The 121,896-nt window shown below is 38.9% G+C and overlaps 1 protein-coding gene across 1 annotated transcript; it reads left to right on the forward strand.

The window, feature by feature from the left end:
* Positions 1–44,276: 44,276 nt before the first annotated feature.
* Positions 44,277–121,581, forward strand: map3k1 (mitogen-activated protein kinase kinase kinase 1, E3 ubiquitin protein ligase). Its single transcript, XM_052039286.1, has 20 exons — positions 44,277–44,965; positions 84,047–84,197; positions 86,699–86,923; positions 89,394–89,594; positions 91,180–91,296; positions 92,438–92,586; positions 93,804–93,925; positions 94,540–94,621; positions 97,227–97,377; positions 97,670–97,963; positions 104,724–104,845; positions 105,682–105,773; positions 106,435–106,633; positions 107,727–109,032; positions 109,818–109,970; positions 113,914–114,076; positions 115,590–115,721; positions 116,054–116,196; positions 117,392–117,523; positions 117,876–121,581. Exons 1-20 carry the CDS (start codon positions 44,625–44,627, stop codon positions 118,020–118,022), a joined length of 4,422 nt encoding a protein of 1,473 aa, XP_051895246.1. The 5' UTR covers positions 44,277–44,624; the 3' UTR covers positions 118,023–121,581.
* Positions 121,582–121,896: the final 315 nt, after the last annotated feature.

Below are 121,896 nucleotides of genomic sequence, written 5' to 3' on the forward strand. Positions count from 1 at the left end.
CGCCCCGCTCTCCTTTTTCGCCGGCCAAAGGACATCTGCCCGGGCAGCCACCTTCCGGGGGTCACTGAAATCGGCATCTGCCAGGAGCGGGTGGATGTCGTCGGGTAACTGCTCCAGGAAGATCTGCTCAAACAGCTGGCAGGGTTTATGCCCGTCTGCCAGGGCCAACATCTTGTTCATGAGCGTGGAGGGGGGTCTGTTGCCCAACCCATCGAGGTGGAGGAGGCAGGAGGCCCGTTCGCGTTGGGAAAGGCCGGAAGTCTCGAGAAGGAGGGTCTTGAACTTATCGTACTTCTCCTCCTCCGGGGGCTCCTGGATGAAGTCCTCGACCTGGGCTGCGGTGTCTTTGTCGAGGGCGCTTACCACGTAATAGTACTTGGTGTTGTCCCTGGTGATCTAGCGAGTCTGGAACTGGGCCTCGGTCTGGTCGAACCAGAAACAGGGCCAGAGGGTCCAGAAGGTGGGCAGTTTAAGGGCTACTGCCTGTACCTCTTGCTGTGCAGACATCGTGGGTCCAAAAACTTTTGGGCCCGTTGGGGTCACCAATGTAGCAGCTAGCTACACACTACAAAATGAAGACACAGAGTCACTGGTTCGAAATCAGAAGTCGAATGAACGACAGGGGCGCGGTTCACCTTTAATATCCCAAAACTTCCTGTGCTACAGTTCCCACGCTGACGTCACGTGCGGGTCACCTGACCTTCCCGCGCGTGGGCTTTCCTAGCCAGACGATGGGGAAGAAGGAGGGCCCCGCACCATCTTGGATTGGGGCCTCCGACGACATTTGTGATGTCGGGAGCTGGTTCGATGCTGTTGCGGTGAGTTGCTACAGTACCTCCATTTAACCTCCCTTCTTGGACGACTCTAGGTGATATTGTTAAATAGATCTGTTTTTCGATAATATTACCACTCTACACTTCCCATGTCAGCAGTCCGAATTTTGCATTCATTACTCAGTTAGGAGAGTCACTCATACTCTCTATTCAAGACAAAGGGACTTCATCATCTTCTTTGGTAGAGACCATCTGTTAGATTGGTCATGTGGATTTGGGAGAGCTGTTGACTTCACAAGTTTCAAGGAGTGATTGGGTTTGGGTACCCTATGTAAATCCAGAGCTCTACATGAACTGCAAGGGCCGTCATACCTTTAACATCTCTGGTGTTGGACCATGAAATTTCTCATGGTCAATGCCATCTTTCCCAGGAGCTCTCATGATTCCTTTATTCTCAGGACTTCATTGGTATCCATCACATTTCATTAGTACACTACACAGAGTGCTCATTTTAGGGGTATTGGTATATTATTGTCACTTGTACCGAGGTACAGTGAAAAGCAGGTCTTACATTTTCCCCTCCTTCCGTGTCTTTTTACACTTATTCCAGTTTTTGCTATTGATCTGGGACATTAGGGGTCATGTAGTCAAATGAGCCTAATGGGGAATGCCATTTGAGTTTCAAGATTCCAGTTCCTGCAGTGACCTGGTATGCCCTGCAGTACGTTCCATAGTGGGTCCCCAAATTGTGTTCCAGGGAGATTGTCTTAAGGTAGTGCATTCTCCACAGAGCAACCATTAGTCATTATCTCTCTGTTCCTCTAAATGATTAACCTCTTCCTGTCGGATAACTGATTGCTTTCTAGGAGTCACCCACTCCTGTCGGGAATTAAACTGACAAATGACATAATCAGGAACCTGGCTGAACACTGCACTGCATTCTTGTCAAACAATGCTTGCCAATTAGCTTCATTAGGTCCTTGCTATGCTCAATACCCTCATAATGTGCTAAGCACTCACATATTATGTACCCTATAGGGCCTGATAATGAAAACTACTGGACATCAAACAATGCCATTTGTGATTTGAAACACGTTGCAGCAATTCACTTCTATGACTATCAGTCTTTAGTAACTTTGTCTCATACCCCTACACATATTAAAACATCCTTACTAGTCTGACTCTACGAAATCAACACTCCCAGTGCAATAGAAATAATCAACTCCATTACAGCAGTGCTCCTCTATAACATTCTCTATTGTTTATTATTTGTAAAATTATTAACTTTCTTACTCAGTGGCATGCTAATTGGTTAGCACAGGCAGCAACTTATTGCCACAACAGCACTGAGTTTGCAATCAGTCACTATTCACTTGGCAAAGAGAAACTTTGGCACCACTGTTGCCTGCAATGTGTCAGTTTGTTTAAGATTATCTCACATGATTGACCCATGGTCATTTAAGCATGCTACCTCCTGCCCTTCAAGCACTGCACACTGTTGATCCAATCACCTTAAGATACAATTAACAATATTGTTTAATGGCACAAACATTAAAAATACTATTTTGCCAATGCATATTGAATACCTACAACATCAGAAGTTTTGAAATGGGAGTAAGTAATGAGAAACCTAAAAAGGCATTCCCAACAATGTAGCTGTTGCAACAAAGTGATTTTCATCCTCTTTGCAAAAGGCAACTTTAATTCAGCACCTGCATTCCATAGCTATTGAAGGGGAATAATTTGGAATGTTATGCTGATTTATAGATAATCACATCAAGTTCACCTCTGTGATACTGGCAAGGGCACACAAATGCAGAAGAAAGGCAAAAGTGATGCACTCGATGACTTAAGTACTATGCTGTGCTCCATTTTTCCAAGACTATCCTCTTCATCCCTGCAGTACATTTCATAAAAGCCAGAAGCATGGAATCCATAATGACAAAAGATTTAATGAACACAAACATATAACAATAGAAGTCAACTGAAACAAATTTAACAACTTTAGTAGGACCTATAATCCCTAGTCCTTCTTAAATTGGTTTGCAGAGCCTACTACATCTACACGATATTCCTCCGATGGCTAGAGCCGGGAAAGTGAAAGGCTTCTCCCTTTCAGTGGGTGAGGCAGCAGATGGTCGTGAAATTCAACTGTGAGAAGCTCTGCCCTTTGAAGGTCTGTATGAGGACTGCACTGTCTTGGCATGAGCAGCAGCAGCAGTCTGAGATAGCTGGCAAAAGGCACACATGAAATAGCCATTGTTGGAATGCCAGTGGTGGAAGTGCATAAACTGTCATCCTGACAAAACATAGCAATTGCTTGGTCCACAGGGCCAACAGCACTGTCCCAAGAATGGGAATTGAAAGCAAATTGGTCAGATTGCATTGTCGTTATTGCCTCCAAACCCATGCCAACATTTAATCACAGCTGCCTAATAGCAGTTGACCGCACCTGGCTGGCAACAAGCAGTGCTCCAATGACCTAAGCTCCCTATGATGCACACTGACTTTGGGTGGTCTCCATGTGCACTTTCATGGAAGCTGAAACCATACTTGAACAGCTGTTAAAAAGAGGAAACCCTTCTGTTCCTTAACATCTTATGCAGGCTTTCTGGTAGGGTGCGCAAGGGACCAAGCATATCCATGCCATCTGCATCAGTCTCCCATGTGGACTGCATTCTTGCTCCTCATCCAAATCTTTCCGAGCAGACTTAGGTGGCAAATTAGCTTCCTCAAAGCTCAGTTTTGCCAAATGTCTTGCCACATGTAAAGTTCTACTCTAGTCCAGCCTCTATAACCCCCTGAGTCAACATTTTGGATCTGTGGTCCTTATCAGCTGCAGTGTAATAAACAGGATTGAGTTAGAGCTTGGACATGTCAAGCTCACTGATGCTGTGTCCTCCTCCTCTTCCTCTTCTTTCTCAGGATGGGGCAGGGAAAAGACCAGGTAGGTGGGAACTTCTGAGAGTCTGCAACGACAAAGGCAAATGAATGTGGTAAAACTGAAAATCAAAAAAAAAACCTGCAAGTGCTGGAAATCTGAAACAAAACAGAAAATGCTGGAAAAACTCAGCAAGTCAGGCAGCAGCTGTGGAAAGCGAAATGTTTTGGGTCTGCAAGGTGGAGTGTTCACCCCCTCCCCCCTCCAAACATATACAGAAACAGACCATACTATGCAATAAAGAATATGATGGAGCACACTATCTTCTTGCTTACATACACAATAATATCCACAGCTCCTGCAGCTGTTAATCAACCTGTTGCATTCATGCCCATTACATGGACCACCCACTCCACTGGAACTGTAAAGGAAAAGCTACTTTCACTGCCTTGACTGGAGACCGTTAACACAGTAGAATAAATTGCGCATTCTGCTGTACATGTTATATGTGCTGTGTTGTGGGGATGTGTATGTACATGCATAGGTGTTTGTGTGTCCAATCACAACATTAAGACTGAACAACCAAATGAAGTCAAGGAGTTTGTTCCAGCATTGGGGATCTGCTTTTATCACTGATTTCTTGGATGATTCTTCCCAGTGCCAACTCATCTCAGGAGTCTCTGATCACCTCCAACTATTGGACATTTTTTCTGTTTCATTGACCAGAATGCTGAAATCATTATCTGTGAATCTCAGGCCTCGAGGTGGTCTGGTATTTGAGTGTTTCAGGTAGTCTGATATCAATAGAATCACAAATGAGAAGGGTGATTCTATTGATATCAGACCATCTGAAATGCTTAAAAAAATGACCTTCAGCAATACTGTGCTTTAATGGTCAGGTGTTGTTTAAGCAGAAGAACCCTAACATCAAATTGGTTCCATATCAATTTCACAGGTGTGCATTACTGATCAAATAGTAAGAAATTAATGCACAATCATTGGGAAAATAATACACTAGCCATTCATAACCTGCTGATGCACAAAGTATGATTGAAAACTGGATTAAAAACAGAAAAGCTGAAAAAGAAACTTAGGATGTCAGGCAGCATCTATGTAAAGAGAAACAATCAAGGTTTTGGGTCTGCACCCTTGTCAGCTGCATTGTAATAAACAGGCATGGGTTCTCACACCAGCATCAGTTTAGCTCATTTTTTAACAATCAGTTCTGGGGAATGGGCATTGTGGTAATGCCAACATTTATTGTCCATCCCTTGAAAAGTTGGTGGTGAGCTGCTTTCTTGCACCTTAAAGGCTAAATGCCAACAGAACTTCAAGTTAATAAAAATCATCTTTAACCAGTAGCAAAATACTGCAGATGCTGGAAATTTGAAACAAAATAGAAATGCATAAAATACTCAGCAGGTCAAGCAGCATCTGGGGAGAGAAAAACAGTAAATGTTGCAGGACCTTTCATCGGATCTGGGAAAGGACAGAGATTTCAGTTGCAGAGAAAGGGGGAAGATGATGGAGAGATCAAAAAGGAAGTTCTTGGATTGGGTAGAAGTCATGAGATATTGAACACCAAGTGGTGAGTGAAAGAGATAGAAAAGACTGCAGATGCTGGAATTTGGAGCAAAAAATGAGCTAATCGAGGAACTCAGTGTGTCTGGCAGCATCTGCAGAGGGAAATGGACAATTGACGTTTCAGGTCGAGACCCTTTATCTGGACTCAGGTAGTAAGTGAAAGAGAGTGGTAAAGGTCAGGGATAACTTAAGGATTCTCATCTTCTCTGGCAGAATACCCTATATATGCCCCATAGATAAAACACAAATTTATAAAATGCATAATTTCTTCCCTTTTCCATCAACCTTTAAAAGCTGACACATATATATTTATTTTTTTCATTTTAAGCATACCAAATATATGCACTGCAAGTTCATTCATTTTTGCTTATGCACATTGAATTAAGCTAATTTTGAATCGTGATTTGCCAAGGGTTGGTTGGGTCTTCTGGCAGAAAACAGATCTACTTTTTAAATGGATCAGGTTGGTTTCCTGTCACCACCTCTCAAAATTCAACGATATTTGCAATCACATTGTGGTAAGTTATTAAGCTATGGCCCGCACAAACAGTACAACAACCAAGTCTTAACTTGTAAAACACAGATTTCCAAAAGTCTTGTTGAAACAGTTCAACTAACTTTTAAATACCGCAAAGACTGGTATTTGGGCCAATTGTTTGCCTACATAATAAAATGGATGCTGTAGGAGCATAAAAATGATATTATTTCAAACAACTTGATGGGCGATTTCCCTTTGCTAATCCCAATAGATTTGGAATAAATGTAAAATTGGTGTGCATTAACTATTTTGATTTGGATTTGTTTTTTCTAATGCATCAGGACAATTTCTGCTATAACATAGATCAGTGTAGGAGCTGGAAATGGAATGGTCTCAATGCTGAAAATTATTATAGCTCACTTGTGGAGCTCACCTAAGCAGACATGCCCAACTCTAGGTCTTACCTGTTTGTCCCTAACTTCCAGGTTCCTTTAGCCTCTCCAATTCTTGTTCTTGATTTACCTCTTCAGTCACACATTCTTGTTTGCCTGTCTATGAACTCAGTTTCATTAAGTCACCAATGACCATTGAAGAGAAACTATTAATGGCATGCTAAATTGTTATAAGGAAATAACAGGTGTAGTTCAGTTAATCCAGTAAATGCTGTTCACTATCCATTTTGCTAGGACATTAATGGATATTTTTCAGGTATTTAAAACTCATTAATTTACCTTAGTAATAAATGTTCAATATTAAACCTTGACATCCTGAAAAAATGGATTTTATGACATAGTCATAAAGAAGTGCTTAAGGCATCTATGTGAATGCTAGCATACCCAAATAAAAGTTAAATTTAGTACAGTAAATTCAAATATGAACATGAGGAAGAAAAATAATGGAGTGGGCCATTATGGAATTCATGACCCAATTGATAAGATTACATTCTCAATAACATATTGCTGGTCACTGGGAGGATTGGAACTAAATTCCACACCACTGAAAGAATTTAAAATAACAAGAGTATTCATCCCTGCATCAAGGTCTTACCAGGTATTTGATCTGCAAACACTACTAGAGAAAAAAATATAGGAGAAATAGAAGCAGTACTGAGTTCCACCTTATCTGAGTAAACTGTTACAGTAAACATTAATGATTTTTGTGTACTCAACAGGAAAATCAAGCACCATGTATTCCTACAATTAAAGTAGTCCTCTATATTTAATGTATTTCTTTAAAAATATACTTATCTTCCACCTTTTCCAAATTTCTCTTCTGGAATTGGGACAAGCAGGTTAAAAGTACATGTGACCTTTATTTGCAAACTCAGACAAAGAATGTCACTGGACTATTTGATGAAAACAAATCATCACAAGTGATTCTGGTCCTTTCTTATACACTATTCAAGTACATTAAATGTGATAACCCTCCATCACCATCACTGCCAGTTCAGCTAAAGTACTTCTAATAATTGTTACACTTCCACTGTAATCCTAGACAAGACTAGATCATTCAGTTTGGAATCATAATTAAAACTAGAATCTTACTGATTTCAATAAAATTCCTTTAATCCACACTTTAAATACTGGCTGAACTGTCTGATTTAAGAGTCGTAGTTTTGAAACAGCACAACATAACAGCTAATCTAACAATTAAAATAAAGGCTATTTTTCTTTATGGCAAGCTATTTCTAATAAAACTCATGACAACACCCATGATTTTTTTCAGCAGGAACAAGTAGAGCCTGAACGTGACCCTGTTTTACACAAATTTTTCAGCAACTACTTTTTGGTCATTTCAAACTATATTATTTTGTGTAACGGTCTCCAAATATAGTTATTTTCCTGCTTGAACCAGTCTAGCTAAAGTTCTAAAAGCAACAGTCTTGAAAGAACTATGACATATTGACTTTAATTTATGTTTTACAGGTGCCATTTCCTTTTTTCCAGAGCAATGCCAAACATTTTTAAGAATGTTCAATTGAACCTGGAGCAGTTTTTAAAATTGTTGAAATGAAAGGAAAATCATTAATGTGGATTAAAATCATAAACAGTATGGTAATACACAATAGGTAAGTCAAGCTGTAGAAGAACAGACAGAGCTTAGCACTTTTTATTTGTTTAAGCATGTTGAAATTTTAACTTGTCTTTAATCTTTCAGACGCTAATGGCATGCTTGGCAAGATTGTCCAAAAGTCCAAAGGCAGCCTTTTGTTAACGAGTAAACCATTCAAGGAGTTTCAATGATAGGGTTGGGAAATACATATTAAAAACTGCCTAATTCTGACCGCTAAATGAACATGTAACAGTAATGCCAATGAATTGTGTGTCTAATACACAATAGATTCACAACATATTTTCCTCATATCTTTGAATTCTGATTCAGCTTTCACATTTGAAATGAAATTCTGCACATCACTGTACTCTTCACATTGGCTCAGGGTGGTTTTGTTCATGCTCCGCCTCTGTTTCCTTTAGCTGATGACGTATTTCCTGCCTCCAAATTAGTCTCAAACCACTTCTTCTTAATTTCTCTATTTGAGTACATTGCTGATCCAACAGGAATTCTAATTGAAATAACATGCCACATAGCAGATAACTATGATTTTACATTTTATTATTAGACACAAAAGGAAAAAAATGCTAGTAAATATCAGTAACTCTCTTAAAGAGTTTGTCAGCACTAAATGGCAGCTCAGTATTTAAACTGTGCACCACTTAGATAAAACGAAGGGAGAAAATATTGCATCTAAGTACCATTTTCAACATTAGTGATCCAAACGTGTAACTAACTGAAAATTAGCTGTATCAGTGTGAGATTTTTTTGTACGGAGTAGGAATGTCCCAGATCCAACTAGGCCTATATTGCATTAAAAATAACTAGTGTTAGGATATTGACATTACTTTTTTTCGAAGGGTTAGACATCTGCTATGGATTACTTTTTAATTCCCGTTAAATTCTGTCAGGAGACTAGCCTTTGATAGCCTCCACAGTCAAATAATTTAGCCGCAATTATCACCTAGCCCTCTCATACAATGATTGTTAAAGTATCAAAGCATCGTCAGATCTTCCCTCAAGCTAAAAATCGTACTTGAGACATGAATCTAACAGTATTTGTGAAAATTATAACATGACTACGTTTCAATCGTACTTCATTGGCTAAAGAGTGGTTATAAATGTACAGAAAGATGTGTGAAACTGCAAATCTTTCAATTTACTACAATGATCCAATCTATTTTATCACACGTAGCTGTGAGACTTAATGTGAGAATTTTCCATTGCCATGTTCCTTGCCTTTTATTTAAGCACTCTTCTTAATTGGTTCACTTGTTTCAAGGTTTAAAAACATACAAGACTCTCAAAAATTTACGAAACTTGAATGATAAATTTCCTGTGAAATTACCCATATCTATAATGATATAAATCACAGAGCCACATAATTACCGTAAATTACCATCCAATCTTGCAACACAGTAAAACATAGTACCCTTTGTGTCATTAACGCTGCAGTCTGGTCAGATTTGGATTAATTATATGAATAATGAAACCTCTTCTGAAAGGAACTAGCAAAAGTGACACTCATTTCCAGAATAAGAACTCAAAAGCACCAGTTTGGCCTGTATTTCCCAATACAATTAATTGCAGAATAAATAAACAATTTAAATCAGATTAACAGCTTTTGAAATTTTTCATAATGTTTTGACACATTCTTGATATCCAGCAACTGTAGTGAAAGATTTGTCATAGCCCTGCTAACTGGCCTATTTTCATAAGAGTGGACATTGATAATTGTATCTCAGGTCTATGTGATAAGACAGGAACAATCCAGCAATGGAATGTCAGGATTTCTATTCACCATGTTTTCACAGTTGTGCAATGTTTAGATACCAGCCAGTAATAGAACTACCAGCACCTGCTTTGCACACCTCATCCAGCTAAGTCTTAAAGCTTATCTTAAGAAATTAGGAAGCAAGAATTCTTCAATTCTTATCATCACAAAGTTTTCCATCAGAGAAAGTATCTGAAACAAAACTGCGACAGTGATTTCTTAAGTGTTATATAAATCTTATGGTGTAACTCTTGTAAAATGATCTATATCACAATGTTGCATATTTTTATCAGTCAAATGTGGTACCAATGGCTTCCTATCATTTCAGAAAGACATATTAACTAGTTTTCAAATTGTAATCAATTAGGATCATCGCAAGTTACTTTATACAAATTATTTTGTTTCCTACCCCTTTTACTGTCTTAAAAACATGACTACTAGAGAATCATTTCCATATATATTCTGTTTTCTTAACTATGTGGCCAATCTACATGTGAGCCTCAGCAGTAATACTTGCATGTTAGTGTTATTATCTCTGTTGTGAATCTGTTTACGTAGGGTAGATTTGTTTTTGCATTTGCAGTATTGCAGCTTTCATTAACTTCTGCTCACATTACAGGAAGGATGTGGTAGCACTAGGGAGGGTGCAGAAAAGATCTACAAGGATGTTGTCAGGGCTAGAAACTTCAATGTGTAGAGACTGACTGGATTGGGGTTCTTTTATTTGGTACAAAGGAGACTGAGGGATTGTTTAACTAAACAGTGTGAAATCAGAGGTCCAGATAATGTGAATAGGAAGGACCTATCTTACTGGGCAAAGGCATTAGGAGCTGCGGATACAGATTGAAGTCAATTGGTAAATCATTTAGAGTGGAATTGCAGAATTCATTTTCAGACCAAGAATACCGGCGATCTGGAAAATCGGTGCAAGAAGGGTGAAGGAGTCAGAAACTCTCAATATTTTTCAAACGTACCTAATCGAGCAGTTGGATAGCCATTACCTACAAACCTATGGAATGAGAAGTGGGAAGTAGGATTAATGATTTTTTTGGCTGGAATAGACAATGGACTGAGTAGCCTTCTTTTGCACTTTAATTTTTATAATCCTGTTCTATATTTTCTAAAATATCTACAGAGGGTAATCAGATTTAATGTAAAGAGTAGAAGATAAAACCAAATGCAGTGGAACCATAGGAGAAAGATTGGACTACTGAAGATGCTGGATGGAAAACTGGCAGCTGAAATTTAATGCAGACATATGTAAGTTGTCACATATTAGAAGAAAAAATGGACAACATGCATCCCTCAAAAGTACCCTTGACAGAGCATAGATGAAGTTGCAAGAATGCTAGGAGACTTATCAAGATGATGCTAAACATGTCCATTCAATACCATTATCAAAGCCAACAGATAGTCAAAACAATAAAATATGTCAAAGAAAATAATGAACAGCCTTTAAATTGTCTTAGTAATAATCCATCGTGAATAGTGCACATGTTTCTGATTGGCATGAAATAAACAATGTTCAAATTATGCATTAACATAGAAAAGAATCACAAAGTTGCTTATGAAAGCCAGTGTTCTGTTATAAAATACTGGAGAAATCTGAGTTAGTCAGTGTGTGAAAGGAAATATCAAGAGATGATATTACATAAATTTGAAAGGTTGTAAAGAGAACACAAAACATTAGCCTTAAATATTACTTTCAGTAAAGGCTGACCCAAATTGCAATATTATTTAAGTTGTGGATTCCATAATATCAGGCCTCTAATGCAATGGGTCAATTATTTGCAAGGTATTGAGGGACTTGTAAGGCAAAGCACTCCACAGACATGATTTAAATGATTTTTAAAAACTGTTAATGTATTTTAAGCTGCTACTCTCTAGAAAATAACCCTTTGACTTGCAAAGTATCACAATTAATAACTTTTCTGAAATTAAGTTTATCACACATTTTACATAGGGCTTTAACTTTAAGTTAACTTGCATAAATAACACTTGGGTTATTTAGCATCAGTATCAGGAAATTATTTTCCATGCAAAGACTAATGGAATAAATTTCCAGATGCAGCATAAAAACAAAAGCCCTGGAAGCATTTAAAAAAAAGTTAATTGCCACAATAGGGTGATGTTAGTGTCTTTATTTAAATGGATGAATTACTATTGACTGAGTTGTCTACCTCACCCACAACTATCTTGTAATTTTGCAATCTTCTTAATAAACTGGAAACATAGGTTTCACTGGTCTGCCAGTGTGCTATGTGCTCTAAGTCAGAGAGATCAGAGGGTATAGAGGGATCTTGTACTATTTCCAGTGCATGCTTAATGATGAAAAGGATTCATTGTTCACCCTGTGGCCTGTTGTCCCAGAATACTTCGTACATAAGGTCATGTTTCAGTTGATAGGGAGCTGAAACACAGTTTTGCATAGTGCATAGGAAAAAGTATGTGAAGCTTGAATTATAACAATCCTGTCCTCATTGAAATTTGGACGTGCCCTGACGCAGGTTGCTGTTTACAGATAAGGAGTATGAACCCAACTTGGATTCTTTTCTCCCACTAGCTGACATATACTTCCCTGATTGCCCTGGCTGAGTTAAACCAACTTGACAGAGATTGGGGCTTCATTATGGAAAGGTAATTTTAATATCCTGAATGGAAAAAAAAGACTGTTACCTTTATCAAATCTTATTATGCTCTCACTTGTGCATTGATTCATTTTCACCCTCGGTGGTTTTGTTACTATCACACATGAAGTGAAAAAAAACAACAGAAAATGAAATGAACATGGTATCCACGAATGCTGAAAAGAAGTCAGTGAGAGAAAGTAATGTTCACATCGAGGCAAAGATTCTGGTCAATGATCCAGCCTGAAATATGATGGATAAATCTTGGAATATGATGAAATACGCAAGCATTAAGGCCTACCAACACCTCACTCTATGACTTTTCCCCAACTCTGCCTTTGGCCTCTTCTTAACTGATAATAGTGAAACAGGACCTGGGTCTATGGTAGATTTCACTTACTTATCTATCATAAGCACATCCTGAAGCCACCATGAAGCAGTGTTCTTCAGTAAAAGCATCAGCTTTGGCTAAGGCCTTTAATAGATACGCTACATAGTGGAGATCCTCCTCCATACACAAATCAGATGGAAATACCGCTGAAGGCTGACATACATCTCCGATGCATACCAAGGCAGGGAAATGGGTCATAACTGAGATAGATTTAGAGGGTAGGCAGAAGTCCTGCCCCAATAGTGCTGTGGATAATAGGGAATCAATGGATGTACTATACATAAATTTGTTAAAAGTGACCACTGCACAGCTGTTGTTGAGACAAGGTGCCATCTTCACAGAGGATACCCTGCACAGTGTTGTGTGGCATTATAAATCTGTTATATGGTATAGACTCAGAACAATTCTGGCAGCTGAAGACTGGTGAGAGATTGCAGTCCTCTAAGATGCAGAGGAATCTGCGTGGCCTAGTGCATGATTTTTAAAAGGCATGATTTTTTAAGGCAAGCAATTAGGAAAGCTAACAGAATGTCATCGTTTATTACAAGGGGAATTGAATGCAAAATTTGTGAGGTTATACTTCCATTACAGAGGGCATTATTGAGACCACATCAGGATTATAATAAGCAAGATTGATCTTATTTAAGCAATGATGTTAATGCATTGGAAGCAGTTCAGAGATGGTTTGCTATACTGATACTTGGAATGGGCAGGTTGACTTTAAGGAAAGACTAGACAGGCTAGGCTTGTAACTGCTGGAGTTTAGGAGAGTGAGGGGTGACTTGATTAAAAAATATAGGTTCTGAGAGGACTTGACAGGCTGGATGCAGAGAGGATATTACCTCTTGAACTAGGGGTCATTGATTAAAAATAAAAGTTTGCTATTTAAGACAGAGATGAGATAAAAATTATTCTCCTGGCAGGTCATGAGTCTTTGGAATTCTCTTTCTTAAAGGGCAGAGAAAGCAGAATCTTTGACTATTCTTAAAACATAAATATTTGATGAACAAGGAGGTGAAAGGTTACTTGGGGTAGTCAGAATGTGGAGCTGAGGTTACAGTCAGATCAGCCTTCATCCTATTGATTGACAGAGCAGGGTTGATGGGCCAAATGGCCTCCTCCTTCTCCTAATTCATATGTTCATCTGTATGTTTGTAGAAGTTTATATTTCAAAAATCCTACTTACCTTTCCATTCATGAAACAGACAAATGGAATAAAGCCTTCCTTTCTTTTAGAAGATATCATGATGACCTGCATTGATTCTCCTTGCCTAGGTGGATCTGCTATTTCTAAGCTTCCTTGTGCGAGAGCTCTGATCCAAAAACATTAGGTACAGAAACAGGAGGAATTGAAGAACAAGCATTTTCCCTCTGCTTTTCTCTCATTATTCTTTATATGTGTAGTATATAAAACACTTGTTATATGTTTCTATGAACTAGCAAGCCTCTTGCCCACTTTGACGCTACCTCAAAGATGTCAAACATCCACATGCACACAGGCATCTATCCCACTGTAACAGCCATTTCTGAAGCTACCTGTCGTACATACATCAGTGTCTTAACACAAATCAGTGCAGTGTATTACTCCACAAAGCTTTAAGAAGTCTACAATAATCAGAAATCCACTTGCTCATTCAGCCTGATGATCTCTGCTCAAGGAAATGGAGAGAACAGTCACTGTTGCCTCGAAAAATGTAGAGGCTAGGGAGTTCAGGTTAACAGTGAGCTTAGCCTCTGTGGGCAGAGGTGTCATCACTAACTTATAAACCTTACCCTCTAAAGATAAGTCCATGGATCCCTGAACATTCATGGGGTATTGGACATGTTCCCTTGTCCTCCTTCCTCAGTACTCCTTGTGCAGCACACACAGCAGGACTACAACAGAAGCATATTCAGTGAATGGAAACTGTTGAGTAGTAACAATGAATCTCACCCAAAGTACTCTGTCACCTTTGAGTCATAGAATCATACACCACAGAAACAGGTTCTTAAGCCCATTTGTCCACACTGACCATCAAGCAGCCATCTACACTCATCCCATGTTTCCTACTGTATTTCAACAATTCCCTTGTCCCACTTACACTAGGAGTAATTTACAATAGCCAAGTAACCTACCAACCAGAATGTCTTTGGCATGTGGAAGGTAACTGGAGTGCCCCGTGACCAAGTGGTCACAGGGAGAACACAAAAATTCTTCAGAGACAGCACCTAGTCAGGATCAAATCCAGGTCTCCTGAGCTGTGAGGGAGCAGTGCTAACTGCTGTGCCACTGCAAAGGAAGTTTCTTGGGGAAAGGAAAGCTACCTGAAAATATATTTGTGTGTTCTTCAAGTGGAAAAGTATTCCCAATTTCATCTGCCAAAGTTCCAAGTGCACATTTTACAATGGCATCACTCTGTGTCTGAAGTACCCACCAAACATCTGGCATACATTACAGAATACCTTGTCCAGAACTACTGCATCTAATTTTGCAATGTACATATCGAAATACAATTTAGGAGCAGGAGTAGGCCAATCAGCCCCTTGACCCTGCTGCACTATTTAATAAGATCATGGCTGATCTGATTGTAACCTTAATTCCACATTTTTCTCTACTTTGATAAATTTTCAACCACTTGCTTATCAATTATCTATCCACCTCTGCCTTAAGGTTCAAAGATACTGCTTCTACTGCCTTTTAAGAAAGAGAGTTCCAAACATTCATGACCCTCTGAGAGAAAAACTTTCACCTCACCTCTGTCCTAAAAGGGCAAAACCTTTTTAAATAATGACCCAAGTCTTACATTCTCCCACAAGAGGTAATATGTTTTCCACATCCATTTTGCCAAATCCTATATGTTTCAATCAAGTTGTCTCTCACTCTTCCAAACTCCAGCAATTTGAAGCATAGCCAGTCCCACCTTTCCTCACAACCTGCCTATTTCAAGTTTGAAGAACTATTTCAACATTGAAGAAATTGTACTTATAAATTTATGTCGTATAAATCTTTTATGTGGCAGACTTTTTTCCTTCTTTCAGAATCAGAATCAGGTTTATTATTACTGTCTTATATGACATGAAATTTGTTGTTTTGTGGCAGCAGTACAATGCAAAGACACAACATTATTATAAGCTACAGAATAAATAAATAGTGCAAAAAATAGGAATAATGAGGTTGTGTTCTTGGGTTCATGGACCATTCAGAAATCTGATGACAGAGGGGAAGAAGCTGTTTATGAATCATTGAGTGTGGGTCTTCAGGCTCCTGTACCTCCTCCCTGATGGTAGTAATGAGAAGAAGGCATGTCCCAGACAGTGAGGGTCCTTAATGATGGATGCTGCCTTCTTGAGGCTCTGTCTCTTAAAGATGTCCTTGATGGGGAGGATTGTGTTTATGATGGAGCTCGACTGAGACTACAACCCTCTGTAGCTTCTTGCGATCCTGTGCATTGGAGCCTCCATACCAGGCTGTGATGCAACCAGTCAGAATGCTCACCACTGTACGTCCATAGAAATCTGCAAGAGTCTTTGGTGACATAGCAAATTCCCTCAAACTCCTAAGGAAATAGAGCTGCTGGCGTGCCTTCTTTGTGATTGCATCAATGTGATGGGCCCAGGACAGATCCTTGGAGATGCTGACACCCAGGAACTTAAAGCTGCTCACCCTTTTCACTGCTGACCCCTCAATGAGGACTGGTGTGTGTTCTCCCAACTTCCCCTTGCTGAAGTCCACAATCAATTCCTTGGTCTTGCTGACATTGAGTGTGAGGTTGTTATTGTGACACCACTCAACCAGCCGATCTATCTCACTTCTGTACATCTCCTCATTGCCATCTGAGATTTTACCAACAACAATGGTGTCATCTGCGAATTTATGAATGGCGATTGAGCTGTGATGAGTGTAGAGGGAATAGAGCAGTGGGCTAAGCATGCATCTTTGAGGTGCACCTGTGTTGATTGTCAGCGAGGAGGAGATGTTATCACCAAACCATATTGACTGTGGTCTCCCAGTGAGGAAGACAAGAATCCAGTTGCAGAGGGGGGTACAGAGGCCCGGGTTTAAAGCTTGGTGAATAATACTGAGGGGATAATGGTATTGAACGCTGAGCTGTAATCGATAAACAGCAGCCTAGCATATGTTTTGCTGTTGTCTAGGTGCTTCAAAGTAGCGTGGAGAGCCAGTGAGATTGCATCCACTGTAGACCTGTTGCGGCGGTAAGCAAATTGCAGCGGGCCCAGGTCCTTACTCAGGCAGGAGTTAATTCTAGCCATAACCAACATTTCAAGGCACTTCATTACAGTAGATGTGAGAGCTACCGGTCGACAGTCGTTGAGGCAACTCACCCTGCTCTTCTAGGGCACCGGTATGATTGTTGCCCTCTTGGAGCAGGTGGGAACCTCAGACCACAGCAGTGAAAGGCTGAAGATATCCTTGAACACTCCAGCCAGTTGGTCGGCACAGATTTTCAATGCCTGGCCAGGTACACCATCGGGGCCTGATGCCTTGCGAGGGTTCACTGTCTTGAAGGATGTCCTGACATCAGCCTTCAAAACAGAGATCACTTAAATAAGGAGATCAATCGTGCACACTATACTCTAGATATGTTCTCAACAATGCCCTATGTAACTGAAGCATGATCTCCCAACTTTTGTATTCAATTTCCCTAGCAATAAATGATAACATTCTATTAGCTTTCCTAATTACTCTTACCTGCATACTAGCCTTTTGCGAATTATGCACCCTGATCCCTCTGTATTTTCTCACTATATAGTTCTAATTTCTCACTATAAGTTTCTTTTTATTTTTCCTGCCAAGACTTTGCCTATCCATATCCTTTTGTAGGCTTCAATGTCCTCTTTCACAACTTAATTTCCTACCCATCTTTGTGTCATCAGCAAATTTAGGAGCTGTACCCTTGGTATGGAAATATTCTATTTGTGCAGAATGATCACAGTTTTATAATTTTAAGCATCAAAATTCAATTCCATAGCACTGAAAATCACCACTATGCAATTCAGTTTCTTGGTGCTTGTTATTTGCTATTTTTAAAGCAATAAATAAGTGCAATTTTTGTTACTTTAGACAATGAACATCTATAGAATATTGAGGAAGAGTGATATCAAAATTGAGCAAATAATGAGAAATATTGTCTTGTCCCAGCATCAATATATGGTAAGTACCAGGAGTTAATCATTAGATAGCTCAGGATTGGAGATCTGGAATGGTTCCTGTTTTGCTGCCTCTAGAATAGCAAGGAAATTGTATCAAATGCAACTGCTGCTCAGCTACTTAACGCGCACCAATGATCAAAAACATTGCGGCAAAATGCACATCTTTTCTGAACAACAAAAGACTAGTACGAGGAGCAGAGGTGTTTAATCCTATGATTTGTCTAAAATATGAATTTATTGCATGAATCCATTTAATAGTAGATCTTTATATAGTCCTCCATCAGCATTACATTTCTGTGATAGATACTGCTTGCCCTTTGGCATCACTTAATTGCTAGCTATCCTTCCATTTACTGCAAATTCAGTGCCATGATTTCAAGAGTCCAACCCCATCTTACTTACAAGGATTCAATTGCTCTATCAGTACCGACACCTCAACTCAACATTTTTGGTTATCATCTAATCCTAGAGAAAAATGATAAATAGAGTCTCGTAAATAGAATTACAGTTTAAGATAAAGTTATCTGATGGCTCCACAATTCTCAGACCTATGGTAAGAAACTCATCACAATGTCAATTCCACTCTCAGGCACAACAGTGCTCTTCTACTGGGATCATCAGATTGGAAACTGTTTCCTTACTTTTATAAAATAATCTCATATTTTCCAGCTGTCCCCGCTATCCACACACCTCAAACTTCATCCTTGCACTCATGTTCTGCTCTTGATAAACATAGTCTGCCTCATGGTGTAAGCAAGGGTGCAGGATAAACATTTCTGTTAAGTGACAGAATGACAATTACTACAAGAGTACAAATTCACCAAAAAATATTATGAGCAATATTCATTTGATGAATTATTACATTAAATGCTATAAAAATATTAAAAACCTAGCAATATGACACATGCACATGACATTGCAATGAATAGCATGCGGCTTTTACATCCATTTTCCCTCCCCAAGTTAAAACAAGGTTTTCCAAATGCTGTTCCTACACACAATATCCCTTTAAATAATGGTTCATTTATTCCTTTTGAAGAAGTCCTATGATGTGTTGACCTACATTTTGCAGACAGGGTTCTGCTTCATGTTTTAATAACAGATCCTGACTAGCCCCAGGCAGCTATGTGTCCTGCCTTGTTAATAATACACAGACCCAGGAAGCTGAATGAACAGAGTTTTTAGTCACTGAGTAAAATAAAGGTCACAGGAGAAAAAGACATTTGACATGTGCTTCAAAATTATACAAATGAAATTATTTCAAAAATATCTTAAGGTGTTAAAAAAGATCTAGAGGAAAACATTTGATTTTTGGAGGAGTCAAAGTACGCAGTTCTTATGTCAGGGAATGGTACTTGTGGTGCAATTTGACTTTGACAGAATTATACTTGTTCTAAAATTCATACTGAATTCCAGAACTGCCTTCTAGCAGAAGATGAGTCCATCTAAAAGTATCAATCATTCAAATTACAGGATTACAAAGAAAACATTTTCTGCCAGGAAAGCCTGAATTTTTATGAGAAATGCACCTGACTTCATTGTCAATTAATTTCTCAAAAACAAGGTGTGGTTCAGATTACCAGATGTAAACATCTCCATACATTGTCTGAAACATCAGGTTTGGCTTTTGTTTTTCAGGAAATATGTTTATGAGGCTACATTTTATTTGTTCAAAATGATGTAATCTTTTGCTTGGCACCTTTTTGATGTGTAGCCCTTTCATTAGATTCGTAATGTCCCATTTGAGTTCTAAGTAAATCCCCTTCCTCATTTAGATAGCATCAAGAAGCTTTTTGATTGAGGGAAGAGTTTAACAGCTCAACTGATCACGTCCTACACACGTCTCGTGGTCTATTTTGTGTGTTGTGGCTTATTTTTCCTCTTCTACTGCACTGGAGAAGAGACAATAATTGCAACATCATAACCACCTCTCCAACTAAGGTTGGAAAAGCCAGTACAGGCAAAGATCAAAACTGGGATGTTCCAGGCCTCAGTGGTTTGATACTACTTTCAGCAGTGAATGGAACACAAAGTATTAATTGAGTAAGTTGCCATTTAAGTATTCTATTTTCACAAGCACAGAGCCTTTTTGAACATAGGCTAGATGGAAGGAAAGAATCAACAGTCTAGCAGTTACAGTACTTGATGTTCTGATATTCTAAACCCTAAACCTGCTGTCAGACCAACTGGAAGCACATGTGTCTGCCTGTCAGTATAAAAATGAATTTAGAGGAATTACTTGTGTACAATTAAACTTTGCAGACTTGTCAACAATTTTTTTAAATTATAGATAATCAGAACTTGTGATCATCTGTGGAAATAATTAAATCAACAGGAAACCAAAGAACTTGCTTTCATAACTGCCAGACAGACTTGCTGTCTGTGCTAGCAGCACATACAGTATATTCTGCTGTGTTTACTGACAGTTTGTAGACCATGTATGCTCAGGGCTTTCTCAAAAGGGTGAAATCCTTTATGGTGCTGATATATCCTGAGCGATGCAAGATGAACTGACAGCTAGTGATAATACATTTATCAACTTCAACCTACTCTCTATGCATCTGATGTCTCTATTTTCCCCAGAGTATTAGTAAGGCACCAGAATGATTTACTGGATGTTGCAGTCTACATACATTTCATAATCATTTCAACTGTGTGCCAATAAAAAAGGTTTTGCTAACACTTCAATTTTATAGTTTTATTGTTAAGCAATATCCTTAGTGGCTAGGTTCTCCAAATTATAAAAGTATGTTAAATCTCATTCTGTAGTATAATCAATTACAATTATAAATTGTTCTGCCAGAATCTATACGAGGCAATGAGAAAACACAATTGTCAGATGTAACAGATGGCGTTCTTGTGCCAGATGAAGGCCACTGACTGCTGCAATTAATGATGTGCAATATTTTCAGGATCTTAGCAAACTTCTTTGATTTCTGAAACATTAAAAATATTGGTCTTTCTTCTTGTCAACCAATTTAAAAAATATTTGAGTTTCCACCGTGAGAAATCTCCAGCCATTTGGAAATGTTGGGAGTGAAGGTTCTTTTAATAAAACATAGTCAATATGCTCCAAGTATCAATGTCAAATCAGAACTCCCTTGTTCCTCCTGCAAAATCTTTTATCTGTGGCCAAAATGCAATTTTGCCAAGTTATTCAGATGTCTCAGAGGTTAAAGGAGGAATGAAAACCTCTGAATCATGAATCAAAATGAATGGAGGGTATTTTGTACTTATAAATGAAATATTTTCAATTTTAAGAAACCTAATTTTTATTTCTAGACTCCAAGTGCATTAAACAAATTGTTTTTAACTAACAAATGACACTAAAATAGGTGGTATCATTGAGAGTGAAGAAGGTTATCAAGAATTAGAGTGGGATCTTGATCAGGTGGGTAAGTGGGCTGAGGAATGGCAAATGGAGTTTAATTCAGATAAGTGTGAGGTGTTACATTTTGGAAAGTCAAATCAAGGTAGGACGTTCACAGTAAACGGTAGGGCCCTGGAGAGTGTTGTAGAACAGAGGGACCTTGGAATTCAGATACATGGTTTCCTGAAAGTGGAGTCACAGGTAGACAGGGTGGTGAAGAAGGCTTTTGGCATGTTGGCCATCAGTCAGGGCATTGAGTATAAAGTTGGGAGGTTATGTTGCTGTTGTACAAGAGGCTGGTGAGACTACACTGGGATTATTGTGTTCAGTTTCAGTCACCTTGCTATAGGAAAGATGTTATTACACTGGAAAGAGTGCAGAAAGGATCTACAAGGATTCAAGGGACTGATAGGGAGAGGTTGGACAGGCTAGGACATTTTCCCTTGGAGCATAGGAGACTGAGGGGTGATTGTATAGAGGTGTATAAAATCCTGAGGGGCATAGATAGGATGAATGAAATCAGTCTTTTTCCCATGATTGGGGAATCAAGAACTAGAGGGCAGAGGTTTAAGGTGGGAGGGGAAAGATGTAATAGGATTTGAGGGGCAACTTTTTTTTATAACACAGAGGGTGGTATGTATATGGAATGAGCTGCCAGAGGAAGTGGTTGAGACAGGTACAATAACAACTTAAAAAACAGTTGGACAGGTACATGGATAGGAAAGGTTTAGAAGGATATGGGCCAAATGTGGGCGATTGGGACTAGCTTGGATGGACATCTTGGTTGGTATAGACCAGCTGGGCGGAAGGGCCTGTTTCTGTGCTGTACGACTGTATGACTCTAAAACTGAGCTGCACATTTGAGACATTTTATGCCGATGACTAATTAATTGATTTTAGATGACCTATGACAATGGACTTACTTTTCACATTTCAAATAAACCTATTAAATGGATTGCTAAGCAGTATCAGAGTATAATTAAGAGTCAAATATATTGCTGTGAGTATAGAGTTACATTTGGAATAGATAGTTCCTTAGCTAAAGATCATTTGTGAACCAGATGGTTTTTTTCCAACAATGTGGCAGTTTCATAGTTAGTACTATTATTTTTTATTCCAGATTTAATTAACAGACTTTATATTCTCCAGCTGCTGTGGTGGGGTTTGAACTTATCTCCAGATCATTAGTCCAGGCTTCTGAATTGCTAGATCAGTAATATAACTGATATGCTATCGTACCCCTAAACTCTTTTATAATACAGACCATTATTCTTTGTAATCAGCAATAAAAGTTTGTTTCACAGTAGGATGATTCATATTGCATTATGGAATTGCAGTATTACTTTGAGTTCCAGATGTTTACTGTTGAATACCATAGCACTCAGCTCTACAAGAGCTTTTCAGAATTATTTTTCCTTCTCCTATTCTCCTGAAAGCACAGACTTTGACTGGGGTAAAATTTCATGAGCACCAGCTGCCCTCTGGTATATGGTCCAAGCAATTATTCTTGATATTTGAGCCTTAACAGTGAATGTCCACAGGTTATTCAATCATTCAGGGGAGGAGTAACCAAACTTGATCCTGTCTTCATTTGGCGTCAATACATATGCACCTTCCAGAAGAAGTCACTGGATAGCAATAAAAAGTTTGAGCCTTGACCCTGGCTAATTTTTTTCCCTCCTGCTCTAGCCCAGAAATACTCCGGCTGATTATTGCCAATTTTGACCAGGTGCCAACCTGCTGAAATGAACTAACTTTGTTCAAACACAAGACCAAATGAATAGATACCAATGAAAGCACTGAAGAGCTGACCTGTGTTTTTAATATATTACAAAATAGATATGAATGTGTTTCCATGTAGAAAGAAATCTCAGGTTTCAGTTGGTGCTAATAAATCAGTTGAGCTACATTCGTAGAGCATTCTAGCATTTAAAAATTCAGTGGAAAAGTAGAAATACATTTCTATACATGCGCTATTCAAGATATTGAACAAAATTATTGAGCAATGAGGTTATTAGAGTCTAATGTAACTTTTGCGTGATCAATTAAGATAAGATATCTTTATTAGTCATATGTACATTGAAACATACAGTGAAATGATCTTTTGCATAGAGTGTTCTAGGGGCAGCCTGCAAGTGTCGCCACGGTTCTGGTGCCAACATAGCATGCCCACAACTTCCTAACCCGCATGTCTTTGGAATGTGGAAGGAAACTGGAGCACCCGGAGGAAACCCATGTAGACATGGAGAGAATGTACAAACTCCTTACAGACTGCAGCAGGAATTGAACCCAGGTCACTGGCGTTGTAATTCAGTGGTGTGTGCTTGTTTGGATAATGAAGAAGCCCTCTTATTTTGAAGTTCTGACTTCATTTTAAAGCAGACAGATGATGAGCTGCAGAGTACTAGTCATGGATCCCAGTGCAGAGAAATCCCAGCTGTAGTCTCACAGATTTGTGCTCCAGAACAAATTGCACCTCTATCCAAGCTGTCCCACTGCAGTTACAACACTGACATCTGCCCAACAATGTGAAAAATTGCTCAAGTCTGTCTGATTCACAAAAAGTTAGACCATTCTACTCAGGCTAAATAACTGCCCAATCAGTCTACTCATCAGCAAAGGAAGCCAATCTGAATCCTGCTATCAAGCACCTCTAACCCACCAATAACCCATTCATTAATGCCCATTTTGGGGTTCACCATGACCAGTTGGCTACAGACATCATCACAGCTTTGCCCCATATATGGACCAAAGAGCTGAATTCTAGTAGTGAGGAGAGAGCAAATGCCCTTGATATCAAGATGCCCTGGTAAAACTGAAGTCAATGGGCATCAAGGGGAAAACAACCCTATGGCAGAGTCATATTTCACACAAAGGAAGGTGGTTGTGGTCGCCAGAGGTCAATCATCCCAGCCCCAGAATTTCACTGGGAACTCTCCAGAGCTGTGTTCTGGCTCAACCACCTTCGGTCATTTCAGTGATGAGCTTCCTTCCATTATAAGATCGGAACTGGGGATGGTCACTGCTGATTGCACAATGTTCCAGTTTTAACATTCCATGGCATTATCATCACCATGTTCACCACCAGCAATATCCTGTGAATCTCCATTCATCCGAAACTCACTGGACCAGCTACATGAATATGGTGGTTACTATAATCGGTCAGAGGCTGTGTACCCTATGGTGAGTGACTCAGCTCCTGATACCCCAAGATCTTTCCACGATCTACAAGTCACAAACAGGAGTGTGATGAAATACTCTCTACTTGCTGGGATGAATGCAGTGCAAACACCTCTCAGGAAGCTTGTCACCATTAGGACAAAGCACCTCTCTCTAAACATTCATTCCCTTCACCACCAGTGCATAGTGGCTGCAGTGTATATTATGCACAAAATGCACAGCAGTTATTCACCCATTCTCTCCAACAGCACCTCCCAAACCAGGGTCCACTACCACTAAGAAGACAAAGGACAGCAGGGTCATGGGAATACCACCACCAAGGAATTCCCCTTCAATTCATGCTCTCTCCTGACTTGGAAACATATAGCTGTTCCTCCATCTTTGCTGCATCTAAGTCGCAAAACTTCTTGCCCAATAGCACTCTCGGAGTACCTTCAAAGAAAGACTGCAATGGTTCAAGAGGGCAGCTCACTATCATCTTCTCCAAAATAATTAAGGATGAATGATAAATGCTTGTTTTGTCAGCAATCCCCAAATACCAAAATCAAATATTAACAAAAATTCATCAGATTTAAGCCTTGAGATTGGTCAGGGTAACAGATAGCAAAGTAGATTGTAGGAGGATGTTTCAGTTCTAATGGCTTAGTATCATGAAGCATTAGCAACCCAGATTATTTGCATGCTCTAGAAGGTTGCTCCTGCTCTTCAGAGACAACAAAAATAATCTGCCAGTTGTCTTTAATAGGTTTCTTCAGTTCCACCTAAACTGGCGTAGAGGTCCTACTTATGTCACAGCAGGCTGATTTTCATATTAAAAAGGGATCCTGCACTTGAACAAGTGAAGTGTTTTCAACACTCCTTCCAAAATGGAGATTGTCTCATCACTGGTATTAATGGCATGCTAAAGCTACCAACTCCATTTTGAGGCTGTTACAATTTCCTTAGAAAAGCTGTCAAAATTGCACCCCACCCCAACACTAGTTAGAATTATATATCCAATACTTGCATACATTGATTACTGTACTGGAAAGAATTTTGCTTTCACTGCTGTGTAGCTTTCCTGAAAGTCTGAGGCATACAGAAATACAACTTTGTAACAGAGATTCTGCTATGTATGGATAAACAAGAAAATCTGGATGTACATCCTCACTCAATGCATCTCAATTCCTGTACCTAGATTTCTAACTTCAGTGAACTGCACAGTGTCTGGAGTAATCAAGTTCCACAATAAAAAGATTTTAAAAATGACTCAATTTTGAATGAGTGTGTATAATGGTAACTGGCGATGCTAAAAATGTGTAATAATGGTAATACTTTTCATAATCTTATTTTCAGACACTAAAAACTAACATTTTTAAACATAAATAAAATATTGCATAATTATTGTGACTACAGAGCAAACTGGTAAAACTATTTAGGAAAAGGACATCACATTAAGTACTTTGATACAATTCTGCATAACATGCCTCAACGATCATGGATCATTTTCTCTTCTGCAATTTTTCAGATATTAATTTTTTCATTGTTATTTTAGATTAATGCATTCATTTTCTGTGGGAAAATAGGCAGTGTGAAAGTAACTTTAAATTGAATCCTTATTGTTAACTTCTTAGCTGTAGTCAATTTTATTTACATAATTAGGTTGAATTTCTGACCTATAGCTGCCTTGGCATTGGGCACCAGAAATCACTTATAACCACTTTTAAGATTGACTACGTGAAAGGTGCATACATATAAAGGGATGCAGCCGCTTAGAGACCTGCACATTTAGTTAAAATGTTAGTGCACTTTACAGTGCACAGTTATCTTTAATGAAGATAGTAGCCTTTTGTAAGGGCTTATTGTTCAAAACAATTTAGAATAAGGTCTTGTTTATCCTGGTACTTATGCATCCAGAATTCCCATGCAGCTGACAAAAAGGCTAGTAAACCTAAATCTCCTCAGCCTTTGACTTCAACTCTTGATTGTTCTGTTGAACCTATTGAAATGCCATTAGACTATCAAGATCACAGCAAATAAATTGCACTGCCCTTTTGACATTTAGAATTAAGTGATTTTAGTTTAAGTGGTAGCCTAACCCAGAATAGAGTATGTGTAAAAGTCTATGCATAAGGTTGTTGGTTTTCATATAAATAAGCTCAGTGAACTGTATTTCAACTGTTACGCATGGTACGTGTGAAAAGAATTTTTACATTTATACAGTGTAGTTGTGGGCTGATTAGCAGCAACATCCTCTTCGAAGATCTGACACTCCATTTGATGGTGAGTACATTCATTTGATTTTTTTTTGCTTTATTTTGCATTAATACTGTTTAGCTTTAAAAATATAGAAATGCAATGTAAAACATAGTTATTTAAAAGGGTAAGGGGATGATTTATAGTTTGGCAATATAATTACAGGTTAATGCATGTGTATAGTGTACAGTAATTTTTTTTTAGCAATTCTCATGCAATCAGCATATTTCTACAGTAAACTTCTAGAGATGTACTGTTGAAAGTATCCTGACTTGTTGCATCCTGGTCTGGTATGGCAATTCGAATGCGCAGGAACGCAAGAAGCTGCAGAGGGTAGTGGACTCAGCCCAATACATCAAGGGCATATTTCTTCCCACCATTGAAAGTACCTACATGAGATGCTGCTCAAGGAAGCAACATCTATCATCAAAGATCCCCACCATCAGGGCCATGCCATCTTCTTGCAGTTACCATAAGGCAGGAGGTACAGAAGCCTGAAGTCCCACACCAACAGGTACTTCCCTTCAACCATTCTTTTCTTGAACAACCTGCACACCCTAATCACTACTTCAATATGGCAACACTATGACCACTTTGAACTACAATGGACTTTGTTGCTTTTTCTTCTAATTGTGTTCTTTCTTGTATAATTTCGTATAATTTATGTTTTCTTGTGAATGTTGTACCTCTAATGCTTTAATGGCTGTGATGCTGCTGCAAATAAGTTTTTCATTGTGCCTGTTTAATACATGTATGTGTGCACATGACAATAAACTCGACAATGACTTTTAATCATGTAACAGGCACCCTGATTCCCCATGGATCCCAGATAGCTGAGAGTTTATCATATGTCAAAATCTAATGAATGTCACAATTAGGATGCAGAAAATCAAGTCATTAGCCAAACAATGAACTAATAACATAACTTTAGTGTCATAGTGCATAGAACTAGGACCTTTGCCCACCGAGTCTGTGCCAACCAATCAACTACCTATTTCATTAATCCTACATTAATCCCATTTTTTATTATTCAAGTTCCCATCAACTGCCCCCAGATTCTTCCACTTGTACTAGGGGCAATTTGAAAGTGGCCAATTAACCTACCAACCTACACGTTCTTGGAGCATGTGAGGAAACCAGAGCGTCTGGAGGAAACCCATGCAGTCGCAGGGTGAATGTGCGAATTCCACCAAAACAGTACACAAGGTCAGGATTTACCTGGGTCTCTGGCACTGTGAGGCCACCCAGTGTCATGTTTAATGTCCAGTGTTGGATTAACTGGCAACTTCCCACTGTGGGCACCTTCCCCATGTGACAGCACTGCAGCATGCCTATAACAAGCAGGAGAGGGAAGATTGAGCTCACAACTGAATGCTACTTCAACTGGCAAAATTTTCCCTTTGTGCATATCACCTATAGATAATCACATAGATATAGCACAGCTCTTTCGTTACCTATCTTAAATTTGTAGCCAGTGCATCATGGTCATTATAAGGTACTATTGCCTGCAATTGTGGATGGAAAGGTACAGAAAAATGGGCACAATATATTGGCAATGTGGCCTGATGTTTTTGGGATCTTTCAATTGATTCTCTTCTTTTAAAGCATACAAGTAAAAAATAATTCCTTCTGGGAAAATCTGTTGTACAAATATTATGCAGATATCAAAAATGGGATCTTAATAAGTCAACAGAAAAGTAGCAAGTGAAAATGGTTGCAATGACAGCATCTAAACATAAGAACACAAGAAAATGGGAGCGGGAGTTGGCCACCAGGCCCCTCAAGCCTGCCCTGCCATTCAAGGTGATCATGGCTGACCTATACTATTTTACTGGGAGTTCTGACTGAGAGTATTCTGACTGGTTGCATCACAGCCTGGTATGGAGACTCCAATGCACAGGATCACAAGAGGCTACAGAGGGTTGTAGACTCAGCCAGCTCTATTATCGGCACAGCTCTCCCCACCATCGAGGACATCTTTAATAGGCAGTGCCTCAAGGAGGCAGCATCCATCACTAAGGACTCTCACCATCCGGGACATGCCCTCTTCTTGTTACGACCATTAGGGAGGAAGTACAGGAGTCCGAAGACCTATACTCAATGATTCAGAAACAGCTTCTTCCCTTTCACCATCAGATTTCTGAACAGTCCATGAACACTACTCATTATTCCTTATCTTTTGCACTATTTATTTTTGTAATTTATAGGAATTTTATGTCTTTGCACCTTACCGCTGCCACAAAACAACAGTGATAATAAATCTGATTCTGAGTATTTTAATGTAACTTTGTAAACACGGCCCTAGTAGACCTGATACCTATATTATATGTGTGAGCAGATGCAAGAGCAATAAAATGCTAACTTGGTCATTGGATCCTAATTCTATTAAATTAGCTGTAAATAGTACAAGTTTCCAGTACCGTTAGCTCAACAAACTGGATAGAGTGTTAAATAGAGAAACATTAGTAAAACATATCAACATAAATGAACCCATTGATTAGAAGAACTCTACAATGAAGAGTTTTCTGTTATATAGCTGACGTTGTTAAAATGCAAGCACAATGAAAGTACTTCTCTGTGATATCTTGAAAAAAGTTCTCTGCAGCTAAGTGGCCTGCATATGACCTGACAAGCAGCAGAAAGCATCCTATACCCTCTTACTTGTTAAAACCAGGTTACTCTGAATGCTATTTTTGCCATAACTATAACACAGGTCATACCCTCGCAAGAGGCTAAAATTAGATTAAAGAACAAATTTAAGGAGGCTGCAGCCTGTTCAGCAAATACAGCTGCATTACCCTATATAGACAAAATGATTTACTCTGCAGCACTCAGTGCATGTTGTGTGACCTGGGATATTAAATGTGTAATTTATAATGGTTTTAAGTAAATGCACCGTATGGGAAAGCAAAAATGTGCAAATGCAGGAAAGAAATTGCATTAATTTTAAAGTGCAGAGCAGACTCTCAAGCAACATTTAAACCTAATGGATATGGTCATTAATGACATATAAGAAAAATAAATATTTTGATATTTATCTGATAATAAATATTGTGTTAAATGATCCTATAGCTGACTCTTTAAGGTCTCAAAGGAAAATTAATTACCGCAAGTGTTCTTCGTATTATTCTAAACAACATTTCAATAATTTGCAAACATAAGCTAAACATAATTAAAGAGCTGTGCATTGTGTTCATTCCTGAACAAGAATTTTATAATTCCTCATGACTTTGTCTTTTGGTAACAAAAGTTTTTGTTTCCATGATATAAGTATCTTATCTGAAATTAATTGTTATACATTTATATTTATTTTTCAAACATTCAGATTATTTATTTACTGTAGAAAAATCCTTTTAAATGTCACAGTATTAAATAGAACTGAAGATTTAAATGAAAAGTTATGTTCATTTAACAATTAAAACAGTTAAATAAACTTGTTATAAGCAGTTCTCAACCTCTTCTGAATTTCAAAAAGAATATTTTGTCTCTAATCCATATTCTGAGGATTGCTTGTGGAAACTGATGTAACACTGAGAGCAAGTTATATATAGTTTAAATGATAAGATCAATGTTTATGACTATGTGCACTGATGTAATTCACCCATAGGCAGGCTCAGTAACTTCACCAAGATAATTCCTTTAATTAAAGACATAAGTATCCATTGTTTCAAACAAAATGTTTAAAAAGAACAAGGGAAAAAACAGACAATGTTAATTTTTTAAAAAAATTCTGATGTTGTTTAAGTACTTCAGGTGTTCAAGTTTCTTTGGACTTGCCCAAAATAGCTACCAATGAAGTTATTCAGGATTGACAAAAAAAAAAATTGGATGTCAGCCAGCTACAATGAAAGTGAATTTGTTCAACTGAAAAGGAAGAATGCAAGGTTTATATGGTTTATGTGTGTTTCAAATTATCCCTAAGTGTTTATATACAATTACAGATGACCCCCTTGTTGCAGAGGGTTTGTGTTCCTTGAAAAACGTCCATATCATGATTTTCCATAAAACAAAGCCTTATTTCCCATTGAATGCAATGTTATAAATGGAGAAGCAATTCTACAGACTTTTTTTCTTTCAAAAGTGATAATACCACAGCTGCTGGTTGACAGCGGGAGCACTTAAGAGATTGCCTTGTCAGTTTCCAAAGAAAATCTCTTAAGTGGGCAACCGCTGCAATTAGACGCACAAGGGACTGGCAGATGCTGTAGGAAGCCCCATAGCTTTATTAATTGGACAAATTTTTTCTCCAGCATCAAACCTTTGTAAAATATCAAGTTTTACGTCCAGTGAAAATTCCTTTAACGTGGTTATGTTTACAGCTTGCACTTAAACTTGCTTGCTCTGTTTCAAAGGGTAAATGATATGGAAAACCTGTTAGATAGCAAAATGAACATTACTGCACTAAAGAAAAGCCACATTATCTGTGCATGTGTCAAGAAATGAGAGCTGAAAAAAATTAAAATAAACAAATTTGTTGTTTCTTTCGCATTTTGTGTTTATTTAAATTTATTGATTTTATTGACCTTTCTCCCCCACATAAATATTGTAAGAGCGAATTTAATTCTGTAGCTTGGATTTGGGTAGTCATCTGTGAATTCCATAAGAGTGAACAGCTGTAATGCAGGGATTGCTTGTAATGACTTTGGTGCTACTGCCATTGCTGCATGGCATTCAGGAGTACGCCATTCAATCCACGATGGTCTTCCAATCTTAGTCATAATAGAAGTTAATCATTTTTTCAATCCCAATTCATCATTTCTCTATATTCAGTAATATCCTTACTTTCAAGTATTTTTCTTCTTGTGATAGGATTTCCATTATTATTCATTTTCCCCACAGAAATTTTAGTGAAGAATAGATGAAAACACTTGAAAACATTAGAAAACAATATTATCTGAAGTTGTTGCAGTGTTCCCCTAGAATTAAAACAGGAGAATACCTACAGAAATTCTACAAGCCTGCATAAAGAAATGTATTCTGACTTGCATTTAACTGGCTAAACTGGATTACTTTTGCTTCTTTTCTACACATAATCTTGCTGTAACCAACTTTATTGTAAAAACTCTGAATATTCAAGTTTGTGGATGAATTTGTAGTTTTTAATCAACTGGAAAAAAAGACATATTTAAGAGGTCTACTGCCATTTTAGAGACTTCTGTGGTTGAAATAAACTTAAAGTTATCCATTCACAAGATTTACAATATTCTGGTATGTTGTAAATGGAAAAACTAAAGTTGGCATTAAAGTAATGGTAAGGAGCAAAACAGGAAGTTGTACATTGCACATGGTAAAGTTTCAGATGGCTTGCATTTAGGCAAACAGAACAGTTCAATGTCACTGGACTAACTGAACGTAAAAGTTGGCCAGTATTTGGATCTAGAAGACTAATCCTAAAAAAAATGGAATAACGTGGACTTGTGTGAAAATTATTTCATCAATGTCACAAATCATGCAGCCATTTTACTTGGGGAATTAGCAAATACTATTCAAGCCACCATCAAACTTGTCAGACAAACTCAGCTGCCCAAATAGAAGCAAGGCGTGAACTTCTCAGAACTTCAGCTACAGTGTATTTGGAGACTCACAATTAGATCACTCATACTCTTTCCACCCAGCCAAGAAAAGTATCTTCTAAGCATTTTGGCATAGCACTCTGAAGGTGAACCACTCATTATTTTTCACCAAATTATGTGAGGCTAAATATATTGTGACAATTATGTTGTACCTTTTACAATAGTTACAACACCTGCTTGGATGTTCAATCTCTGTCGTCAAGTTCTTTCCATATATATTTTGTATGTACTTACTGGACAACAAGAGAAGTCACTGAAAACAAACTGTCAGAATTATAATATGTGAAGGCCAAGGATTAGTATCCCCTGCACCTGTGCTTTGGTAAGGCACACAAGAGCCATTACAGGAGTTCACAGACAAGGGTCTATTGTAAAAACTTTTGAATATCCTCCTCAAGTTTATCATCAGTTCTCACATACCACTCCTGTTGAAAAGAGGACACAAAGTTCCAGAGCCAGTTATGTCTGTAAGCATGCAGATTCACCTCGAAGATCAACTAGTCATTCTTGGTGAATGGCAAGATTATAAAGCACACAAGAAATGGTAGACCTGCCGAAGAATATATTGCAGCATTTTTCTTGAATGGTTCTAATATTTAAAATATAATTGGAGCATTTCATGTATTTTGACATGAAGCCTTGTGCCTAACTTTTCCATGGCAGGCAAATTAAATTTTGGACATTACTATTAAGGTTTGAAGTCAGAAGAATTGCCTTTATAATTATTATTCATATACGAATTCAATCTATGACAAGATGATTTAGCTTCAATCTCTATCTAGCTTGATGTACTTTCATCTGGAAATTGGCGCACTCCATGTCTGAAGTGTGTTTAAATGATGTCCAATCAGTAATGAGTTGTACATTTCAGCTAGCTAACAATGTTAGGCATTTTACCTTGCAATATTCAAATTAAATACCTATTTTCAAACCCTTTAAGAAATTGGTTGCCCTAACTGAAGTATGTACTCTGCTTAGATTTTCTTTAGTAGCAAATTTAGTGGTAAGATAATAAGGTGCATGGTTTACCCCCTAACCAAAAACCAAGGAACTGGGCAGTTAAAACTGCCCACAGTCTTTAATTTTAATTTACCCTCTTGAGGACTGCAGTCAGGAAAAAAGGAAATAAACTCACAGAAAAGTGAGGCCCAGTGTTCCCTTGCAGAGCTGAGAGAAACAAACCAGAAGCTTTTAACCCACAAAGTAGAAAAAGAAATAACTGAAACATACACCTACTGTTCACATAATCTTCTGCACTGCCTGCTGTCAAAGATCATAGAACAATACAGCACAATACAGGCCCTTCGTCACACATGTTGTGCCAACCTTTAAAACCACGCCTAAGACTATCTAACCCCTTCCTCCCACATATCCCTCTATTTTAAATTCCTCCATATGCTTATCTAACAATCTCTTGAACTTGACCAATGTATCAGCCTCCACCACCACCCCAGGCAGCGCATTCCATGTACCAAACCACTCTCTGGGTGAAAAACCTCCCTCTGCTATCTCCCTTGAACTTCCCACCCATTACTTTAAAGCCATGCCCTCTTGTATTGAGCATTGTGCCCTGGGAAAGAGGCACTGGCTGTCCACTCTATCTATTCCTCTTACTATTTTGTACACCTCTATCATGTCTCCCCTCATTCCCCCTTCTCTCCAATGAGTAAAGCCCTAGCTCTTTTAGTCTCTCCTCATAATTCATACTCTCTAATCCAGGCAGCATCCTGATAAATCTCCTCTGCACCCTTTCCAACGCTTCACATCCTTCCTATGTGTGACAAAGTGTATTGCGATTTCAAATCCAAAATCTGGCATCAGTCTTATGAACCTGTACAAGAGTATATTGGTCTAGTGGTCATCTAAAGACCTGGTCTGATGAACTGGAGACATAGTTCAAATTCTACCATGGCAGTCTAGATTTCAAATTCAGTTAATAAATCTGGAATAAAATGTTATTTTTAGTAATGTGACAATCAAATAAGAAATTTTCGTAAAAATCAATATGATTCACTTATCTATTTCACCAAATCTGTGACTTCAGACCGAAATGCCCTAGCAGGCCATTTAGTTTAAAGGCAGTTGAATGCTGCCATACCACCACAACCCATACTGTTTCATTTCTCCTCCTGTTGGACTGGTCTCATTTTTTTATTATCTTTCTCTCCCTCTCTCACCTGCTAATATTGATAGCAAGAAATAACAAGGTGATAGAATTACCAGAATGGCTTTTGTGCCCATTTGTTCTTTCATGCCAGTAACTCTGGAACAAAAATGTTACTCTTATGGATCCAACAAAAATAAGCCCCCCATCCCCACAGCAATAATTTCATTATCCTTAAAAAAGCAACTTTATTTGAAAAAAAAAATTAAGATCTTAATTCAAAACATTGTCCCAGCAGTCAATGATGCCCTCCATCTCTACTATGCGCAATGAAGGATCCTCTGCAGTGTAATTCAAGTGAGCTGTTCATTGGGTGCAACTACAATTGGACATTTGCCCAGAGGTTTAATCATTTAGCATTTGATTATGTGAGAGTAGATCACTGCTATTTTTCAAGAAAGGCAACGTATAGGACAGTACAGCACAGGAACAGGCACTTCAGCCCACAATATCTATGCTGAACATGATGCAAATCTAAACTAATTCCATCTGCTTGCACGAGGTCCATATCTCTCCATTCCCTGCCTGTTCATGTGCCTGTCTAAATGCTTCTTTAATATTGCTATTGTATCTGCTTCTACCACTTCCCCTGGCGACATGTTCCAGGCACCTATCATCCTGTGTGCAAAATATTGCCTCCTACATCTCCTATAAATTTTCCTCCTCTCACCTTAAACCTACACCCTCTCATATTTGACATTTCCACCTGGGAAAAAGACTCTGACTACCTACTCTATATATGCCTCTCATAATTTTATACACTTTTATCAGGTCGCTCCTCAACCTCCTACAGTCCAGAGAAAACAATCCAAGTTTGTCCAACCTCTCCTTATAGCGAATACTCTCCAATCCAGGCAACATCCTGGTGAACCTCTCCTGCATCCTTTCCAAAGCCCCCACATCCTTCCTGTAGTGCAGCAATCAGACCACTTATATTTACATCCAAATCACTTATATATATTACAAGCAACACTCCAGCAATGATCCTTGCAGAACACTACTGGTCATAGACGTACAGTCAGAATACACCCTCCACCACTACTCTGTCTTCTATGAGGAAGCCAACTTTGAATCCAACCTTCTAAGTCACCATAGATCCCATGTGACTTAATCTTCTAGTTCAGCCTACCATAAGGAACCTTGTCAAAATCAATAAAAGTCCATGCCCTCCCCTCACCAATCATTTTTCTTAACTCCTCAAAAAAACTCAATCAAATTTGTGACACATGACACAAATTTAATTAAGATTTTTTGAGGAGGCACAAAGCCATGTTGACCATCCCTAACAAGTCCATACTTTTCCAAATGCAAGTAAATCCTGTCCCTAAGAATCTTCTTCAATAACTTCCCTACCACTGATGTAAATCTCATCAGCCAATAATTTGCTGAATTATCCCGAGTGCCCTTCTGAAACAAAGGAATAACATTGGCTGTTCTCCAGTTTTTTGGAGCACACCTGTAGCTAAAGAGGATACAAAGATCCCAACATGACCCAATAATGTCCTGCCGTGCCTCCCTCAGTATCCTGGGATAGATCCCATCAGGCCCTGGGGACTTGCCACCTTACAAGAGGACCAACACCTCCTCCTTAGTATCATATGCCCTAGAATATCAACATACCTCTCCCTGATCTCACTATCATCCATGTCTTTCTCCTTGGTGAATACTAATATGAAGCATTCATTTAGTACCTCTTGAGCTTTCTCTGTCTCCGCATATGTCTTTGAGTGAACCTACCCTAGCTACCCCTATTGTTTTTAGTATAAAGCCATGGGTTTCCCTTAATCCGACTAGCCAACGATATTTCATGGCCCCTTTTAGCTCTCCTAATTCCTTGCTCAAGTTCTTTCCTGCTTCACTTATATTCCTCAAGGGCCTTGTCTGATTTCAGATTCCTAAACATTACATACGCTTCCTAAGCTTACATATGCTTCTTTTTGACTGAACTTACAATATCTCTTGTTGTCCAAGGTTCCTACATTCCCATCCTATGTTTCATTTTACAGGAAAATGCTGGTCCTGAATTATAACCATCCGGTCTTCAAAAGACTCCCACATATCCAGTGTGGATTTATCCTGAACAGGTGTTTCCCAATTTATTCTCTCTCCAATTCCTATAATACTATTGTGATTAGCCCTCCTCCAATTTAGCACTCCCCACCCCACCCCCTGAGGTCCACTCTTATCTTTATCCATTGTTATCTGAAAACTTAGGGAGTTATGATCACTGTTCCCAAGATGCTCTCCCACTGAAACTACAATCACCTAGCCAGGCTTATCTCCAATACAAGGTCTAGTATATCCCCTTCCCTGATTGGACTATCTACATACTGTTTCAAGAAGCCCTCCTGGATGCACCTTACAAATGGCTACAACATCGTAGTTCCATGTACAAATCCAGGCTCTAAGTTCATCTGCTTTATCTACTGTGCTCCTTGCAGTGAAATAAATATACTTCAGATCATCAATCCCACCAGTTCATTAAAAACTGGCACTATCTGTTCCTCCTATTATTACTTGACCTAACCCCTACCTTCCCCTCAATGCCTCCACTTGCTGACCTATTGCTCTGGTTCCACCCCCTCACCCCCAAACTAGTTTAAACCCTCCTGAGCAGCACTAGCAAACATCCCTGCAAGGATATTTGTGTCCCTCCACTTTAGATGCAACCAGTCCTTTTTTGTACAGGTTTCCACCTGCCCTGAAGAGATCCCAACGATCCATGTATCTGAAGACCTCCCTCCTGCACCAGCTCTTTAGTCTGGGATTCAACTGTATTATCTTCTTATTTCTTGCAATGTAGCTGTGGATGAGAGCTGGCAACTAAATCAAACATCATACTCACCACCTTTTGCTTTTTTTCCCCACTCTTTCTTGCATATTTCAATAGTTTTTGCTTCCTTTGTTGGCATTTGTCACCAAGTTTGTGATTTACTTTCTCACTTTCACTTGTTTGAGGGTGTGGAGAAGGTCCAAAGAGTAGCAGGGTGCTTGCAGATTCCAAATTTTGAAATGAAAGAGGATGGCAAAATCCTGAGCAGGTCTACTTAAAAGGTAAACACCTTTAACTCCTGCATGTAACCTGTGCACCTGATAATACTATGCCATTTCATGTGGAGATGTAGCTCAAATCCCATCACAACAGTGTGATTTTAACTTCAGTTAATTAAACAAATCTGGAATAAAATGTTATTTTTAGTAAGAGAATATGCTTGCTCAGGTCCAAGGAAGGAAATGAGAGCTTTTCTAGTGGTTGGGGGATCAGTACAGTGTCAGATTGCAAAGCTAACTGGATGCAATTGAAGATTACCAGGATAGAATGGAACGATCGAGCAAAAACCCATAAAGTAAGAATTACTCTTCTGGGTCACCTACAGCAAGCCATTCCTGGAGATTCATAGGCAACCCTCATCAGAATGTTTTCATTCTCTTGCCCCCCCCCTTCCAAATACGTATATTCAACATACGTATACTTAATTAGAAAAACAAAAAAAAAAATTCCCATGCTGGAAATCTGAAGACAAAATTAGGAAGTCAATGAACAAAATGGCCAGATGAAAATTAGCTCCTTCTTGTTTATGCCCAATTTTCCCTATTCTTCACTAAAAACACCAAGTCATACTGATGGAATGTTCTTCATGAATATTCCCTCTTCAGTACTTTATCATAGTTTCATCAACAGATTTGCTAACTGATGTTTGTTGCTGTATGTTACTGAAAACATTTTCAGTGAATATCAGATTGGAGGGGTTCCTTGCATAAAATTAAGTCACTTGAGCACTTCTGCGAGTAATGAGAATGAATAAAACTAAAACACTTGCTATAAAATGAGACTCCAGCATACTATGGGAACAAAAGACATTCACATGATTATTATGAGGCTTCACAAGTATTGTCTCTTCAGTCCAAATAGTAGAAATCTGAATTAAAATACTGAGTTCAAATTATATTCCAGGACACAAAATCATTGAGAGTATGACTGAAAGTGAACATTTTTCTCCTGGAAAATATGTTAAACTGAAACACAATCAAACTATTCCAGTGATTCAGAAGTAAAAAGAAATTGATGGCACTGTTTTGTCAAAATTCAATCCTCAGACACCCCATCAAACTGAATTAGACATTTATCCATTGATTATTTGTCGCAACTTGCAGTGTGGAAAGTTAGCTGATATGCACCTATAAACATACGAGTACCTTTCAAAAATTAAAATGATAGGGTCATGGCGTTGTACAGAAGAGAAACAGGCCCTTCGGCCCAACTCCATATCCTGCTGTGTCCTTTCACAAACCTTCTTCACTATCTACTACTCCACCAATGTTTGTGTTGTCAGCAAAATTTACTATTCAGATATGATAACATATAATATAAATGGAAGCTCTCCTAAAATACACCAAGTCAATGTCCTATAATTTGTTGTGCCTCATGGAGAATAAAATGCAAGCAGTTTTACAAGAGGAAATAAACTATTCATTGTGGTTAGTGCAAGATTTGTCATGTTCAATGCACTGATCCTTGCAGATTGGTATTATTATAAGGAACAGATAAGTATGAATAGCAAAGTCCCATTCAAAGGTTCCCTTTTCTTGGCAGTCAGGCTATTAACAAAACTCAGTTTACAGTCTCTTAATACTCCAAATGATATTGCTTCCTGAAGCAATAGACAATCTGCTGTTGGAACTCAGTGGATCGAGTAGCATCTGTGGGGGAAAAAATTGTCGAAGTTTTGGGTTGAAACCCTGCATCAGGACTAACAGTGGAGAGGGGAGGTAGCCAGTATAAAGAGGAGAAGGGGAATAATGACACAGGGGCCAGAGGTGATTGGGGAACCAAGATATGATGGTGAAATTTGACAGGTAGGTGAAGTTGGGAGACACGGGCAGGTGGATGATAGGTGGGGACAAACAAACAAAAACAAAGCAGATGGAGCCAGGTGAGGGGAGGGGAGAGGAGAGTGAAGGTGGAGGCAGCTGCTGGAGGGTGATATGCAGGAACACAAAGGCTGGAATCTGATAAGTAAGGAATGTGAAAATGGGAACCAGTAGGAAAGAGGTGAAAGGCAAATGGGACAAGAACCAGATTGGGGGGAAGAAGAGGGGTGGGGGGGAAGAAGAGGGGTGGTTGGGGGGGAAGAAGAGGGGGAGGGGAAGAGAGGTGGGGGAGAGGAAGGGAGGTGGGGGGGTGAAATGTGTGGGTAGTAGGTTGATGGAACCAGGAGGGGAAGAGGGATGAAAATGGATGACGGGAAGCTGGAGACACAAGGGCAAGGGGACAAAAATAGGGGGACTGGAGGAGGAATAGGAGGAGAGAGAGGCAGGGGGAACACCAAAGGTATTAACTGGAATTGGAAAATTCAATATGAGGTATTGTTCCTCTAGTTTGTGTTGGGCCTCAACCTGGCAGTGGAAGATAGATAGGCCAGTGTGGGAAAGAGAAGAGGAATTGAAATGGCATGCCGCTGGGAGCTCAAGGTGGCCATTTCGGACAGAGCACTCTACAAATCAGTGGTGCTCTACAAATCAGTCACCTAGTCTGTGTTTGGTCTCGCCAATATAGAGGAGACCACATCGGGAGCACTGAATGCAGTAGACAAGGTTGGAGGAGGTGCATGTGAATCTTTGCCTTACCTTTTTGGTTGTCAGCAAATTTACTAATCAGATATGATATGATATAAGCTCTCCTAAAATGCACTGTCAAAGTCTTATAATGAAGCAAAGATTCATGTTCACCTCCTCCATTCTTGTATACTAATCAGCTTTCACCACCTTTTGTCATTCCTTTTCCCTATATTTCTTATTATAATCCAATCTTAAATGTTGACATGGTTTCTGCCTCGTAGTGTAGCAGTTAGTGTAACGCTTTACAGCGCCAGCGACCCGGGTTCAATTCCGGCCACTGTCTGTAAGGAGTTTGTACGTTCTCCCCGTGTCTGCGTGGGTTTCCTCCGGGTGGTCTAGTTTCCTCCCACATTCCAAAAACGTACCGGTTAGGAAGTTGTGGGCATGCTAGTTTGACGGTGGAAACGTGGCGACATTTGTGGGCTGTCCCCAGAACACTGCACAAAAAAAGATGTATTTCACTGTGTGTTTCGATGTACATGTGACTAATAAAGATATAATTCCAAGCAAGCTTGTCACCAAACTCTGAGACCTGGGACTCAACACCCACCTCTGTAACTGGATCCTTGACTTTATAACAAACAGACCGCAATCAGTGAGGATAGGCAGCAATACCTCTGGCACGATTATTCTCAACACTGGTGCCCCACAAGGCTGCGTCCTCAGCCCTCTACTCTACTCCCTATACACTCATGACTGCGTGGCCAGATTCTGCTCTAACTCCATCTACAAGTTTGCAGATGATACCACCATTGTAGGCCGTATCTCCAACAGCGATGAGTCGGAGAGCAGGAAGGAGATAGAGAGCTTAGTGGAATGGTGTCATGACAACAACCTTGCCCTCAACGTCAACAAAGCTGGTCACTGACTTCAGGAAAGGGGGCGGTGTACATGCACCTGTCTACATCAATGGTGCTGAGGTCGAGAGGGTTGACAGCTTCAAGTTCCTGGGAGTGAACATCACCAACAGCCTGTCCTGGTCAAATCACATAGATGCCACGGCCAAGAAAGCTCACTAGCGCCTCTACTTCCTCAGGAGGCTAAAGAAATTTGGTTTGTCCCATTTGACTCTCACCAACTTTTACCGATGCACCATAGAAAGCATTCTATCTAGGTGTATCATGGCTTGGTAGGGCAACTGCTCTGCCCAGGATCGCAAGAAGCTGCAGAGAGTTGTGAACACAGCCCAGCACATCATGGACACCAGCCTCCCCTCCTTGGACTCTGTCTTTACCTCTCGTTGTCTTGGTGTAGCAGCCAGCATAATCAAAGACCCCACCCACCCGGGACATTCTCTCTTCTCTCCTCTTCCATCAGGTAGGAGATACAGGAGCCTGAGGGCACGTACCACCAGACTTAACGACAGCTTCTATCTCACTGTGATAAGACTATTGAACGGTTCCCTTATACAATGAGATGGACTATGACCTCACGATCTACCTTATTGTGACATTGTACCTTATTGCACTGCACTTTCTCTGTAGCTGTGACACTTTACTCTGTACTGTTACTGTTTTTACCTGTACTACATCAATGCACTTTGTACTAACTCAATGTAACTGCACTGTGTAATGAATTGACCTGTACGATCGGTTTGTAAGACAAGTTTTTCACTGTACCTCGGTACAAATGGCAATAATAGACGAATACCAATACCAATGTGAATTCTACAGACTCACAACTCTAATGTAAAGAAACTTCCTGTTCTCTCTTAAATCTTATACATTTAGTCACATACCTATTCTACACTCATCAACCACAAGAAGCAGTCTGTCCCATATACCTTATCCTATTTATTTTAGGAAGAAAGATCCACGTTGTCTTCCAATTTATATCATCCTAAGAAAACGTTTTTACTTTTATTTGTTATTTGATTTTTCTCACCATGTACCATGCTGGTAGTTTATCCTGTACCTTTTCTAAAACTTTGTTATTTTTTCCAATGTGGAGCTCAACTGTATAGACAGTATTCTATATAAAATCTTAAGACTCCTTTCTATCTCATCATTAACTTTCAAGTGTTTATCATAATACCAAGAATTTTTGTTATTTTTCTCTGATGGTTTTATGAACCCGAAGATGTGACCTTTAACATCCAGTAAAATTGTGCTCCAAATTCCTTTCCCACAACACCACTTAGATCTATTTAGAATATAATTATTGGGACCATTTCACTCAACCATATCATCTCACATTTAGACAAATATGAAAATCCACCTCTCACCCTATTTCTTTTTAATTTCCATTTGAGCTTGCTTTAGTCTTCTGAAAGAGATAACTATACCTTTTTTAGATTTAAGTTTGCAAACATCAAACCACTTCCTCTATAGCCATCGATCTATATCCAAACATATGAACAGGCCAATCTCAGAACTAAGCCCTATGCAGTACCATTAACCACTGTCTGTCAAGCACTATGACAACCTAAGCAACGAAGGAACCACCAGATAATCCACTGCAGCAGCAAAGGTCAACATTACCTCTAGTCTGTATTTTTATGAGTTTTAACTGGAACCACAGAATTTTAAAGGAGTCCATTAGGACTCTCTGGAGGACCAATTCACAACTTCATTTCCCTGTCATTTTATTTATTTTTTTCTTTCTATCCACTTTCTTCCCCAAGGAAAGAGGATTAACTAACTTACATTAAATAGAATCAGGATAATGGGTCATTTTCAGGTTGGCAAGCAGTAAATGGGGGCGGGGGCGGGGGCAGTGAGGGGTCGCTGCCACAAGGGTCGTTGCTATTTACAAATAACTTAGTTGAAGGGGCTCGGCCAAACTTTCTCATGAGACTACAAAGGAATATAGGTAGGCTAAGTGAGAGGGCAAGCATTCAAGTTTTGCTTGGCTGGATTATTTGATTGTTGAGTATAATATGGCGAAATGTGTAATGATCCACTTTGGTAAGAAGAATATAAATGCAGAATACGGTTTAGATGGAGAAAGACCACAGATTGTTGCTGTACTGAAGAATCTAGGTAAGCTCACACATTAAACACGAAGTTAGCATGCAGGTACAGCAAATAATTGGGTAGTCAAATAGAACAGTGGCTTTTTTGCAAGGGATTGGAGTCTAAAAATAGGGAAGTATTGCTATCTCTGTAGAAGGTGTTGGTGACATTACATTTGGAGTACTGCACATACTTTTTGGTCTGTTTATTTAAGGAGTGATATACTTGCATAGGAAGCAATTCAAAGAAGATTCACTAGTTGCTCTCTGAGCCCTGGAAATCTTTTCCTTTGCCTCCTTGGAATAAACATCAACAAGCCAGTGAAGATATCAAATACTTCCTCCTTTTGGTAATATGTTCTGGAATTCTATTGTCACGTCCCTGAATTCTCCAGCTATAATGTCCTTCTTCATAGTGAATACAGATGAGAAATATTAATTTAAGAACTCACCAGCATCATCTGGCTCCACATACAGATTGACACTTTGATCCCAAAAGGGTCCTTCTCTTTTCGTAGTTACTCCCTTGCCCTTAACATACTCATAAACTGCTTTGGGATTTTCCTTACTTATTGAAATTTAGAAAAATGAATGGTGGTTTTAATGAAACATACACGATTTTCTCGGGTGAAACGGTGGATGTCGAGAAGATACTTGATTTTGCTGGGGAATCTTGAACTGGGGAAACAATTTTAGAACCAGAGAGTTGTTAGGCTTAGGAATTCTCTGCCTCAAAGAGCTCGTGAGACTGAATAAATTAATATATTCAAGGCTAAGATAGATTTCTGTATTATAAGGGAGTCACGGGTTTTGGAGAACAGACAGAAATGAACTGGGCAAATGACCAAAATTAGATCGGCCAAGATCTTTTTATGTCAGAGCAGGCTCGAAGGTCTGTGTGGCCTACTCCTATGGTTATGTATACTCTCAAGTTCTTACTACAAATTTTATCTCTCCCAATGTTTCTGATGAGGATTTCCTCTCAAATAACCTTATGAATATCAAAATTATAGCTTCTCCAAATTAACCGTGCAAATTAATCAAGTTATCTCTCCTTCCCCAAAAATAGCCTGTCATAATCTAGCTCAGATTTCTCAACTGGAAACGTTTGTCTCTGATGAAAGGTCATCGACCCGAGACAATAACTGTTACTCTCACACTCTCCTGGCCTGCGGAGCACTTCCAACATTTTGTAGCCTCGTTAAAAATGTGTTGTGTGTGCGCGCTAGAATTTACTTTGGGGATCTGCGCAGCAGTCTACAGGAACGCATGGATGGATGAATGAATGAAATGACTGACCAACTCACAGGAGGTTCTCCGCCGTTGATTCCTACGTCCTGCCAAATTGTCGCTGTGGAGCAGTAGGTTGGTTAGTGGCCGGGGGAACGCCAGGGATCTTTCTCCATATAAGGGATGGGGACGGGCCGACATCATGAAGCAGCTCGGGTGCTCCTCCCCTTCTACTTTTGAGAGCGAGAGAGGAAAAAAAATAGAAAACTCGAAGTTTGTCGGTGGGTCCTGTCCCGTGGCTGGACGGAGAGAGATGCAGCTGAGGGCGGCTGCTGAACTCGCACCATAAATCCTGCTCAGAGGGGGACGCGAGCGGATTTGAAGAACGCAGCCGGAGTTCCGAGTCCTTGTGCGAGGAGGGAGGATGTGAGTGAAACCGTGGGGGACTGTAGAGAAATTTTTCCCCCTCCTGAGACAAAAGCTGTGTGTGTTTTTGGACCGGTGTGAGGTGGAGCAGCGCCCGGCTGTACCGTAGGAGGGCCGATCGTTGCTCCATTACACTGGCGCCCATGAACTGAAGCAGGACAAAATGGCGGCGGCAGCGGGGACGGTGACGGGAAGCCGGGCGGCTTTTAGCGCCGACAGCAACACGGTGACCGGCAGCCGCAGCAGCAAGAGCGCCGAGTCGAGGGAAGAAGAGCTGGGCTCGGCCCAGAGGCAGCTCGCCTCGTACAGGAAGCACCTCCGCAAAGTCAAGAGTGTTGACTTCGATGCCTCGGTGGAGAAAGAGCCGAGTGGCGACCCGTGTCCTCAGGCCGAGCCCGGCGCCGAACAGCCCGCGCACTTCGGCGGGTGCATTGCGGGAGGATCAGCGGCAGGGTATGGCGGATCGGCCGGGGCCATCCTCATGGATATAGGCGCTCCTTTCAGGTAAGGTAGCTCCCTCGGCTCGGTTAATGAACCTGGGCTGGGCGAACATGTTGCGGCTGTGTTTGGGGAAGCGGCAGGGCTCGGTGTTGCTCAGGTGTCCCGTATTCGACCTCGAGTGTAAACAGTGTGCCTCAAACGTAGGCGTAACTACAGGTGATTCAGTCTGCTTTGAAAATCGGAGGTTGTGTGAGTTTTTTTGTGCGAGCTGTGATTTTTATTTTTGTTTGCCTGTGCGTGTCGTTTCTGCTCAGAAGTGCCTACCAAGCCTAGTTTCCTGTCCAGATTTTTTGAATGTGTTGTCGGTTGTTGTATTGTCATATGATCCTCTTTGATCAGTGAACGGCCAACCTTCCTCCCTTCGCAGCGGGTAATTTGTGTGTGTGTCTCTGCGCCTGAGTTCTGTTCACTTGAAAAGTTAGCGAACGTGGTGCTGAAGTTGTCTTGGTAAGTTACTGCCGCGTTCTCGTAGATGCAACCAAGACTCAGTTGCATTGCATGGTACCATAACTATGGGCTACTGCAAATGGTCAATAGACGAATAGATCACTTACAACGAAGATTAAACTAGGCAATTTTTCTACCCCTAATGGGTTGCAACTGCCGTTTCTCTGACACATCTGTCCGCATCAGTAATTCTAGGCTACAGCTTTAGTTTCAGACTGCATTTAAACAACGTAGTAAATTGCTTGCAGCACGTGAACAGAGGCACGCGTTTATTTTTTCCCTGGAATGTTGGCTTTCAGACACTAGGCGTCTTAACATTAGTACCTACGTGCGGAACTGTGCAGTGTCTGTGCCCACACGTCTTTGATGCCTGCAGCCTCGTGTATTTGATTATTGCATTAAAACAGCGATTCTAATTGATGCTAAAGAGACAATATAAAGCGGGGTGTTATAATCTGCATTGCAGCAGTAACTCATCGGCAAAATAATTGGCTGAAAAGTAGAAACAGTTCTGACAGAAATACAAAATGCATTGTATTAGTATGTCTTATCTTAAATAATCATGGAATTACTTATTGCCGGCTATTAATTTGGTGGGGACACAAGAGTCTCCGATCGTTGACAGTGAATTGCATTATCCAGTAAAATGACATCCAATTAATATCTATGTTCTTTTAATGTTATACAGCGACTTGCATAACGTTTTTTAGATTTAACAAGGCACTTTAATCTCTGAATAATAGGTTTGGGGGTGGGGGGAGGGTTCGTTGTGGTGATAGACAATATCTTGGACAGAAGTCAAGTTTTGAGAAGGACAAGGTGAAGGGATTGAAGTAGAGAATGTTAGTGAAAACAAATGAATAAAAAAAAATTGGAAATAGTTTTTAAAAGTTTCGTCAAATACTCAGTGGGATCAGGTTTTTTTTTGCTGTAATTTTTTTTGAATACAGAAATAGGAATAGACCCTGACATACCTGTTCTGTTATTCATAAATCATGGTTGATCTTTTACATTGGCAGCTTTTTTTCTATTGGATGTGTACGTGGATAGGAGGGGTTTAGAGGGATATGGGCCAAACACGGGCAAATGGGATTAGCTTGATTGGCACCATGGTCTCATGGACAAGTTGGGCTGAAGGGCTGTATTATATATGTATTACTCCATACTAATCCCCTTGATTTCTTTAATATGCAAAAAATATTGAGTCTGCCTTCGCAGATGAGAGCATCCACTACCTGCTGGGTGAAGGAATTTCTTCTCATTTCAGCCCCAAATGACTGACCCATTCTTTTGAGACTGTGACCCCTGGTTCTACACATCTCAGCCAAGGGAAATGTTTCCACATCTATCTTGTGAAGTCCTGTGTGAATTTTTTGTTTCAGTATCAACTCTCATTCTTTTAAACTCAGGTGCAGCCTCTACTCATAGGACAATTCTCCTCATCCCAAAATCAATGTTGAACCTTGGTTGAACTCCTATCACAAGTATATCCTTGCATTTCAAGAGTACATGAATAGCATGACCTGATATTTTAATACCTCAAAATAAGGTTGAGCAGTTACACCAGATTTATACACACTTGTATGCAATTATTGTAAAGGAACAAAATATGTTGATAATAATGAAGTAAGAATATGTATGTCTCAGCATTTAATATTTGTGCTGCATTTAATGCATGGATGAAATTTGAAAAGTTGGCTTATTGTTTTTACAGTTGGTTTAACCAAACTGGTTCTCTGGTCCAAAAAACATCTGTTTTTATTTTATTATAACTCCAGTGTATAAATGTGAGAATTTGATTTTTTTTTCAAAACTGCTAGTGGCAACTTAAAGTGTTTAATTTTACTTGAGGCAGCTTTTTGTTTCAGTGTTTGTGTGATGAGTGTCCTATGGCAATACATAATTCTGTCAATCTGGTACGTTCATTCTATACTTGCTGTTATGTTGAATTTAACCCACTCTTGCTGTTCTTGCCCACAGTTCCACTTGTAACTGGAAAATGCTTCTCCTGCCTTTTTGGAGAAGAAATATATTTTTACTGATGTACAGTCTCTCGCCTGCCAGCCCTCTGGCACCATGTCATTCTTCATGATTGATATTTCTATTATCAGCCATCATTCATTGCCCCCTCTCCCAGCTTCTCTCTCAGAGAGAGTATATTGGGCTACTTGACTGACATTTCTCACTTTTCAATGTGTTGTCTCAGGCATTTTGGTGTATTTGATGAACTGCCAAATTTTGGGTAATATAACAAGCTCAGAATTATTTCTGAGTGTTATTGGTCTATATCAGAAATTTTGTGTTGAGCAGTTCATCTGTATTTTATAATAGTCAATTCTCAGCAGTACAAGTAAATAATCTGCATGTAGAAGTGGTGTTTTTGTTGACATTGTCTCTGCTTTCTGGTGTCAAAGCTTTTAACTCTAGTTAGGACCTAACTACAGTGATTACTGGCCTTTAACATGTAAAGTTGATAGTGCAGCCTGTGAATTAACTGGCAGTGTTACATCACAGATGTCTCTGCCTGTCAGGGGACTAATATTAATCCATTAACAGAATAGTCAAATTGTCTGCCATTGTGGTTGTTTGGACACGCTGCTACTTTCAGAGATAGCTGTTAACTGCATTCTCTTAATCAGACATGTAGCCATCAAATTCAGATTTTATGCAAGCATGAGAGGACATTCACGGAGGTAGTGCAGTTTTCACTTGATTATGAATGTAGATATTTGAATAGAGAGAAAGCAGGGAAAATAGTTCCCACTGTCTTCCCTATTCCAAACTTGCTAGGTAAGATTATTACCAAGTTCTTTCCTCCAGTAACTTCCATAAACTTTCTCAGGAAATCTGAAATATTCTAGAAATGAGAATTGCTCCAGAAATGAGAATTCCTATGAGAGCATCGGTAATTCTGGTGGATAACAATTTGGGGGGGGGGGGGGGGGGGGAGGAGGAGGAGAAGTAGTATTAAATTGTGATTTAATCATCCCTAATGGTATACATTTGAAAAATACAAGCCACATTTATACAAACTGTCATTACAATTTGCTTAGGTTAACTCCTGTTGTTCTTTTAAGTGAATTTGTGCTTACCTCTTTAAAAGCCATTAATTGAGTGATAAATTTAGCCCCTCAAACCTGTTCTGCCATTCAGGGAGAGCATGGCTGATGTATGACTTGATTCTCTATACTGGCTTTTTCCCCATTCATTTAATAATATCTTTTTGGTCTGGCATTAGTACTGATAACAGAATTTGCAGGCTCCAAAGTAATTTGTGGGACAAAAACAGAACTTCCTGCCAAGTTAAAGTTGTGTTTTGAATTCTAAAACCAAAATATTATGTAAGCTATATTAAACTTTATTAATCATAGCATGATTACAACATAGGAAATTACAATTCAGCCCATTGTGTCCATGCCTGCTTAAAAGGGGGTTCAGACTAAAACTGAATACTGGACTCAAAACTGCATACAAGTAAAGCACCACTTCCAAACTTTTTTGAATTTAAGTGAAATAGTAATTATTATGATTACTTTGTTTTACTAAAATCTCTCAATTATAGTTACATGACACAAATCTTTGCTTCATCATTTCCCCTATGCTAGATGTTCTTGGTGCGTTGATCATAATTCTTTTACCTGTAGTTAAACCATAATATAACACAAGCTAGATTATATTTTTGGATTTTGGAACACATTTAACTTGGCAGAAAGTTTTTTTTTGTCTTTGTTCTACATTATTCTGGTACTTGCAAATTCTATTATCAACACCAGTGTAATACCAAAGGTGTGAAATGATATGAAAGAATGCAAATGTTGAGAATTGGGTCTCACATTAACCATGAGTTCTTTGAATGATGAAACAGATTTGAGGTGCTAAATGTCCTGTTTTGAAGTTCATCACCTAAGTGGCTAGATTTATCTATGAAGTTCACACAAATAAATATACATTTATATTAACAAATTTAACATTTACAAATATACATCTAACAGACCACTATATATTTCTTGTATTGAAAGATTAGATTGCTTTATTGATGAACAGCAGCTTGTGTTAGACTTTCATGAAGGATCTTTTGGCAATCAACAAAAGATGTAACTTAGTTGACTAATGTGCGAGTGCAGTTTAATGTTGGTGAGATTTGGAATAGGTTCATGTGTACAGTGCTTATAATAGCATTCTGGGTTCAGGCATTAAAAAAAATTAGACTAGTTGAAAGTCATGACAAGTCCTATTATAGTTTTTCTCAGGCTTTTGCATTCCTGGATTATTATGAACTGTCTCAAGTGAGGCAGTTTGGCTACTAAAAAGATTTGAAATGCAATAATTCTACTTAACATTTCTCAATGAAGATTGGGAGATGTTGTAGAAGAAAATGACTATTACTCTTATCTGAAATGTGGTGATGATTCCTCCTATGAGACTAAGTAGTCCTATTAAATAACACTAGGAAAAATGTCCATTTTCATGGTAACTGTGGAAAATTGTGCATATAGCTTTATTGAAGCATTAATTCCCAGAAGAAGCACTTCTGAAATTCAATACTATTTTACTTAAAAAAAACTTTATTGCGAGAGATTTTTTTGGGGGGGTGGAACTGGTAATTGTTAAGTTAAAACTGAGAAATGTAATGATATGGAGCCTTTTAATGGACGTATGCACTCCAGGGATTTGTTTTTGCAGTGTTATGTTGCCCTGTTTTTTAAGAGTTGAATCTTGCAGGGTAGAATCAATGGTTAATTTGTTGGCATAACAATCTTTTAAGATCTATAGCTGAAAGGACACATTTACTTTTAACATCAAATTATTACTGAAAGAGGAAATTTTTTCTAAAAATGTGTGGCACTCCCTGTTGCATTGGGATAGGGTATACTTTAATAACTGCAACTAGCAAGAGGCATCCAATGGAAGTCTGGTTATTTCTATTTTAAATTTGTTTTGTAGAAGTTAATAGATTTGCTACAGTAGTGTAGTATACTCCTGATGTTGCAAGAGATTCAGTACTATAAAATATTATTAGTACTTGTATTAATTCCTGGTCCCCTTATTGGAATTGATTACACTTAGTTGAGTTTTGGCTTTGGAACATAATTTAGCTAGGGATATTTCATACAGTATGCATGTGAATAAACAAAGCAAAAGTGTGGTGTTCTTTTCTGGAGAGAAAGCAAATCTAGAGTTCACTGACATTTTATCTTCCTGTTTTGTAGTTTAATTTCATCCAGAGAATTTTTCTTAGTACATAAGAACATTAGAAAGGAACACTAGGAGACCTTATGGGACCTCAAAACTCAGCTGATCTTTGTCTCAATGTCATTTTTCTACCTGACTTTCTTCTACAATACAAAAGTCTTTCTAGGTCTTGAATTCTGGAAGACCTAAATTTCTTATCCTGAGACTGCTCTCTTATTCTAGACTACTCCATCGGGGAAACATCCCCATGGCATTTACCCCATCAAGCTCACTCAAAATCGTGTTTCAATAAAATGGCCTCCTTCTGTCTTTGCCCGCTGATGCTTCACGTTGTGCTTATTCTCTGCTGATAGGACAACCTTTCCATTCCAGGCAATGATGTAATGAATCCTCACTACACTATCCCTAAAGCAGGTAAACCCTTTAATGACCAAAACTGTACATGGTATTCTGATTATGGTCTCACTAAAACCTGATTTGATGAAGGATCCTGGACTTGAGGTATAACTGTTTTTCTTTCCACAGATGCCACCTGACCTGCTGAGTGTTTCCAGTAGTTTTCGCTTTTATTTCAGAATTCCAACATCTACAGAATTTTGATTTTTTTTTTAAATCCCCTTGCTCTTGTATTCCATTATCCCCCTTGAACTAAAGGCCAATGTCACCTTTGCCTCCCAAAGTAAAATATTGCTGATAAATTGAAATAAAAATGCAAAATGTTGCACAACATTCAGCAGGTCGTCCAGCATCTGTGAAAAGAGAAAGCACTGATGCTTCATGTTGATATTCAGCACTTTCATCTGTTATTTTTGGGGGTCCTGTTGAGCTTGGAATTGGGTAGCCAGGCTTTAGAAGAAAGGGGATATTGCTCTCAGAGCACCACTTGCTTTCAATAGGCTTCACTGTGCCCTGGGCCACTCCTTCTAGCTGTCCGTCTGGCTCGTGCTGCCTTCCAGTCTATAAATTATTTTGTTCCCTCTTGTCATTCCATTGTCTGAATCTCCCAATGTTGCATACATTTGCCACCCAGCAATGAAATCAACCAACAGTCATTTTTCTTCATTTATATGTGTGTTTATTTATAAAGAATCAACCCCAAATCCTAGGGATTTTTTTTCAGTCAACCAGTCTTGCATCTGACACACACACACAGTCAGGTCCAGTATGAGCTGGGTAGCTAGGCTCTGTTTTCTCTCTCCTTGAGAGAATTCTTGAATAATAGTGTTGCATTTGCATATTTTCTAGAATCTTAGAAACTTTGAAAGATGACATTCAGTGCATCCACTTCTTAGAATGAAGAACATCAGGTGCAGGAGATTTATTAGACCTTAATGCCATTAGTTTGCCTAGTATCTTTTCTGATTTGAGTTTATTGCTCTGCTCTTTTATTACTGCAATTTTTGCTATCTCTTACAGGTACCGGGCAAGCTAATGTTTTTAATATCTTTGAAGACAGAAATTTAAAATATTTGTTTATCCTCTGACATTTCCTGTTAATTTCTTTTGAAAGCTTTGAAGGTTATTTTTGGTGACTATCAAAATGGAATAGTGTGATGTTAGGAAGAGCTGTTCTTAGTTTTTTTTTATTCTGATGGAGCACGGGAAACTGCAGATGCTGGAATCTGGTGCAACACACAAAATGCTGGAGGAACTCAGCAGGACAGGCAAATGAGGGCCTTGACCTGAAACGTCGACTGTCCACTTCCCTGTATAGATGCCGTCTGTCATGCTGAGTTCCTCCAGCGTTTTGTCCGTTACTTTTTTTTAATATGATGATGAGTCTCTGACCTGAAACATAAAGCTTTTTTTAAGCTGAAAATTATTTCTGTTTGAGATAATTAGATTGTTACGCCACACTTGTTTGCCTGAAGGAGGGAAAAAATTTATTCCAGGCTTGTGTCGTTATGAGAGGGATATGTGTGGAAAGCTCCACAGAGCTGGCTGTATTAAAGCACCAAACGTAACATCATTAAAAGTTTGCTGAACAATTATTTTCAGCAATAGAATACCTAAAGCCAAAACAGTTTGTTAGTTTTGTCATTAAAAGGGTTTTCTTTTCCTTCAATATAGTCCATGTTTGTGAAATGGTGCATGGATCATCCTGTGTTTCTTCCTTGATCAAAAACTATGCAAAGTTTATTCTAAGTGTTGGAGATAGTGCTGATCTACACATATTTGCCAAATATGAAATTGTGCACAATTAAATGCAATACAATACACCTCAGTGGAACTTTTCCTTCAGACGCAATATCTCTGGGTAGCCATCTTGCACTTATGATGCAGCACAAATGAATTTCAAAACTGATGGCACAATGAACAGCAGAGGTCTGAATTTTCTGTAATTCCCCATTTCCTTTCCTCCTACAAAATTCATCACTAGTGTAAAAAGTATTATTGAACCCTCGCAGTATCCAAGAGGAATAATTGTTGAAGTACTAAAATCCATGTCCAAATTTCAACTCTTAACAATTTCATTCAGAGTCTGCAAAGCACAAAGATAACAGGTGAAGAACAGAAATCAAATCTGTGACAACACAAAAGCTAACCCATCTATGACAACATGCAATGGGTAAGGCTATACCCTTTCAAAAGCTGAACATTTAGGTAAAAGAATGTTATGAGCATACTGTAAACATAGTTGTGCTAATTCTAGCACTGTCATTTGCACTCTCTGTGTGCTTTTACATGAAGTGAGGTGTTGGGGTGAGTGTGGATTGGTATTGACAGCAGTACTGGAGGTGTCCTTGGTAGGTTTTTTGTGGGAATGGGGTTGTGCTGCACACGCTTTCCCAGTGACCTTCGTGAATGCAAGGTAGAAGCAGCCATAAACACTCAGATCAATTGTGATAGCTAATCCAAATGCACAAAAAGAAGGTAGGGGTGGTCACTTCCTGCTTTTGGAGATGGCTTGTGCATTGTGGTGGTGCAGGGTCTGCTGTTTCCACTCCTGAAAGGTATTTGATCGCCTTGCTAATTGTAGTATTAGATATTTCTGTAGTTGTTTGCACTTGTTGGCATTGCCTGAAAGAATGTGTACCTGGTCTTATTGGCCACAAGCAACATTCCAGCAGCACTGGATGTATGTAAAGAAGGTGACTCGTAGTCAAAATGTTCATCTAAAACTGGCAGTGTTAACTTGATAGCTACTTGAACATTTCCTGGAACAACAGCCATTAAAAATCTAGCTGTAATCAGACTCCTCCAGAAATCGATAAGCAGGTGTATGGACCTACTGACTCAAATTGGGTGGATGCAGACTTGTACCTCAGCGTACATCTGTCTTGTGTGGCAAACTGTTTGGTTCTAATTTTTCAAATAGCAATTCTCTCGGGTTAATCAACTGGATATGTAAAATTTCAAGTGTTAAATGACCCTGTGATCATCTTCGGTCACGTGAGTGGTATACAGAAAGCAATGATTGATTTCAGCAGAGATGCAGTAGAGCATTTTATATCATTTGCCTTGTCTGTTGCTCTCAAAATCTTGTACGTTTTAATAAGATTACTTTCAGAGGTTTGGAAGAATGAGAAGCACAGGCCAGTTTTATTCAATTACATCTAACAAGATGCCCCAGTCATTCCAGGGATCAACCAGGGAAATCTGCTGCATGTTTTCCCAGGCAAGGGTGGTCTTCCTTTGGTACAGAGACCACTTCATGTGCCTAGCATTCCAAGTGTGATATTGCCAAAGTTTATAATTGTAGCAAGACTTGCTTACTTCTGTATACTGTTTAAAAATTGTCCTGCTGAAATGTGCTTTGCTACTTTTTAAATTTTGCACAATGATTTTTTTAAAATTTAAAAATAGGTTTAGACAATATTGCTTTGATTATATAAATTGCCTGGGGTTTCACAGATGTTGTCAGTCAGAACAATGTCTATGGTTTATACCAAAAATGCAAAATTTATGGTTGCTAGTAATGTGAATCTGGGTGAAGTTAAGGTGGTGTGACAGGATTTAGAACTATATAGGTCAATTTACCCTGGAGGCAACAGATGGGTCTCTGTTCCTGATACTTTGGCACGTAATTGTAACGTATTCTGGTTTCAAAGAAGAGTTCACTTTTCTTTGGAGCTTGTATGGGCCTTAACTTGGATCAGACTGTGTAGTGCAAATGCAAAGCCTAACACCTGCTTAAACCACAATTAAATTATTTTAAAAAATTGATAATTTTATTAACATTACAACAGGGTTAATGAGATGTAGGACTCTGATTTCAGTCATAAAGGGAGAAATACTCAATCTGTGAGCTTGTCTCCCTGTTGTTTGAGTTTTCTTGCACAGGGGAGATCTAAATCTGTAAGTTTCTATTATTTTTGCAATAGGTAATTAATTTGTTATTTAAAAAAAAAGACTTTTTAAAAGAAAAGCAATCACAGTATGTATTAACATAAAGATTTCTGCCTTAACCTAGAATCAAGATACAATTCTATGAATGCTTCAAAATTAGTAGCTAGCTTTGAAAAATGTAACTCAATCTGGAAGGTGGTTATGGTAGGGAATTCCCTGCCTGGAAAGATAGTCGAGGCAGAAACCATAAGTACATTTTAAAAATGTGTAGAATAACACTTGATTTGCCATAACCTATGATGTTATGAACCTAGAGTAGGGAAATGTGATGACATTAATTCCTTTTTTAAACTGGCATGTACATGATGGACAAAAAGATGAATGACCTGTGTTTTGCATGGTTCTGTGGTACAGCATGTTCTTCATAAATCATCTTTGCTATTTGTTCTTAGAATGGTATATCTGCAGACACAAGGCCTCAGATGCTGTAATCTGGAGCAAAAAAAAAACAAACTTTGGAAGAACTTAGCAGGTCAGGCAGCATGTTAAAGCAGAGGATGTTTGATGTTTCTGGTCGAGATCCTGCATTAGACTACATATGCATTTGCAGCTTGTTTACATTTTAAACCCAATTTGGCTTTAGAGAGAGAAATGGTAACTGTACATGAGTTATCATTACGGGGCAGAGCTATGTTAATGCTGATCTATGTGTCCACACTGCCCACAGTTGGTGATACAGCAATAGTAAAGATTTCTTGGAAGATTTAGTCTTGAAGAGTGGTTAGTTTTGAAGACCAGGATTATATTATTCTGAAGTGCAAGTTGCCATTCAGTCAGAACCATTGTGACTTTTTTTAAACTTCGTTCCATCAGAAAAGGAAAAATCTAATATTAAAGTCGGCGCAATGTATTGTTTCGAGATTTTAAAACTTTGTTTTTGCCAAGATTGTGTGCAATGGAGATGAGGTTTGAAATAGCAGAATTTTTGTGCTTTTGATTTTTTTTGTGACAAGTAATATTTGCTTAAATTGAACTCTGCATGCAATATATACCTTCTACATTTTTCTAGGCCCTTTTTCATTCTGTTTAGTTTAGATCAGTGTTATGGTTGCATTCTGTGAAATTTGTCAGTTTTGATAACACAGTGCTGAGTATTCAATTTATAATCCAAATAGCGAGAGCCATTTGTTCCTTGCAGATGGTCAAAAGAAGTGGGAAAATCAGCTTTTTACCCTGTTGTTTGCCATCTCTTGACCTTCAGTGCAATTCTGAGGGAATGATGTACTGTAAGATGCTTAAACCAAAGTTTTCTTTTGTCTGCCACCTTGTATGGACATAAGATCTTGCAACCCTATTTGATGCAAAGTAGGATTCCCTCTTTAACTCTCCAGTGTTCAAGACAACATTTATCCATTGGAATGGTGACTGCTGTTCTTTCTCATGCACATAATTCAGCCCATACTGTTTCCACTGGCTCTTTATGAGGAACTCTCTCTGGCTCTACCCACCAACATTTGCTTTTCTTTGCATCCTTGCAAATGTTTCTCTCCCATATATTTATCCACTTCTCTCCATGTAGGCCACACTGGAACATGCCTCCACCGTATCTGCAGGCAGTGCATTCCAGATTCCAGTCACAGGTTTCATAAACATGTTCTCTCTTGTATTACTCATGACACCCATGTGGTCATGCAGCACTGAAATGGGCCCTTTGGCCTACCAAGTCCATACTGACCATTTAAGTACTCCATTTTGCACGAATATTATATTAATTGCACTCACATTCCCATTAACACCACCATATTCTGCCATCATTAGGAGCAATTTACAGTGTCTAGTTAACCTACCAAGCTGCACATATTTGGGAAGAAACTTGAACACCTGGAAGAACCCATGTAATTACAGAGAGAATGTGCAAACTCCCACACAGCCAGCACCCAATGTCAGGATAGAGCCTGGGTATTTGGAGCTGTGAAGCAGCACCTTTCCTAGCTGCATCCCCTTTATACCTGTGACTTTCTTTACGCTCTCAACAATAGGAACTACCAGCTACTATTCACTCTGTTCAGATCCCTCATCATTTTAAATATTTTGTATAAGTCACTCCTTGACCTTCAAAGAAAATAACCCCAGTCCCTCTAATCTTGACTTGCAATTGTAGTCCTTCATCCCAGGGACCAATCTTTTATGATCTCTGAAACTTTCACATCTTTTCTATAACGTGTTGACCAGAATTAAGCACAATGCTCCAGTTGAGATTGGACCAGTGTTTTAGAGGTTTGGAATAATCTCTTTTATGCTGTATTGACTAAAACCCAGGAATGTGTATACCTTATTGACTGCTTTCTCTATTACACCACTTTTTAGAATGGTATCCTCTATTTTACAGTGTCACTCATCATTCTTCCTACCAAGAATCATAACTTCACACTTCCATACATTAAACTTCATCTGTCCATTCTGCCAATTTATTTCCTGCTGCAACCTCTCACTGTCCTCCTCACCATTCTCAATACCACCAAGGTAGGTGTAATCAACAAGATTAGAAATTGTAGATTGCACCCCAAGTGTAGGTTATTATATAGATTTAAAAAAAAGAAGCAATAGCCCTAATACAGATTCATCCACGAAATAACCGTGATCTTATTAGTTGGCCGACTTTGTATTCATGCTATCAATATCCCTTTCTATACCATGTGCTTTAACTTTACCGATAAACCTGTAACATGGCACCTTATCTAAAACATGGAAGTCCAATTGATTTGTATGCTTCTTCTTTTAAAAAAAAGAGGGAGAATCCTAATGAATCTTTACCAAGAAAAATCCAGTATTTCTGCTGATGAAGACCATGGAAATCTAACTATTAATGTCATCTTTTAGAAGAAGAGTGCTTTGTGTAAAGTTTTACTTAATTCATGAAACTGCTACTAATTGTGCCACTCAAAAAGGTCTTGTTTGTATTTGATCTAGTGTTTTAAAATATGGCTTTATTTGCTGTTTGCTTAACTTAAATGTGTTTGAAAATATCAGTCAATAGTTTAGTATGTTCATCATTTAAAACAGTTAATGTTGTGTATGAACATTATTTTAGCTGTAGGGAAACTGCATCATCAGACTGTACCAATAAAACAAGGCAAGAGTTCAAAAATGTTTAAATACTGTTATTTTACAAGGATTAATTTTGTTTCACCCTGACATTCTGATCATTTGAATTATTAAAGAAGTGCTATAAATTGATATGTTGGATAGGAAACAGACTATCTTGCATTATTGCAGGAGTTTGTTGAAATTAATAAGGACATTGCATGTCTGTTTGAATTGATGCATTTCTTTGCTCTGCAGCTGTAGAGGAAACACATGAATGGATATTTTTAAAAACACAGCAGTTTGTTTTTACAACTGAGCCACTGCTTACTGATATTTGGTTCAGTTAATGTTTTTGAAGCATTGTATCTGACCTTGTATGGCTAAATTGTAATCTCAGATTAAGCAAATTCCAGATTTGGCTCTTTTTGCTGATTTTTCAAATTCCTTATTTTAGGATAGAAGCCTTCTATTAAATGGAGTTTGTTTCAGTTGATCGGTTCGATTAAATAATCCTTGTGTTTTTAAAAATACTAAATATTAGATGTCTTTTAAATTAGATTTTTTTATATGAATTTTATTGATATGCCACGAGAATGCAAGTTTCTGAAAATGGTGTGTGTTTACTTCAGTTTGACATGAAACACTTTCCTTTGGAAGTACATGTGACCAAATTAGCTTGTATCAAGCAAGTTGTCCAGTTGGAAAACTATCAACATTTGCAGAGAAACCACATGACTCAAAACTGACCTAAATTTCTAAACCTGGGATTTACTTTCCTTGGGTGTCTTGACTTGGATAGTTCTGCGAGTGTTATGGGAAAAAAAATTTTGCTGCCTCATTAAAAGATTTTGTACAATGTAAGTAAATGTACTTCAGGTGCACATAACAATATTAACCAGTATTTAGTGGTGACACATAGCAGTCCTCTTTACAAATTTGCTCTTACAGAATTCACAAATCACTACCAAAAAAAATCTAAGATGCAGAATAAAATTCACTCCCCTGGAACATGTGTATGGGGTTATGAAAAATTGCAATGGGCACCATTGTGGAGTTTGCCTGTATCAGAATTTTACTCTATTCAAGCTGATCTTGATGGCTACTACTTTTCACCATTAAAATCCTGGTCTGAAGTACCTGCTTTTTCACCTGTGTTACACATGATCTAAGGAGTTACCAAGCATGTGTTTTTTAATTTTGATTTGGCTTTTTGCTACTGTTTTAGTCACGAATAGACAGCATTGTTAAAGTGCAAATGCAGTGGACAAGGAATACATTGAAGAGTGCACAGGAACTGGCCCTTCAGCCCACCATGCCCTCCTCAACCATGATGCCATTCTAACTAATCCCATCTGCACATCGTTTTTATTCCCTCTAATTCTCTTCCTGTGGCATATGTCTGTCTAAATGCATTTTAAATGTTGCTGTCATATTTGCTTCTGCCACCTCCTATGGCAGCTTGTTTCAGGCACCAACCCCTCGTTTCATTTTTTTTAAAATTAATTTCCCTCGCACATCTCCTTTAAACTTTTTTGTCCCCCCTTTAAATTTTATGGCCCCTAGTTTTGATATTTCCAAGCTATGAAAAAGACTCTGACTATCTACCCCATCTATGCTGCTCATAATTTTATGTAGTTATGAGTAGTGGGATCTTTATGGCCAAATATATTGGAGAATAATTAATCTTGCTGGATGAAACGGCTAATACTATCAATTCAATTCGAAGTATTTGATCTAGCTTTTTTTTTTGCAAAGTTATGTAGCAGAGAATGTTAATTGCATATTAACCGTGGGATGCGAATTAGAGATCACTGAACCTCGCCATTGCTCTGGTTTCCAAGCAGTACTGAGCTATATTTTGGATATTTTTAAAGACTTGTATTCATAACTAGTGAAGGAAACTGTTTTGCCTCTTGGTTATTTTTTATATAATCTGCAGTTTCTGAATGGGCAGCGGGGAATCTAACTAGGCAAAAGTTTGATTTTTAATTTGCATGATCAAGGAACTGAAACAAAATTTGCACTAGAATAAGTGGCCCTACAATTATTTAACTAGTTAACAAGTGCCAATTTCATCGAATTCTTCTCTGGGCTGTCATTTAATCTCGAGAATACATGTTTTCTTTGGTTCTAGCCTCCTAGACAGTGGGGATAATCGGTGTTGTTGCTAATGACGCAAAAGGGAATAATGTTTTCCTTGGTGTATTACTAAAGATGATCCTTTAAGGACACAAAGTACTTCAGCATGTTAACTCATTCCATCTAATCTTGGTTGGATACACAGTAGGGACAATAAGGACTGGCAATTTTTTGAATTGGAAAAGGCATTATGGAAAAGAATTTACCAGGTTGATATTTTGTATGTTTTTAAATCTAGTTTTATTTTTCAAAAAGCAGTTGTATTCCTTACGCTCAAACATGCAGTTGTGGCAACAATATTATTCACCCACAGTTTGAGAATCAGTTGGACCTTTGGCACCTGACAAAATGGGATTGGTTTCGTATGTAGCATCATTGCTGACTGACTATGAGAAATGTGCAAAATACCTCTCAAAGAAAAGGTATTTCTCATCAGAATATGAAAAATTTTGCAGAAATGTCTTGGCTGAGTGCTTGCCTGAAATAGATTCTGGCGGATACATGTTGGGGAGAAACACCTATTTTCTACCTAAAATTTTAGGAAGGGTTAGAGTTGATCTTCTTTTCATTTGTTGCCCTATTCATTCCATTGTGGTGGCCTTGTTTGAACTAAATTAATGTATTTGCATGGTTCTGAATCATTTTGTTATTGAGAAGACCTGTGCAGAAAAAAATTTGTATGCATAGGCCATGTTAAAATTGTTCACAATGTATTGCAGGAAAAAATGTGTTTTAGGTGGATTTAATATAAATCTTGAAGTTTAGGATATATTTCCTTTTTGTGCATGTGTGGGGGTGGGGGGTTAGGGTTCAGGATTAACTATTCTTACAATAGCTGCAGAAATGCCAAGATGGTCAAATAGAGAATTGTAAACCACTTTTAGAATGGGGACTTTTTTCTTGTGTTGTACAGTTTTGGTTAATCCTTGAGTTTTTAGAATGCTAGTATTTTGAGTGTTGAACTGTAAATGTGAATTTTTGACCTGTTTGAGGATGAACTGATTCTACTTCAGATACTCTGCTAAAATTGTTAGTAGAAATCAAGTTGACTTGTTTAAACTGTAAGTATTTTGAGAGCTTGTACAGCCCTCCATACTTGATCTTTATTGCATGGTTGATTTTTGCACTTTTATGCCCATCAGGAAGTTTTATTTGTTAGCAGATTATTCAACTGGAATGTTCAGCAAAATGTGGAAGTGTGAATTTTTTTTTTATATAATGAGCTTTGACTTGGCTGTTTCTTGGGTCATAAATGTCTTTCTTGAAATGTATTGGAATAACACCTGGGTCATTCTTCCTTTCGAGATAGTTGGCAGTGCATGGTCGTTCAGTCTAAATGAGCTTGTCCCAAAGTTTGGGCTGTTTTAATTAACCATTAATGAATGTGTAATCATAGCATCTAAAGTAAACGACTTGCCAGTTTAAGAGTTTCTCTTGCCCTCAGATCATTGAGGTTTTGGTTCGATTCTCTGTCATCATCATTGTTTTTGTCATCTGTTAAGTTGCCTGACAATTCTGCTGGAGGGTTTGTAAATGAGATCCAGATAAAGAATGGTATCATCCTACATTAAGGAATATGAAAAGATGGCGAATAAGGGATTTCTAGGTGCTATAGTTCTGTAGTTTGTTTTGAGAAATCACGTGATTTTCATAGTTTGTATGGGATCTTCAAAGCTGTGGGCAAAAAAGCACAAAACAAAAAATCAACAGTTCACTGCTGGTAAACATGTTGGGTCTTTTTTTGTACATTTGTTCTCACTTGCAACATTGACCATAGATCCTGTTTTAAGAGGAAAAATAACATGTTTGGCCCCAGATGATTTTGTTGTGGTAATTGGGGTGAAATGAACTTAAAACAACCTTGCAAAATTTGATGTAATGGAAAGGCATTTTGGGCCAAATGTAAATCGCTTGATTTGAAAGTGTCGGAAGTTGTCTTTGGTATTTCTATGATCAGTGATCTTGTGACTGGTTTTGCGTATATTTGCATTTTGTGTTTCAGATCCTTTTAGAATAACTTAGAATATTTGTTCTTGTGGAAGAGATGAAATTAATGGTAACACTACAAGTTTGTGAATAAAAAATTTTTCCCTTCATGAGAGTCATGTTATCTGTAATGTTTTACATATGATCAAATCTAAATTTCAGTGTCTCTGCCTCAATAAACCTAGGGTTCTGTTTGATTTACAAAATTAAAATCTGGCCCAAGCACAAGTAGTTTTAATTTTCTTCCATACCCCACCTGATTGTAGCAGTAGATCCAAATATTTCAAATCTGCTGTTTGCATGTGGTAATACCAAGCATTGCCAATTTCTTATTTGCTTTCCTTTTTAAAAAGGAGAGTCCATTTTGCTGCTATGAGAAATATTTTTGATACCACACTATAATACAAGTACTATAGTCATTTGGGTTGCGGAAATTCACCCTTGCAGAATTCAGAAATCACTCTCCAAAAATTTGAGGTGTGGAATAAAATTCACTCTCATAGAATTTGTGTGGGTGGGAGGGGGCGTGGTAAATGAACACGCAATTTTCTCTTTTTTTTCCAACCTGTGTGTCTTGAGGCATGCGCTGATGATAGAGCTTGGTGATACTGCCAGTTTTCTAGGGAAGCGTGGGGATCACTGGTAATGCGCCAGAACTTGTTTTGAGCAGCAAACCACCTGTCCTTGCACTGACTGCCATGGCAGAGAGACTTGCTTTCTCCCAAATCTGCTCATGTCAGCTTGCTGCCTAAAGCCATCCTGATCCAAAATGGCTACATCTTGGGTGATGGTGTAAGGTCATCAACTGAATGGTCTAGAACAAGCCCTGCCCATGAGAGCAGGAGAGAAAACAACTTCAGTTGGCTGAATCACACCCTGGACTTGGCCAACTGTAAAATCTGGCAAGGACTTTGAATACCCCAGGAGCAAAAAAAAACTGCTGGAAGAACTTGGCGGATCAGGCAGCATCTATGGAGGCAGAGGGATAGCTGATGTTTTGGGTCGAGACCCTGTATCAGGACTGAGAGTGTAGAGAAGAGATGGTCAGTATGCGGGGGAAGGAGGTGGGCAATAGGTGGAACCAGGCAAGGTGGGGAATGATGGGCTGCTCCTTGATTCACTTATCCTTCGCCATCCTCTGGTACTTTCCCCTGTAGCTATAGGAGGTGCAACACCTGTTCCTACACCTCCCTCACCACCATCCAGGGACCTAAACAGCCCTTCCAGGTGAGGCAGAGATTCGCATGCAACTCCTCCAACCTTGCCTATTGCATTCAATTGGTATTGGTTTATTATTGTCACTTGTACCGAGGTACAGTGGAAAAACTTGTCTTGCATACCAATCGTACAGGTCAATTCATTACACAGTGCAGTTACATTGAGTTAGTACAGAGTGCGATGTGGCCTCCTGTACATCAGTGAAACCAAGAGTAGACTAGGTCATAGCTTTGCCAATCATCTGGGCTCTGTCCACTTTGGCCATCCTGACCTCCCCAGATGCATGCCATTTTAACTCCCCTCCCCATTCCCACACTGACCAGTCAGTCCTTGGCCTTCTCAGCTGCCAGGCTGAGGCCAAACAAACTAAAAGAACAGTCCCTTGTATTCCACCTGGGTAGTACACAATCCAATGGTATGAGCATTGAATTTTCCAATTTCAGGTATCATTTCTCTCCTGATCCACCCAGGTTCTCAACATCAACTCCCCCTTCCCCATTTCCAAATGCAGCCCCAACTGCTCATCATCCTCGCCCTCACAGTTTACTGATTAGGCCTCCTATTCTCTCTCCCTCGGGTTCCATCTGCCCATCATCCTCCCTTATCTGGTTCTCTTATCACTGTATTTACAAGATTCCAGAATCTGCAGCATTTTGTTATCTTCACTTAGCACCTTTTCAGCCTCTGTCTCTGCCTCCACATCTCCTCTCCCCCACCTGGGTCCATCTGCCCATCATCCCCCAACTTGCCTAGCTCCACCCATTTTGTGCCACTCTTGTACCCTCACCTCTTTATGGTGGCTCTCTTCCCCCCTACACTTTCAGTCCTGATGCAAGGTCTCGACCTGAAATGTTGATTATCCCTCTTCCTCCAAAGATGCTGCCTGATCTGCTGAATTCCTCCAGCAGTTTTTTTTTCCAGATTCCAGCATCTGCAGTCTCTTGTGTCTTCTTTGAATGCCTGGTATTCAGAAACATTCAAAAAAAAACATTCGCATTCCACTTCTGGAAATATAGAGTCCAAAAAATTCAGAGCATTGTTGGTGAATCATTGCAAGGAGCACAAAAAAATCCTGAAATTGGCACTGAGGAAGAAATGCCAGCAGTTTTGTAAGAATTGTCTGTGTTTCCCAGGAAGTTCCAGCCCATTGATTTGCTGATTAAACTATTATGGGTATTGCTGCATCAATGGGTAAACAACATAAAATCATTGTAATGCATCTTTTGGTTAAACATGGATTCTGCTCATTAAATTTCCTTGATCAGACAGAAGCATGCTCTAATAATGTGAGAGTCAGCATATTTATGTTTTTGTTGCTGGCTATATGGTTGGATATAAAGTACACTTTTAATGTAGTTGAATCTTCAAAGTTTACAGTTCTATTTTGGTAAGTTGAATTGATCATTTTTTGTCATTATCTGTGATCTTAAATGGGCAAATATTTGAAATGTTAGTCATCTAAAATTTTAATATTTATAGATTAATATTATGACCATTAGAATATAGAACAGTATGGACCCTTTGGCCCATGATGTTGTGCCGATCTATATAAACATTATCCCCATTCAATCTATCCCCCTCTCAACTTCGCCTCCCATAACCCTCTGTTTTTCTTTCGTCCATGTGCCTGTCTAATAATCTCTTCAATGACCCTATCATATCAGCCCATTCCACCAATCCTGGCAGTGCATTCTTTCAATCAAATGTGGAATATCTCTTTTAACATAATGCAGATCTTTCTATAGAAAGTGTTCTTTTTACTTTGCTCAACTCCATCAGATTTTGGTAATCAATGTGATTTGTTTCGTATAAATTTTTGCAGTCCTTGCATGTGGTATTTCAATGCTTTCAAGAGTTCGGTGGCCATTTATAGCAACAAATCGGCAAATGCATTTGTGAATTAATATGCTAATTGTATTGTTCCAATGTATTCTAAGTTTCTGTGTACATTCTACATCAAGTACAATGTTTTTAAAAACTATGGCAGATTAGTTATTTCTATTTGTCCTTTTGTAATGGTTCATATTTTCACTTTCCTGTTGTTAGTTTTAAATCCCAGTGGTTACTTTAATGTTACTGAACAGGAATTACAACTAACATGGATCAAAACTGAGAAATCATATTTTTGTTTTCTGGCAACTTTTTTTATGTCTGCAAGCACAAACTCCTGCATAATTAGCATCATGAGTGCCTTGTCAAAGTTGCCTTACTCCATATTAAGTAATATGTTTAAATGGATTAAAGTCTTTGTTTTGGGAAAGAGGTTCATAGAATTTAATCCTGTTCTTGCCAATTGGTTTAAAAAGCTTCCTGAATAAAAGTTAATATGGAACATGTATTTTTGTTTTCTTTTGTTTGTTTTGGATTTATGGTGTTAATTGTTCAATTCCTTCTGATGGCTCAGCTGATATTAACTGCCACACCAATACCTGGATATTGTTTGGCCAAAATAAAACCAAAAATATGCAGCAGGTAAAGCAGCATCTATTGAAAAAGGAAGAAAGAGCTAATTTTGTAGGTGATGATCTTTCATTACCCTTTTTGTCAATAAGAGTTCATTGACCAATCAAAAGCTTGCTGATGCTGGAAACCTGAAATATAAACAGGAAAAATGGCAAAGTTGTATGAAATCACAGAATAGATAGTAATTTGTCTTGCTGAGATCACTTACTAAACTTTTTGAAAATAGCTTGATTCTATATTGCATGTTCTTGAAAGTCTGCTGATTGTCAACTGTTTGTTATTATTCAACATTTATCCTTAGAATCTATTTCTGGTTGTATGTAAACACGATGCACTTTTCATGTATCTAGAGAAAGTGGCGTTCAGCTAATGTCCAGTGAGTGTTCCAATAAATCACTTGAAACTGGAAAGAACTAGCCTCATTGGCTTTTGTTATAAGCATTGGTAGTCTTTGTATACTTAAGCTACAAATCAACGTCTGGTCTGTCTTCTTGCCTTCCCCATCAACTGTGAAAGGGCACTTTAATGTTGAGCAGTTTTCCAGCCTGGCATCAACATCAACTTGTCTTCACTGAGGAACAATGAACTAAATAAAAAAATAATTGTTAGTAAATTTGCCATGTGTGAATTATAAAATGTTTTGTAACACACAAAAACTTTTATCAGCAGCTTGTCTAATCTTTTGCAACTGACTAAAATATTTAGTGTTGATCAAGAAACAGGTGGAAACTTTTTGAATGAATACCTATTTTTGTTTGGCCAGATGTATATTTAGATTGTCAGCTGATAGAGGGATATATTTCTACCTCTTGTTGTTCTATGCTAACGTGACACCATTTATACAAGTGGTTTGTGTTGAGCTTTTGATGCAAAAGCATAACAGCTAGTTGTTTATTTCCTTCAAAAGAAACTTAATTGTTTAGTCACACTTGTAGATCTTGGAAAATGAAAGAAATGGCTAGTCCAATACTTCCTACCATTTAGCTGTAACAGTGCAGAAAAAATGAACTAAATAATTTAAGATTTTTTTCCTTAATTAAATCTGAAATGGTCCCTTTTCATAATTTCAGTCCAAGATTCACATGAACCTCCATGGTTTTGGCTAGTCTAAGCATGTGATCTTGTCCTCATTGCAGATTTCCTTTTGTATGTCTGGCTGGGTGACTAAAACAAATTCATTTTGACAATGTTAAATTCAAAATTACTATGCCATCATGAGCATTGCTAAAATAGCTTGTGCTTGGGTGGAGCAAATGCACTGTTTTGCACTAGTACCAGGTTCAAAGAGTTCAAGTAAATGGTATCTTTTTTGACGAATCTTCAAATTGTTGTCAATAGCCTCTACTCGGAACTGAAAATTAGATTTGACTTGTCATTATTGATTGAAACATGCCCGGTTCTGAAAGGCAGCTGATACAAGGATGTGTTAGGAATGATTGAACAAATGCTTCAATTTTAGACTTTTTTTCAGTGTAATTTTCCCTGATTATTACTAGTTTTTATTTGTTCACTATTTTTCTTGTCACAAACCTCTAAGTAGTTGGGAACTAGTATGTGTTTGAACTGCTTAGATAGCTATCTGACAAAAGCTGGCAGCCTAAACAGGCCACAGTATTGAAATTCAGTTACTTAGATTTTGCTAGTAAAATAAGTATTAATGCACACTCCATTTTTAAAGTGTAAATGGTCTGGCAGCTTGTAGTAGGAAATGTAAACCCATTAATCGCAGCTCGACAAACTCCTGTGTTTTGACAGTGAGTTTAATTGGCAACAGACACAACGTTCCAATTTTTTTTTGAAACTTAGGACCAGAACTTAGTGCAAGCACCTTTTTAAATGAAATGTAAATAAACAAGCTCCTAAGGCTTGGAAAGAACAATGAATCTATGGAATCTTATTCACAAGTAGCAATTTTTTTAATGGAGACACAAGACTGCAGATGCTGGAATCTGGAGCAGCAAACAATCTGCTTGAGGAACCTAGCGGGTCACGTAGCATCTGTGGGAGGAAAGGAATTGTCAACATTTTGGGTTGAAACCCTGCATCAGGTTTAATTTTTTTTTCAACATTTTTCAATTCTTCTTTCCCTCTTTCCTTTTTTTCTCTCCCTATATGATATCTGATTTTTTTTTTGTTGTTGTTTCTAAATTCTTAAACCTCATTTGTTAGAGATCCCATCTATCACGAGACATCAGATGCCCCTTCCCTCCGCATGCTTGCATTTGTCATCAGCAGCCTCTTGCAATGGAGCAAAAAAGTTGTGCGAGAAGGAGAAAGTAGTATTGGGGCATGGCATGAGAGTTACATTTCTGGGCCATTTGAGATATTTTTAAGTAAAAGCAGCAGCAATAATGAAAACAACTAATTTGTCCTCTGCCAGTAACATTGCCATCAGCTGACTTTTTGTCAATTTTTATTTTTGTGAACTTCTTGTGGTGATGAGTTTCTTTTTATATAATTTAAAATTTTTGTTCAGATTTAATCTTTTTCCAAAGAATTCCAGGTCATGGCTAAATTCGTTTTGGGAAATGTTCTTCCTTATTTTGCCCCTGCTCTTTTGCCGGTGACTTTAAATCTGCCCTCTGATTCTTAACTCTTCTGCCAATGGGAATAGTTTCTTTTTCCACTCCATTAGTCCCTGTGACATTGAACAGCTCCATTAAGCCACCTCTCAATCTCTTAAGGAGAACAATGTAATCAGTGTCATTCCTAGCTTTTTTTTTCCTGGGAGCCTTGTACTTATCAGTTCCTTTTGAAAGAGACTAAATCTGCGTCCGTCACCTCTTCGGGTAGTACGTTCCACTTGAGTATGTGTGCAGGCTATAAAAGACATTTAATTTGTCAAGAATCCAGTAATAGCTTGTGTCCAATTTATTTGAAAGGTCATCTCCTTTCCTGAAGTATTTATTTGTTTTTCTGTTTTTGGGGGTCCTTGGTTTGGTATGGATGTGGAAATTGCTGCAAAAAAAAATATAATCACTGAAGTAAAAGGCACTTTTTGTCGCAGTGAATTGGTAAGTGTGCACCAGCTAAACTGAAACAGGCTGTTTTGTCATGTGAAACATAATTATGAAATCTTGCTTTTTAAGCACGTGCTTAAAATAATTGAGGCAGATGACATGGATAGGATTTATCACTTAAAGCACTGGCTTTACTTGACAAGGTTTGAGTTGTTTGCATACTCGGGGTTTGAAGTTGAGGAAATCAAAAGGCACTCATTTATCTGAATGATGAGTGTTGTAAAAGTATCAAAGAAATGTTATGCACGTACTAACGGTTTTGGCACTCTTTGATACGGTGATGGGAGCCATTAAGGGATGGAGGGTGCAGTTGGTCACCTTTTTAAAAACTGATCTTGTATTTGTCAGCCAGTCTAACACACCTGGCTCTTTTCTAATTGTTTTGGTAAATATTTTTAGTCACTCCAGTAACCCTATGTAATTTTGTACAAGTATGAGTTAACTTCTGTTTTATTGTACATTTTAAATCAATACTGGCTCAGGAATGGTTTGAAACTTCCAAAGTTGTTTTGCCAATTTAAACCTCAAGCAGGATTGGTTTGGAGAGTGGGTGCTGCTGAAAATTTTTTAGTGGTTAGCTAATGCCAAATTTTAAAACTAGTTGTGGGGTTTCAAATGAGGGCTGTTTTGACCATGAATGAAGAGATTTATCGACCAGTTTTGCTGATGTATGGCCAAGTGTTCCTGCATCTTCTCCCTTCTAATCTTATTCCCACTGGTTTCTGTAGGAGATGGCTCCAGAAGTATCTGTCTTTATTATGTTTTGCAAAATAGTCAAAACGCAGGGCATCTCTATTGTGGGGAAGTAACCGCTGATTTCTATATGCATGACAATTCATATAGTAGAATGCAACTTTGGGTGGCTGTAAGAGCTGTACGTGGGATTGTTGTAATTCCATACCCTTTAGGGAACTTGTTCCTTGACAGATTTGAGATGGATATTGGGAACATTAGATAGCTACTGTATCTTGGTGGTCTTTCATCCTATTTGCTGTTATTTAAGAATGCACATTAATCTTATTGAACTGGATAAATATTTTTGTAACACAGTATTTATCTTAATATCTTAATAACTTCCATAGATAATTGGCACAGGTATAAATGGGAAAAGATTAATAACTTGAAATTAAGTAATAATTTGAAAAATATTGAGTACATGAGGGACTTTTTTTAATTCATTCTAGAGCTGTGGGCTTCACAGAACCAATCAGCATTTAATTTCCCATCTCTAATTGCCCTGGAGAAGGTGATGGTGAGCTGCCGCCTTGAACTGCTGCAGTCATTGAGGTATGGTTATACCTTCAATGCTGATAGAGAGGCAGTTTCAGGATTTTGACTTGGTGATGATGTAGTCTGTGTTTTAATAAACACAAGGTAGTGAGTGTCTGTTGAAACCTGCAGGTTTCTTAATTTAATTTCATTTGCATCTTTTAAAATTAATTTCAAGCAAGTAAGTAGCTGTAACAGAACAAAATGTACATCTTACTAAAAGTAGTCTTGTACCAATTTCATTTTCAATCCAAAAAAGTAACATTTAAGCAATGATTTCAAATAAACATAAATAATGAAAAATGTAACGTTTACACTTAAATCTGAAATGTGCTTGCGTATGGACTGTATTGAGCAACAGCATCCAAAACTAAAATGAAGTTTAGAGGGATGGATGTGATGCATTTCTTCTTACTAGAAGTTAAGATCAGGTGTGAAAAGCTGATTTGATTTAACAGATGTACAAATTAGAAGCGGGAGTAGGCCTCTCATTTTCTTGAGCCTAGTGTGCATTCAGTAAATTCATGGCTGATCTGATTATAATCTCAGCACTTTATTTTTCCTGCCAAAATGGCAATTTCACCTTTTCCCACATTGTACTCCACTTGCGAGGTCTTTGCCCATACACTTTATCTGTATTCCTTTTGTAACCTCCTCCTGTCCTCTTCACAATTTACTTTCCTGTATATCTTTGTGTCTCAGGCAAATTTAGCCATCTAACAAGCAGCCTTCATCCATGTATATAAATTGTAAAAAGTTGAGGTCCTAGCACCAATCTTTGTAGAATGCATTGGCACCTGTAAAAGACCCACTTGTGTCTACCCAGATTCTTATCAGCAAGCCAATTTTCTATACACACCAATATGTTACATCATGCACTGTGAGCATGTACTTTTGTCTTAACCTTTCATGCAGCACCTTTATAAAATGCCTTCGGCAGCTCTGGATAGCTGTATCCACTGATTCCTCATTAACCACAGCACTTATTACTACTACTACAAAAAGACTCCAACAAATTGGTCAAACGTGATTTCCCTTTCACAGTACCATGTTGACTTTGCCTAATTACCTTGAACATTTCCAAGTGCCTTATTATGCCATCTTTCATAATAATGCATTTTCCCTGTGACAGATTTTTAAAGTTACCAGTCTATTGTTTCCTGCTTACTGTTTCCCTTTTTAAAATAAGAGTTGCATTTTCAATTTTTCAATCTCATGGAATTGTACCAAAATGTAGGGAATTTTGGAAAATAATGTAATCTCCTACTAATCAACTTGTATTATACTGAAAGTATAGTACTATTGGTCCAACTTGTAAGGAGCTGTCTGTGCTGGGCGTGGACTATTTAAGTGATGAATAGCAAAGCATTACTTCTGAATTCTAATTCCTTTCTTGTGCAATAGTGGCTGTATTTCCTGCGTACCTGTGTGAGCACACTCCAGTTGAAGTAAATTCCATCATTCCTTCATGTTTCCTACTTTGATGTAGGATTCTGAAGAGATTAGCAATAGAAGTGAATATTTATACAACTGGCATCTATTCATTTTTGTAGGTGAGAAAAACAGTTTGTGTTCCAGGGAAAAAAAATCCAAGAAACACATTTACTTTGAAGTCACTGGGGAAATCTCTAACTTTGATGCCAATGTTATTGTTTGCGTGCCTCTTCCTCTTGACTTCTCAGCTAAGCTAAATGCTTACAAAATGAAGTAAATATCTCCCTGTATTAGGAAACAATTTTCAAATGAATACTATTGCTTTATAATATTTGTAAGGATTTAAAAATCCCTTGTCTAAAAGTTAAAATAAAACTGGTCATTGCCAGGAGAAAATTCTTTTGATTTGTGGATGTAAATTGCAATTAGCAATGAACATCTAATTAGATAGGTATTAAAAATAGTTCACTCATAAACCAGGCATATAACCTGGATATAATTAAGCAACTAGGAAAAAAATGTACCATAATTTAAAATATTTAAAGTTGCTGCAATGTTCCTTGGAAACCTAATGAATAACTTGATATCCATCCTTCTTGCACGTCACTTGCGGCCTGGTGTCTGTGCACAAGCTGTCAGGTGGAAACATTTTCAAGTTGGCTACTATAAGCCCACTCCTGAATTGTTATTTGCATAGCTGATTTCTGAACTAATGTGTATCTTGGTCCTGCATCGAAGGTTTTCTGACTTGATCAGTGAGATGCCGGGTGTTTTTACTATAAGTTATGGCACTTGCAGCTTTTTATCTTTGCACCTGAATTCAACTTAAAGCTATAGTACCAGACTACACCTAGCAACGTTAGTGATTTGTGGAATCTAAACAATCTTGGGCTTTTGAGTTTTTCCTGCTCCTCAGCTGGTGCTTACATGTCATTAAGCCTCAGTGTGCCCAATATCAAATATGCTCAGGCTTACAGTGCATGAGTTATCCATAGGGTCTCTGGTTGGAGCTGTGAAAAGGGGACGATGCAGGTTCACTAGGGTAATTAGAACTGTATAGAAAGTATAATTTGTCAGTAGAGCAGATGTTTGCCAACATTCATATTCCCCTTGATCCTTCTCCTATTCCCATTCTCCGAGAGTACAATGTAACACCATTTACTGTGGTTCAAGTCTTTCAGCATTATTAAAGGTGTGAGCCGTATGCTTTAATCCTACCACCAGAACATTATTCTTGGAAGAACTTGGAACTGTTTCACTTGAGACTGATAGAAGTTCTGATTTGTGTTAAGAATTGCAAGCAAGTTGACATCTTTCTAATGATTAGGCTGGTAGAAAAATTCATGAGTCCTTCTGAAAGAGTGACCAAACCATATCGGCAAAGTAAATGGTGCTTTACTTTATAAATGTTGTACTTGATCTCAGTATTTGCGGTTGGATAGCAAATGTGTTCTATTCCTTAGCATGCACATGTTCCAATATGATGTGTACAGCTGTCACTCTAGCATTGAATAGATATTATGTGCCTATCACTTTCTTATTCCATTGTTCTTCTTCATTCAATCTGAGGACAATCTGTAGTGGAGAATTGGGACTGGGAATAAATTGCCCCTTTTTGTATTGAATAATGGGGGTGATGTAATTGCCTAATTACATTCCCACATTTTCATCCTGCCCTTTGGGGAGTCACTAGATGGAATGGGAAGACCAAGTGTGTTTTCTCCTCATGAGCCAAGATGAATTCAGCCAATTTCAGTGTCTTCCCTTCTGTCTTGACTGAGATTGGCTAACTTAGCATTGAACCTGGTGCACACTTTATTTACAAGCTATCTTCATTGACACTGCCATCTGTGTGAATTATGTGAAAAGTACCAAGGAAAGCAATACATAAATTAAAATCATCATTTGAAGTGAATTGCTGCAACTAGAAATTGTTACCTTCAACCTTTTATAATAGAAGAATCTTTGGAATCTTTAATTGTGTAAAATGGCCATATAAAGAAATTTTATTTCACGGAAGAACAGCAGTTGGCCCACGTCCATGCTGTCCAAAATGGAATTTGGATCTTTCAAGTGGAATTCAAGTATACTTCAACTTGGTTGATTCTGTATTTCTGTAAATTTGTTTATTATAGTTGTACATATCCACATACTTAAAAAATGAAGGTCCTTTATTAACAGTAATAATTTTCTCAAATATTTGAAGTTATCTTTGGGGGAGTAGATGGTGACCTGATCGTACATTGCACTTTGGAACCTTTTTGAATCCACGAGAACTGTTGCAATTCGTGGATGAAGGTGAGGTGAGATAAGATATCTTTTATTAGTCACATGTACATCGGAACACACAGCGAAGTGCATCTTTTGCCTAGAGTATTCTGGGGGCAGCCTGCAAGTGTTGCCACTCTTCCGGCACCAACATAGCACACCCACAACTTCATAACCCATACATCTTTTTGGAATATGGAAGGAAACTGGAGCACCCGGAAGAAACCCACGCAGACACATGGAGAAGGTACAAGCTCCTTACAGGCAGCGGCCAAAATTAACCTGGGTTGCTTGTGCCGTAATAGTGTTATGCTAACCGCTATATTACTGTGGGGAGCAGGAAGGACAGGAGGAATGAGTAACTGTTGTTGTTAAGTTGTAAAGATTCATGGGGAAAATTTTGGTCAGTGTGGTCACTTCATGAACTTGGCACAAAGGGGCATGTGGTTGTAAATGAATTGATTATAAATTTGTTATTTTGTGTTCTGTAAGTGTATGGGGTTGGAGAAGCATCTGCTCAGTTATGGAACACACGTCCTCTTAAGTCTTTAAATGCTTCAGTCTTGATCATCTGGATGGCCCTGGCTTGTATCCAAACTTGCCTGTCATTTAATATGGTTTATATGCCATGGAGTCATGGAGATGTATAGCATGGAAACTGGTCCTTTGCCCCAATGAGTCCATGACAACCATCAAGCACCTAATTGTATCCTAACCTATTTTATTCTTCCCTTCCTCAACACCTCTGAAACGCGCACATTCTACCATTCGTCTACAACCTATTGTGAATCCACCAACCCACACTTTTTTTTAGATGAAAAAAAAGGATCCAGAGAAAACCCATTTATTTACAAAGAGAATTTGCTAACTCCACATAAGAATCGCCAGCGGTCAGGGTTGAACCTGGATCACTGGAGCTGTGAGGCTCGAATATAAATAGTGTTCTGTGGAAGAATCCAAACTATGGGCATAACATACAAAGAGTTAACTTTAAAAAAAATAACAAACTACAATTGCTGTGCACAATGAAATTTGAGTTCTACTGAATTGGTGATGTAAATAAATTTAAAGGAGAGTTGTATGGTTACTTGAAGATAATGGTCTCAGGCTTCTCTTTCAAATAGCCAACAAGGCACAGTGAGTCAGATGGTTGCTTCCTGTGAGAATAAATTATATGATTTTATGTAAAGCAATGCAGAGTTTTATCCATATCAGTGTACAGGTGTTCCTTGGTTTACAAGTGACTTGTGCTATTACACCATTGATTCTTTAAAGTACATGTTCTCGGTTTTTTTTAACAAAGCTTTTTCCTATACCATAAAGCAGTACAATCTCAATATTGCATCCTGTATTTCCTCTCATGCTGTTTCCCCTTCTTCAAGGTCACACAGTCTTTGCCATCATGATTTGTGCAATTTATTTCTTTGCATCTTTTAAGGTGGCTTCGAAACAGCTAATCTCTTTTGAACATTACATTTTGCTGTGATTCCTCAGAGAAAATGCAATTAATAGAATTGAAGGAGGTGAGCGTTTGATAGACATTTAGCTATTTGTCAAACCTTGTGTTAATATTGCAACTGTAGTGGTTGCTACTGCGGAATAAAACAAGACTCTACTCGGAGGATTGCCAAACAGAACTGGTTTATTTTCCCGCCTTGCGCGGGCCCTTTAAGGGAGAATGTTCCCGCCCAAAACAACCGGTAATGATGTAAGTCCTACGTCATCAGGACTTTCCCGCGCGCGGGTTCTCCCCGTCGCTTGGAAAGACGAGGCCCGCTGCCATCTTAGGCCTCGTCGCTCTGACACCGCGCGACCCGACTGCCGAGCCGGTTCGCCCGACTAGACGGTGAGTCACGACACAAACCCCCCCCCCCCCCCCCCCCCCCCCCCCCCCCCCCCCCCCCCCCCCCCCCCCCCCCCCCCCCCCAGAACCGGCGATACAGTCCCCAAGGTCCGTGGGCTGTGCCAGCTGCCGCTTAGGGGGGCGGCCTCTGCGTCACGGCGTGGCAACCTCGACAGGCTGTTGCAGATCCAAATGGGCCGGTTTGAGGTGGTCTGCCGTGAAAACCTGTTCCCTGCCTCCAATGTCCAAAATAAAAGTGGATCCGTTATTGCGTATGACTCAGAACAGTCCCTCATATGGTCGTTGCAATGGCGCCCGAGGTGTGCCCCTGCGAACGAAAACAAACTTACAGTCCCGTAGTTCCTTGGGCTGGCAGGATGGGGCTTGACCGTGCCGTGAGGTGGGAATCGGGGCCAAGTTGCCAAGCTTCTCGCGCAGTCTTTGTAGGACTGCTGGGGGTTGTTCCCCTTGGTTCCGAAGAGCAGGTATGAAATCCCCAGGGACAACTAGTGGCGCCCCGTATACAAGCTCAGCTGACGAAGTGTGGAGGTCTTCTTTGGGGGCAGTGCGAAGGCCGAGCAGGACCCAAGGCAGCTCGTCAACCCAGTTAGGACCCTTCAGGCGGGCCATCAAGGCCGATTTCAGATGGCGGTGAAAACGTTCCACCAACCCGTTTGAGGATGGTAGGTCGTGGTGGTGTGCAGCTGCGTCCCTAGCAGGTTCGCTAATGCAGCCCAGAGACTGGAAGTGAATTGGGTGCCTCTGTCTGAAGTGATGTGGGCCGGAACGCCAAAACGTGAGACCCAAGTTGTGAGCAGCGCCCGGGCGCAGGAATCAGTGGTGATGTCAGTCAGGGGGGTTGCCTCAGGCCACCTCGTGAACCGGTCCACGATGGTAAGGAGGTACCGGGCTCCTCATGAAACCGGCAGAGGGCCCACGAGGTCGACGTGTATGTGGTCGAACCTCCTACGGGTAGGCTCGAACTGCTGTGGTGGGATCTTGGTGTGTCGCTGGATTTTTGACGTCTGGCAGTGCGGACAAGTCCTGGCCCACTCACTGACCTGTTTGCGCAGGCCATGCCAGACAAACTTGCTGGCGACCAGTCGGACAGTAGATCTGATGGACGGGTGCGCCAACCCATGTACCGAGTCAAAAACGTGTCTCCGCCAGGCTGCAGGGACTATAGGGCGGGGCTGACCAGTCGCAGCGTCGCAAAGTAGGGTCCGCTGACCTGGACCAACCAAGAAATCTCGGAGCTGCAGACCCGAGACTGCGGTTCTGTAGCTGGGCAGTTCGTCGTCGGCTTGCTGTGCGTCAGCTAGGGCCGTGTAGTCGACACCCAAGGATAGGTTGTGGATGGTTGGTCTGGAAAGTGCATCAGCAACGACATTATCCTTTCCGGAGACATGTTGGATGTCAGTTGTGAACTCGGAAATGTAGGATAAATGTCTGTGCTGATGAGCTGACCAGGGATCGGAGACTTTGGAGAAGGCAAAGGACAGAGGCTTATGATCGGTGAACGCGGTGAAAGGCCTGCCTTCTGGAAAGTATCGGAAATGCCGGACCGCTAGATACAGCGCTAGAAGTTCCCGATCAAAAGCGCTGTACTTCAGTTCGGGCAGTCTAAGGTGCTTGCTGAAAAATGCCAAGGGTTGCCAGCGGCCTTCGAGTAGCTGTTCCAGTACCCCACCCACCGCGGTGTTGGACGCGTCTACCGTGAGGGCAGTCGGGACGTCAGTCCTGGGGTGTACCAGCATCGTGGCGTCTGCCAGGGCGTCTTTGGCCTTAACGAAAGCAGCCGCAGCCTCGTCAGTCCAGATGATGTCCTTGCCCTTACCAGCCAGCAGCGAGAACAGAGGGCGCATGATACGGGCTGCTGCAGGGATGAAACGATGGTAAAAGTTGACCATCCCAAGGAATTGCTGTTGGCCTTTGACTGTGTCAGGGCGGGCAAAATGGCGGATAGCATCCACCTTGGCGGGTAGGGGTGTTGCCCCGTCGCTGGTGATTTTGTGGCCGACGAAATCGATAGAGTCAAATCCGAATTGGCACTTGGACGGGTTGATCATGAGGCCGAAATCGTGGAGGTGGGAAAGGTGTTCCTGGCGGTTACGGCTGGCGATCAGTATGTCGTCCAAGTAAATGAACACGAAGTCCAGGTCTCGGCCTACCGCGTCCATCAGCCGCTGGAAGGTCTGCGCGGCGTTCTTAAGGCTGAACGGCATCCGAAGGAATTCGAACAGGCCGAATGGGGTGATAATCGCAGTTTTGGGGACGTCATCCGGATGGACCGGGATTTGGTGGTATCCCCTAACGAGGTCCACTTTGGAAAAGATGCAGGCCCCGTGTAAGTTCGCTGCAAAGTCCTGGATGTGAGGGATGGGATAGCGGTCCGGGGTGGTGGCGTCATTCAGCCTGCGGTAGTCGCCGCAGGGCCTCCACCCTCCGGTCGCTTTGGGGACCATGTGCAGGGGGGGGGACCATGTGCAGGGGGGAGGCCCAGGGGCTGTCTGACCTGCGAACAATCCCCAGCTCCTCCATGTGACGGAACTCTTCCTTTGCCAGGCGGAGCTTGTCTGGAGGTAATCGTCGTGCTCGGGCATGAAGGGGTGGCCCTGTGGTAATGATGTGGTGTCGTACCCCGTGTGTGGGCCTAGAATTTGTAAACGAAGGTGCCAAAATCGATGGGAATTCGGCTAGGAGCTTGGCGAAATCGTCGCCAGAAAGGGAAATGGAGTCCAGGCGCGGGGCTGGTGGGCTGATTTCTCCCGGGGATAGGTCCAGAGAGTGGTAGAGTGGACTAACCGCTTCCTTCGCAGGTCGACTAACAGGTTGTGGGCCTGAAGGAAATCGGCTCCTAGGAGTGGTCGGGCAACAGTGGCAAGAGTAAAGGTCCAGGTAAAACGGCTGCCGCCAAAGTGTAATTGAAGCGTACGGGTGCCGAAAGACCGTATCGATGTACCGTTGGCGGCATTGAGTAGAGGACCTGGTGGCCTGTCACTAGTGTCGCGGCCTGTCGGGGGCAAAATACTGACCTCCGCTCCAGTATCAACGAGGAAACGCTGTCCAGATTTCTTGTCCTGAACGAATAGGAGGTTCTGTCGGCGGCCAGCCGCCGTAGCCATCAGCGGCGGCTGGCCCTGGCGTTTCCCTGAAACTTGCAGGGTGGGCGGCATCGACGGGCCTCCGCACCCCACCTCTGATGGTAGAAGCACAGCTGGTCACCCGTGTCGTTGTCTGCGTTCCTGGGGCGTGGTTGCTGGGGCCGGGCGAGGCGGGCGTTGGGCTCGCGGCCTGGTGATTTGACTGACGGACGAGCCGCTCTCGCGCTTGGCCCTCCACAGGACATCTGCCCGGGCAGCCACCTCACGGGGGTTGCTGAAGTCGGCGTCAGCTAACAACAAGTGGATGTCATTGGGGAGCTGTTCGAGGAAGGCCTGTTCGAACATCAGGCATGGCTTGTGTCCCTCGGCCAATGCCAGCATCTCATTCATTAGGGTGGATGGGGATCTGTCCCCCAGGCCATCCAGATGAAGCAGGCGTGCAGCGCGCTCACGACGGGAGAGGCCGAAGGTCCGAATCAAAAAGTCTTTGAAAGCCGGGTACTTATCTTCCTCCGGAGGCGACTGGATGAAGTCTCCAACCTGGGCGGCTGTCTCCTGGTCCAGAGAGCTAACCACATGGTAGTACTTCGTGGAGTCGGAGGTGATCTGTCGAAGGTGGAATTGTGCTTCGGCCTGGTCAAACCAGACGCTGGGCCGAAGTGTCCAAAAGGTGGGCAGCTTGAGGGCCACTGCGTTGGCTGCTGCGCTGTCGTTCATTTCGCGGGTCCAAAAGCCGTTTGGACCGTCGGGGTCACCAATGTAGCGGTTGCTACCGCGGAATAAAACAAGACTCTACTCGGAGGATTGCCAAACAGAACTGGTTTATTTTCCCGCCTTGCGCGGGCCCTTTGAGGGAGAATGTTCCCGCCCAAAACAACCGGTAATGACGTAAGTCCTACGTCATCAGGACTTTCCCGCGCGCGGGTTCTCCCCGTCGCTCGGAAAGACGAGGCCCGCCGCCATCTTGGGCCTCGTCGCTCCGACGCCGCGCGACCCGACTGCCGAGCCGGTTCGCCCGACTAGACAGTGAGTTGCCACACAACCAGTCTAACGTGGACAAAATAAAAGTTAATGACCCAAATCTTATCCCTGGAAGTGCCTTGTGTATTGTATTGTATTATAATAAAGAAAATGGAAAAAATGGTTAAGTGTTGCTTATAAGATTTGAATCAGCAGAACCCTTAGTTTATTGATCCAGGAAAAACTGGAGGGCTCTAAAGGAATACCGAAGGCTTGTGTCCCATTGGTGTGACAATTTAGTTTTTTTTTAAAAACTTGTCAATATTGCTGTTCCAAGATTATTTCAGTGTTTTTCTCCCCCTCATCTAATAATGAGAAATGATCTGCTCATCATCAACAATTCCCCTGGCCATTAGTTAACTTTGAAGATATGGCTGAAAGCATTTTTGCCCCCTAATGCCACTTCATTGGTACATCCATGGACCACTGTCATTGCTATATTGCCACATTCAATGCTTACTCACTGCAGCTCATAATGAGCCATCACATTTTGTGATCAACCAGCAATGACAAACCCACCATTCAGGAAATCCTGGAAAAGGTAGAAGAATATCAAGATAGCCATAGACGACATTAGTACCTCTTTATGGTGATGTCACCCTTGCACTGGAGAATAATGTATGGAGGAAAGTATGGCCAAAGTGTGTTCACAATTTTGGGTTTATGAACCTGAAAAATCCCCAAGAAGACCATGTCAAGATGGCAAATGAGGTTGGATTTGATAAACTGAGGATTCCATGAAAGAGTTATTGGAATCTTATGATGAAGAGCTTACACTAACAGATCTGTGTTTGTAAGCAACAGAAGCCACAAGGAACAAGAAGCCACTGACGACCACCACCACCACATCTTTTTTAAAAAAAAGCTCAAAGGCTTTTGGAGGCAATCCACATCAGGAAAGCAATTGCTATAATCAAGGAAGATGATCTCAATTTGGAGCACAGCATCAAGCATGGTTGCATATCAGAAAATGTCACCCTTTGTTATGAGGAACTCTGTAGTGAAGGAGAAAACTATCTAGATGTATATCCTCTCTTTTAGAGCCCCATTCACCAGCCACCCAGCAATATTTACAAGAATTTGGTCCTATGATGTACTCTTTCACACAATATGATCACGGACAAGCTGACTGCAGTTTCAACGCTGAATTCCTGCCTTGTGGTAACCTTTCACCCACCTCTTTATCAAGAAACTACCTCCAAAGATTCTGCTTCCACCACCCTTTTGAGGAAGAGAGTTCCAAAGACTTGCAACCTTCCAAGAGAAGCAATATTGCTTCATCTGTCTTAAATACCTCTTTTGTCTTGATATTGACCCCTAATTCCTGATTCTCACACAAGGAAGTATCCTCTCCACATCCATCCTGTTGAGATCAATGCAGGATCTTGTATGTTTCACCTAAAAGGGTATGTTTTCATGATGTTTTAATGGCAGCGTAGTGGTTAGCACGACGCTATTACAGCGCTAGCAATCGGGGTTCGATTCCCGTTGCTGTCTGTAAGGAGTTTGTACGTTCTCCCGTGTCTGCGTGGGTTTCCTCCAGGTGCTCCGGTTTCCTCCCACATTGCAAAGACGTACAGGTAGGTTAATTTGGGTTTAAAATGGGCGGCGTGGACTCGTTGGGCAGGAAGGGCCTGTTACCACGCTGTAATTTTTTAGAAACTTAAATTTAAAAAATTAAGAATTAATTGTTAATAAATGGACACTTTCCTATTTCAGATACTTGTGTTGATGTGCTTTTTTAAGTGTATGGGTTTATGACTGAAAATCTTTGGTCTTTGGAACACAACCAGCGTTTTCCTATTGAAGTTAATGGGAAGTGCCTCAACAACTTAAGTTTTCACTTAACAAAATTGTTTCCAGGAATGTAGCTCCTTCACAAGTAGAGGGAGTGTAAGCTGAGTTGAGTGCAAAATATTGAGACAGTTCTGTCAGGGTTGACATCTTTCCTGTTAATTTGAATAGAGATTTGAATTCATTAAGTACTTTAAGTAGGACATTTTTCTGCAGGGTTTAAAAATCCTGCCATTCCATCAGACGAGTCATTTCAAATATGGTTTCTGATGGAACCAGTTTATATGTATGTTGAGGAATAACAAGATTAAAGATGAACATGCAAAAAAGCAATATAAATTTGAGTTTGAACAGCCACCCAGTGGAAAAAGTAATTGCACATGGTGCATCGGGGAAGACAGCAATGAAACAAATACTGGAAAATGCTGACTGGTAATCCAATCAGAAAATGGGATGAGAGATAACCAAAATGGCATTCTTCACATGGCTGTGGAACTGGAACTTTGCCAATTTGTCTTTTTGGACCCTACTTGGACATCTTGAACCATTTGAGCATGTCTGTCATTCCTTGGGTATACAAATTAAGTAATTTATGTGCTTGTTTGAGCCTTATTCCACACCCACCGAACATCTTTGTACATGGATTCAGCACTCATTCCTATTCCCAAAATGGGCAACAGTTGGCTCCTCTTTCCTCATTGAGCAAAAAGGTTGTGATTTGCACTTGTACTCCAATACAATTGATTACTGCCTATTGTATTTAAGGTCAATTACTGGCTGAATCTTTCAGGCATTGGCATCCCAAATGTTCATGTATTAGTGTCAGAGGTGGTTACTAAACAACCCCTTTTGTTTTCTTTCTGTTATTCATCCTCTTCCCCCTTTCTCCCTCATTTCCTTATGGCATAGATTCATGTGCCAAAAAGCCTCCCAAGCTAACTCTTGGAGCAATCCCATCAACCCCTCCCTGTAACCTATTCTCTCATATCCTGATTCTCCCACCACCCATGTAAACTAGGGGTATTTTACAGTAGCCAATTAACCTAGCAACCCACATGTCTTGGGAAATGGGAGGAAGCTGAAGCATCTGGGAGAAACTTGCATGATCAGGGGGAGGTCATGTGTCCTCCACACAGATTGCACTGGAAATCAGAATTGAGCCTGGGTCTCTGCAGCTGTGAGGCAGCACCTCTACTGACACACCTCTGTGGCTGGCTGGCTCTCTTGTTCTCCCATCTGCTAATATTTCTATTACCTTTTATTATTGTTTACTTTAAACTGCTCTAACTATGTGCCTTTTAGGCTACAATCCCCACTATTCACCCCCAGTTCTTCACAGCAGTTTTGATGCTGCTTTTTTTTTTATCCCCTGCAACAGAAGAGCATAACCAAAAAGCATAACAGGAAGTTTGGCTTAGCAGGAAATGTGCCCCATGTGGTGGATTATTAATAATGTGTATATTTTCATTAGAAAATCCAGCAATTTTTGTGTAGCTGGCTAAAGGTGGAGGACTGTTCTTAAAACTGTTGCAATAATGAACATTTACGGTTTTTTTAGTGACGCTGCCATAAAATTAACCTCGTAGGTTCACTTCCTATGACTGGTGATAAAATCTACTTTACCCTGAGCAGTACATTCTGCTGAAGCAGTTGTGCGCACACACCCACTGAAGAATGGATTCAGTAACCTTGAACTTTTGAGGTAAATTAGTGATAATGCTTCACAATAACCAGTGTATATACCAGCATTGTTTTACTGTTGGTGAAAGCTTTCGCAGTCTGCTCGGTAGGTTTCATTTATTTTGTTTAAATGCACTGCTCTAAACTGCTTGCCTACAAGCTATCTCTTGGGTTATTGCTTGCACGTCAGCTATAAGCCATATTAATGTGTTCCCACTGTTTCTCTGAGGGCCTCTAGTGTCCAGGGTTGCAACGTAACGTGTCTGACATTTATTTTGCAAATCCAGATGTTCGGACGTTCTGTAAATGTGCTCAAGATATTAGGGTATTTATCTTTTTGTCATTGGACAACAATACAATTTTATAATTACCTGGCCTTGTATTAGGCTTGGAGAATTGTTGAACAAGTTCTTCCTTTCTTATTACTAATAAAACTTTTTTTTTAATCTTTTGAGTTTTGTTTTGCATTCAGACACTTATTTGTATGGATATTCTTGGTGATCTTGTCCTTGGCAATGACAAATTCTGCTGAAGCAGTTGCGCACGCATCCACTGAAGAATGGTTTCAGTAACCTTGAACTTTTGAGATAAATTAGTGCTAATGCTTCACAGTAACCAGTGTATATACCAGCATTGTTTTACTGTTGTTAATAGTTCTGAGAGAAGCAGGTTATCCTGCCCCACCCTTGGAAACTCCCCTCATAAAAGTTTACAAGAAAGATGGTTTGTGGTATGATGTTTTGCAGTTGTTTGAAGAGTAATAGAATAAACATAAAGTGTGGTATTTAGTTTTGTTATTTAGTTGTATTTCCACAATTTTTTCCCACAGTCGAGACATCGAAAACAAGGAGACACTCAAGGGGTTAACAAAGATGGATGACCGCCCAGAAGAGCGCACAATTAGGGAAAAGCTCAAGGTGACGTGCATGCCAGCCTGGAAGCATGAATGGTTAGAAAGAAGGAATAGGCGAGGACCTGTAGTAAGTACAGCAACATATCTTGCAAAGGAGTTTTTTTTGGGGGTGGGGGTGGGCAAGAAAAAGTTCAGGCAAAATTCATTCTCTGTTCTAATGGGAGGCAGTTTCTGCATTATTCTATGAAAAGTATAAATGATTGTTAATTTATATCCCTTCCTTCTTTTAAATAGATTTAAGAATGCATTTTGTAATGTTAGGAAGGGAAATGAGACTTAACTAATATCAAAATGTGAACTTATGGCCACATTTAAAATTCCATACTTCCAAATTTTAATTTTCAAATGCTGATATTTCAGTTTCTACCTTTTTATGCTTGTGTAGAGGCCCAAACCCTCTTACTCTCTGAATCACAATTTAAACAAAAATAATTATAATCATACTCTTTGTTCTTTGTTTACTGTCTGAGAATTCTTCAGTCTGCTAGATTGCTCATTTGGTTAATGATCTCTCCTTTAATGCTACTGACTCCTATTATTAATATCAAATTAAAAGTAGCATCAAATTAGGGTAAATCAGATCTTGAGCCCACAAACTGAGTTCCAAGATTACCCCTTTAGACACTGGCTGCATTATCTGTGGCACTGTAAAGGAGAGCTAAGATGTGGTACTGTGCAGATATAATGGTTTGTTTTACCATTAAACTTAAAGCCTTATCACAGTGCCCTCTACTGTTATTTCAGATACTTGTCCTAGTTTTCGTTGAAAAAGGCACTTCAGTGTTTTACAGATTTGCTTCCTTTTCTCTTTAGTATATACAGTGGCATGCAAAAGTTTGGGCACCCCAGTCAAAATGTCTCTTACTCTGAGTAGTTAAGTGAGTAGAACATGAACTGATCTCCAAAAGTCATAAAGTTAGAGATGACACATTTCTTTTCAACATTTTAAGCAAGATTAATGTATTATTTTTGTTTTGTACAATTTTAGAGTGAAAAAAGGAAAGGAGCAAAAGTTTGGGCCCCAAGAGATTTGAGCTCTCAGATAACTTTTACCAAGGTCTCAAACCTTCATTAGCTTGTTAGGGCAATGGCTTGTTCACAGTCATCATTAGGAAAGGCCAGGTGATGCAAATTTCAAAGCTTTATAAATACCCTTACTCCTCAAACCTTGTCCCAACAATCAGCAGCCATGGGCTCCCCCAAGCAGCTGCCTAGCACTCTGAAAATTAAAATAAATGATGCCCACAAAGCAGGAGAAGGCTATAAGAAGATAGCAAAGCGTTTTCATGTAGCCGTTTCCTCAGTTTCTAATGTAATTAAGAAATGGCAGTTAACAGGAATGTTGGAGGTCAAGTTGAGGTCTGGAAGACCAAGAAAACTTTCTGAGAGAACTGCTCATAGAATTGCTAGAAAGGCAGATCAAAACCCCCATTTGACTGCAAAAGACCTTCAGGAAGATTTAGCAGACTCTGGAGTGGCGCTGCACTGTTCTACTGTGCAGTGACACCTGCACAAATACGACCTTCATGGAAGAGTCATCAGAAGAAAACATTTCCTGTGTCCTCACCACAAAATTCAGCGTCAGAAGTTTGCAAAGGAACATCTAAACAAGCCTGATGTATTTTGGAAACAAGTCCTGTGGACTGATGAAGTTAAAATAGAACTTTTTGGCTGCAATGAGCAAAGCATATGTTTGGAGAAAAAAGGGAGCAGAATTTCATGAAAAGAACACCTCTCCAACTGTTAAGCATGGGGGTGGATCGATCATGCTTTGGGCTTATGTTGCAGCTAGTGGCCTCGGGAACATTTCACTGGTAGAGGGAAGAATGAATTCAATTAAATACCAGCAAATTCTGGAAGCAAACATCACACTGTCTGTTTTTAAAAAAAAAAGCTGAAAATGAAAAGAGGATGACTTCTATAACAGGATAACCATCCTAAACACCTCAAAATCCACAATGGACTACCTCAAGAGGCACAAGCTGAAGGTTTTGCCATGGCCCTCATAGTCCCCGACCTAAACATCATCGAAAATCTGGATAGACCTCAAGAGCAGTGCATGCAAGGCAGCCCAAGGATCTCTCAGAACTGGAAGCCTTTTGCAAGGAAGAATGGGTGAAAATCCCCCAAACAAGAATTGAAAGACTCTTAGCTGGCTACAGAAAGCATTTACAAGCTGTGATACTTGCCAACAGGGGTGTTACTAAGTACTGACCATGCAGGGTGCCCAAACTTTTGCTTTGGGCCCTTTTCCTTTTTTTGTCATTTTGAAACTGTAAAAGATGGAAATAAAGGTAATCTTGCTTAAAATATTAAAGAAATGTGTCATCTTTAACATTATGCCTTTTTGGAAATCAGGTCATCTTTTACTCAGCTATTCACAGTAACAGAAATGTTGACCAGAGTGCCCAAACTTTTGCATGCCACTGTATATTAACTTGTGTTTGCATGTACTTACTTGTGAAATGTTATGCAGGTCTTGTAAATGATTTAATTAAAAACACCTTTTTTCTTTTTGTAGTCCAGTTCACTGGAAATTAACTCAAGTCACTTTTGTTTATCTTACAGGTTGTGAAACCAATTCCAGTGAAAGCAGATGGGACAGAGTTTGGAAAGCAAGCATCTGACTGTCAAACAAATGTAAATGCCTCTCCACAAATGCAGCGGGGAAGGCGTAGTCCTTCCCCTGGTAGTTCATCATCATCACCCACATCCTCCTCCTCCTCATCGTCAAAAAGTGTTGCAAAGTCTGAATCTCCTGGTGTAAGGAGGAAAAGAATATCACCAGTTCCTGTAAGTGCAAGAAGAAAGAATTTCTATCCTTCTAACACAAAACTATGTATAATAACTTTATCTAAATTAGCCTTTTGGTTTGGCATCTCCAAATTTCTAATGCACGAGTTAATCATCTTGGGACTTTGTGGCCAAATTCTATCGCATCTTCAAAACTTAAGGCTGATTTTTAAAGGAAGTATTATTTCTAGTACTGTGTTTTAATCTATTCTGCCAGTGACTAGGATTTTTAAATGTTGGGGTTATCCTGGGTGTATTAAAATTCATTGTTTTTTTCAGGTAAGTAAGTAGGTCTGCTTGATCAGTTAGGACTGCCATTTTCCATAGACAACATAGTATACAAAGAACTAATTCAAAAATATGCTGATGATTGTATAACAAAATATTGTTGGAATTTTACATTGACAGTCAAGGTGAAAATGGTTCTTGGCTTGTTGGATTTTCCAGAACTGTTCAATCCATGCACTGTGAGAATGTTGACATTTGGAACCAAAATTACATCAGTTACATAGAATATACAGCATGGAATAAAGCCATTTGACACACTTGATCTAAAGCAGTCCAATGACCATTTTCAGTCCTTATGGCTATGTGGTTAAAATTGATCAGAATCAGATTTATTATCACTGACTTATATGATGTGAAATTTGTTGTTTTGCAGCAGCAGTACAATGCAAAGGCATAAAATTACTGTAAATTACAAAAATAATGCAAAATAAAAAGGAATAATGAGGTAGGGTTCACAGACTCTTCAGAAATCTGATGGCAGAGGGGAAGAAGCTGTTCCTTAATCATTGAATGCAAGTCCTACCAATAAAATGTACATACCATTAATGTACTTTGTTTTTAAACCAAGGTTCCATGATGCAATTTGGGGGAAAAAAATTACACAGGATTAGGAGTGGACCACGTACTCCCTAGAGCCTCTTCCACCCTTTAATAAGATCATTGGTAACCTGATTGCAACCTCGGCTCTGCATTTCCATCTACTCCCACTAACCTTGCATCTCCTTGTTGACAAAAATCTCTACTTCTGTCTTAAAAAATACTCAGATTTGGCTTCCTCTACCCTTTGAGAAAGAGGGTTCCAAAGACACTCTAAAGAAGCTTAAGCTGCTTCTGTGCCTTAAGTGGATAACCCTTTTTTAAACAGTGAACCCTAGTTATAGATTCTCCCATAAAAGGATATAGTCGTACAGCATAGAAATGGAACCTTCAGCCCAGTGAGTCCATGCCTACCATCAAGTACCCATCTGTACTAATCTGATTTACCAACTGTTGGTCAGTAGTCTTCAAAGCCTTAGTGATTCAAGTGCTGATCCAAATACTCTCACAACATTGAAGGGTCTGCCTCCTCCACCCCCTCGGGCAGTGTGTTCTGGATTCCAATCAATCTCGAAGTGGGGGAAAAATCTTTCTTGGATCGCTTCTAAAACTACACTCTCTCTTAAACCTATATTGTAAGTGTTCATGCTCTAGTATACCGAACAATATTTAACCATTTGGCAAGAAACATCCCAACTAGTCATTTAATTGATTCTAACATCTTGACAGCAGTTCGGAGATGATCAATGAGCTGTAACATGTATTGGGATGTAAAAAGTGCCACTAAAGACAAGTTGTCGCTTCCTCGTATTGCAGAGCTACCTATATTTGCTTCCACTGGCTGCATGAATATCAACCATATTAATGTCATGAGTTACTTTGGCTTAAAGGGGGTCTGAATCTGCACCCTTTATTTGCATATAATTTGGCCAAGCTCCATTCGCGTATTTTTAGTATTTTGCTACAGCATAGCATGGAGGAGAAGGAAGTTGCTGGATACTGAATGGAAAATGCTGGAAATACCCCAGATAAAAGGTCACTGACCTGAAACATTAATTCTGTTTCTTTTTCCACAAGTGCTGCCTGATTGCTGAGTGTTATCAGCATTTTCTGTTTTTATTGTGCAAGCTGAAGATCTTGCTCCATCTCTTAAAGAATGGTGTGAAAATGGATAGAGTTCAAATTTGTGTAGTAGTCATCCAAATGTTGGAATGAGTAAGCGATTTCTTCCAAGTATTTTCCATGTTCTGCCTGAACTTGGATTACTGGGGGTCAGAAGTGCCATGATGGGAGAATGATGGAAAGAAAAGAGTCCACTTCTGGCTGTCAGCAGTATGAAACATTTTCAGTGTCCTTTTCTTTAAAATAAAACTATTCATAAGTGATGCCGCTGGAAAATTTAAAATAAGCTTGTCTTTCCTTGAAAATAATTGCAACAAATTTTACATGTCTAAATTGTTACTCACTAGTCATAGCAAAGGGTTTGTTTTTTTGAGCAGCTGACGCAAGCTGTGAAAATGCTGGAGTTCTTTTGCTTGTACACTAATCTGATTAGGTAGGCGCCTATGAAGAATAATTACTCCTGCAGGTTCTGAAGTGGAATTCTAAAATCTGGCTTGTGAAAGGTTTTGCAATCTTTCTTTAGTTTCAGAATGGACGTGTGACTCCTCCTAGGAGAGCTCCTTCACCCGATGGCTTCTCACCTTACAGCCCTGAAGAAACTAACCGTAGAGTCAACAAAGTAATGCGAGCACGGCTATATTTACTGCAGCAAATAGGGCCAAACTCCTTCCTCATTGGAGGCGATGTTCCAGACAATAAATACAGGGTGTTTATTGGTCCTCAGGTCAGTTCGATAGCAATTGTTAATGTTTTTATTTTCATTTATAGAAGAAATAAGGGAAGGCAATGAATATGCTCACTTATCAAGGTTCCATAACAGCTATTGGGCTGTAGATATTCCAGTTACTATTATGTATATTGCTTTTATAGTCCACACATCTAAAATATGCATTGCAGTATGGGATATGTAGATAATTTGCTTACCAAAGGAAAAATTATTATTATTGCATAACCCTGGCGGGTAAAGCATTTTTATTTGTTACAATGTACATAATATAGTATTCCTCAATACCAAAATTATATTAGCTTTCAAGAGGGGATATGGTCTATTGGAATTTGTACTGAAAGGCTATATTGGTATGGATTCAGTAACAGTAAATCATTAATGAATGTTGGTAGTAGGAAGCCTGGAGTGTTTAGTGTTGTTAAGGCAGTGAGAAGTCTGTATAGTGTAGTGAGCAATGAGCGTTCTTTTGCTGGAGTCCGTTAATCTCTTCTGGTGTGCTTTAGGCTAAAATGGAGTGGTGTTCTTGAGAGCTGTGCATTCAGACTATTCTGCACTCAAAAAGGAAGATGCTTTGTATTTTCAAGAAACCATTTGTGTTATTTTGGGGGAATGAATACCATTTGCCTCCGTAACATCTCAAACATTACTTAAATTCTAAATGTGTGATGGGACCTTTGTGTCTTTTACCAAGTTTTTATATTAATGTGGACATTTGTAGCAATATAGGGCCTGTATTTGTCTTTAAGTTAATCCATATTCTTAACAAACAAATTTTCAGTTGCCCTTGTATTTTGAGAAGCAGTAATAAAAGTTTGAAAGAATGTACAATTACAACAGAAAATGGAATGGAAAACTATTGTGCCACACTATTCATGCAAGGACTAAGATTGTGGAATGCTCCAGATCTACTGGCATGCTTCCTTTTTAAGAGCCACCTGGGTATAGCAAGAGCAATGGAGAGAGAACAAAAGTGACCACAGTGGCCCCACCCCTCCCAAAGCTCTGTCCACCTGAATCTATGAATATCCTGTATTAGCCAGATCCAGAAACACGTCTACAATGATAGACATCTAGGCTGTCCTCAACTAAGTGCAACTAAACATTGAAGAGGAGGCTCTTCAAATAACCAAAATAAAGGTCAACAAAAATTTGGAAAACTGACTTAGAATTAGCCTGCAATAGTTGCAAGTGGCTTGAGAAATTCTAAATAACAATCTTCGAGCATGCTACTATTTCCAACCTTCTGCCTTCCCTAATGCTTCACCCCAGTTTCTGGCAGCTAGCAAGGATCTCTGGATGGAAGACATCAAGTCTCACAAAGATTACTCAAGACACAACGATTGTCAAACTGAGTTTGTACTGTATCATTTAGTTAAAGCTGCCCAGTCCCAGCTTGGAGGGTGGGAAGAGAAGAGAGAGGGGAGCTGTATGGAGTAATCATTCTAGGGGAGGATAGGAAGGGAGGTATATCGAAGGTAACAACACTCTTTACATGGCTTGAAAATCTTATGGAGAAAATTTAACATTCTACTATTAACTTTAACTTCCTATCCTTGAACTTTGCCAATTTGACCTTTTGTAGACCTGCAGTTGTGGACGTGGAACATTCTGCATTCATGTTCTGTTTGTTATGTTACGAGTCTTCCAGTTAGAACCTTCTGATTCATTGCTATGGAGAAAGACGTTAAAAAACTTTGAGGTAAGTGAAACTTTCAGATAAATTTCTAATTTTCGGGGGAATTCATAATCTTTAGATTGAATTTGTGAATCAACTTTCACTGCCCCAGAATGTCCCATAGGACTCTGGCCAGAAAGAGCAGTCACTGATTTTGCAAACAGCTCTACCAATTTGGGCTCATTAAGGTCCAACAAATATATAAGACAAATGACTGGATGTCCTGTTGTTGGCTGCAGGATAGATATTGGACAGGGCACCAGGAGAACTTGCCTACTCTTCTACAGAATTGTGGTGCAAGATATTTTGTGCTTAGCTAAGCAGGCTAGCTAGGCCTCACTATACCATCTGACCTGAAATGCAATCTTGTATATTTTGCATTTTACTTGTTGCTTTGCTTGTCCAGAGATGATATAACTATTAGATATTTTAAAAAATCATTGTCAGTGCAGATATTACACGCAGACTTGTTAAACATATTGTGGAATGGATTAACTTGGGCAGTTGTAAAGGGCAAAAATTGCATTGGAGAACAAAACAATAGTCGGGATGTTGCCTCTAACAAGTGGGGGTTGGGGAGAAAAAGACTATGGAAATACTTGAGTAGGTTATGGAAGAGCAACTAATAGATGCCGATACTTAATATAGTTGTTTTCATGAACCAGTAAAGGGGACTTGATAATGCAGGACATCAGGGTCTGCTGACTTAATACTGAACAAAATAAATAGTGGAACGAATCTAATTTGTCTGTTTTCTGCTTCACTGTGCTAGATTAGGCTGTTCCCATGGGTAGCCAATAGATGTAAAAGTTTGATAATGATTTGGGCCAATGGGAGGTGGATCAGGATTGCTGGGGACGAATAGAACAGCAGCTAGAGATGTTATCCTGAGGAACAAGATATATTTAGGGAAGGGGATCATGTTTTTTTGGCAATACTTGACAACTAGATTCTGTTAATGAAAGACTTGAGGAAATGTGCCATACTTGACTAGGGCCTTGTTAATTACAGTGTACGTGCAATCTCTGCTCAGAAAGAAGGATGCATTTTCAGTAAATAACATGGGAAGTAGTTATCAAAGTTGTGCAATAGGATTGGTTTTAATCAAAATATAATGAAATGCCTACTTTAGAAATTAAGAATTAAATTTGTTTTTACTCAAAAGGTGGAGAGTCTATTTCAGAAGTACCACAATAGACGGAGCTCCCGCATCAAAGCACCATCCCGTAGTACCATACAAAAGTTTGTTTCCCGTATGTCTAATTCGCATATATCTGCTTCATCTAGTACATCAACATCCAATTCAGAAAACAGGTGGGTATTGGAATGAATAGCCTTGAAGGGGTCTGGGGTGGGGGAGGAGAGAAGGATCAAGAGACTATTTGTCTTCATTAGAAAGCGAAAACTTCGAGTGCTTGACTCGCAGATATTCCAAAGCACCTTATAATCAGTTATGTATTTATGAAGTTTTAATCACCATTGTGTGCACAGCAAGATTCCATAGACACTCAGTTGAACTATTTTAATTTGATGATGATGGTTGAGTGATTTGTTGGCCAAGACTGAAAGACCATTGCCTTTCCATTAGAGTTAATGACACCTCTGTTTAGATTCTGATCCACGAGGCTAAATGAATTCATGCTCTCGTTTCTCATGTTTTTCTAATGTTCTGAAGTTTGTTTTTATAATGACAATGAAATCAGTGTTCGTCGTCATCCCAGTGTAACGCTGATTGCTGCTGCCTACATGTGCACAAAATGAAAGTCCATTCAAGTGTCCTGCTCCTCCATAGGATGAACAAATGTGTAGCATCCGCGGATGTAGTCAGCACAAAATGAACGATTTTAAGTGAACTTTTTGCATTCTATTCTCACTGGGAACTAATTAAATAGTAAAATGTAATTGAGCAATTTAGTAGTCTTAATTACTGTTGGGGACCCTTTCTGGTCCTGACAAATTAATTTGTAAGTATAAGGTGTATTTTCTTTTGTCCTTTTGAATTCTGTTTTACTTATTGATTTTTAAATTTGTTATTTCATTTCCTATTTTAATGTGCACATCCCAATCTTTATTTTGCATTCTGTAAATGGGGAAATATCAATTAAAATTTTTTTTTGCTATTTGGTATGCAGTATTAGATTTCGGAGTCATTAAAGGTGCTATTAATTCAAAAGAGGCACTTTGCAGAACAAAAGAGGTATATAATGCTGCCAAGCTTGAGAATTGGGAAGTATCAGGAAGTTGCATAGTTACTGACCATACATAGATTTTTGTTCTCTATAAAGTCCAGGTATTGTCACTTGAAATCAAAAACATGTCCATTTGATAAATATCTTCAAATTCTGGGAACATGGAAGTGGATTTTCAATGTTATTGATTAACTTTTAAATGGAACTCAAGATCAATTGGTATTTGCAGTTATAGGAAAATTGATTTGTCTCAAGGTTCTATATAGGTATCCACGGGAAAAGGTTTTGGAACTTATTAACTTCATGAAGCTATAAAGTTGTTTTTTTTTAAATCTTTTCTAGCTTGAAGGATGAAGAAGAACAAATGTGCCCCATTTGTCTACTGGATATGCTGGATGAGGAAAGCTTAACAGTGTGTGAAGAAGGCTGCAGGAATAAACTTCACCATCACTGCATGTCAATCTGTAAGCTTCTGATGATCTTCTTTAACTTTTAATTTATAAATGGGTGAAATGTGACAACTTGAAAGCAGAAGTTGGGGATATTTTATCTGAAGATCAAGAGATGAACTTTTTTTTTCTGGATTCATTCTAAAATGATGATTTGAATTGGAAACTCCTGAAATGAGATTTACTGTGGTCCATTTTCTGAATATGTTAAAATAAGGTTTTAATGTAATGGTGCACAAATGTTAAACATTTTTCTGTTTGTGGTCTATTCTTTGGGGGGGAAAAAAATTCACTCCTCATAAAGCCATGAACCTGTTAACAAATGCCAACCAGATTGGTGCAGTGTAATCTACCCTCGTCAGTCAACATTACTGGAGCAAAACATAAGCAGAGATATAATTGCCTAAAATATGAGTGTGAATTCTATGTGTGGTGTTGCAGAATATATGCATCATTATTTTACCTAAGTAGTCACTTGGGAATACATTGTCTCAACAGTTGTATGGAGTCAATGGTCTATAAAACTGTCTTCAAGTTTAAAGCAAAATACTAAACATAACCTGCAGACAGATTTTTATTTTCAAGACTGAACTTTTGAAGATACTCAGTTTTGTTGGACTTTATTCCAGGGGCTGAAGAATGCAGAAGAAACCGAGAGACTCTGATCTGTCCTCTTTGTAGAGCCAAATGGAAGTCCCATGAACTACACAGGTGGCGAAATTTGCTTCATGAATTATAAAGTTTTTTAGTGTGTTATGTGCATGTACCTTTTTAATTCCCTGACATTTTAAATCTTGCATATTTTGAATTGATTTTCATTTGTGATTTTGTGACAGTCTTTCAAAATTGCATCCTCTGGGATTAAAGCTATTTTGTATTTCTCCCGTAGCACTGACGAGCTGGCTCCTATTCACTTCCAGATATTAAGGCTGGAATTCATCAGATCTCTTTTTGGTGTAAAGAAGTTGCATCTGGGAGATCTAAATTGCAAAGAATTCCTAAGAGTTCAAAATTGTCACTTAATATTTTTGATATTACTTGTTATGCAAATATTGTAGACCTTGTATTCATCACCGGATTTTATACTGCAGTAATTGTATTGAAGGTTCTTAGTATTCACTGTACAAAGGCTAGAGTCTTAGTTGAAACCATTGCTATAGACATGACCAAGTAAGAATACCACTATTTGTTTTATTCTAAGTTGCCTATTTGATGCAACAATTAGGACTGCTCCATATAAAATCATGAGAGGCATAGATAAGGTGAATGGTCGCAATCTTTCTCTCAGGGTAGGGGAGCCTAAGACTAGTGGGCATAAATTTAATGTGAAGGAAAAGTTTTAAAAGCAGCCTGAGGGGCAAGTTCTTTACGCAGGGTGGTGGATATGTGGGATGAGCTGCCTGAGGAAGTGGTAAAGTCAGGTAAAATTGCGGTGTTTAAAAGACATTTAGATGGGTACATGGATGGGAAAAATTTGAAGGGATATGGGCTGAATGCAGGCAAATGGAACTAGCTGAGGAATCAGGTCTATTATCACTGACTTATGTCGTGAAATTTGTTGTTTTGCGGCAGCAGTACAATGCAAGACGTAAAGACATAAAAATTACTAAGTTACAAAAATAGTGCAAAAAGAGGAATAACAAGGTAGTGTGACAGCCAGATGTCCCAGGTTGGGGGAGCAGGACTGACAGAACCGCCACATCTGTGCACCACTGAGTTAATCATGAAGCAAACTCTACTATCTGGTCCATGCAGTGGACAGTGAAGCCCTCGGGCTGGAGCAGTGTCTGGAGTGCTGGGAGTGAACCATGTCTCTGCGAAGCAGAGTACACAGCAGTCCCTGATGTCCCTCTGGTACTGCAGTCTTGCTCTGAGACCTTCAATTTTATTTTCCAGAGACTGTACATTAGTGGGGGGGGGGGGGTGCCTTTGGGTCCTGCATTTCAGTTTTACCTCCAGCCACGTTTTCTGAAACTGTGGAGATGTTCCCTGAGCTTCCAGCTGCTGCACTCACTCCCTGGGTGGTCTGGAATCCTGAGTCTGTCAGTTCTTAAAATTGCTAGTTTTTTTTAAATGAAACAATGTTGCTTGCTGCAGTTTCTGTGGCTGCAGATTTCAGCTCTAGTAGTTGTAAACAGAAGTATTTTGTCATTCCCTTGGGAGCTGTACACAAAAAGTCGCGCCTGTTTGGCGCCATCTTTATCTATGAAGATAGTCAACCTGGTCAGCATGGACGAGTTGGGCCGAAGGATCTGTTTCCATACTGTATAACTCTTGACTCTTTGATTTGCCTGCCCGCCTCTTGCTGTGCCTGAAATTTGCATCAGTAATTGACAGCAAAAACTGCTGGCACGTCGATAGCCTTGCTGTCAGTAGAAACCAGACAGCAAACTCTGTATCCTATACATATTTGGATGGAAAAGTAAAATTCATGTTAATGATGCCTGCCTCTCTGCAAGGTGAACTGTTGTGGTCTTTTGCAGGTGAAATCAATACAGAATTGTTATTGATTTTATGTGAATTTCATCTATTTACTCATGATCATCCTTGCATAAAACAGTGAAAATGATCCTTGTTCACTCAGATATAACTGAATTTTTAACAATATACTAAATAGTTAATGCTGGACAACCTCACTTGCCCAGAGTTTCATTTCCTCAGGACATTTCAAATTTCAATTTTTTTTTAATAGACTTTGATGTATAAATGTCTTGATCAAATGTTCAGGTCCAAATCTCTTTCACTTTCTTTGGTTTTGTAATATCTAATTTCCTTCAACTTTAGTTGATGATAAGCTGCAAAACAAAACCCCAATTGTTAATGGAAGTTACTACTTGAAATTATAGTATAAATTTTCCTAACAAGAGCTCACAATGCCCAATCTCTGGTCTTCAGGACTACATTGGCTACCTGTAACCAGATTAGGTAAAGCATTCAGCAGTCCAGCAACAAGACCCTGACTGCAGCGACAGCTTTATCAGCCATTAACAGCTGTCAGGGTTTTTAAATATTTGAATATCTTTTGAATTTCAGAAACATTTTAAGAATTGTTATCATTCTCTAGCATAAATGCTGATAATTCTCAGCAAGATAAAGTTCCATTGACAAGTTCCGTAACAATGTATTGAGAGAGAAGGCACTGTCAGTAAAATATTTGGGACTCCTGCAGATATAGTCAAATGCAGAAGTCCCAGACTTGCTGGCATTTTGCCAGCAAAACCGGAGCCAGTTGTTTTGCATTAATCTATTAATTATTATTCATTTAGTATTTTGTTGCAGGATTTTACAACATGGTTTTATTTTTTCCTTTTTAAAGCCACGAATCTCAAAGTTCAATACAGGTTCAAAATCAGCCACAGGATGTAGCTGCACAGAGACGACAGCAGGACAGTGACTTCAGCCTTCACCATTATGGTGTCCAGCAAATTCCACACTCTTACAAAGAGCTGACAGAACCCTGGATTCAGGTGAGGAGGTTACAAAGATATTAAATTACTCTTTTCACAAGGAGAATTATTGCAGCATGGTTGAATGCAGTGAAAATTTGAAACACACATGACCTATATTTCCTACTGTAAATGTTTTGAAACCTGTTACTGAAATTCTGTGATAAGTTGCAATGTTTACAAGGTTAAACTAGCAGTAAATTTCAGTGAATTTTAATTGATATTTTCTTATCTTTTATTTGGAATATGTGCTTCTAACAATTTGGATTTTTATCTATAGTTTGCTGTTAACGCCGTCTACTTTCTTGTTTAGATATTTGGAATGGAACTTGTCAGCTGTCTCTTTTCTCGGAACTGGAATGTACGAGAGATGGCATTAAGACGTCTTTCACATGATGTTAGTGGTGCCTTGCTATTGGCAAATGGTGAAATCCGTACTGGAAGTTCCTCCTGTAGTAATGGAAGTGACACTGGATCTAGTTGTCTAATGGGAGCCAATGGATCATCTCAGACTGATATCTCAGGAGACGTGGTGGTGGAGTCATGTTGCAGTGTACTCTCTATGGTCTGTGCTGACCCAGTCTACAAAGTATATGTTGCTGCTCTGGTAAGATACTGGTATCTTAGTATTTCAAATGGAATATACACAGTGCTCAGTCAATAAAATACCAGTTCCAAAATGTATTGTGCAAATCACATCTCAAAACCCATAATTAGGCTGCAAACAAAAAAAAACAGACTTTGAAATTTTTAAATTGGGCCTTTTTTAAAAAAAAACTCCTATAGTGAGGAGGTATCTTGGAACACTGGTACAATACATTTCCAATAAAATTGGACTCATTGCCACCAAGATACCTCTCCTAGTATGTGCTTATAACTTGTATTTTATTATAGAGATTTCACTAATTGTGCTTAACTGGTACTAAAATGATTAATTTTGGAATTTGTGATTTTTTTTTTCTTTTGGGTGGTGGAAGAACAATGCTGAGAAATAACTTGTGATTCTGCAGATGCTGGAACCTGGAGCAACATGAAGTGCTGGAGGAACTCAGCAGGCTAGGCAGTATCTATGGATGGAAATAAATGTCAACGTTTTGAGTCGATGCCCTTCATGAAGTCCTGATGAAGGGTCTTGACTTGAAATGTCGACTGTTTATTTCCCTCCATAGATGCTGCCTGACCTGCTGAGTTCCCCTAGCACTTTGTGTGTGTGTGTGTGTTGCTGAGAAATGACAATCAAATTGAACATTTAACATCCCGTTTAGCCATATAACTGCCTGCTAATTTAGAGAAAGCTTTAATATTTCAGTTTTCAATGAATTAATGTCCATATTAGAATAATGGGCTGAAGAAAATCATCATGATTTTCTCTGCATTGTCTAGGATCAGTTGTTAGTCTTAAGACCATTTCCAATGTAACTTTTTTTTTACACCATCTTATTGATTTTTTTTTCCCTGTTTATTTGAATTGTTTTTGGACAGTTTTATTTATCACCAGTATTTGCTCATTCCCACCCGGGGTGAAATGGGTTGAGGCTGCTTATGCTTAAAAATTTTAATGGAATGAGAATTAGGTTTATATAAAACTAAAGGTGGAACTGCATTTAGAACCAGCTATAATTAACAGGACAATCAACTGTTTATAAAAGTTAAATACAGTAGTAGAAAATAATTGTGTATGTAGATTTTAAAAGAACATTTGCTTGTGTGGGAAGCTTGTTAATAAACTATAAAGTCACTGGTATTCAATGGAGTGAGATGCTATAACAGTTTGCATTTTGTCATATAACACCGTAAAGTGTTCCAAGACATTTTACAAGAGGATTATCTAAGCCACATAAACTGTTTAGTGTAGGTGAGCAAAAGCCTAATCAAATAGGTGGGTTTTAAGAAGCATCTTAAAGTTGTAAAGTAGGGTAGAGAGATTGGAGATGTTTAGATTAGGAATCTCGGATCTTGGGTCCTTGGCACTTGAAATCAAGGCCATCTTTTAGCAGCAAAATTAAAATTTGTGCTTGGTCAATAGGCTAGCATTGGAGGAATGTAAGTATTGCCAGTTTGTAGGGCAGGGTTAAGGAGATGAGGAGGAGCAAGGCCCCATGGAAAAATTTGAGGAAAAAGATAAACATTTTAAATTTGCTGCTTGAATAATCAAAGCTGCTATGTAAATCAGGGAGCATGGTGGTGATGGTGAAGACAAAAGTCTGAATTGTTGATAGTCTTAGGTTTACAAATGGTATAAAGTGTACAGATGAGTTGAGGTAAGAGTAGAATCGGGTATAGTTAGGTGGAAATGGGAGTCTTTGTTGTCAGAAGCTCATCCCTAGGTCAGTTATGATGCCAAGGGTTCAAACTGTCTGGTTCAGTATTGGATACTGGCCAAGGATAAGAATTGGGCAAGTGATTTGGAAATGACTTTGTGGTAGTGCCCAAAGATGGAAATATGTCCTTGTACAGTACAAGATGATGGATCAGTAGTGCGACATTGGGTGCTTATGTGTGGTCTAGAGGTAATGAGAAAGCTAAATGCCATCAGTAGCTTTGTAGAAGCTATGAGTAGGTAATATTAATGAGGGGAAGCATGTTGATGAAATCTGGAGGCTGTATGGGAATGAAAAGAAAAGGTGCTGCTGTTGGTTCTGTATGATTAGCAAGAATGGGAACCAAGTGAGTGCAGTCCAAAGCAAATGGATGACTGGAGAGGCAATGGAAGAGGATGTCAAAAGCTGCAGACTGGTGGAGAGCTGGCTAATTTTCTGTGTAATGCATGATATCATTTGTGACTTTGGCAGAGATCTCTAAAACCAGAGGGCACTGTTTTGAGATGAAGGAATTTTAGGTTTAGAGGGGAGCTAAGGGAATTTAAAAACAAATTCACCTGGTTGAATCTGCAACATACTGTCTGAGAGTGGTGGCAGCAGAAACTCTCACAGTGCCCAGACAAATACTTGAATTGCCAAGGCATAGGAGACTGTAGGCCCAAGTGCTGGAAAATCTGATTAGTACGGATTGGTTCTCATTTGTTGGGGATGGTAGTCTAAGTGGCTTAATTCTGTGCAGTGTGTCTTTGACAATGAGCTGTTTTGCTATTATAACCTGGTTGATGCCATTTTGGTACTTTGATTTGAGCTGGAGTCCTTTTTGGGGTTCTGGGAAAGATGACTACAGACTTTGGAAGCAACTGTGCATTCAAGGGCTTTTGATAAAAAGAGGAGGCTGGAATTGGTGTGGTAATTTGCAAGGATACAGAGTTTAGTTAGAAGGGAATAATGACAGCAAATTTGAAGGTGGGGGGACCAGAACCTGAGGCCCAAGAACTGTTAACAATACTAACTAATGTGGAAGATGCAAAGGAAAGGCATGTAATCAAACATTTACCAGCAATAGTCAGGGATGGATAAGATGAATTTTATGCGTAGGATAGTGGGTCACACCATCTTGGTCCTAATACAGGGATGACACAAAATGTCAGCCATCCCTTTGCCTCCACAGATATTATTTGACCCATTGGGTTTTTGTATATCTGTAGAACACTAAAGAAATATTATGCCTCTAGATATTGTAGAAGCAAGGTAATAACTGATTTTGTGTTTTACTCTAACGATTGCATAAAGGGTTCTGACTTACTAGATTTTAAGTTATTAAGAAAGCTTTTTTTAAAAAAAAACTAGAGCTATTCTCAGACAAAGATTTAGATGTAACACAAACATTCAAAACAGCTTTAAGGTGAATTAATGCAACCCATTTCCAATGATTAATGAGTCAATAACTAGAGGGAATACATAATTAAAATTATATCATTTGGTAATTTTGTTCTGCAATAATTTGATAGAGATCTTTTGACAAAATAAAATCTCTTTTTACCCTATCACTTTGGTATATTTTGGTGCACTCTTTTCTGTGAATGAATAGGTTATAGCTTAAAAACTGCATTCTGAGTGCCTGTTGTTCTGCTAACACTCCCACAAAGAACTGTGGGTACCCTATACTGCTGCCCAGATAATATTTATTCAGATAAATTCTAGACCCTGACTCTCCATTCCATTGGTTAAAAAGTAAGCATTGGCATACATGACCCAAAAAATCTGGCATCCTGGCAAGTGTTTCCAATGTACCCAACAGAGGGTGTGTGAAAGAGGAAGTTCACATTCTGATACCAAGCATTTCAGAATTGCAATTGGCTGTGACAGAAGACTTCTAATCCTAGATTTTTAAGTTTATTTTTACACATTACATATTATGAAACACCTTGCTGGATATACTTGGTATCTGTTGATAGAAAAACAAAATAATTTCTTCAAGTTGATTTTTTTTTGTTGGGATATATGGCATTGTACTAAAATTGAAACCTAAGTTTATCAATTTCTTTTGCATTTGATGGTTATGCTGAAATGGTTAAATTAAGGTCTGACTTCATGCATCCTGGGCTTGTGAAAGATGGGAATCATTTTAACTAAGTATTAATGACTTTTGTTAGGTTAAAAGGGTGAAATTTGAAACCCCATCTTTCCTGTTCAGTATTGTCAACCCTGTCCTTTTGAATTCTTAGTGCTTACTGAGGCTGACATTTGCTTGTGGCATTTTGTTTAGAGGGGTTGGCATGTAGGAACATTGAAAAGCATTGTTCATTTAGGTTTGCAACCACGTGCCTTACAGAAAGGCTTTTCTGTTGCACATTTGTACGATGCTATATGCTGCAGTAAGTAGGAGCACCGAGGCATATAAAGACAACATCTATTAAAATTATTGGTTGGTATTAGAATATGTCAGTCGTACATCAAATAAAATATTTTTACATAGAAGACAAAGGGCTAGCCTTTTCTGTCCACAAAACCACATTCATAGACATACATTGAGCTTGAACACAATCTGTATCTGTGCAAACTGCTCCTCTATTAATGAAGTGATTAGTTGTGTGTGCTGTATCCTGTAATCCTATTGCAAAAATAGAAAATGCTACAAACAGCATTGATGAGGAGAGAAACTGAGGAAAAATTGTTTAACATCAAGGACCCTTCATCAGAAAAATCCTATGCTGTGGTGAAGTGGATAACACCAGGATGGAAGTCGTAAGAGACTGCTGTTGCTGGAATCTGGAGTGGGGGGAAAAAAAAATAAGCTGCTGGAGGAACTCAGCAGGTCAGGCAACATCTATGGAGACGAAGGGATAGTTGAGGTATTTGAGGAAAATAGAAGCAGTTGAGTGTTGCCCTACCCTTCTGGATGTTTGTGGAAAGTTATTGGAGGAGGATGATGTGGTCAAAAGTGTCAGAGACTGCTGATAGGTCAAAAGAGGAATAGATTACATTTTGTCACAATCAAAATTAATGTTATTCAATAGACGAGCTGTACCAGTACTATTAAATGCAGAATAAAAAGTTGACTTTGGTCAATACACTGTGTGTAAATATGATATATTGTACATTTAATTTTCACTTGTTGCATGCTTTCCAGTGTTAAGTAGGGACTGTGCTCCAAGTTATTAAAGGCTCACTTCCACCTTTTTCCAGAGATGTTAACTCTGGGCTTATGGTTCCACAAGTACTAATAGATTTTTGCATCTTGATCAAGTGATTGTTTAAGGACAGACATGAACAAAAGTTCATCTATTTGGGTATCGCAACTGGGCTTAATACTATGCTAGTACAATCTCAACACTTCTGCTTCCCAGTAGAATGATTAGAAATCGATCAGGAGCAAGGACCTATGTGAAATACCCTATACCAAACTTGGGCATGCTAAATCAAATTTGTAGTTTCCCAGTAACCATCAAGTTGAGATTCCCTTTCCACTGATATTGATGTTTGTCCAGTTTCCTGTACTTTTTATTCTATAAAACTTATTTTAAGTCATTTATAGTTGAACCTGAAAGTAGTGGCTGTAAATAAACTTTAAATATTAGTTCTGCAGTTACTTTTGTTCTTGAAACAAAATTTGCAGTGAAAATCCTGTTATTGCATTGTTTTCTATAGTTTTATATGGTTGTAATACATATGACAAGATTGTGCAATCCTTCTATAGCTCTGTTTTAACTGATGTTCCTCTTTTGAATTCCATTTTGTCTAGAATTTAAACCCTTAAAAACAAGCAACTTTGCAGTTAATTCAAATGTGGAGTAGCATGCTCTAAAAGATAGTCCATTCAGTTCTTGCATCAATCTGTGGCTTTCTTCTTATCTTTTATATAGTATCTTAAGGGCTCAGTACTATAGCCAGTTCTGCCTCTGTCTCCGTATCTTGATTTTAGACCTATCTCAATGTAAATTTAAGTTTTATTCTCAGAAGTACATGCTAGTAATTTAGCAATTCAATTTTCTTGCATTCTGACAAATCCCTTGTGGGAGAATGGAAGATGGAATATTCTCACTGCAGTGGATTGCATATTGCACTATGTATAATGCTGGTCTGATGTTTATATTAAGACTTTCTTATCAATTGTTAGCTTGATTTTAAAAATGTCATGTGTTATTGGAATATAGTGGTTAGGATGAATGCAGCAAAGGTTCATCAGGTTGATTCTTGGCTTGGAGGGATTGTTTGAGAATAGATTAAGCAAACTGGGTCTATCTAGAATTTCGAATGAGGGGTGAGCTCATTGGAAAAAGACAAACTTCTAATGTGACTTGACAGGGTAGATGCAGGGATGATGCATCCTGTGGCTGCCTAGAACCAGGAGTTGCAATTTACAAATAAGAGGTCAGCCATTTGGGGCTGAAATGAGAAGGTAGTGAATCTTTGAAATTCTCAGCCCAGGTAGATGAATATATTCCAGAGAAAGTTTGATTTTTGGATATTAATGTAGTTGAGGGAAAATGGTACAGAGGTAAAAAGATCAACCATATTATTGAATGATGAAGGCATGAGGGGCTAAACAGCACATTATCACTTGACTGGTCAATATCTGCTGATACTGTGAGTGTCTTAAATTAGTAAAATGTGTAATGCTGACATGAAGTTAGACCCTCAAAGATTCTGGGCAATTTGGTGATTTTTGAGTATATAAGTGAAGGAAACAGCTTGGTAACTATGTTTTGGTACTAAAATTGTACATTTTTAATTATTTGTATAAATCTACTTGCATTAAGCATGCATTGACCAATTCATAAAAATATATATATGCCGATGTTTAAATTGTATAGGAATCTTTTATCGGTCCATTAATTGGCCGCCAATGTATAAGCAACTAAATAGCTTGACAGTTTGTTTGTCAATAAACCCTTTCAAACTCTCCAAAAAATATTTCTACAGCTCAAGTTGTGATTGATGTTCATGTGTGATGTGAAATTGATGTTCACTCAATTTTCTGAAGGTTTAAGAAGCTTGAAAAATGAAATTTTGTAACTGAAGTTGTTTTGCATTTCTTACCAGAAAACCTTACGAGCCATGTTAGTGTACACACCTTGTCATGCAGCAGCAGAAAGGACACGACTTCAACGACTTCTTAGGCCAGTGGTTGAAACTATATTAGTCAAATGTGCAGATGCTAACAGGTAACTGAATTGTGAATTAGGTATTTCACCATTTGGAAGTTAACACTACATTTACTTCCACCTTAATCCGGCAGTAAATTTGTATTCTCTACATTGGGGGGGGGGGGAAGAATTCCATTAGTTTCCATTCTAGCTTCCTTAATGGTCATCCATTACTGTCCTCTCAGCCATTCATTCTAAAATTGCCTTTGTGATTCCTTTACCCTGAATTTAGCTGATTCACATCATCTTCTTGCTGTCTTTGTAAATATTACATTGAGTTGGATGTACTTGCAGATTTATAGTCCTAATTGTAATGCCACAATTTATCATGTGAATTTTGTTCTTTCCCTATTTCCCCCTCCCTTCCGAAAGATATCTTGATTAGTTTTCTGCAATGATTGTAGTGAAATATATGGTCCATTATTTGTAAATCTAGTTACTTTATAACAAGTTTGGCTTATATCTTGAGATGATATTTAAGTGTTTTTACCATTGAGTCATCTAATCTTGTGATCCTTGAACAAAAATATCTTGGTGCCAGGATACTGGTATGTGAAGACTATATCCTTATAATGTAGTCGATCACTTTGGTTTTGTACTTCAGAGCAAGCAATATGTTACTTCTGCCACATAATACCTGTAGGGTTTCCTGTTTCTAAACATATATAAATAATTATGGCAGTTATTTTTCATTGTATTCAATGATCCAATATTTCAATAATCCAAGCTCATTTTTGTTTCTTTGAGCCTACATTTTATTCTAGTAATAACTATATAATATTAGAAAATATAATTTAGTTTGGAAAAGCAGCAGCATGTGCAAAACTACATAATATTTTGCATTTTATTTCTAGTCGTACAAGTCAACTTTCTGTATCTACGCTGCTGGAATTGTGCAAAGGCCAGTCAGGGGAGCTTGCTGTGGGCAGGGAAATTCTTAAATCAGGCAAGAAACCATTTGCTATTATAACCATTTTATATGATGAGTAATGTGCCTTGATGTATTTTTATTTTTCCCTAAATGCTCTGCATTGCTAATAGATGTCGGTTAATCACTAGTGCAAAGCTAAACCACACAGATATAAAAGTATTACTGTGGAATAACTGAATTTGTTTTGAAGTTAGGAATGGATGTTCTTGTCATTTTATTTCATGAGTATGGTTGTGTATCTACTGAAGTTGGATATCACATTGAATCTAACATTGGTAACAAAATGATAATGGTGTAAATAACCAGATTTTAAGATTGAACAATCCTCAGAATCTGCTAGTTTCCATCTTTGAATATTAAAAGAAACCAGGAGGAAATTACAGATGTGCTATAATTTTGCCAAATTCTCTAGAAAGAATTGTATTTTTTAATGTTGGAAATAAAACTCCTAGAAACTACAGATTGCAGTTTATCATAAGTTCTTGAAAAGCTACTGGAATATATGATTGGGATTGGAGTTTGAGTCACGGGGGGGTGCGGGGTTGTCATGGATTTTTGATGAATAGGTCATGTGTATGCTGTTTTTGTTTTATCTCCAAACTATTAAAGATATTCTGTCCATCTGGTTTTTGAAGTTAATTCCTAAAGGTAACCTGTTATTTCCTCCTTTTCATAGGGTCCATTGGAGTTGGAGGTGTTGACTATGTCTTAAACTGTATCCTGGGCACCTCAACAGAGTCCACAAATTGGCAGGCTTTGCTTGGTCGCCTGTGTCTTATTGATAGACTTTTACTGGAATTCCCTGCAGAATTCTATCCTCACATTGTTTCTGGTAGTGAGGGTCCAGTTGCTCAAACAGAACTTGTGCTGGAAAGGTAATGGTTATCTCTTTCAAATTCCTTTCATAGCCTAGTTGCAGCATAGTACCTCCCATACTTTTCATTTGAGACAATAGATGTTAAGAGTCAATGCTACTGGTAGTTCTACCAAAGAAAAGTGCATGGGCAATAGCAGGTCTAGTAGTTTTCACTTTTTAGTTATAAAATTTATGTAATTTTTAGATTGGGGTAGTTATTTTAGTTTATTGTATAAACTTTGATTTATGTGGAATTGCCAATATTTATAAATTTTGAAGTGAGCTTTTATGTAAAGAGCCATTTAAAACCATCAGCATGGATTTGAACCAGACACTAGTTTCTGCTACTAAATGACAAAAGGGAGGCTTATATGTTTATATGGAAGGGAATTCATTTTTATATATATATAAATTAATGGGCTCAGTCCATAGCATCAACCATGCAAATAGGCTCCAAGGAAAGTTTGGCTGTGTAAGCAACACCACAATTAGGCTCAAAATGGTTCCTTCATAAACTGGATAGAGAAGGGATGATGTACAGTTGAAACTTGGAGTGTCCACCAACCAACATCCAGGTTCAAAGTCAATTTTATAGTTGCATCCAGGAGTCATTGTGATCCAAAGTACTAATGAGGTTGTCTGGTAAAATTAGAAAGTTGAAAATGAGTGAAGTTTGTCGTTTTATTTGTTTGTCAAACAAAGTTTACTTTGAGGGGATGTCTAGTCATACAGTAGAGAAAGAGTATTAAATTTCTTCTTGGTAGAACACAAAAACTCTCAAATTAGTTTTGTCAATTTGTTAAATGGCAGTCTGCCATATTTTGTGAAAGCTATAGAGACCCAGAACACTCTATGCAAAAAGATGCATTTCACTGTGTTTCGATGTACGTGTGACTAATAAATCTTAATTTATTTCTTTGTTTTGTCTATTATAGTTAATTTTAATGTATAAGAGTTTCCTCAGCTACTGATCAGTGTATGATGTGTGGCTTCAAATGGATGAATATTCTGTATTGAAAATCCACTGTCTGCATGTCTCCATCCCTGCATTTGGTTTATCAAGTAGGTTGTAAAGAAATTTTTGCTACATTTTGTTCTGGTTTATTTTCCAGATACAAGAAGCTACTGTCACTTTTGAACTTTGCACTGCAGTCGATTGACAATTCCCATTCAATGGTTGGGAAAATGTCCCGGAGAGTCTTTCTCAGTGCTGCACGAATGGTTGCAAGGGTGCCTCATGTTTTTTTGAAACTGATACATATGCTGAGTGTAACCAGCTCAACTCATTATACACGTATGAGGCGGCGCTTGATGGCTATTGCGGAGGAGATGGACATTCTTGATGCCATTCAGTTGGGTATAGAGGACCTACAAACTGTGGAAGGAAGACATGATAACTTTGTAGAACCCTCAGCTCCACATAACTCGCCAAATGTTACGGAAAATAATTCCCCAATTAACACAGTGCAGTTATCTGGAAGAGTAATGAAAAGTGTGTTGAGTCCTGATCATGACATTAAATCTAGTGTTAAATCAGATGAAGTGGGAGAGATATCAGGAAACACTTCAACAATAAGACTTCCATCGAATTCGGTGTCCTGTGAACAACCAAAGACAGCCAATCAAGCATGTCCCAGGCCACTGAATCAATGCATCAATTCATCAATGACTCCATTAAATCATTCCCAATCTCCCTTCCCATCCTTGCCTTCTCCTTCATCATCAAATCCTTTAGTTGGACAACAAGCTATTGAAGTTTCCAAATTAAGACCTCAGGGTTTGGTTCCTAGCAAACTTGCATCATCTTCCCCAAAAGCACAGCGTAAATTTTTTCTTCAGATTCAGAACAACTGTTCTAAGGATATTACTGGAGCTAAAGAGACTGAAAAGCTGTCTCCGGTTTTTACCCAAGCACAGCCCCCTGCATCCAGTCAGATTCATAGACCAAAACCATCTCGGCCGTGCCAGAATGAAGCAGGAAAATCGTCATGTGACTTGAGTAGGAGGAGTATGATGCTTGAACTAAAAGATCTGACACTGAGTGACCACTCTGGCAGCAATCCAGTTATTCCCAGTGTTGAAACAGTTTTCACTCCTGTGGAGGATAATTTTCACCTTGATACTTCAGCAGAACTAAACTCTAGTATGGAAGATCTGCTTGAGGCTTCGATGCCTGCATGTGATAGTACTGTTACATTTAAGTCTGAAGTTGCTGTGCTCTCTCCTGAGAGGGCAGAGACTGACTGTACCTACAACGATGATGTTAACCAGAATCAAAAATGCAAAGAAAAGATGGAAGCAGAGGAGGAGGCAGCACTAGCTGTTGCCTTAGCTATGTCAGCATCCCAGGATGCCCTTCCTGCTATTCCTCAGCTGCAAGTTCAGAATGGAGAGGATGTCATTCTCATTCAGTTAGATGTAAGTGTTCTTCATGTTTAACCCCATCCTCCTTTAAAACATTAATTCATTCCTATCTTCTGTTTTCTGGAGAACATTACATACATATTTTCATTCTGGTCTTGGAAAGACTGCAGTGTACAAAATGAATGGCTCATTATTAAAATTCCTTTGAAACCTCTTTAATGTGACAAAACAATTTAGTTGTGACTTACCCAGCATTTTGTAGAGGAATGCAGTTGTGTGAAGCAGCTAGAGGATTCAGGAGAGAGATTGGCAATGGCTGACCTAATTTGCATTCCACATTTATAAGCTGCATCAGTGTGATACATTTGGAAGGGAAAAAATGCCTTTCTTTTTCTGCCACCTTCCCCTCCATTTTTCTTTTTTTTTTCTCTACCCACACCCCCCCCCCCCTCCCCACCCACTCTCACTCTCCACAGAAAAATGCTTACTAATGTCTTCATCAGAGTAACAGGTACTGTAGGTAATTCAGATGAAGTAGGTTCAAATGCATATACTGATAATGTGTTGGAGTTCTATCAAGTCTCAGGCCAATTTATTTGTGTAACATTTATGCCTAAATCTAACCGCTAAACTGTTCTCAGTTGTTAGAAATCTTGCCACATAAATGTTTGATCCTAACTTCCAAATAAAAAAAATACCAAATTAATGTGCATTGCTTCCTATCATGATTATAAAGCTATTGTGTGAAGGTAATTTTGGAACGTAATGTGGAATTTGAATTGTAATTTACAATTAAACATATTTATTAAGTATTTATCTTTTAATTGTTCAACTTGTAGACACCAGAAACCCTACCTGGACATACCAAAGCAAAACTTGCTTACAGAGAAGGTGTAGAATGGTTCAAAGGCCAACAGATTGGGCTAGGGGCCTTTTCCTCGTGTTACCAGGCGCAAGATGTGGGAACGGGGACATTAATGGCTGTGAAACAGGTAATTTTCAGATATTTCTGATTATTGTAAGATTCTATTGCTGTTGGGAATATATGACAGCACTCAAAATTGGCTCCAATGCAAGCAATATTTTGATGCTGAAAGTGAATGGATTTTGGCAATTACTTGAATTCGTGCAGGATATTTTTTATTTGTCATGTTTTGTTTTTTTGTTTCTTCTTGCCTAAATATCCTTTTCTGTACTTTCCTTAAGATGCTTCTTCCTACCTGTTTGACGAAGGTCTTTTATCTCATGTAGCTTCATGTAAAATATTGTTAAAACTCATGTTTTGCTACCTTAAAGGCACTATATAAAAGCAATTTGTGATAATAGCATTTTCATCTCCATAAAGATTAATTTACATTACAGTTCACTATTTTCTACAGATCTTCTCAGATTTTCTAATATTTTCCTTTTATATTAAGTTGTGTAAATCCTGTTTGGGGAATGGTAATGTACAAAAGTATCATTATGGCTATGTTGAAACAGAATAAAACCAGACAGGCCACATGACATTTACCAAATTCCAAAATGCCATTGTTACTACCAGCCCAGTTGATCTTGCGAAGTTCTCCAATGCTGGAATGTTCTTAATCCTCCATTCTCAACGTTGGTGGTTCCAGCAAGCATCTGGGGACTGGTGTTTAAAGTTATTGAAACGCCATAAAATCTCATGGCATCAGATCATGACAAGGAAACCTCCTCCTGATTACCAAGTACTGTCTTCCCTCAGCTGATGAGTCAGTGTTCCTCCATGCTGAACAAACCACTATTTGTTGGCACTGGTGGCTTGATAGCAGTAACAGTGAAACCTGAAGGTCTTCAATGGCAGACTGGCACTGTGACAAATAGTGTCTGAACCAACTGGGGATAAACCTATTTGTGCTCATAACTTTGCAGCTGTTCAAGACAGCATTTGAAGAGAAGACCAATACGCAGCCCTTGTGGGGACAGAATTTCACCTTCTCACCAAGGACACCCTTGACGGTAGTGGTGTGGGGCACTACAGTCGTGTTACATGGGATCAATTCAGGAGAGAGTTTGTCTCAAAATTAGTCGTCCTTAAAGTGTTGTGGACCATAAGCGGCAGCAGAAGTATACACAGTCATCACCTCATGATCCAGCATATCATTTCTATGGACTCTCATTCTATCAATACTAGCAAGCGCAAGAGGTCTATCAGTGAAGAGTGTAGAGGGGGTATGCCAGGCATACCTAAAAATGATGAGGTGCCAGCCCAGTGCACTCTCAATTCAGGATTATGCATATCTAAACAGGGGAAGAATGGAATTCAATAGACAGAATTTAGTGATCCCACAGCCAATTGATTAGATTGAAGCTCTGCAGTCCACCACATCTAGTCTGAATTGTGGTGAACACTTAAACAGCTGTTACGGACTCAGTGAAAGTCCCTTTAAGATAGAGAGTGTGTGTGTATGTGTGTGTGGGGCGTGCTTACGTCAATAGAAGATAAAGGACGTAATGACGTTGTTGAAGAAGTTAGAAGAAGGAGAGAGAGAAGGGAGAGAGACACCAGCCTGCTTGTTTTCTCTATCGATGGATGAGAAACAATAACTGTGTTTGCTATAGAAATCCATGTATGGAAGTTGGAAGTAATCCGGTGGAGTTCACTTTGTTGCTGACCTGTAGAAGGAAACAGGTATTTGTGTGTGGACGACCACGGTCCGGATACTTTCGGGGTGAGGAAGTCACTACCGAGTAAACCCTGAAGTGTCGTTTGGGTTCCATCATGGAACATTTGGATTTCGTATGTACTCTCTCTATGTTTCTCTACGTCTACGTCTTATCTTCAGACAACGGTGGTTGTTGAAGAAGCCCTTGCTCATGTTTCACCTTATGGCTTGCGGGACTGAACTTTAAGAACCATTCCGGAACTGGGAGTTTGGGACTTTGTCACACGCACAGACGAAGAGTTTAGTTTTGGGGTTAACGTTCGAGGTTTAACATTTTTGAATTCTAACATACTAACATTTTTACTTTTATTTTACGTATTATCATAAGTAGTAATTAATAAAATAGTTTTTAACACTGAATCATGCTCAGTGTGTTTCTTTTGTTGCTGGTTCGTGACACAGCTAACAGGGCTAACAGGCTCCAAGAATGCCTCCGTTCTCAATGTTGGTGGTTCCCAGAAAGTGAGTGCTGAAGATAAAACTGGAGCATTCCCAACCATGCTCAGCCAGAAATCCTAAATTTGATTAACTCCTGCTTTCTCCCGAGATTCTCAGCATAACAGAAGCCACTCTTCAACAATTCCCTCCCTATGCTATATGGAGTTGCTGAGGGCACTGGATACAAGAAAGGCAGTGGGACCAGACTGCATCTCAGCTATAGTATTGAAGACCTGCACTCCACAATTTGCTGTGCTTCTAGCCAAGCTCTTCCAGTGCCATTAACAACACTGGCTGCTCTCCATCAATGTGAAAAATTGTCCTGTTCACAAAAAAAAGCAGGACAAATCCAACCTGGCTAATTGGTCTACCCTCCGTCATCAGCAAATTGATGGAAGGTGTCATCAACAGTGCAATGATATTTACTCACCGATTAACAGAACCACGGATTTGGATTTTGCCAGGCCTGCTCTTCTTCAGACGGCAATGCAACCTTGGTTCAGGCGTGGACCGAAGAACTGAATTCTAGAGGTGAGGTGAGAGTGACTGCCCTTGAAGTCAAGACAGCATTTGCCTGAATGTGGCATCAAGAAATTCTAGTAAAACTGATGTCAATGGGAATTGAAGGGGAAAGCACTTTAATGGTTGGTAATGCATCTTGCAGAAAGGAAGATGGCTGTGTTTGTTGGAGATGAATCCTCCTTGTCCCAGTACATCACTGAAAGTTATCAGGACACTGTCTTGTGCCAAACCACGTACAGCTGCGTCATCAATGACCAGCCTTCCACCATAAGGTTAGGACAACATTAGGGCATGAGTTGATGTGCAATTTGTACCATAAAAGTGCCAGGCAGTGAACATTTCCAACAGGAGAGATTCTAACCTAGCCTTGACATTCAACAATATTGCCATTGCTGAGTCTCCCACCAACGGCAACCTGGAATTCAGCATTGACCAGAGGTAACTTGTCCAGTTGCCTAAATACTATGGCTACAAGAAACTGTCAGAGGCTGGGTATCTTGCGGCAAGTGACATGCCTTCTGACACCCTAAAGCCTTTTTGGCATCCACAATACACACAAGAGTTGTGGAATACTTTGCCCACTTACTTGGACAAGTGCAGTAGCAGTGACTCTCAAAAGTTCTGATGCCATCCAGGACAAAGTGACCCACTTGAATGGTACCCCATCAATCACCCTAAACGTTAATTTCCTCCTCTTCCACTGATACATTTTGTACACTTTATTGCAGTTATTTGTCGAGGCTTCTGCAAGAGCACCTTTCACATCCAAGGTCATTACCACCAAGGTAGCAGGTGCATGGGAACGCCACCTCGGGCTGGTGTGCTATTTGCAGGTTCTCTGCAAAGTTGCACACTATTCTGATTTCAAAATGTATAGCTGGTTGTTGCTGGGTCTAAGTCCTGGAACTCTGTACTCACCAGCATTTGGGAAGTACGTTCACCAGAAGGACTGCAGCGGTTCAAGGTGGTGGCTCACTGCTATTTTCTAAAGGGCAGTTCGGGATGTACAGTTAATGGTGGCTTTGCCAGTGATACACAGATCCCCAAAAAATGAATAAATGAAAAGGAGTGGATGGCACATATGGATAGCATAGGGACAGTGCGTAGTGGTTGAAAAGCTTTCAAAAACTGAAGAAGCCTGCACCTTTGGTAAGAAAACATTAATTTGCATTCATCTGGTGGTTTTCATTTTCGAGCCCATTGTTTTTGTTTGAACTGTTGCACTTTGTAATGTAGGGCTATGGAATTTAATTTTGTCAGCTCAATTATTTTTAACATTGCTAAACAGGTGACTTACGTCAGGAACACATCTACTGAGCAAGAAGAAGTGGTACAGACTCTAAGGGAAGAAATCCGTATGATGGGACACCTTAACCATCCTAATATCATTCGGATGTTAGGTGCCACTTGTGAGAAGAGTAATTATAATCTGTTTGTTGAATGGATGGCAGGTAAGAATTAACATTTTTTTTAATTCTCAACAAATTATGTATATTCTGAAGTAATTTCATGTTTTCAGTTCACTTGTTTTTGCTGGTGTTAGAACATTATCAAAGTAAGCTGAATAATGACACCTATCCATTGATTGATTTAGCATTGGAGGCACTCCAGGAAAAATCCATGAAACTAGTAATTTTAAAAAAAACCTGCAGATGCTGGAAATATGAAATAAAAATGGAAAATAGTGCCTGGAATGTCCTGTCGGGATGGTGGTGGAAGCAGACAGGGTAGAGGTGTTTAAGAGTCTCTTAGACAGGCACGTGAATATGCGGAGAATGAAGGGATGTGGACCATGTGCAGGCAGAAGGTATTGGTGTCATTAGCTCAATTAGTTTGGCACAATATCGTGGGCCTGTGCTATACTGTTCTAATGCTAGAAACATAAGTCAGGCAGCTTCTGTGGAAAGTCAACATTTCGGATCCAAGACCATTTGTAGAACTCCTGGCTACTTCCTGGGATGAGCAGGTTGTCCTATCACAAGCAGCTGAAAAAACTTCTTATGGAGTTTAAAAGAATGAGAGATGATCTCATGGAAATGTATAAGTTCCTCAGAGGGCATGACAAGGTAGATGTTGAAATGTTTCCTCTTTGGGAGAGTCTCCAACAAGGGACATAGTTACAAGATAATAAGATGGTCACTTGAAACTGAGGGCATAGGAATTTCTTCTCAGAGGGTGGCGAATCTCTGGAATTCTCTACACTAGTGGGTCTTGGAAGCCAGTTCATTACTGGTAATTAAAGGGTTAGATAATTGCTTTGAAAGATCAGGGAATTGAGGGTTATGTGGAACTGGTATAGAGGAATTGAGGCTTGGGGCACATCAGCCATGATCATATTGAATGGACATGCAGGCTTGAGAGGCTAGGTGGCCTACTGCTGCCCCCATGTTCATGTGTTCTTGTGACCCCCGCTGTTGAGAGTGTACTTTACAAAAGAGCCCAAGTTGAAGAGAAGAAATCTTGTTTAATGTGGCAAGTTGTGATGATCTGGAATACACTAAAAGGTTAATGGAATAGATGCAGTAATATCTTTCAAAAGTGACTTGGATAAGTACATGAAAATGAATGAAAATGAGGAAGGAGTGGGGATGTGGAACTAATTTGATAGCTCTTTCAAAATGACAAACTGGCTCAAGAATAAATTATTCTACTTGTTGGAAGTAATGCCTAGAATTTAACAGTGAATGATTTTGGATACTTCAGCTCATGAATTTTACATTTTACCCTCTGACAGAAGGTTGCATGCGTAAAGTTCCTTTCATGACCTCAGGATATCCCAAAAACGCTTAACAGTCAATGAAGTAATTTTTTGAAGTGTTGTCATTTGTAAAAAAAAAGCAACCAGGTGGATACGCATTATGTTACATGAGCAAAATCAAAAATTGCCATTTTCCATTTGAACAAACTGAGGACACATGCTATGATAAGTTTCAGAATCTCTTTACGTGGCATTTTATCTTTTAGGTGGATCAGTTTCTCATTTGCTGAACAAGTACGGTGCTTTCAAGGAACAAGTTATTATTAATTACAATGAGCAGCTGTTGCGAGGCTTGGCTTATCTTCACGAGAACCAAATCATCCACCGGGACATCAAAGGTAAGAGTCCCTTGATCCTTGGCCAAAGACAAAGGGTTCAAAAGACACATGTATGTAACAAGAGCAGGTCCTGTTGAGAGCAACCATGCTTTGAGGTGCTGTCACAGTAGAGCATGATCTTGTTCTGACCTTTTGATTTAGAACCCTTTTGCCATATCCAATAACATGTTTACTCCTTTTAAAAATGTATGCCTGTCATTATTTGTTGAGGAATGAGGTTTCTTTGGAATGCATATTAGATATTTAAAAGGATATTTGGGGTTGTGACTCGGGGAAAAGAATTTGCTCCCTCTGCTGATTACTGTACTAACTGGTAGCATTTGGTTTCCTAGGTGCCAATCTGTTAATTGACAGCACAGGACAACGACTAAGAATAGCAGACTTTGGAGCTGCAGCCAGGCTGGCATCAAAGGGCACTGGTGCAGGTGAATTTCAAGGACAGTTGTTAGGAACCATTGCATTCATGGCACCTGAGGTGAGATGAACTGTAAATGTCATTACTCTTTGTATTCGTGTAGTATTTTGGTTGCAGTTTCTCTGTAGTCATTGGCATTTAAATAACCCATGAAGAAATATTGGAGTTGTATCTTTTGGTATTCTTACTCACTTGTGTTCATTTGAGAAAACAATGCAAAAAGAAGTTGTGTTACAAGTCCTTTTAAGTTTTCTACATATTCCTCCATGTGATTTTTTTTTTACAGATTATGTGTCAATGCTGCAGAAACCATCATGTAGTCTGAGGAAAATGTATTTGTGAATACTTTTGGGGAAAATGTGGGAAGTATACTCATTTGCAGAGCAAATGTATTTGCTTGAGTAAATGGACACTTTCTATCCCTTTTTTCCTACATTCTTAGTGTGCTGCTCGCACATGCTACTTGCTCCATGGACAGATTTTATTTGGAGATAAACCTAGTGATGTGGCATTCAAAAAAAAAAAAAAATTTTTTTGAATGCCGCATCACTAGATTTATCTCCAAATAAAATTTCTCCCACGTTTTTAATATTACAAATCTAAAATTTCTCTCACTTTATTAATAATACAAATTTTGATTAATTATTCCTACTTGAGCAATGTTTAATTTTGTCTTTAAAGTGTCTGCTCAATACTTGGAGCACTCTATGATATGATGCACTGGAGCCCTTTAACACATGAAAACTATTAACATTGTAACTTTTGTATTTCTGTATTAAACCTCAAGTTGCTCTCACTTTTGTACAAATATGGGGAACACTGGTAAAATCCAGGCAGCTTTCTTTATACTGGGGTACATGCACATAAAATGTCCTAATAAATTGGATGTGGTGGAATTTACTTTAAAAGACCTATTAAACAAAATAGGTTTGAATTGGACCCAAGATATTTTGACATGAGTTCTTAAGAAGGGTCTTGGACCCATAACTTTTGTTTCACTTTCAACAGATGCTGCTTAACTTTTGACTGCTTCCAGCATTTTCTATATTTATTTCAGATTTCCAGCATCAGCTATTTTTTTTTCATGAGATCTTTTTATTTCACATTAGCTGACAATGTTGCCATGACTTCAGTTGTTATGCATGATTCATGGATGGTATAGCTGTTGTCATTTTGCTTTCCAAATTATTCTATTGAAAGTATTTAAAATAAATCACTTACTACATTAATCCTAATCTTAGCATTTGCTCTTTAGGTGTTACGGGGCCAGCAATATGGCAGAAGCTGCGACGTGTGGAGCGTTGGCTGTGTTATAATAGAGATGGCTTGTGCCAAACCGCCTTGGAATGCAGAGAAGCACTCCAATCACCTTGCTCTTATATTTAAGGTAGAGAAAATTATGCAAGTTATCCAGATTAAACATTGAAAGGTTGCATGCTGCTTAATTGCAGTGAAGTATCATGTATTGAGCAGTGATCCCTTTTAAACCATTGCAAGCTCAATGATACTGAACATGATTAATTTTTTTAATCATAACCAAAAGGAGGAAAAGGTAAAGGGTATTAAATAAAATCAAACTAGCATTGTGTCTGACCATAGCGAATGTGAATAATTATTTGCAAATTTAAGATTTTTTTTACCACATTTGCACAATGTGGTGTGATTTGTTATTTTCTAAATTTAACTCTTACTGCATACCAGGAAATGTTTCAATGTTGCATTTTGTCTTAATTCAACAGATTGCCAGTGCAACGAGTGCCCCAACAATTCCAAATCATTTATCCCCAGCATTGCGAGACGTGGCTCTCCGGTGCTTGGAGCTTCAGCCCCAAGATAGACCTCCTTCGCGGGAGCTTCTGAAACACCCAGTGTTCCGAACGTGGTAAAGAATACCATTGGGGGGGGGGGGGGAAGCTGTGCAAGAGAAAACTACTGAAACAAAGAAAATGCCTAAGTGTTGTCCTGCAGTGCGTTGTAGAGGTACATAAATAGATGAACTGGCCTCAAGTTTGAAGTAAAAGCAGCAAAGCCAAACAGAGCCTGTGTCTCAGGAAATGACTACCACACAAGGAACTATACTTTTAATATAGTATGCAGATGTCTTGTCATTGTTTGTAAAAGTTGTGCCTTTTTACTGATGAGACTTGTCCTTGTTGGTCAGAGGTGTATTTTGTGCCAGTTAAAAGCTATAGGGCAGTTGAGAGAATGTTCTTCATTGGAGCACTTTTTCAGCCAATACCAGCAGCTGAGGGGCTCCAATGAGTCTTTGCTGTTTTCAAACTGCCACTGGTTATGCTTTTCTGAAGTAACACAAAGGATATGTCAACATTGCCAGACTCTCCCCTTATTAAGCTCATTTACAAAATGTTCTGGTAAAGGATTTATTTCTGGGTTTAATGCTGAGATATTTGGGGGTAGAGTTTCCACCTTGAGCGCAATCAGGCCATTCAAATGCGAATTGTGCATAGAATTGCACTGGAGTTTGAAATTGGATACTATTTGCTCGGGTTTCAAGTCACTGAAAGTAAAGTCCACCATGAACCAGCACAATCTGGCATCATTTTAGACAGTAATGTTTTCTATTTTGTGTACAAAAGATGTGTTTAATTGCGATAACCTGATACAGTTTTCATACAGCTGAAAATAAGTTTGTTTTTTAAAAATTGCTAAGTATTTTAATGTGTCCTGTCCCCACTTGTGAGTAGCCCAGGTTTAAATCACTGAAATGGCTTTGATAGTTTAATTATTAAATATTAAAATCAGTTTAATATTTAGTTTTAAAAAGATGTCTATTGTTACCATCGTGCCTTAATTTTGAGCGCCTCTTCAAAGCCCCACAAACACATGTGGTTAGTGAAACCATGCCATATTAATGGAATATCGGATTTTGTGGGTGGAATCAGATTTGGGGTGCTTTTTCTAAAAAAAAAAGCAAGCACAAAAGATCGCAATTTGAACTAGATTGTAATTTGCACTTGAAATTTCTCAATCTTTAATGCTGTTTTGGTTGTCTTTAGTAAACTTAAGCTGGGAGAAACCTGCGCTGCCTAGGGGAAATTCTACCCTTTATTACCTTCAGCAGTCCATTTAAGTACTTGATTTATAGGTTTTCAATGTGAAGACAGTGAAGTTAGAAAATCATTTCAGCTGATTGGCCAATTTACTAGAAAGGTGCCTACTGTATCTTTGTTCAGTTTTAATGGACAAGTTGTTTTACTAGTAGTTGAAAAGAACTCTGTGGTATTCACTTAGGGATTAATTTGTTTAATATTCAGGGAAGGGTAATTTTTGCAAAAAACTATTTGTAAAAGTTCTTTGCCATAATTAAGCAATTGAGTTACAAAAAAAAATTTGAAACTGTGTCCTATTTCTTGTAAAATGCTGAACAAGTTGCATTTGGAATTCCATTGTCAAATAATCAGTGTCCCTTACAGAACTTGTACAGTAATGCATACTGTTTAAACCTGATAAATATTGAGAATCTACTGCAGTTTCACTTGTAATACTCTCTATTCAACTTAAATATGTAAATATTTCAATCAGTTGAACTTCACTTTGTTTACTGCTGTATGATTCTGGGATCTTTGCGAGAAAGTCTTATTTCCTTACATTTCTGAACAAAAAAAAAAGCAAAAAAAAAAAATTATTTGATCCTTGGTCTGCAGATTTTGTTCAAAAGGCTTAATTCATTGTTTTCATATTTTTTCAAATTCAACTTGATTTTTTCCCCTCATAATGTCTTTTAATATTGATTTTAATCCAACTGATTTGCCCTTCTCTACAGAATAATTATTTTAAATATTAGCCCTTCAGTAAGTGACCTATTTCAGGGTAGAGGTGATTTAAATGCTGAGAAACCTTGGTTGATTAACAAACATGTTGCAAAATTACATGCAACACCTTTAACTATTTAAGTGCATTAATGTTTCCATCACCTCTTTTTTTTCCTTAAACTATAAAGCAGAGAAATGCAAGTTTGAATTAGCTGCATCACTTTATTGACCTTACCTGAATTGTTGACTGCTTTGTTTAAGGTTTTCAGAAAAGAAAAAATACATATTGCTGTATTTAAAAATAGCACTATTTGATTGAAAACAAAAGAAAATATTATATATTTTGCATCAATCAGTCTATTTTAAATGGCAAAACAAATTCTGATTGACTTAATCAAAATTTAAGATATCTATTAATTCACACTGAAAGAAAATGGCATTTTACTTGGACTTTTTTTATTGAATCTAAATATTTTGTAAGTGTTTTAAGAAGTTGTTAGCTTATAAAAGCTTGCATCCTAAAGATGTTGTCATTAGGTATTTTAACTCTTCCAGCAATAAGTCTTGACTGTCTTTACAGATTTTTAATTATTGTTACCACTGTAACTGTGGCAAGTTTGGTAAACAAAATATTTGTGTCAAATTGATATACAGAGGTTTGAAAAAAAAAACATGAGGCTGTTAAGCATCAATGATGTGAGGGGTTTCTGTCTCTATTTTCAATTATTTTTTAAAAGTCCACTTATAATGTGAAGCCCTGAAAATGTTAATTTTTATAAAGAATGTGTTAATATTGTGTTACATTCCTTATTGGTTAGAAAGGTGCTTTTATTGCTTGAAGAGTTAAAAGGAGTACAGAGGTATTTGTAGCATTCTTGATACTACTGGCTCCTTATGTTATTGACAACTTTGGAATCCTATTTGTGGTCCTTTCAAGTCAATAAGTTTTTAAGTGTTTTCTCGTGAGCTTTAAATGATGCACACTTGCCATTTTATACTGGAGATGTTTTTGTCATATTTTCACTTTCTGACAAAGGCATTAAACTGATGAACCTCAGCTAATCAGTATTATTTCATAGATCTCAGCATCTGGCTTGTTTAATAAGTTGATGCTTTTTATTTTCAAAATGTGTTTTAATTGAGATTTGTTTGCATTGCCCTCAGCTTGCTGGTAATTGTGATGTATTTTGTGTAATTTTCTTTTATTTTATGCACATGTGATGTAATATTCTTTTTCTTTGGATCAGAGCTGGATTGAAAATGTAATGTGTAATTATTTGTGCTGTTCCTATTGTTATTTGGTACTTCTTAAATTGTAAATAACGTCTACTGCTGTTTTATTCCAGTTTCTACTACCTCAGGTGTCCTATAGTTCTTCTACCAAAGTACACTTTCACAATGAAACTATATTTGCTATGTGACTGTAATTTCTAAAATTTCCAGGGCTTAAGGGCTGACTTTTATTAGCACCTTGCTGTGCAAGCAAAATTTTTAAAAAAATCTCTAGGGTTGAAAAATTTGGTTAAATGTATCCTTTGTAATTTTAAATATATCAAATATTTTAATTATTGAAATTTTTACCCCATTTTGAAACATTTTATAGCATAATTTGGACCTATTTTGGTGGGTTTTTTTGTCTTTCTAGTAAATAAATGTTTTTTTTGGAACAACATTTTTATCTTTGCTTTTTGTTACATGCTATCATATGCTAATTATGGAGAATCATGTTTAAGTTCAGTGGATCAGTTGGTGAACTGCAGACAGGTGTCAGCAATGGTTCTGAGTGTCAATCAATGTTATAGATTCACATCCTAATACAGTGATTCAGCAGGAAAAAAAAATTCCATCTTGACAATCCAGTACAGTGCTTGAGGTTATGTTGCCTTTTGAATGAGGCATTAACCGAGCCTCATCTCATGCTCACTCGTACATACATAAGGTATTCTATGTTGCTAGTTGAAAGAACAGGGATTTTATGCCCAGTGAC

The sequence above is a fragment of the Pristis pectinata genome, chromosome 2 (genome assembly GCF_009764475.1).
Source record: "Pristis pectinata isolate sPriPec2 chromosome 2, sPriPec2.1.pri, whole genome shotgun sequence".
NCBI lineage: Eukaryota > Metazoa > Chordata > Chondrichthyes > Rhinopristiformes > Pristidae > Pristis > Pristis pectinata.

Coding starts and splice junctions, on each gene's coding strand:
- map3k1 (XM_052039286.1), top strand. CDS start 44,625: ATGGCGGCGGCAGCGGGGACGGTGACGGGAAGCCGGGCGGCTTTTAGC. Junction 104,846..105,681: donor AAATGTGCAGATGCTAACAG/GTAACTGAATTG, acceptor TTTTATTTCTAG/TCGTACAAGTCAACTTTCTG. Junction 109,033..109,817: donor TCATTCTCATTCAGTTAGAT/GTAAGTGTTCTT, acceptor TTCAACTTGTAG/ACACCAGAAACCCTACCTGG.